The sequence below is a fragment of the Amblyomma mixtum genome, chromosome 10 (assembly GCF_055824585.1).
Source record: "Amblyomma mixtum isolate Tamu chromosome 10, ASM5582458v1, whole genome shotgun sequence".
NCBI lineage: Eukaryota > Metazoa > Arthropoda > Arachnida > Ixodida > Ixodidae > Amblyomma > Amblyomma mixtum.
This window is the reverse complement of record NC_143021.1, coordinates 177,801,704-177,936,414: the sequence shown is the minus strand read 5'-3', so window position 1 is coordinate 177,936,414 and position 134,711 is coordinate 177,801,704. Positions and strand designations below refer to the sequence as shown.

Here is a 134,711-nt window from a genome sequence, read left to right as displayed (position 1 = left end):
GGGCTTCAGATTAGTTTGGACAAACTTTGGTTATGCATGTCGTCTATGTGCAACGCCGCAGTGGAGGGCTCCAGGTTGGTTTAAACCATCTGCGGTTGTTTAACGTCCACAAGGACTTGCAAAGCACACGATTGTTTTTATATTTCACCTCCATCAAAATGGGGCTTCACATGCCAGGATTTGATCTCTCGACCTGCTGTCCAGTTGCCAAAAGCACTCGGCTGCTGCAGGAGGTAAATGGGGAACGGGCCAGAGTTAAAGCAGCATTTTCCTCCGCGAAACGGCCTGCTAGCATACGCATGGCTAGTGAGTGTTAAATACCAAGATAAAGACTTCTGGTAAGTAACAGCACTGTTGATTTGTTACACGTCCTGAAAGAGCTCTCGTGTAATTCCTTTCATCTGTGGCTTGGTGCATTTGGGCAAACTAACAGGTGTTTATTACAAACTAAAAAGAGCACTTGAGCCACGTCCTTCACATGCAGGCCTTCATTCAGCGATTATATTGCGAACGAATTAGCCATTATATTGCATATTGCAGTTTTTTCACGCCTCACATAACTTAACGCCACCTTTTACCTTCACAACCATCATTCGGTAGATGAAAATGAAAGAGCATGAGATAATAAATTGAATTATTAATTATTCAGCAACCATAACAAAAATTGGCTGAGGCTTAGCTTGGTTAAACCCGGTAATTGCGAAAGCAATTTCACCCTGGCTGCGCCTAGGTTGGCTGGTGGTGTGTCTTGGTGCTGCTCTTAGTAAGGGTTATGTTATCAAAGTTAGTTAATGACGCTTAACTACGCCCGCCGCTGCGGTCTTCAATGTTCCCCTCAAAAATCGGAATTTGTGCACCTCCGCCCCTTACAGAAGTGCACAACTAAAATCTCTCTTTCTCTTGAGAGTGGTCCTATACGCGAAAGTGACAAGATACGGGTACTAGGACTCTACATCCACAAACACAGACGGCCAGACACTACATTGGCCAAACTCCGTAAGGTGGGGGACCAGGTGGGCCACATGGTCCGCCGGGTTTCCAACAAACGCGGAGGGTTACGAAGTAAGGATGCCTTGCGGCTGGCAAACGCCTTTGTAACCAGTCGAATTCTCTATTCGACTCCTTATCTCCACCTACGGGAACAAGAGGAGGATGCGCTTGAGGTCATCCTTCGCAAAATTATTAAGTGTGCCCTTGACCTCCCCATCACAACTTCAAACAGCCGGCTTATAGCTCTTGGTGTGGTGAATACTTTCCGGGAGCTCCGGGAGGCGCGCCTTACAAACCAGTACACGCGCTTGTCGCTAACGGAGTCGGGTCGCCGCCTTCTTGCTCGACTCCATATCCAACACACCCTTCCAATGGAAGACAGGCTTCGCATCTCAGAACTGTGGAGACGTGCCCTTCACGTGCGGCCTCTTCCAGCAAACATGTCACATGAAGACCATAATGGTCGGCGCCTGGCACGAGCGGAAGCGATAGCCCTACATTATGGCAACAAAACAGGTGTATACCACGTGGACGCCTCCGGTCCTCACCACGGGGGATGGTACACGGTCGCGGTGGTTCACAACAGCAACACAGTTAACGGCCTCACCTTCAGAGCCAGCAGTGCAACATGAGCAGAAGAGGTCGCGATTGCTCTCACGGCCTCACATTCCGATTCAAAATACATAATCACCGACTCGCGAGGGACCTGTCGGATCGTCGAACAAGGCTGCACTCCCTTCCAAGCCTATCGAGTCTACCAAAATTGCATACGGGATACGGACCCCGCACACCGTTACCTTATATGGACCCCTGTTCATCAAGGGTTGGCAGGAAACGAGGCAGCAGACGCAGCCGCCCGCGCGCTCTCTCACCGGGCTGTTTTCTCCTCCCCACCCGATCAAGAACCCCATTTGAATCCGGTGTATACATTCAAAGATATTACAACCTGCTATAAAAATAGTCATCGCCTTTACCCTAGCCCATGTAAAGGCCTGAAGAAGGCGGATGAGCGGCTCCTTCTCCGTCTTCTCACCAATACATTGCTGTGCCCGGCAGCACTAAAACATTTGGACCCCTCCTTTAGCGGCAGCTGCCCACACTGTAGTGCAGTGTCTTCTGACACCTATCACATGGTGTGGGCCTGCCCCTCCAACCCGGCTATTTCCCCCTTCCCCAACCCAACCCGGGAGGACTGGGAGGCGACCCTGCTCGGCTGCCACGACTTACAGGCCCAACAAGCCTTAGTCGGGCGAGCCCGGGCGGCGGCCACCGCCACTGGGGTCCCATACTAGGGACCTCCACCTAGTACTTGTAAGGATCAGTCCCTTACAGGCTGATTCAAACATCCCTCCTGTCCCTTCTTAAATGTTTCCACCACCACCACGAGCCGAGTTGGGGGGCCGCTTTTCCACAGCTGGCATGACGTCACGTACAGCGAGCGCCCCTCGCGGCAGCGCCGCGCAGCTGCGGCATGGAGGATTCGCTGGGACGATCGCGACGAGCCGAGTTGGGGCCCCGATTTTCCACAGCTGGCATGACGTCACGTACAGCGAGCGCCCCTCGCGGCAACGCCGCGCAGTTGTGGCATGGAGGATTCGCTGGGACGATCGTGACGAGCCGAGTTGGGGCCCCGCTTTTCCACAGCTGGTATGACGTCACACATAGGTCACGCTAAAGGTCAATGGTGGATTCTCCGGGACGACGGCCAGGAGCGGAAACCTCGAGCAGTACTGATTTCGCAATAAAAAGCACATGATGACCCATGTATTCTAACGTCTTATGCATCATTGAGCACAAAGAAACATGTGACTAAAATTAGGAGTCTATACTCCTTCGAATTCAGTCATTGTATGATAGTAGGGCATTAAGATTCCTGAAAACAGATATGATCTCTTTGATACCAGGGCCAGAAGAAAAGGGTCAGGTTCCAGCAATTTATGAACCCTGAGGCATGAAGCAGGACGCACGGCCTAGCCTCTCATTGACCTAGATAAGCAACATGTAAATGACTCCGCTATTGTGGCGGTCAGTGCCGTAATGAGACGGGTGCCTTGGTCACGGAAAAACTGACCACACTACTGAAAATAGAACCCCAGGTTTTAGTGGCAGCCGGGATCATGGTGCAGCACTGAAAATGAATGGCTTGCGGATTAGGGTAATAACACCACGTAAAGAAACTATTTTATAGTGATGAAGAATTTCAGCACTTCGGTTAAAAATTTAGACCTCGCTTCACTACCATATTGCAAGCACCTTATCTCGTGTGTTCAGCTGCTACTTTATGGGATTATATAAGCATTTGCTTTAGAAGACGAGGGCTAGAACACTTTGTTGAGGCCACAGATGCCCATGCGAGTAATCCAAAGTACTTGCGTGAGACAGCATAATGCTTACGCATGACAGGGATCTTGTACAAGCAACACTTGAGGTCACATTAACACTGGTCGCATTCCAAGCATCAGGAATACCTGAAAAGCACACTTCTACTGAAGATTATCATTAGACCAGACTCCCTATCAATGGATAATTCTGCATAGCTCACTTTTCTTGAAGACTGCCATCATTAGACCAGACTCCCTGCCTATGAATAATTCACAAAACAACGTAAATTGCAAGTGCAGCGCGAATAAATAGGCCGCCTAAACTTTAATACAATGTTCTAGATTGTTTTTTTTTGTTTTACAACTATACGGTGGCATGACAGAAGATGGCTACGCTTTTCCAACCTGATCGTAGAAAGTGACACGGACTGTTGCTGAGAGGCGTCGGGTGTTGCTGGCAGGTGTTCAAGTAATACTCTTGTTTGGGCGGGTTGGTTCATCTTTGAATGAGTACATACTTGCGCGAAGAAGACGGGACACACAAAGGAACCCACGCGACATGTACAGAGCGCAAATGGGTAGCTAACTTGTACTCTGCGAGACGACGAGTTTGTCTTGAAGGTTCAGTGCTCTCCGACGAATCCGACATGGGGACATGTGAAACGCATGTGCAAAATTCTGAAATCTGAATACTGGAATCAGGCTCGGCTACTGGAGGACTGCCTCGCAGAGCACAAGAAGTTAGCTGCCCAGTTGCGCTCTGTACATGTGCGTGTTCTTTTGTGTCCCGTCTTCTTCGCGCAAGTACGTACCCGTTCAAAGATGAACCAACTCGTCGAAACAAGAGCATTACTTGAACATATTTCTCCCATATTGAGCTCTGTTCTATCTGCATCGAAAATTCTTGACCAGGCATCCACGTGCGTCAATTTCGTCGCCAGCACCGTCTGCCAAGCTAGGTTTCTAAATTACTGCATTCAAAGGAAGCAAACACCGACGGAGGTACAACGGCTTTTTGGTTTGACGAATCCAACATGGGGACATGTGAAATGCATGTGCAAAATTCTGAAATCAAATACTGGAATCAGGCTCGGCTACTGAAGGACTTCCTCAAGGTAGGTATGCATCTTGCACTGTCGGATAGCACTTTAATGCTGAACACGCAAGCATTGGACGGTATACTGACCTTAAAGACTGCCCTTAGTCAAATGCAGTGGCAATAAAGAATCAGCAGCTTTCTGATTGCGATACCTAAACACGCCATAAAAAATGATTTATTTTTATCTATGCTTCATTTATACAACCAAATGAAAATGGCTTTGTGGGCAGCACTTGCATAGGCGTCCGTTTTTTTTACTACGGCTGTTGAGCGTATTCAAAAACCGCACTACATTCGTCCTCATATTTTTAACACACCATATCGCAAACAAAAGAAAAGGCAGGGGCAGCTGATAATTACATCAACACGTCGGCAATAACGTTTGTGAGGAACGATCTAAATAAGTTTTTTTTTCGTGGCAAATCTGCATGGTAACCTATAGGTAAGGAAACACTGATATATAAATAACAAACTCAAGTGGTCGAGACATACTTAACGGAGCCATGTAAATCGCATGTGTCTGAAGTAAGCAGGGGAATTTTTCCTTCTAAGCCCATGCCGCGTGCTGGGAATAAAAAAGGTAGCAGTTAACGAAGTACTCGAATGTGCAATAATGTGCACAGTACTAACGATTCCTGCATTAGACGGCGACCGTGAGCTGGCAGCTAATAATACCACAGCAAAGGCACAAGTCAGACACAAATGGTTTCCACGTGTTAATGACCTGTTATATATGGCGAGCAATCAACTCCTGCCGGTTTGGCGTTTCCTGAGACTGCAGGGTTTCCGTGAAACGCACTACAGAAAGCGCTAGTAAGGGAACTTTTTATAAACCTAGCAAGCACAAAGTTTCATTCCTATTTTGCTCTATGCAGAATACATAAAGCTTCAGTCAGCTAGATGGGGCATCCCGCTGGCGAATCGGGTTCAACGGCACATAAGCAGCGATATCAATCTGTATGCTTTAACCGATTCTGTGCGACTGCATCGCAAAAACGTTGTCTCAATTCAACCCTCACGAATTCAGAAAGTGAAGAAGTGCCGGCCACGTTTTGAATCACGGCGCAGTGAAACTTGCGCACAAAGGGCCATCCACGCGCAGACATGATGAGCCCAAAGTAGCGAGATCGAACCCCAGCAGAGGCGGAAGCATTGAAGAAATGCGCGATGCTAGTGCACGGCACACTAACTCTCAAAGCATGGCTCCAAAGCTGCTTGTACACATTGCCGCACAACCACAGAACGATAGCACAAAATGTTCAATGGCGCCTGCCTCTCCAATGTACACTCTTCCAATTTTTTAACGGTATCACGCGAGCATCGACCGCTCGCTTGATCAGCGCCCTATGACGGAAAGAATCGGCTAACTCGCCGAGAGTTGCCGCATGCGCACGAACACCAGGTCACAGTGGCCGTCGTCTGCCAGGCTGTTCCTGGAGCTGTGCGCTGCCCCCAACCTTTTCCTTCGCTTATCATTCGTCGGCCACAGCCATGTCAGCATACAAGTGCAAACAAAACAAGAGCAAACGAAAGATTGACGGCAAGGTTCGTTCGAGAAACGCTGAGTAAAGCTGTTTGCAGCGTATGCTATTACGATCGAAGGAAAGGGTCGGGGGCTGCGCGCATCTCCTGGAACAGCCTGGCAGACGACGCCCACCGTGAGCTGGTCTTCGTGCGCATGCTCCGACTCTCGGCGAGTTTGCTGATTCGTTCCGTCATAGGGCCCTGATCAAGCGAACGGTCGATGCTCGCGTGATACCGTTAAAAAATTGGAAGGGTGTACCTACGCACTAGGGAACAAATTTATGATTTTGTGCGCAACGCTGCAACGCCTAATGACACAGGAGCGGCCGACGCCGTCATTATAATCTACTCTGCGCCCAAACCGGTATCACCAGATACTGGCATGCCGGCGTCGCTGCTAAATCTGAGTACACGACCGCCTTAAAGAGGTGACATATAACATGTCACTGCTGCTCCCGTTCGAAAAGATATCGGGTAGCACGCCTTGATAAAGCAAGAGGCGCTCGGGCGCCAACGGGCGATGGTCCGTTGTTGCATCATACCGCCAAAACCGTTAAGAACAAAATATGTATCCCTAATCTATTTCGGAAGCTCATTTACCGCTCAGGCCCCAAAATGAAATTAATTTTCAGGTATAGACTCACCTTTTAGAACGTCACGCCGAATTCTCAAAAGAAAGCTGCACACGGGTGCAGAACTCGCGAAAGCAGGACATGTTGAAACGTGCGCGCTTCGTCGGCGAGAGGGCGCATGGTTGCCTTCGTGCATCCGAACTTGTGTCCTTGACAGGAAAGCAAAACTCTGGAATCGTTGCTTCCAGCCGAAAGAGCGTGATAATAACGCCTATTATCGCTCTCACAGAACACGACGCACTGACCCCCTGAGCATTGTGCCTTTTCGTGATTTTTCAGACTGTTTCAAGTTTTTTTTTTCCCATGTGAACTGAAATCTGGAACAACCTTGATGGTTCTTTGCGTAGTTTGCCTCCTGAAGAGTTTGCCAGTGCATTGCCTTTTCGTGTTATGACATAGTACCCTGTTCTTCTTTATTTCTTGTTACCACTCCTGCAATCTCGCCCACTAGAGACATCAGTATCTGTAAATAAATAAATAAATAAATAAATAAATAAATAAATAAATAAATAAATAAATAAATAAATAAATAAATAAATAAGTAACCGTTTTTTTAAACTGCTATACAGAACCATTAAAAGAACTTCAAGTATCGCCAGCCATCATGAATAAAACCAAGGCGCAGTTCATAGGTGCCGTGGTAAATGTAGCCCGGTGGTGCATGTAGGTTCCATGGTGCACATGGGGCAATCTGCATATGCCAAGCTTTTAGAACCAGAGCTCTGCTCCTCGGGTTAAAGTTCCGATTTCGATGTGGATGAGACAATGACCTTCAATGCTTCACAAGGTCAAACCGACCTTAACAAAGTGGTGGTATGGCCCAAGCTATGGTAGTGTGACCACGCGATCATATGACTACCACAGTTGGACAATTGGGTACTTTACTTTAACCTTTGACCTTGAACTTGGCATTTCATTTGAGGCAGTGGAGACCGTGCTTAACAGAGCTTTCGCTCATATAACTAGGTTCAAGCCACGTTGAACCACACGTTTTTAAACGACGGCTGGCTGTACTTCAGGGCTGAACGCTGGCCTGACCTTTGAGGCCAGCGTTGAGCCGAACAGCCTGAAATGTGCTCACGGCAGTATAAATTGCCGAGCTTGTTTTGCCTATCTAGTCGGCTGCTGACCAGGAGCCACAAAACAGCCAATGGTCGGCATTCAGCCGGCGCCTTTAGTGGAGATCCGCATAAAAGACAGTAGGAATATCTTCTATGTGAATGCGTCAAACCGCGCAACTTTAGACACCCTGAAGGCCGTGTGGAGTTTCGGCCGCATGCGGGTGCGCTAATTTTAAAGCGAAAGCTTTTCTACTCGCACTTTCAGCCTTTGCCGTGGCGCGGCGGTGCCACCATTGACCTTTAGTTGACCTCTGTGTGACGTCATGTGTGACATCACGCCGAAGAGAACGGCAACAGACTCGCGCCGTCGCAAGCCGCGGCGGTGCCACCACCGGCGTCTAACTCCTGCGCTCTCCGCTAGGAGCGCAACAGGTGCTTTGTGACGTCACGCCGAAGAGAAGGGCGACCGACTCGCGCCGTCGCAAGCCGCGGCGGTGCCACCACCGGCGCCTAAACCCCTTCGCTCTCCGCTTGGAGCGCGATTGTGGCGTTACGCTGAAGAGATTAGGCTCGACTCACGTCGCTAGAAAGCAGTAGCTGTGCCAACCACCAGCGGCTTAACATTGCTTCGCGATCTCGCGCCGTCCGTGTGCGACGGCGGTGCACATGAACGGCGGCCTGACTGGACTGGATTGTACTGGACTGGATTGGATTGGATTAGATTACATTAGATTACATTAGATTACATTAGATTATATTGGATTGGATTGGATTGTATAACAGATGCATCGCCACAAGTCTAACCACAAGCACCACCACCAGCTACACTACCAGCTGAACCATGGCGTAGGTACGGATATTGCTTTCGCAATTACCGGGCTTAACCAAGCTAAGCCACAGCGAATTTTTTCTGCTGACGGACAGGTGGTCGAAATTATTCCGGAGACCTCCACTACGCGTCACCTCATTCTTCCTTTCCTCTTTCATTCCTTCCTTTATCCCTTCCCTTAAGGCACTGAGCCATTAGCTTTCCGTAAAAAAAACAATTTGCCGCCGCGGTGGCTAAGTGGCTATGGTGCTCGGCTGCTGACCCAAAAGACGCGGGTTCGATCCCGGCCGCGGCGGCTAGAATTTCTTTGGAGGAGAAATTCTAGAGGCCCGTGTACTGTGCGATGTCAGTGCACGTTAAAGAACCCCAGGTGGTCGAAATTTCCGGAGCCCTTCACTACGGCGTCTCTCATAGCCTTAGTCGCTTTGGGACGTTAAACCCCACAAAACCAAACCAAAAAACAATTTTTCAAGTACAACGACACGTGTGATTTCCGACGTCTACGTGCTCCTGTTTTAAGGGGACAGTTAGCTACCGCTTGTGAAGATATAGTTTTTGAGGCACCCTTCCCCTCACGTATGCCACGGTTTTTGCAGCGCCACAAATATCAGTAGCTGGAACACGCCAGCCATGCGTGCGCAAGCAGGACGATGTCAAAGACAAAGGCCAGTAGAGATGGACGAGCTGGCTGGTTAATCTCGACTATAAAAGCAGGGAACCGCGCCAACAAAAGGGACAAGGCGTATTTCGACTCCTCTCTTGTTCCGTTTGTTGGCATTGTTCCCCGTCTTTATACTCAGGACAACATGCCTGCCCTGTGCCGGATACCACGATTGACTTACGTGCGCCGTCGAGACGCTTAAGTGCGCGAACTGTCATTAGACGACCTGTATGACATGCCTAAAGCTGCACTCTAAACAGAAAAGAGTAAAAAGGGAGTATTTTGTCCTCTAGCACACTCCATTTTGTGAGTGCGCTAGAGGACAGCTTACTCCATTTTTATTCCAGTATAGGCGTATTCTTGTTTAGAGTGTGGAGGCAAGAATGAAAATAATAAAGAAAATGTTGAGCGATTGCTCCACGCACTCAGGTGCCGAAGGAGGTTTATCGCCGCATAAGACACCTACGCAAGCTGCGCAGCAAGTCAACCGCTGCAGATGTACAGGCGCGGACAAAAGTAAACGAAGCACGCAACTGTCTTCGAATATTTTTCACGCGTCACCTAATTGAAATTTCCAGCAGTGATGCGCGCATGCTGGTAGCGGAGGTTGGTGGGCTTTCCTGTAGACAAACAACGCTTCTTCATTACCAGTGCAGAAAGTGTGATTCGAACGCAATAGCGTGCTCCGTTTACTTATGGCCGCGCCTGTACAAGCTACACGCGAGGAGCAACAAACTAATAATCTGCTGTGTTGAAGCCACCGGCCCTGCCACCTCTGAAACCGCCGTGGGGGAACACCCAGCTGGCTTCTGTGGCGTGGCGGCATAATAACTCCACCGCTGCAGATGCACCGTCCTTGCCATAAATGTAACCACGCAACGGTGTTTGCTTCTGAGCCGTATAGTAGCACTGCGGCACACCTAAAACCTTTACATGACGCTTGAAAGGTGAGGACAGGGTTTGTTTGTACTTTACACAGATACGGAGCTGAAGGGGTGCCGATAGTGATCCACTGAAGGGATATGAAACAAAAACCCCGTATCTCGGTGACAACCTGCGCGTACGTTGGAACGAACACTAAACTTTCGTGCGCATAAGCAGTTGGGTCTACAATCACTAGAGCGATTCTTGGCACGCACGAAGATAATCCTAGCGGCGTGGTCTCCTGTGCCGTTGCGTTCCACTAGTGATGGTCAGCATCTTTCGCCTTTGCGTCAGCCAGAGGAGTCAACAGTAGACGACCAAACCAAACGGAGCTCAAACTGATTTGGGCTGCGCCTGGGTGTTGCCTTAGTACATAAACTAGTTGCTGAGGAAGCTGTGCCGCTGCTGCCACCGAGATTGTCTGCACCACTACAACTCACTGTATCACCTCTCATTTTCACTTTTTCCATACTGCTGTCTTTTCCCCTTCCCCTTGCCCCTGTGTGCATGCAGTGAAATAGGCCAGATTCTATTACTGTGGCTGAACACTCCGCCCTTCCGAATGTGAAAAATTCGTCTGCCTCTTGAACGCTACAGACGTTACTTCCTCCACGGATGTGAACAGTTTCGATGGAAGGCTTGGGAGGACAGTGTGACAGTTATCCTCGTAATATGGCAATGGATGGTCCTGCTGACGCTTCTTCTCTGTAGAGAGAAAGACAGAGATATTTTATTACAACTCTTGCTCGAGTCGCGTTTATCTGAGGTACACCCAATACAGCCCGCAGAGTGCATTGAGCAAAGAAGTACATTTGAGCTACAGTCTGAAGCCAGAGTACTGAGGCTGCACCTTCTCGCGTCTCTTTGCTTCTGGGCCGGAGTAATTCTACAAGGAGCCTTTGAGACGTCTGTAGCCTTAACGGGAGGTAACGGGTTGGTTATTCGGTCGCGAGTCGATTATATTGACTCACTGAGATTATAAGGGCTTTTATGGGAGCTCTCGCAAGGACGGAGGAAAGACGCTGTAATCTCTCGCCAGTGGCAAGAACAACTAGCGAGAATACATTTCCCAGCAGTTGGAGCGAACGTATTTCGGGTGTATCCTCAACTTCTTCTACTTGAGCATTTGCACCAGTTAGTTTCCAAGCCGTGTGTGTCGACGCGAAAATGCCTTCGTGGCTCCAAGCAAGTTAACACAGCGGCCTCTCGATCGTGAGCCACCGCAACTGCTGTGCGCTCTGTTCAGCGAGCCGTTTCCCACAGTCGACGTGGCCCCCAAACACTGGCGTAATGGAGAGGCCAAGCTAGAAACGACGAGGTGGCGGCGCCTAGTTTTGGCCGGTCCAGGGCGAAAGGGGCGGAGGGCGATGAATGATTACCGGCGCGGCAATACGCGCAACTAACAAAGCAAACAACCGCGACAGCATCCGCAAAAGCCCGCGCAGTTCCAGGAACTGCCGGCGCCGCTTTTCGTTGGAGTTGTAGCGCCCTCTGGCTTTCACGTTAGCAACCATGATTTGCCTGCCTCGTCCTCCGAGCGTTCATGTCTAAGCGTCTCGGAGGCCACGCTGTGCCAAGCCATGATCCTTTCGGTGAATAAGGCTTCAATATGCGACGATATACATATGCGTCCTCGGTAGAGTTCAGAAGATGGACACGGGATGTCGCGGCAGTGTTTTGGCACGTTTCTGAATGATCTACTTTTTGGGTTTTGTAGTTGCGACTTGCTCGAAGTAGATGCTGTGAATTTATTGATGGTTTCCGGGAATGGTCGACCCTCTTCTGCGAAACTGAGGGATTTCGAGGCATCTGTCATTATTAAACGGCGCGCAGTGTCAGTACGCATTTTTCGAGGTTAACAGGAGCCGAAACTCCTTTGTTGGAACACCGCGCGCTAATCTTTTTGTCGCAGTGTTGTAGGTAGCTTCAATAAAAGAAGGGGAAAGGAACTGTGCCATTGGAAAAATGGGGAAAAAAAAACTAAAGCTAATAATAACGGTTAGTCAATCTCTGTTCCTTTTCTAATGCAAGGGAAACCCAGACGAAAAGCAGCAAAGCAGCAAATATATGGGACTGTTACATTGAAACAACAAGCTTTTCGGGCACGCTGCATACAAGGGCGGATTTCAAGAGAGGGCGAGAAGTTTTCAAAAGCGAGAAATTTTCACACTGAATACTATTTTTTTTTTCAACAAAAGGAGTAAAAAAGATATATGGTTCAAACAAACCTCCCTATCATCCGCCCGCTTGAAAAGTGACTCGTAAACCTGCTTCACAGATACAGCCATGGATAGGATACCAGACACAATTTCATCACCTTAACCGCAGATAGTGAGACTCCAGTGGAGCTATCAATCGTGAGGCTATGCGCACTATTACATATATCTCCTCCGCCTTACACGCATACCCTTGCTTCACGAGTACGCTGAACTTATTATACTGAGTGTACTCATCGATCAGCAAGAGCCAAACGGAGCTCGCAAACTTTCTCTTCAACTTCATCGTTTGAAGATTATTCCTTCGTGGTCGTACTGTCAGCTAACTTACAATCGTTCCACAGTTATCCCCGCCGGCAGCAGCCGAGCGTATACCTCAACGGTGCACAATACCGCTGTGTCATACTTCCGACGGGTTACCGCTGTCGGCAGTCTCTGTCATTCTGACGTGCATCCGACTGGCATGCGGGAGGTCCTGGGTTCAATTCTCAGTGCCGCCGGGTACCCACCGGTTTATTAATGAGTATAAGCATCCCTCCGTCCTGGTGCTCGGCCTTAGTGGAGGGAAATGCTTCAACGATTTATAGTGGCATTACTTCACTACCGCTCGTTCCCACATTCAGCATGTATAATTCACCTGATCTTTACCTCGCCGCGCTTAAACAGCTTAGGGCTGTTTGTCGGCCATTACAAATCACATAATCCATTCTTCACCTCTGCACAAAGTTCCCTTGATATATGCGCAAACACAGAATTCTCGCTCATGCTCACGATCGTCATAATATTCAACTAGATACTATGACACACCTCAGATGAGACGCCACATTTTCCTTCTGAACCGTCCCTGTCCTACGTATCCGAATCAAAAGTCCTGCGCCAGCGAACTGTAAGGATTTCTCGCAGCGAATTCAGGTCAGATAGGCGTAATATAGGAGGTCAGGTGAGAATTTGCGTAATTTTGCAAAAGCCTCGTTCTCGTTAAACGCAGGTGACCAAGCAGACAGATCATTATAACACCGCCAGACAGCGCGTATTTTTTATTGTTGTGAGGGTGTACTGAATGGAAGAATTGCTACGAATGTTTGATTTCAGACAAGTTTATTATTACAAACGCTATATAAAATATGTAATGAAACTCCGTAACTTTGCGTAACTCCGTACTGCTTGCAGGTGAGAAATGCCCTTACACAGTGTCGTGCATTTATTCTAGCTTGAGCTGCACCACAATTCTGAGCACCCTCCTATGTTCAGAGAGTGTAGTTCAAGATAGCGAAATGAATCCAAGCGTAATCCACATATCCACGGTATTTAATCTCCCTTTCTGCATCTTCGTGTCAGTACCTGAGGCCGAGTACAAAAATTGTGACAAGAACTTTTTGAAACAGGCAGCAAGGTTCATAATTCGTTTGAGTATTTTAAAGATGCCCGCCAGTTTTACATGCACCAGCCGTGCCCTGAAATGAGCCTGACCAGCTAATTTTGATAATATGCTTATCAATTGCTTTTACGTTTCCCAATAGGCTCCGGTGTCATGGGTGGTGTAAGAAGACTGAAAGCCGGGACAGACCCGACCTTAAAGGTACACTGAGGCCAAGTCTATGCTTTTATTGTCCTCATTAAAAAAAACTGAATCGTTGGCTCTTTCTTAGTATGTTGGCGTTTGTACGACCGAAGAAAAAAACGCTTTTATTGAGAAGAAATATGGATTTAAATATCTTCCCACCAGTGGATTCAAACTAATGGTGTCCGTACCAAAAAGGACTTTTTTGCTCTGTATTCGAGTGAATGACGGTTTTGCGTAGCCTCCGGGATCCGAGACAAAAACGGTCCCGACGCACGAATTTTACTTGCAATATCGGCCGTTGGTGGCGACACCTGTATTTAGTTTATCTTTTCTAGCTTATAAGACCTCCGTTTACGGAGGTCTTATAAGCTGGTTAGGGTGACCTTAAAACTGGTTAGGGTGACCTGTTTGTGAATCGAACGTGTTACCTCAACGATACAGGCCAACTTTAATTTGTCCGTACCCCTTTAAGTAAAAAATAAACACGAAGAAAAGATTGCCGGCTAAAATGAAAGGTAAAGTTGAAAGGTTGAAAGGAAAGGCTGAAATGCGACCCGCACATCGCAATGCACAATTCGGAACGTTGTGCTGTGAGTCTGGTTCGTGGATGACCAACTGTACATGCAGTGGACACTGACAAGTCAGCGTTAAAAGCTGATACAAGCTGATAGCTTTGTTTCCACTGCGTATATGTTTTGCGCGTCAGCCTGGGAGTTTCGCAGACGCTGCCTAGAGGTACGGTTTGAAGAACTTCACGAAGACACGCTCGACAGTGTCGGCGTCGTAGCCGCTGTCGACATAGACGGCCCCCGCGACGGACTGGACAAAGTTATGCAAGAAGCTGCTCTGTCTGGTGTCCGGCGAGCTGTGAAGAGGTGCCTGTAAAATAAGAAACAATCTGAGGAAATATCTTCGGCATCGCTACGTGTGATAAAAATAATGAGAGAGTTATCATCATCATCGTATTCGACAAGCATGTCCTCTGCAGGGCTGCTCAAGAAACTCGCTCCTTTCTCTCCAACAGGTTTGCAGCAGTCCACTTTTGATATCAACTCTAATCGAAGTGATGATTATCTACAGTTATGATAAATTAAACGAGGATGGTTCTCAAACATGCTTATGCATTCATATCGACGGGAGCGTTGCTTGATAGAAGTCTTATTAAACGTGTCGTTTCCTCCCAAATTAGCAGGCAGTTGTGCAAATCCTTGCAGTAGTGTGGGCTGCCCGCTGATGCACTCAGGCTTCCAAGCAGTTGAGCTCCTCATGACAGTCATGGTTAAATAACAGCTTTCCAACGACGAGCGATGAGGATTCAAATGGCCAGCTGATAGTTTGAGAGGTGAGAACGCAGAGGAACACGTCTATATTGAGGGCTATCAATGCTGCGATGCAATCGTGATAGCGAGGACGCTTAAGAAATAGATAAAAAAAATGATAGTTTGGAGGCGTGGGAAATATTAGAAATTTCAGAATAGTGAATCGAATATCCTCTTTTTCGATGCACTCACGCTTCGAAGCAGTTGAGCTCCTCATGACAATCATGGTTAAATGCAAGCTTTCCAACGACGCGCGATGAAGATTAAAATGACCACCTGATTGTTTGAGAGATGAGAACACAGGGAAACAAGTATATGTTGGCTCTATCAATGCTGCGTTGCAATCCTGATAGCGAGGACATTTAAGAAATAAAAAAAAAGATATTTTGGAGTATGTGGGAATGCTAGATGTTTCAGAATAGCGAATGTAATATCCTCTTCTTCGATTAGCTGAACGAATTAAGTATTGTAAGTTCAGAAATTATTAGAAACGAATCGAATATCATCTGAACTTCTCGAATAGTTCTCGAATAATTGCCACGAAATACGGGTAAGGCACGCCTTAGTGTTCTTGGACGACTCTTACAAAAAACATGATTAATTACGACGTCGCATGGCACACTGACGCGATCGGTCTGCACGGTATGGAAAGCTTAACTTCGCAACGCGGTCCATTCGTGCGACGGTGTCCAAATGCTTATACGTGTTAACCACGACTGGGTGACGCGACAACTCTTAAGCAGGCTTAGCAAACCGTGGTCACATCTCGGAGGCCATAGATGAAAAGTAACTCTCTCTCCTCTCATCTACTTAAATGGGGCGCTGGTTTATTCACTGTGATATTCAGTAGTAAAAGGTTACCTTCCTATACGTATGAAATGAGGAAAAAATGCTATAACAAGCATTAGTCATGTAAACCCTAATGGGGATCGGCGTTGTGCCTTCTGACAGCTGTTGACGTACCTCCATATGTTATAGCACTAGACCGTTGCGCCGCCGTTAGCACTTCTGAGTTTGGCACGATTCTTCGTTTTGCATGTTGTTGCTAGTGGCTATTTATTATCAACGGAAAGAAAAGATGTTGCTAGCCCGAGCGCTCACACACCGGGCTCCTCATCCTAGCTATCCTGGCTCAGAAGCTCATAAACCGCTTCTGCGGTTCCGCGAAATCCTAATTCATTATTGCGACAGCCACCGTCTCTACCCGGCACCTGCCAAGGGGCTGAGTAAGGCGGAGGAGCGAACTCTGCGGCGCCTGCAGACAGGAACCCTTCTCTGTCCTGTCATAGCAAAACACTTCGACCTGAACACAGATGGCCGCTGCCCGCACTGGGGAGAGATCTGCGATATATTTCACATGTTGTGGGCATGTACTCAGAATCCTCACCTTCCCCCTTCCCCCTTCCCCCACCCCCACCCGAGAGGCATGGGAGACTGCCCTCCTCAACTGCTCCACACTAGAGTCCCAAAGGGCTCTAGTAAAGCGGGCGCGAGACGGGGCTGCGTCGTGCGGTGTCCCGGACTAAGGATACCGACCATGTAGTGGGGTCTTCTGATCCCCAAACTCTCTCTGAGTATTAAAAATGTTTTTCACCACCACTACCGCGGCATCTGCCATTGAAACCTGAGATACCTGACACGAGGCTAGTGGGAATAAGAGTACAGATAGATAGAAAGAAAGGGGGAGCGATACAAGAAAGGATAGGGGTAGGGCCGCAATATACACTATGTAAAAACACAGGGTAGGGAAATAACGAATACTCGCGTTAGTAGCGAATATTCGCAAAAGATTGCATTCGTATTTGGTTCGATTTTTCGTTACATTATTCGTATTCGTTTGGATAACAAAACCTACACTATCCGTGTTCGATTCTGTTTTGAAAAAGTACTGTTGAGGGCCTTTATGATAGTTCTTCCGCGCACTCTAGTGCTGCCTTTCGGTGCTTTCAGTGCGGTCATACGTTCAGTGTATGCTCGCTTGCCCTGCTCGTCGTTTTGGCATATAGCTATTCTGTCCTACAGTATACTGTCTCACCTGGGACCTCGCTCGGTTGGCGTACTGCGTCATGGACAGCTTCTCTGGTCCGTCGTTGACGAAGACGTACTTGTCCAGGTCGTTCAGCGCTGCCACGTGGGACAGCGTCTCCTGGCGAAGGAGCCGAGTCTTGGCCTCGTGCATTTCCTTGTTGGTCTTCAGCGTGCCGTTCTTCACTATGTGCCTTCGAGGAGAGATAAGACCGTAAGAAGATTCCTTTGACTTCTCTAGGGAATCTTAGAAAGCAGAGTTGGGAAGCAACTGATTTAGTCTCAATCAATTTCGACATTTTATATCCGCATCACCTGAACTGAAAATGTTTGGTTTGGTTTGGTTTATGGGGTTTAACGTCCCGAAGCGATTCAGGATATGGGGAACGCCGCTGTGAAGGACCCCAGAAGTTTCGACCGCCTGGGGTTCTTTAACGAGCACTGACATCGCACAGTACACGGGCCTCTAGAATTTCGCCTCCATCGAAAATCATGCAACGACTTTTATTTATTTATTTATGTTTGTAATGACTGACTGACTGACTGACTGAACGAATGAATGAATGAATGAATGAATGAATGAATGAATGAATGAATGAATGAATAAAACTTTACTGAACAGGGTTATTAAGGATGCGGTTGAAATCTCTAGTCCAGGACTCCACTGGACACTGCTGCTGTCCTGGACCTGTCCCCCAGCTGTTGCTGGCGGTTTGGGTCCGAATGTCTAAAGCTTGCAGGTAAAGAATTGCTAGTCTTTTTTTTTTGGCCTCACATTTGAAACTGTGACATATTGGCCGATTAAAACCGTGACGGCGTTCAAGCCTCTCCGGGCAGCACAGGACCGGCTTTACGGTTTCACACGCGAAGCGCTTGCAGGAGCGTTTGAAAGAAGATAGCAAACTTCATCCAATGTATTGTGCCTTCACTAAGTTTTTTGACGTCATTCGGTGGTGCACGGCAGGACATGGGCAGAAGCAGCGAAATACTGAATAAGGTAGGCACAGCCTACATGGAGCACTATATACACATGATTGGGCGCGCAGACAACCGACGATGTGGCATGACAATGAGGAAGAGGTTGTAACTCTTCTGTTATTGGAGTGCCCAGAGCATTGGAGTTTTAGGACTCGACTAAAGAGGTGACCTGACCACCCTCGATGAAATGACTTTCAGTCTCCAAAAGATACTATGTCCATACCCGACGCGTGCGCTGCAAAAATGGGCAATCAGGGCGCTGAAATCTTTTCCAGAGGACAGCGGCATCCTCGGGAGGTTTTAGATATGTCGCTTGAGCAGATTCTGTGCTCTTTTGTTTTGTATCGTGCTCTCCAGTGTTTGCTCGCATGTTACGTGACCATGGGTGCCCTGAAAATCAAGTTCGATCATTACTATCATCTGTCGGTACATTATGTCCGTACCGAAGCTACACATGTAGTTGGCCCAATATTGCAAACGGATGGTTTCACTGTGGTCCTTTGTAGCAGCGGCCATTGCCAACACGTTTCCAATATCGGGCCAGTTACCAGTGCTGCTGTCGTAGTTTTATTGTTGTTGCTTATGGTTTGTATTTCATTTATTATACCTTTGGAATCTATGTCGTTTACTGTTATTAGGACATATTATAGCGGGGAATATATATTATACCGGGTGTTTAAGCGAGCACTTTCAAAAATTTTCAAACATCGGGTTTTTTCGGTAAAAATATGGCTTTTGCGGCATAGTGTTACCAGTGTTGGCTGACACCAGAAAACCGGTGAATCGTCTTAAGTAGTCAGGTGGTTAACTAATTTTTAATTATTGACTCTTTAACAAGTAGTGCTAGGCGCATAGCTCCATTAGTGATTTGTAGGCGGTCATTAGTAATAGCTGTATCAGTTTTTAGAATTTTCTAAAACGCGAATATCCTCGCCGCTCTGGGTCGACAAAATCTGGCTGCATCGTGCGAAAATACACGCGTTTTCGAAAGCATGCAGGCAAAGCAACCCCTCCAGTGCACATAAGTCGAAAAAGCCAAATTTTGTCGAGCCATAGCGCCAAGGATGACCGCGTTTTCGAAATTATAAAAACTGGTATGTCTGTTACTAACGACCGGCTACAAGTCTCTAATTCCAACTAGGCGCCTAACACTACTAGTTGAAAAGTCAATTATTCAAAATTAGTTAACCAGCATACTACTTAAGACGATTCACCTGTTTTCAGGTGTCCGCCAACACTGGTAATACTATGGCACAAAAGGCGTATTTCTACCCCAAAAGGTCTGCTTTTTAAAATTTCTGAAAATGTTCGCAGAAAAACCCGGTATGTTACGCTAGCATTGCTGGCGTATAAATTGTATTATCTTTACCGTGAAGATTTTGTATTAATGCTGTGTTTTGTGGAGCTTTCGGTCGCCAATTAGTTTTAGTGTGGTTTTCATCTCATGTGAAAAGGAGTAGGCGGCGCCGCTATCGGGTGCTGCATCTTCTTTTGTGTCCTTGTCAATATACGTCATCAGCATGGCGGACAAGAAAGGCGTGTGTGGAAACTGCTCCGCTCGTTTTCGAGGTAAACAGCTGTTTAATAATGCGAAAGTATTAAAAAACTTGTCGGCAAATTTTATCCGCACGATTACCTCGTTCTCTGAAGATAAATGTGCGAAAGTGTGATTGTGATAGACAGTGTGTAATAAAGTGGTGCCGTGGGAAAAATTTGGTTGATGAGGTGCAATTAGCTAATTAATTAAACGCGGAAAAACGCGAAAAAAATACACTTAGACGTTAAATTAGCCATGGACGTTGATATAGTACACGGACGTCAGAACAGGCACGGATGTCGATATAGTACATGGGCGTTTTGCTTCCGCATTGCTGCAATGCGGGTCGCCGCAGTGGTCTCAAATTTGTGGAGTATACAAGCGGCTGCACGAGGTGTTTTTTTATTAATGCCGAAGAATACGAACTGCTTATGGTCAACGGAAAAAGCACTACGTACTACAAGCGCCATTCCCGTACTCGTCGAAAAGACAGCGAAGGCAGGCCTATCACCCTAAGGTGAGCAACGTTAGACCAAGACAACCCATGCAGCTCGACGGCTAGTGAAAACGATGCTGTGCATTTAGTCCGCCAACCAATGCTCAAGACTGAGGCTCTGACTGCCATGGTTGAATCACAAGGCATTGCTATCAACGTGTTGCAAGCCGATAAGAGAAAACCGTGACTTAGTTGGACAGAACGCCGGCACTTCAACTTGCATCGACGCTTCGACTTATTCCGTGGCCCAAGCTCGCAGGCCTCACACCTTCCATCCGGGAATAATCAGCTTCGCAACGGTGCTTGAACAATCCAGTCTTTCTGCGGGGGCACAAAAATCTATCCTTGAAGCTGCTAACCACCAACCGTTGGAAGTGCGGCCACCTGTGAAAAACGTGACATCACGGAATAACATCGACGATGACGCGTTTCAGGAGGTTCGTCGCAATCGCCCTGCAGCTAGGTTCGGCGCCAGGAAGCCGTCGGCCATCGCAACTATGCCGCCACCAAGAAAGACACTGTTGCTTTCAAGACTTCAGCCAGAAACTACGACAGACACAGTAAGTGAATTACTGCAAACTGTGCTCGATACGAGCGCGTTTTGTTGCTCAGAACTGAAGAGAAAAGTTGCTAGTTACGCACCTATTTGTGCTCAAGTGGATGCTGATAGGTATGCAGAAATCAGCAGCCCCGAGGTATGGCCTGAAGGATGTTTCTACCGCCGCTTTTTTGGTTCTTTGCGAGATAGTGTGAGGTTTGCAGGACCGAATGGAAGCAAATATGGGGAAAATGAATGAATGTGACAATGCATTAACCCTCTACTACCGAAACGTCCATGGTTTAAGGGGCAAAGAAACAGTTTTGTTGTAAAATGACAAGGCTTGAGATTGCGACTGAGACGTGGCTGAAGGCTGACATCCAAAGCGAGGAATATTTTATGTCCGACTATCATGTTCATCGGGCGGTGTTCTAGGACCGTTCATAGATCAATTAGATCGGTCAGGGGGACGGACCTCGAATGTCGAGTGGAGTGTGTCGAGGTATTTTTATTTATTTGTTTTAGTTTCAACAGCAGACAATATATACAGCCTGATGCAGGGACAGAGGCTGAAGGTTGTTGAAGTCTGACGAGACCTCGGACCTTACGCAGTTAGCAGCAGTATTGTTGCGAAAATATATCACAACATATACAAAACGAAACACCTTTTGCTTCCTGGAATTATACACGACACAAAGACGCGACATTTGACGCTAGACTAGAGTCATATGAACTTAATACACTACAGCAAACACAGCCGCAGTTTATACATTGCATGGCGCTCTGCTAAAATAAATGCATGCACATATCACGAGATAAAATTGTACCACACCACACAAATCAAAGATACTTAGTGCTGATCAAAACAAGGTGTTTGAACACAATAACATAGGCGAAAAATTCTAAAGACATAGAGTGTTCATTTGCAAGAGTACTTCAATCCAGAGGACAGCAATGTTTCCCTAACATGGAGTTTGAATGTTTTTGATGTGCATTCAAAATTTAGCTTCCCTTCAAGTTTGTTTAGGGTGGCAGGTCAAATACCACGTACTTATTGTTGGTGATTTTAATTTACCGGTACTCGACTGGCCTTCTGGTCAGTTTTTCCCTAGCGTTGTAGAAGTGCGATAAAAGACAAAGTTTGCTCGAATTTGTCAGCTTCGCACAGTTGGAGCAAAAGAATTCTTCAATCAATCAACTTTATTCAGCATTTTTGTCCTGAACAACAGAAAAGAAATGCTAGGGTAGGAGCAAAAAGCCACAAACTCAGTAGCTTGACGAGGCTCCCACCCCTAACTGACAAGGCCAACAGACTGTCACGTTATTACATATATATATACACACACACATACACACACACACACACACACACACACACACATATATATATATATATATATATATATATATATTCATGTAGGACTTACAACCTACATGTACGTACTGAATCCAAAGGGGTAACCTCCTAGATCTAGCCTTGACCAACGTTTGCGGGTGCGTTATTTCTGAGCCAAGGCTACGGCATGTGGGCGTTAACACCTGGCATCGTCCCTTTAAGGCAGAGTTGTCTGCCTCTGTTGCTTTGAAGAAAAAAAAAAGGGCCAGCTATCGCACGCTACGGTTACAGTAAAGGCGACTACTTAGGTCTTTATCGGTATCTCGAAGGCGTCGACTAGACGAGCCCACTTTTGTCAGATACTTGCGCCAACAAGGCGGCACAAACCCTCACAAACACTATCAAAACTGGAATAAAAAAATCCGTGCCGAAAAGGGTTCTCAAAACGACTACCTATCCGGATCGGTTCTCGAACGAACTTGCAGAAGCACTGCGTCAGAAACTGCGCTATCAAATACGATCTCGTAGAATGCAACTCGCCTCTTGGCACAAAAAATACGCTATTGTAAGAAGGAAATTAAAAGCTTTTACTGCCGTCTGGGACCACATTGCTTACATACACTCTGTAGAAGAAAAGATTCTGTGCTCTAATAATTCAGTTTGATGGTTTTCACCACTTGGACATCAGAAGATGAAAGAGATAGTTTTACCAATCTTCGATCTTCGAACCCCAGGCAGCATGCCATACGTTCGCCAAGCACTTCGCCTCAGCATGTCCAAGCGTTCCATCCACTGCCACTCCCTATAAAAACACTTGTCGCTCGTATGATCCTATTCTGAACGAGCCAGCCATTGAAGCTTCCGAGGTAGCAGCAGCTATTCGTGCACTACCGCCCCAAAAGAGCTGCGGTGCTGAAGAAATTCCAATGTTCGTAATCAAGGGTTCTGTTAATTTACTGACGCCTGTTATTGGCACACGTTTTAACTTGTCTTTACGCATGAAAACGTTTCCATCGTGCTGGAAACTATCCCTGATATCACCAGTACGCAAAAAACGTAAGAACTGACGTCAGCAACTATAGACCTGTCTCGCTCTCTCTAACGAAATTTTTCGAGCGTGTATTGCCCATCAGTGTTCTGTTTCACCTAAAAGAGGAAACTAATGCTGAACAACATGGCTTTTTTCCTTGGCGTTGTGTCGAGACAAACGTTGTTAGCTTTTCGAACTCTGTTGCAAGACGCCAGGTGGACGCAATATATTTGGCTTAACCAAAAGCTTTTGACCTTGTTAGCCATGATCTGCTGTTGCGCAAACGCGACAATATGGATTCTCACCATCCCTGCGCGAATGGTTTTCGGGTTACTATTGAGACAGTGTAGATATTGTTATCTATGGTGGATACCTCTCATCTGCATATGCTGCTAAAACTGGTGTGCCGCAGGGGTTTAATTTATCGCTTTTACTTTTCAATCTGTTTATTAATGATTTGCGGACTGCGCAAAATACACTGAGATACTTTTTCTGATGACCTGAAGATTTCTCGCTCTGGGTATTCTATAACAGACTGCAACAAATGACAGAAAGATGTGAATCCCGCATTCGAATGGGGCGCGCGAGACGGTCTAATGCTTGATGTTAACATAACGGTAGCTATTTCCTTCACTAAAAGGCAGCAACCAACACTGTATAACTAGAGTGTAGATGGTAATAATGTACGCCGTGTTGATGTTGTCAGCGACTTGGGTGTACACTTAGATTCCCGGCTGGCATTTAGCGTTCAGGTTCACAACGTCACAAGATCGAGTTTCCACGCTTTAGGCATCAAAACATGTCCTACATGGAATTTCAGGTCGAAAGACTGTTTTTTGCCATCCCTAAAGCTTGTCTCACTATCTACACGACGCGAGTTGCGTGACGCTGTTTTCTTGCTGGAATGTTTGCATGGTGTATTTGATTGTCCCACGCTGACAGCAGCGCTTTATTTGAATGTGCCTAGACCAAACGCTCAAAGCTGTCGGCCGTTCTACATAGCCGCTGCAAAGTGATTATACCCAATGATGTGCATCAAGCACATGTTGAACAAGTCTGCCTCAATTGATTGAACGAACTGCTGGTGACATTTTTGGGAAAAAAAGTTTTACGCTAAGCAATCATGCGCATCTCTTGTCTCAGCTTCTTTTACCACATCTTTTTTTCTCTTCCTTAGACGGCGACACCATCTCACCTGCGCATGTTCCAGTGTACATGCATTTTATTTTGACGTGTTTCAGCGCCAATCAAAAGCTGACTTACACTTGATTAATGAATGTTTTATGCATCTGTGCTGTGCTGTGCGGAGCAACTTCAATGTCATCGGGGCTTTAGCCCTTTCAGGCCCCGTGATTCCAATTGGAATCACCAAATTCAGGGGCCACCAGTGTTGAATTGAGCGGGAAAGTCCTGCTTAAAGTCCCCTGGCAACGCTTAGCGTCGGTACCTTATCCAGTGAAGCTAGGCTGGCAGTGCTGCTCTAGAAACAGACAGGCGTTAAATGAAATGTCGTAGCGCTTAGTAAGGTTAGGAGGATGGATGAGGCGTACACAGTGCTAACTGGCGGGTACGTATGGTATCGCGGTTTAGCGGACAGAGAGCTAGGAACGGGATTCGGAATCAATAAGGATATAGCTGGCAACATGGAGGAACTCTACAGCAATAACTAGAGGGTGGCAATTATTGTAAGCACGCTTAATAACAGGCAAAAATTGAAGGTTGTGACGACTAGATGGCCTGCAAACTTATATGAAGACGAGGAATCGGACCACAGTATAATGTGCTGTGTTTTACTTTGCTCACGATTGCTTGTCTTCATAGATGAGTGCTTCAATGTCAAGGCTGACAAGGAACAGACAGGAGACGAAGTAGTGGATGACTATTGAAGGGGGAATTGCAGGGAGAGTTATTAGTAGAGTTCGCAAAACGAAACAGTTCACGGATCAGTACTTTATACCGGAAACGGGAAAAGCGAAACTAGATATGGAAGAGCTCCAATGGTGAGACTAAAAATGAAACGGACTTCGTAATGTGGGCACATACTGATACCGTGCAGAATGTGGAGGCGGTCGGCAAAAAGAGATGTAGTGACCATAGGATGGTAAGGCCTCGAATTATACCTAGACTTGACAACGGAGGAAATTAGCAAGGAAGAAGTCCACCAACGAGTTAACGGTAAGAGGGAAAGTGAGAGGAATTTGTGGATCTCTCTGCGGAACAGATATTCGGCTCTAACTGGGGACGACCTTAGTGTTCAAGCAATAAGCGATAGTCTCACAGATGTTATTACGCGGTGCCCGATAGAAGTACGGGTGAAGGTAAATTGACAGGATAGCGGTAAGCTCTCTCAGGGGTCGAAAGATCTAATAAACAAACACTAAAGCATGAAAACTTCTTATCCCATACATAGAATAGAATTGGCAGAGCTCTCACAGTTCATCAGTAAGCATGAGGTAATTGACAGAGGGAATTATAACATGCAGACGACCGAGCACATCTTAAAGAATGAAGGCAGCTTAAAAGCTCTCAGAAGGAAAACAGGCATAGACAGAAATCAGATGCATGGGCTTTAGACAAGGCGGGAAATGACAGTACGAATATGGCTAAGATAAGGTAGCCAAGGAGTTCTAGGTCTATGCAGTAGCCGAAATTTTCAGGCCGATAATGGCGGATGCAGCGGTACTGAATATTTCTAGAACCCGCCAGCTACATATAAAGAAGTAAAGAAAGTCTTGCAAGCAATGCAAACGAGGTAAGCAGCTGGTGAGGATCAAGAAACTGCAGATCTGTTGAAGGACGATGGGGAGATTGTGCAAAAAAAAAAATGGCGGCTAGGTATATGAAATGCCTCACAATCTCGAGCGTGCCGTAATCTTGGATGAACACCAACATTATCTTAAACCTTAAGGAAGGGGACATCAAGGGCGTGAAAATTTACAGACTAATCAGCTTACTGTCCGTTGCCTACAAGGCATTTACTAAACAATCACGAATAAAATCACAGCGACTTTAAATTTTAATTAATGAAATGACCAAGTCGGTTTTCATAAAGGCTATTGACGATAAATTATATGCATACAATCGCACCAACGTTCAGAAGGTAGAGAAACGCGCAGGACATAATCAGCCCCTATACCACGTGTTTCAGGAAAGGTAGTCATTATTTAAAAAAAAAAACAAGTTTTTCTGGTAAACAGAAGCTTTAATACCAGCTTTCACTGTAATACCAGTGTCGGCGGACGTCAGAACACAGGCGAATCATGTTAGCTTGGAAAGTGATCAACTAAATTTTGTTCGCTAACCTTTTAACTATTGCTTATAGGCACGTCATTGCGATTTGAATATGTAGCCGGCAATTAGTAAAAGCCATCAATTTTAAAAATTCTGAAAACACGACTAGTCTAGCCGGTGGGGCTCAACAAATTTGGGTAATTTCTTGCGGCATTCGAAAACCGCCCGTCCGCAGAGAGCGCATAGCGACGTCCATGAAACCCAAGGACTCAATGAAATCCATGAAATTGCGTCGCTCTGTGGCGCACATGCCACGTGACAATCTCTGCACCGACCGCGCTGCGCTGTTCTTCGCTCCTCGCCACTTCACTGCCCCAGAGATATTGTACGCTTCACTGCCCCAGAGATATTGTTCAACACGGTATGGTGTTGAAAGCTGGTACGGTGTGGTATGGCATATAGGCCAGGTATTTTGTGGTATTACATGGATTCGACATGGTATGACATGGGATTCGATCCGACGACTTTGGACTCGTGCAGGTTAACAACTCTCCCTCGGTGGAAGAACCGGAATAAATCTTTTCCCGTGAAATGTACCATTTCCTTACCGCAAGAGGACGAACTCGAGTGCGAATTGTCCCACGTAGTCCAGAGGGCGATATGAGACGGTCGAGTTGATTTGACGCGCCTTGGACGGATGCAGCAGGGCACGCAAGAGCAAGTCTCGGTTACGGAACGAGTAGCCCGACAACTTTTCGTCCACGAAGCGCTGTGGGAACCGCAAGGTCCTGGCAGCCGCGTCCAGACCTGCGAGGTCGCAAGACAGAGGGTTTCCGGGCAAGGATGCCGAGTCATGTCAGCCGGTAGGCCTGTAGCTCATGGACAAGACCCCAGGATCAGACGCGGGGACAATACACCGTGAGAAGGAACGGAGATTGAAGACGGAACTTTCCGGCCAAGAGAAACGACTTGCTAGTATCAGAGTATCTCAGTGTGGGCAACAGAACGCATTACGGACCACTAACTATAGAAAAGCAAACACAGTGGCGTCAACCAATATGTTCATAATCCTTCATGCACTGCCGAATGAACTGTCTAAGGGGAGAATTGTAACCTTGACAAAGCTTTTTAGAGCGTAAGCTCTACTACTCGAGGTACAACTCACAGCTTCGCCTGGCTTTGCGCGTTTAACCTTGAAGCCCGACCAAGGTCAAACTAAGCAAACACCCTCAAGACTAACGATGTATGACTATGTGTCTTGCTACGCATAGCCATGATATGCCTGTATGGTATGGTCATAGCTAATCACCAGCGACCACGTGACCGATGACCAGTGGTCACTTGACCTTTGACCTTGATCTTTAGATCTGAGGTTCGCATTGCCTGATGTGACGTCACGCGATGACGTAACAATGATCTCACACTATTATTCACTATAAATACCACCGGCTTTGCTTTCTCCTCGTCTACTAGGTCTAGCTGGGTTGAACCTCAGCCAATTTTTTGTTTTACGGAGGGCATTGTTGCGAATCACAATACATGTTGTGAATAATGTATTGTAGATAATAGGCTATGAGTGAAGGAACGACATAGGGTATTTCTCTCACTCCGAGTGGACACTTGAACCGTGCTGTGAGGAAAGGTTTGGTTTGGTTTGGTTTAAGGGGTTTTACGTTCCAAAGCGATAAGGCTATGAGAGACGCCGTAGTGGAGGGCTCCGGAAATTTCGACCATCTGGGGTTGTTTAACGTGCACTGAGGTGAAGCAGGTGGTCAAAGTGTCGTAGCATACCAAAGGGTTGCTCAGCATGCACTGGAATCATGCTGCATATTAGTGAAGTTTTGCATTTTGCCTACATCTCAATGCACGCGCTACGGCCTCGCGACATTGTATTCAGCAGCAGAAAGCCATCAGCACTGAGCCATCACGCTGGGTGTGCTGAGAACAAAAAAAAAAAGTTACATTTGCGCCACACTGCAGATTAGGGCCAGTAATTAGGCTACAAAACATATCCTGCAGTCTCAGAGGCTGTTTTGACCATGAGCAGTGAGTCCGCGTTTCGCTTTGGTTAGACTGACGTCTAGTTCATCGATGAGGTACTGAACTTATGTTTCCATTTGTACCCCTGTATTCTCTTTGAAAATTATAAGCCCTCATAGCTGGAAGGAGCTGTCGACTAATGCCGCTAATGTTTCCAATCTCTTTGATGTGCCTTTTTTATTATTCTTCAACATTGCTACCCCTCAGTCTAAACCTATGACTAGTGGCGCAATCTTTGGTTAAAAAATAGTGACAATAAATGGAAGCGTGTCAAAGTAGAGCTCGAGGTTTAAAGTTGCAACGGAGCTGATCACGTAAGTTTTGTCTCAGGCCTTTGTTCACAGATTACTATTACTCTGCGGTACCTGCCTTTGTCTTCTTGATTGAATTTACTTGCAGGGGTTAATGTGTCTTAAAGGCTCGTGGTATTGTGGGGCCTACTTGACCAAACATTGGAAGCAACGTACTGTCGCGATCACAATATTGAGGGACGTGGGAAAGCGTGGCAAAACTGCATTCTGCGCCACCTAACGGCGCACTCCCGCTCGTCCTTTCTTCGAAGGCATCTCTGTACCCTCACTCCTATGTTTAGCACGGCGAACGTAGATCGGAACCGGCGCAAGGTGCCGCTTCGATATCTGGCTAGTGTCTGCCGCAGCCGCTGAGAAGCGAAAAACAGATTGTTGCCGCCTTTCGCAAAGCAGGGATTTCGAGTAAAGGGGAGGGGCCCACAGTGACATGTTCTTTGTTTTACTGCGTTGGCAGTATCAGCGACACTTCCCGAAAAAGGCGACTTGTAAAGCCTCAATGACATCCGCAGATCAACTACAACCAGTAAGCACACTCGACGCCAAGTTCACCCGGCATTAGCTTCGCACAGTGCTGAACACGCGGAACAGACCTGAGGGAACTGTTATCGAGCATCGTTATACTTTTACTTTTTCTGTTTCGCGTAACCGCATTTTCGCGCAGGGCTTGGTATACTAACCCTCCTCGCGACTTTCAGCAGGTGATCATCCCGGCATTCGGAGCCTAGTGGCCCATTCGTTCGGCGCTTGCGCATTGAAAATTGACGGTAATGCCTGCGAGGTACCCGAGAATAAACAGAAAACATAATGGCACGCTTCCTCTCCTTCAAAAAGAGTCGTTGTGCCGGAAAAGGCTAATTGCGATCCGTTTCACCCATTAGCGTATCAGGCAGATGCTTGCCAGACATTGATGCGGCACCTGGCGCTAGTTTTGAGCTACGTACGGCGCGCGTAAGGTAGGAGTGACGGTACAGAGATGGCTGCAAGGGCGAGAGAGCGAGAGTGTGCCGTTAGGTGGCGCATAACGCAGTTTTGCCACGCTTTCCCACGTCCCGAAATATTTTGATCGCGACAGTACACGAACATAACCTTCATGGGAATATGTCTAGGCTTCATCTTTGGCATAGAATGGTATAGAATGCTCGGATTTTTCTCGTTATCAACACAGGTGGCACTCTCGCCTGTGAAGACTCGAAGCCAGTCACAGAAGGTGGCCAGTTATTCAAGCTCAGTTCTGGAACTGGCATGTTAAAATAATATAGGTCTTAAGTAATGGTGGTAGGGTTGCATGGAAGTGATACGAACCTAGTGACTCGTCCACTCCAGGAGACGGCGGTGGCTCTTGCTGCGAAAGAGAGGGAGATGAATGCAAAAAATTTAGTTACTCGGGAACAAATTTATCGGAACGCTGCCTTGCTACCAATTCCCCTGGTATTGATAGCAGCAGGTGGAGCATTCGCGCCCCCTCATAAACGCAGGCTTTTTAAGCTGTATACTTGCGTGTCTTCGCCAAAATAACGCTTTTGCTGCTTACTCGTGTTCCGTAAAGTTTCACTACCGACTGCACGTCTAAAAAAGGAGCTAAGGATAAACGACGCATTAGCACTGTTATGTTAGGACATATACTAAAATTGGAACATTGAAAAATAGCATGACACCCCCCCCCCCCTCCCCCCTTCCATATGGACGCAGTGTGAAAATGGGCTACTGTACCTTACTCCTGGCAGAACCAGTAAGTTCTTTGCTCTTTGCCCTTACATTTGTAAGTAATATCCTTTCAGTGCAACGCAGGGTGAATGAGCTTTCTTGCGTATGCGCATATCAGCGACAGCTGCTATGTCTACCGCCAATGTATAAACACTGTTGCATAGGTTACGCCAGGAAGCTGCGCTTAGTTTCGCATAGTCACTTGAGACGAGTGGTGACGGCGAACACAATCCGGACTAAATTTAGAGGTCCCTACCCGTTCTTCGTTTCATTCTTTCCCACAAGCTGTGGAACTGTGGCCTGAAGCGTATTCACGCGAAGTAATAGCTTAATCAAGGTACCCTTTGTGTTCGTTGCGGCATTGTCCAACCAGGTCTCTTGAAGCCAACGACCTTCAGTGCGCTCCTAGTTAGAGATGTCGCGGATGATCTGTACACGAACCAAATAAATAAATAAATAAATAAATAAATAAATAAATAAATAAATAAATAAATAAATAAATAAATAAATAAATAAATAAATAAATCGATGTACGAATAAATATATCGATCAATCAATAAATCAATCATTGAATAAATAATGAAGTAATAAATAAATAAAAATAAATGAAAATAACTAGATAAATAAATAATAAATAGATAAATAAATAAATAAATAACCAATCAATCAATCAATAAGGAAACCAATAAATCAATAAATACATCAATAAATACATCAATAAATCAATCAATCAATATGCCAATCAATAAGTAAATCACTGTATCGAAACAGCCCCGGTACAGTAAAGCATGTCGGTACCGAAAGCTACACAGTTCATGCCACGGCCCGAAGTTTGGACACTGAATCCGCCTTTTAGGAGGGAGTAGCTGCAATGTATATGTAATTCGCTACTCAGTGAGTGAGCTAGCGTGCAGAGGAGGTAGGAAACAATTATGAAGCGATCCCATAGTCTGCATGACATTGCGAGTGCAATGATCACCTTGATGGCTCGTACACCGCTGATAAATACTGTGGGCCGCCAAAAGGAGCGTGCAGGCATGACCACATCAACCCCGTTTTCTGCGTTCGTCGTTATTGAGAAACATGTCCAGCCAATAGAAAAACACAGAATGAAACTTTCGGCCCCAACAGATATCCTTGTGGTATTTCAGGACTTCTCGCAACTTCTCTCAACAGCAGACTGTCGGAACAGCAGTGGCTTCTGTAAGTCACCGCCGACAGCAGGCGCGCACTGCTACAGAACATTCTGTCGCTACGAAAGGACAACAGGAAATTTAAGTCGTAGTTTGAAGCCAACTCTGTCGTCACTTTGGACAGGACAGCGTGGCGGAGAATCCGCTTTCAAGGTTGCGCTTCTAGTAGTGAGCGAATGCTGCCAACGCACCCGACCACGTCAGCTTCCAGAGGCGCTCCGGAAAAGAGGTCCGAGGCGTTGTCGGCCACGATCAGGCTCAGGTCGCTAAGCGCGAGAGAGTGGCTCTGCAGGGCTCGTGCCAGGGCTGCGCTGGTGGTGAGCGTAGCGCCCCTGGCGGCCAGAGTCCGGCTGTTCAATGAATCCAGAGTTTGGACCACAGGCAGTGTCTGGTAGGCACGCCGGAAGTAGTCTTCGTATTGCTGGGCCGTGGATGCTGGGCATCGACAGTGATACAAATAAGGGCGTGCTTTTTTAATGCGAAATCATTATATGGCTCTGTCGCGTCAGCCAAAAGTGTCCGCAAATTTGTCCGCACGATTACGTCGTTCACTGAAGATAAATGTGTGAAAGTGTGATTGCGAACGATAGTGCGCAGCAGGGGGCGGCAGAAAGTTAGGCGGGCGGATGAGATTAAGAAGTTTTCGGGAATACGGTGACCGCAACTGGCAAAGGACAGGATTAATTGGAGAGACATGGGAGAGGCCTTTGCCCTGCAGCGAGCGTAGTCAGGCTGATGATGATGTGTGTGATAAAATGTTACCATAGGAAAAATTAGGTTGATGAGGTGTAATTAGTTATTTAAACACGAAAAAACACACTTGGACATCAAAATAGCCATGAACGTAGATGTAGTACATGGGCGTCAGAACAGACGCGGACCTCGATATAGTGTGTGGACGTTTTGCTTTCGCATTGCTCCAGTGGGGGTCGCTGCAGTGATCTGAAAGTTTTTAAAAAGGCCTGGGCTATCGAGCATGTGCTGAGTTCTTCCTGCGATGCTTTGCTTAACTACAAATAAGCACTTACTGGCAGCCAGGTAATGAATGCTACTTATGCACACTCCCGGGAATGCACAGCTGCATACTTCGCGCCCTTCACCGATGCACCGCATACAGGGCTTGAAAGCAAGATTAGATAATAGATGTGTTAGAAAACATTTGAAACTATTTAGCATGCGTAGGCCAAATCAGAATTAGGCGTGCTAGCACTTCGGTTCTCACTTCAGTTTAGGTTAGAGGCCTAGTTATCAAGGCTATGCAGGCTTAAAACACAGTGGGCAGGTGGACCGTGAGTGGTGGACCACCTGCCAGAGTCAAGCAGGCTTCAGACAAAAATCACCGAAGTCGGTGAGCCTTAGTGCTGGCGCAGTAAAACTTTATGGCGTTGCGTGATGGTTTTTCGACCCAATCTGACCACGAGACGCACTCCTTACTTGGGTTCATAGTTGCAAGTTTGTTAAAGGGGCACTGGGGACACCTGCAGAAAACTTATGACTGAGAAAATTGAATTTAAGAATTTTCCCGCCACTCAGTTCGAACTCGTGTCGTCTACACTCAGGAGAGGCTGCCGCCGTTTTAAAGTGAATAGCGGTGTAGCATAGCCTCTGCGATCCGCCCACGACAATCGGTGTCGACGCATGCAGTTTACTCGCGAAATTGGCCCGTGATGGCGACACCTGTATTTCTTTTTTTTTTTAGTTTTCTGGGCTACAAAAGCTCTGTTTTTGATAACAGGGATCTCTTTGCCGTTAGAGCGTCATAGTCAATCGGTGTAGGTCGATATCAATCAGTCTTGTGTCCCTTTAAGCTTATTGACCAACATCTGCGCGGTTGCTACACCCTAAAAACGAATACGCCTTTATGGCAGTGAACAGGGGATAAGCTGTCGTCTAGAGAAAGAGAGTGCGCTAGAGTACTCCTTTTTACTCCTTCCTGTTCAGAGTATAGTTGCAACAAAATAAGCTACTTCGAGGTCAGTTACTTCGTCCTAGTGACCCATTTCCTAAGTACTAAGGTTGTCTATGCATACTAAACGACAGATGCGGGAACAAAAATGCATATTTCAGAGGAAGGCATATTGGTTAGGAAGTGGAATTTGTTGACAAGCAAGTAATGCAGCTTAGTTATAACGTGTTAGTAAAGCCGTTATGTCGTGAGAAAGCACCATTTCTATTTTTGCAAAATGAAGCGCTACAACGTGTTGCGCTAACATTGTGAACGCTAAGAGCGCAAAAAAGATGCTGAGAATAGAAATATGAGCGTAGCGCTGTTCTGCGGCTGCGTTTATTTTCTCCAATTTCCCCGCCTATTCATCCCTGTTATTATCCGAACAAGAGTCGTCCCTTACAGGTACTCCATTTTACAATAGGTAGTGTTCTAGAGGACTGTCCACTCCTTTTTTACTATGATATAGGTACATTCGTGTTTACAGTGGAGTCTTCTGAGTTTTCGCATAAATTACGCCGCCGCGGTGGCTCAGTGGCTATGGTGCTCGGCTGCTGGCCCGAAAGACGCGGGTTCGATCCCGGCCGCGGCGGCTGAATTTCTTTGGAGGAGAAATTCGAGACCCGTGTACTGTGCGATGTCAGTGCACGTTAAAGAACCCCAGGTGGTCGAAACTTCCGGAGCCCTCCACTACGGCGTCTCTCATAGCCTTAGTCGCTTTGGGACGTTAAACCCCATAAACCAAACCAAACCTTTTCGCATAAATTCGAAAAGCCCCTGATACGGGGGCAATCGCGTCAAGGCCTGCTAGCTTACTGATTGCATTACGTCGCAAGCACATCAGTGCCTGACATCATGAGACAACAGGCACGACAATGAAAAGAACAGGGATAAAATTCATCATCATGAATTGATGAAAATTATGGCTGAGGTTCTTCTTCCCCAAGAGAGCCAGACATATTTATGTGTAGGTCAGTGATGAGCAGTTAATGTGCTGGGGAGGGCTTCCCCTTCCAGGAGCCCTACAGCGATTTCAACCGCTGTCACCCTGTCGTTCAGACGAAGCTAGACGGCCGACTTGGAGGTGGCCAACGCCACCTTCCGCCGCTCCAGGGAAGGCTAGGGATTTAGGCTGCTACGATATTGTGCGGTTATTCGAGTACTCCACCTAGGCTAAAGGTCGGTCACGTCTAGGCCTAATGATTGCTGCCTGTCAGCCACGCAGTCCCACAGCTTATCTTGTAGGTTTAACCCATTAGTGCACCTCTCTCCAGCAGCAGTCTGCGTATGCGCAGGATTTAAATGTCGGGAAGTGAGAAAGGATCGTGCGCGAGGCATTTCAATAGACGCCTTTCATCGGTAACACCATGTCCTAACTATACTGTTGGTCGTACTGTAGAACAGCATATTCCAAGCAGTCTTCAGTCAGCGGAAACCAGAACATAAAAGGTTGAATCGCCAAGTGAATTCGAGGCTTATGAACCATTGTTTGCTCTCTTGGTGCATGAAAACGAAGGTTTTGTCTGTCTTGCGTTATAATTTTTGCAAAATACCAAGCCCTACGATGTGAGGTAAGCGGACCAATACGGGCATACGTACACCCACGGCACGTATGCCCAGCAGTGGCACGCATGCCCGTATGGACGGCAATTTTCGCGAAGAAATCAAATCCATTAGCAGCCTGAGATTCAGTGGTTCGTTGTGTCATTCGAATTGTTAAAATCAAGTTGCATTCCAGGCCGCGCGCAATGACAGTGCTAAAATAAAGCTTTTCCTCGCTACTTTTTCCATTATATAAAGTTTTCACTACCTGCGTACTTGTTGAGCCCGTTTTTCAGCGTGGCTCATTCAACCTATAGATACCCAGTGCGACTGTGAGAATGCGTTCTCGATGCTCCGTGCCTTAAACGGAAAGTATTGAGCTGAAGTTCTCAACACAAAGGAAACTACGAGGAAAATATTTCAACAAGTTGTAAACTTGTTGAAATAACAAGTTGTACACTTGTTGTCGTAAAGCCGCCGCGGTGGCTCAGTGGCTATGGTGCTCGGCTGCTGACCCAAAAGATGCGGGTTCGATCCCGGCCGCGGCGGCTAGAATTTCTTTGGAGGAGAAATTCTAGAGGCCCGTGTGCTGTGCGATGTCAGTGCACGTTAAAGAACCCCAGGTGGTCGAAATTGCCGGAGCCCTTCACTACGGCGTCTCTCATAGCCTTAGTCGCTTTGGGACGTTAAACCCCACAAAACCAAACCAAACTTGTTGTCGTAAACTTGCGTTCCATCAATGCTAGGATCCTGTAACCATCTCTTTAAAGAAGAAAAGCAGAAAGGTGATACTATATCAGATCTAATTGTTTTATTTTTATTCTGGTTTGTTTACTGTTCTCAGAGTATTAATTGATGTGCAAGTAATTTTTACGCTTTGAGCTCGCTATATGCCATCTATAAGGGGGCTCGGGTGCTATTCAAGCGAAAAGAGTTCGCTTTTTGCCTGAGCCTGCCCACATCTTTATGGTGTAAATAAAGATAAAATGAAAAAATCAGACTGCTCAAAGAAGCTTGGAATGAAGTAAATAACGCAAAAGAAACTCCCACTCTTCTTCACCCGAAAAGAAAACTCCGATATATCAAAATTTTGCCAAAAAACAAAAACTTCGACAACGTTACCCTAGACCAACGTTCCTGTTAATCTGTGCCACACCGCACTATGTTCTTTTTTGAGATATTCAGTAATCTGGCCAATTTTCTACGTGTTCCGTGGTTTGGTCGAAGCAAGGTATATTTTAGCAACCAGGATTGGCTACTAGGCAATATTAAGGATTAGCGCAAATGTCCTAATTCATAGACGCGCAGGCTTTTATAGAAAAACAAACTTCATATTCAACTGCTTCTGCTTACAATTTTTGTCTAGTTATTAACGGTTCGAAATTTCGGGCGAAGCTCTGTCTGCACTTCAAAGCGAGCATGCACTGAAATCAAGGACAGTGTCCGGGATGCCAGTCTATATAGACTGGAGGAAAGGAATTGAGGATTTAAAGACAGTCGCGGTTTATGATTCCAAGGCGGCAAATAAGGAAATGCGTGCTACAATGCTACGATATTATTAAGCAGTCCCGCAAGCAAAAGCCCTCAGGAACCGGAACAGTGCTCAGCAAGCCTTTAGGGTAGAAGACTAATCTGGCCACCGTCTGAATGTTTTGTTCTCCATCAACAGGCGAAGAAAGAGATGGTCTAGTGCACGGCACAGCGTTTGTCCTTCAGTTCTGAACACAGGACCTTCACAAAGCAGATGTTCTACCGATATCCTAGTAAACGTAGCTACTGATTTCGCGAAACAGCTGCAATAAAGAGTACAAAGCGAGGCGCAGCTGTAATTTTTTTAGCGTTTGTAACTTGGCAACTGTTTCTATCATTCAAGTATATACATATCGCTTAGTGTGTAAGCATGCCAGTTTATTATATGCGTTTGTCTTTTACCTCAGCAGCAGTTTTCATTTTATTGGCCTAGACTGTTACATTACAGTGGGAGCTCATCTAGCACATCATTCATTCTACAGCCAAAAAACAATTACATAGTACGACCGGAGAAAAGCATGCAGGCGCCCGATAACTTTTAATGGAGTCTGCGCAGCTTTGCGGAATCGCGCGCACCAGCTGGTGCCCATTGAGCTCACAAAGTTCGCACCTCGCCCACGAGAGGGCGGCAAGTACAATATGGCTTAGTTAGATCTCCGCCGCAGTGCCTGGTCCCCTTACTTGGCCCATTGTTATGTTCTGGCTGCTCGTAAAAACGAACGTAGCGACACCTGCCGCTCAGGAGTTCAGACTAGTTCGTTGTTTCGTAACACTCCAGTCAAGCAGTAGCATGGCTAAGAGGCGCTACGGTTGCGTAAGAAACGCCCGACCTGTGCGACCGAGTGCAGAGGGAGTCGTCTTTTGTAACGACGTCCCGGCAGTGAGGAGTTGTGCCGCTGGAAATATCGGCGAGAATCGAGGAGAGTGCCGTCCAGAAAAGACTTTGGCAGGACCTTCTACGTACGTGTCTCACTTTAGCCCTTTCATTCCGCTGCGCCTTTCGCGCGCCTTCTCTGATTTGGGCAATTTCGTTCGGTGACGAGGCAACAGCGCCGACTTGTTTCTTCTTGTCGTGAAGGCCAGGGCAGACGCCGAGAGCTTAGTGATAGCCGCTGTCGCAATGGCTCTGTCGCAAGCCGCAGTCGTAAGAGGCACATAATGTCATTTCCTTGCTGACAAGAGCGATGACGCTTCGATGGCGTGTTATTTTACACCTATAGCTTACAAGCTATAGGCGACCTTAGTTATTGGCACTTGTGAATGCACGATAGATATCTAACTTGCGGCCGGCCTGCCTCAGCGCAATGTAAAAATTTGGTGTAAATGTGCGCACCTTTCGACAGGCATGCAGTAACAGCGTATGTGTGGGCGTATCTGTTACAATACCTTTAATCTGTCAGCTTACTGGCTATGCCTCTTAAAACAGATATTCGCGTCAGCGCAGTCATGTTTCTGGAATTCGTCTCGTGGTTTACCTCAGCGCCGCCGCGGTGGCTCAGTGGTTACGGTGCTCGGCTGCTGACCCAAAAGAGGCGGGTTCGATCCCGGCCGCGGCGGCTAGAATTTCTTTGGAGGAGAAATTCTAGAGGCCCGTGTACTGTGCGATGTCAGTGCACGTTAAAGAACCCCAGGTGGTCGAAATTTCCGGAGCCTTTAACTACGGCGTCTCTCATAGCCTGAGTCGCTATGGCACGTTAAACCCCATAAACCAAACCAAACCAAACCAAACCAAACCTCAGCATGAGCGTCTTGGCAGCTCTTACTGGAAGCAGTATTTGAAAGGGCGCCTGTCACGATGAAAAGCAGCGGTCGGCTTATGCTAAACGCGACCGGAGACTGTGGTGTAATCCGAGCTTATTATTCTGTTTGGGAGTTTCCTTCCTGCAATGTGTCCGAGAAAGGAGGGAAACATTGCGCGTCAACGTAGACGGGACGTAGACAACGTCCCGTCTACGTCTACGTCTACGTCAACGGGACGTAGACGTAGAGGAAAATCCTGTCTACATCCCGTCTATGTCCCGCATACGTCCCGTTTTTGTTGGCTGTGTTGAAGCACAACCAATATCTACCAGCTCGCCCAAATTTCAGCTTTAATGAAGGAGGGAAAAAAGGAGGTAGAGCACATCTTCTGATAGTTCACAAAATGCCCCAGAATTTTAACCGCCTCTTCTGTCAGCTACACTCTGGTAATAGAAGTGGCATGCAAGTTTAAGTTCACTAACATGCCGTTAAATCTGTGCAGCTCCCGCAAGAAGGTCTTGCCAAGCTATTTCAACCAGCTCCCTCCTGAAAAACAGCATCGCAAGGAACCAGTAGCAGGAAAGGCACCCAGAGTATGTTAGACCTCGCACCGCATCAATATACGCCGCGACCAGAGTCGATTCTCGGGGCATACAAGAAAAAAAAAAGTATGAATAGCCCCTTACGGTGTCTCGTGAGTTCTGCTGCCGGGTCCGGTATCTTTTGACAATTTTCACCGATACTACAGCGGTCACTGACGCTGCTCATCGAACGGCACGTGACAGAAGGCAGGAAAAGAGAGGAGTTCGGCAATATAGCACAGGGAGAGAGAGATAGAGAACCCTTCCATTTTTTCCAATTAGCGCTCCTCACTCTGTAATGAGGAAAACGTCGCGAGCTCGAGGCCTGACAGCCGACGGGTCAAAACAGCAATCACTAACGCCTGGTATAGCTCGGCCAGAGACGCACTGCTCTCGCCGGCGGAAGTGAAAGGTTGAACGCGGGCGAAAAAAAAAAAGTAGCCAGAAAGAGTGAAATAACAAAGGAAGTAATAAAAGGGAAAGCTGGAAGAAAAAAAAAAACACCTCCTCGCCGGCTTCAATTATGCAAGCCGCAAAGCGCGTCGTCCGGTCTTGCGCCAATAGATCAGCATCACAAGCCACACCGCTCACTCCTTCGGGTCCAAACAAGGAGGCGCACACAATCACACATTCAGCGCATGCACGCACCGACAGAAGAAGTCAGGGCGCGAGTGATGCAAGATTGAAAGGACGTTGGCTCCCGGTAGCGTTGCGTTGAAGTGCTAGAAGTGTTGCGGGGAAGGGGAGAGGGAAGAAAGGAGGTGGGGCACAAACACACTCACTGTCGGCGACGAGCACCAGGATGCCCCTGGGAGCCGGCGTCCGCTGTTGCAGCGTCTGGCGAATCAGCGTCGCCGTACGCAGCATCCTCTGCTCGCTCTCAGGCACCTCCAGGATGTCTATGCCGGAGCCCTCTTCCGATCGGCCTGCCGCCGCCTGCTCCAGACATGCGAAGAGGGAGAGAGATTAGCCGTGGACGGCGTCTGAAACACGTGTTTAGCCCACGATGACCGCGGCTCTTGTGCCACAGCACTGAATACACTGTAAACAGAAAGGAGTAAAAAAGGAAATACATTGTCCTCTAGCACACCCCCATTTATAAAAGGGGGTGCACTAGAGGACACCTCAATCCCGTTTTTTACTCTCGCATAGGTTTATAGACGGAGCGTGCTACAAGACAGCTTACTCCCCTTTTTACTCCCATCTCAATGGGCGCTGAAACTCCCTTAGACATCCTGTGGATGTCCAGGCCGTCCCTTCGGTTAACCTCTCTGCCTTTCCTCTTCTATATCCTCCTCCTCCTCCAGGCCGTCCCTGGGACATCCAAGGGAGTTTCAGTGTCCATTAGGATATAAGCGTATATTGAGTTTTCCATTTTATACGCCTGTATGTGAGTCGTCATCATCATCAACATGGTCATCAGCCTGGCTACGCCCACTGCAGGGCAGAGGCCTCTTCCATGTCTCTCCAATTATACCTGTCAAGCGCAGGCGCTGTTTGTTCCCTGCGTAAGCGGATCCTGGTAGCTGAACGCAGATAGCTCTATACAAAACCTTGGTTGTATCGAAGTCTTCCAGTGTGCGGAGACTAAAGCGTCGTCAAGTGGAAGTATTTTCTGCACACATACACAACAGAGGAACCTTCCAAGTGCTTCACGTTTCCAAAGAAAGGCGCACGCCGGTGCGTTCCCCCATATTTTTTTTGTTAATGCGAACGCATTACTTGGCTATGTCGACGATTTCGTGTCCGCAAAACGTGTCGGCAGTGATTTCTCCGTTCGAGTGAGAGTTAAGCGAAAAAGGAATGATTTTTATGAGGAGGATGATGTGAGGATGATGCATGTCAAAATTCGGCCGATGTGGAGTAATTAGTTAATTAATTAGAGCCAAAAATGTCACCTAGACGTCAAAATAGTATCGGACGTCGATATAGTGCGAGGACATGAAAACAGTACTAGACATCAAAATCGTGGAGAAAAAAAAACGCAACCACGTGACAGAGGATGATAAAATGTCGTTTATACGCCAATATGACTGATCTAGAGTAACTAATTAATTAGAGGCCAAAAGTTCATTCAGAGGTCAAAATAGCTGTGGACGTGCATATAGTGCGAAGACATGAAAATAGCGGTAGGCGTCAAAATTGGAAGTAGCAAAAATAGAGGCGAACAGTCAAAAGAGCGGAAAAGAGGCAAAAAGAGAGGCAAACAGTCTAAAGTGAAGCAAAGAGCTTCGACGATTCTGAAGGAGGCATCAATGCTTTTACATACTCCCAACGCGGTTCGCCGCAGTAATCTCCGACGCTTTTCCATATTCATGTAGACCAGCGCCCTATTTACTTCACGCTTGGCTGCTATGCTCGATTAGCAGGATCCTTCAAAACTCACAAACTATCGAAGATGACGAAGCAAGTAGTAATCCTAACAATGCGCAGTGCCTATCAGATACGTATGCCGCAGCTATCAAGAGTTCATTACGCAAAAAGAAACGAGTTCTTACTGAAAGCCGAATGCCGTCCGCCGTTGAAAGAAGCAGGAAGTGAATAATAAGCCAGCAAGGCGCACGCACGACTAAACGAAGCCATCAAAGGAAAGAATACAGGGCCCCTAATGCCGTCGTCGAACTTCCATTACTGCTGTTCGGAAGGATATCCTCCGCCATATCCGTACACGTGTCCCATGCACCGGCGCTGAAGACGTCGTACACCTTTTATTTTTCTCTTTCTCGTCGGGGACGTACAGTCTCCTTCTGCCAAGACAGGAGAATACGTCGGCATCGATCCGTGATGGCAGCAGCCACCGGGAAGTGTGCCACCAACGCAGAGCAGCGCGATTTCTCTTCATATCCGCCGCCGGTACCACCACTACTGGATTTAGGTGATGTTAGCAGCTAATAGTCCACGGTTCTTTGCTCCTGCTCAGCCCTCGTTCTTAATAGAATTCTGAGCAATTCATTCTCCTCCGAGGAAGTGGCGTCATAAGTGCTCGCTGAGGAAGGTACAAAATGGAGAGCACTGGTCCCATCTTGTCGCCCGGTAAAATGAGGCCGACCTAATCAACGTCACTCTCATTTTTATACCTCTTTCTATTTTTCACGGGCTTCTCGATATTCATTTTCCGGCCCGATGCCTGCAGGGGATGGCAAAATGGTAAATCAAGCGGACCTGCACAAGCTCGTGGACGAGAGAAAATCTTAGCCATTTCGACAAGGAAATTCAAAACGCCAACGGCGTGCGATATTTGCCCAACATTGTCGGGTAATTTCGTTCATCGCTAGGTCGCTCACGCATTAATGATGCACAGAGGCACAAACGTTAGAACCTTGAGATATCTACTCCTATATTTGTAAGCCACAATCAATCAATCAATCAATCAATCAATCAATCAATCAATCAATCAATCAATCAATCAATCAATCAATCAATCAATCAATCAATCAATCAATCAATCAATCAATCAATCGGTTGGTTGGTTTATGGGGTTTAACGTCCCAAAGCGACTAAGGCTATGAGAGACGCCGTAGTGGAGGGCTCCGGAAATTTCGACCACCTGGGGTTCTTTAACACGGGCCCCTAGAATTTCTCCTCCAAAGAAATTCGACTGCTGCGGCCGGGATCGAACCCGCGTCTTTCGGGTCAGCAGCCGAAAGCAACAATCAATCAATCGATTTTGTTTATTTATTCACTGTGACTGATTTATTTGATTGATCGATTGATCCAATCAATCAATCGATCGATTGATTAATTGGATCGATCAATCAAATAAATCAGTCACAGTGAATAAATAAATAATATCGAATAAATAAATAAATAAATAAATAAATAAATAAAATGAAATAAATCAATCATTCAACAAATGAATAAATAAAAATAAATCAATCAATAAATCAATTAGATGAGGACAATAGCAGTGCGAAACAAATTAATGCGCACAATACTGATTGATTAAGAGATAATGGGTGGCTGATTACGAACAATAAAAGCTTCAGAAAGCGCGCATGTAGCCCGCATTTTGTTTTCTCTACCATAGCAGTGCTCTGTGAATTTCCTGTGACTGTTGTTCGTAATATGTAGACGCCTGTTATCTCAAAATAAACACACTAATGCGTGCGTGTGCGCATCACTGAATCGATATCGAACGCAGTCATCTGTCGTGTTCCTCTGGTGTGCGGCAGAGTCCAGGCAGGCATAACGGGTACCTTAAACGCAGCAACTCAAGATGCTTTACGTTTAACATTTTTCCTGTGCGAATGAGCAGGAAGGGCATTGCACTAGGCTGCTCCAAAGGAACACTGATGCGAAACCTTTCGCACCTCACTGAAACCACGTGTTGTCATCGGGCTTTGCCTCCTCTTCCAACTATTTTTGTGCAGTGACGTGATGGAGATTTTCTATTTGCTGTCTACAGCCCTTGTCCTATAGTGTGCGAAGAAGGAATGAGAATGTCCGTGCAGTCCATTTCGTCTAAGGAGCACAATTTGAACTCTTTACTGAGACTGAAGAGATATCACCGCAGCCATTCTTATTTTTCTCTCTTTATGATGCCGGTGCTCTCTAATGGTTAGAGTACGTGCCCTGTGATTGCTGCTGATGCCCCAAGAACCGAGCACGAAAAGCAATGGCGCTGCATCTAGGACACGTGACATTTTAGTCATTGGCGAAGCCTCTGGCTTGTGCCTTCATTCATGAGAAACTAACAGGTTCGTTATGAGCTAAACGTCACACACTCTCCCCAACCAGTCTCTAAAGTTACCCTTTCTTACTTGTGGAAGAGGGAAGTCTGTTCAAGGAAGACTGTTCAAGGTTCAAGAGTAAAGATAACAGCTGATTCTTGCCAACAAAAGCACAATCGCACACTTAAGCGCCGCATAGCACACCTCACGGAGCAAGCCCAAGAATACGCCTCCCAGCAGTGCACCCGGTTTTGTGATTCCCTCAAAGGTACACTAAGCACATCCAAAACCTGGACCATCCTCAGGGGCCTCCTCAACCCGGACACCACCAAAGCCGCCCCGATCGCATCCTGCAGACCATAGCTAACATCTATGAGGGTTCCGACCAAGCTATGTTCGACGAGCATCGCACACAATACTCTGGTACCTACCGCTCGTCCCCAGCCATTGCTTCATACACCGTCCTCCCCAACCCAGAATCGCATGCCCCCTATTACCTATGAGGAGGTCTATTCCGCTGTGCGTTCGGCCAACAGGTCTAGCACCTCGGGAGCGGACAAAATTACAAATGCCAACATACGTAACCTCTCCAGCGAAAATATTAAAACCCTCTCAGCATACCTAAATGAACAACTATGGATCCCTGGGAACTTCCCTCCTGAGTGGAATCCCGCAGAGGTCATCCTCATTCACAACTTAACAAACCTCAATCTATTAAGGCACTCCGCTCCATCTCCCTCACCTCTTGCCTCGGCAAAATCTATGAACGGGTCGTTCATACCCGGCTCGCTACAAAACTATATTGAGGTTAAGAACCTCTTTCCCTCATACATGCTCGTCTTCCGCCCCAGACTTTGCACCCAAGGCGCCTTTCTCCTGCTCCAAAACGATGTACTCACGGGTATCCCATCCGGAGGCGAGCACCTCCTCCTCACCCTGTACATCGAGGCGGCATTTGACAACATCGCCCAAACAGCCATCGTGGACGGCCTTAATCATACCGACTGCGGCACCCGCATCTATCAGTACATCACAACCTTCCTCTCCAACCGCACCGCCACAATTGGCATTAGCACCACGCGATACCAACCCTTCGACATTCCTGAAAAGGGCACCCCGCAAAAAACTATCCTCTCCCCCCTACTCTTCAATATCTCTGTGACACCCTTGGCCCACCAACTGCTGAAGAGGACATCGGCTACACCATGTATGCAGGCGACATTACCTTATGGACTACTGGGGGCTCGCTCGCGACCAAGAAAGAGCCTCTTGACAAAGCCATTCTAATCGTCGAGGATTTCGGCCGCCAGTTGCACGTAATTTGTCCCGAAAAAAAAAAAAAACTGAAGTCATTATAATAAGCGGACCCCACTACAATTCAAGTGGCCCTATGTGGCTCCGAATCCATGACCGTCTCATTGAGGAACGCCCGCTTATCCGAGTCCTCGACCTCTGGGTTCAGCACGACGGCAAACCCACCCACACCCTGCAGACCCTCCACAAGTTGGTTCTCAACATCAGATAAAAGGCATGTGCGAAGAGGATCAACCAATACAAGGCCGAAGTCCTAAAAAGCACACTTTTCAAAACCGCGCTCGGACTCTCGATGTGCACGTCAACATGCCGACTAGTGCCTGTGGGCCTCCAAAACACGTTCGATGAAATCCGAGATGCGGTCCTCACCTGCCAACGCACGCGCTTACTTACTACCTCCGCAGGATGGGCCGTCCTCTAAATACACCCTGGGTGCCCAAGCAACCCAAGCACTCGCCCTCACAGGAATACTACCCGCTACCATCCAACCCCACCTTTATTCAAGCTCTGTACCGAGACATATGCACCATGAGCACCAAAAGGGCAGGAGACAAGCCCAATCACGGCGTCTGCGAATACAGTACGGGCATGATTCCGCCGCTGTCTACGTTGACATTGTCTCCTATGCCCATCCACATACAGTCGCCTTTGTTAGCGTAGACAGCACCAACATTTGACTTCCATCAGCCCCTGTCTGAGCCCCAGACCCCTATGCCGCTGAATTCACCCGCTGCAACAACGCTCACATATTCACGAATTCTCAAGCCGCCCGTCACAAGCGGCCGTGTCTCATGACAGGCGCTACGAATATTGGGACACACTGTAAGTCAGGACCACGTCATCACCTGTGTCCCCAGACACCAGGTCCTTGGCGGCAACGTCAGGACGGACGCGTTAGCTCGAGAATATACTTACCGAGCGGGGCCATCCCTCCTGCCCTATATCCCTTATCCTCCCACTTCGCCACTCGGGTGAAAACCCAACGCCTTAATAGACGCCTCTACCCTCTCCCTGTCCTCTGAAGACTACTGCCTTCTACGACGTCTTGAAAGAAACACCTATCCGAACATACACTATTTACATCGCCTACACCCAACACTGAACGAAGACAAATGTCCATGGTGCGGCGACACCTCAACCCTAACACGTATCACATGGACAGGACCCCCAAAACCCCACAATCTAAAGCCGCGTAATGAGGTCCTGGAGATGTGGGAGGTGAAGGTCACAATGAGGTCGGCAGAAGGTCGGCAGAAGCCTCCGGAGCCCTGGACTGAGGCAAAGCCACCTAGACTACTCAAGGCCTCTCCGCTTGCTCCGTGACGTCACGCTAGTTGCCCGTCCGCCGCTCGCGGCTGCGGGGTTTCGCCGGCAGTTTTCAGCGCATTATTTTACTATCAGAGGTCCAATGGCTGTAGTAACGAGCCGATAAACATGAATTAGTGACTGAAAAACAGCTTTTTAACCGCGTGCTTAATTTCGCTCTATATCTTCAGTGTTAATTTATTATAATTTGTGCTTTCTTTCGTGACCCTCGCGGCACGCTTCGTGCTGCAGATCAGTGATTCGTTTTTATAGTTTCATGATAATACTTGTTATAAAGCATTGCATTGCTACAGTTCCTGCTCTTCAGTTCATCGCAAGTAGTTCATATTAAGACCAACATACTATTTCCTAGACAGCATAGCAGTAAAATGCAACAGAATGCATGAAATGCAGTATCTAGCCGCATCTCATGTAATGTACTGCTTTTTTAAAAAAACGTATGTTTTTTTTTTGCCATTTTCGAAAGCGGATGGCGTGCTGAACATTGGTATAAACAAAAAGAATGAAGTCATGGAAAACAGTAACATGAAGACTATGTGAAGATTTTATTGCTCTCAGTGCTTTGCATTAAAATATCTCAATTCTTCAATTTTTTTAGCTTCCTGGCAGCTACCTTCCGACTGCTGGCCTAAATGGCGTCATTCTTCAATTTAATGATCGTGCAGCCTCACCATGCCTATAGTCAAAGATATTGCCAGATCCGGAAGGACTGTGACAGCACGTTTCACATATGGAGACGGCTCAGCTTCTAAACTAAGAAACATGATGGACTTTCCTTCGCAGTGACTGTCCGAAACTTCGTGTCGAGAATGTTGGCTAGCTTGATTTGCAATACTGCAAATGAAGACACTAAATTTACGGGTTTTTCTTCCTCGCTTGCCTTGATAGAATTGTTGATGGCTTCCTGGAATGTTTTTGTTTAGTGTTGGGGTTTATAGAACATAAGATAAGCAATCAAAAGCGGTCAAATTCCAGTTACTTACATTGGAACGCATGGTTGGCGTAAAATCCTTGCGAGGAACTACGATCATCAAAGTTTTCTGCGAGCTTCATCCTTGGGAAAACCAAACATCCTAACTTTTTGACCACCGTCGCAATTTCCGTGGCGCCCATGTACTCAGCACCGGCCTATGCTGTTGCGGTTACAAAATGAGAGTGTTTTGCTTCAGCACCACATCATGGTTTCAACGCGCACAAGTAAAAAGAAAACAGTTTGACGATCTACAGCTCGAAAACGGAGAAGCCAGAAAAGAGAAATGTCAGTACGTTCACTGCCTAGCCTAACCAAAGTGGCACGATCCACCCGCGTCGCCTCCCAGGTGTCATGCTCCTTTGTTGCATCCGCCTGCGTTTCACAGAAGACTCACCATCGTTCGCGACAAAGCCTTTCGCGGTCGGGCAACTAGTGTGACGTAGGCCCCTGTGGAGAGGAGGAGTGAACAGGCCTTGTCTAGTCTAGGTGGCTTTGACTGAGGGCCCACCTACATGCGCTGCAGCCACCATCCTCTTCAATAAATGTTTACTTCTCCCTCTCTCACTTTGCGCCAGTAACGCTGTGAACACTTCAGCGCAAACAATCTATGCATACAAGTCATGACTCTCAGCTGAAACTGCGGTTGTAATAGCTTGTAGCTGTGTGAAGAAGGTAGAGCACTATGCACGTCTGTCGACTTGCTCCAACAGGATCACTACCATTACTGGATGTCGTCCGAAACAGCCCCGGGTCTACTGCCAGAAGCCCGTTGTTATAGGAGAAAAAATATCATAAAATAAATATAAAAATGAACATGTCTTCTACTGTTTGTTATGTGCGTTCCAGGATCGAAAGGTTACTAATACCACACACGACTTTAGGAAACAGACGGAAAAGAATCTGTCCTTAATAACGGATAATGTTGCGAGGCACCGTGCATACGGGCTAGAACGGATGAAATTAAACACACCGCGTGCACTTGTTTATCGCCCCATGCCTCACTTCGAAAAACGGCGCTTCATCCCGCATCACGTTTGAAGTCTTCGGTGCTCCGTCTATTGAGCATTCGCCAGCGGATTTTTCACGCGCACGGAGCCCCCGTAAATCTCGACCCTCGCCGTCGACTGCCGCGTTCGGCATGAATTCTCGAAGACCTATGAGAGTAAGAGCGGCGAGCGCGCTGTACGAATACGGCTCCCACGCCGGCCATGCATCGTCGTGCGCTCGCGGTTTGCTGAACGGCTCCTGGAGCCGCCTCCAGAAACACCGGGCACCAGTTAACGATAAGGAGGGGCTGTAGTGGCCACGGCTTGGCTCGGCTCGCCTTGGATCGACGCGGCCGCCATTGCTCGACTGGGGGGCTCGGAGAGGAATACGAAGAGGGAAATAGGGTGGGAAGGGTTAGAGAGGGGGAGGGGCTCTCACCCTGCAGCAGAACCAGTGAGGCGCATATTCTCCGGGGAGATTAGTAACGCCTGAGCAGGGCCCGGAGAAATACTCGATGAAAAGGGAAGCTGCGCCGGGGGAAAGAAGAGTTGTGTGCACTGCCGGATGAAGGTACGGAGTAGAAATGGGAAAGGTAAAGGCATGTTTTAGCGGCGACTCAACGCGGGGGCTTCGCGTTCTATCGACGTCGTTTAATCAATGCTTCCTTAATAAAAACGTGGCCGTATTTGCAGTTGCAGCCAACGGACAGCGAGGATACGTTTTGCAAAGCGCAGCACTTGATTCCGCGCCACAGGGGATACTAGGCCCTAGCAAAGCTATTCTTGGGGAGTGAAGCGAGGAACCTTATATTAAAATAAAATTCGTTCTGTATGTAACACAAAGAGACGAGCACCTGGAAGACTTTAAGCCACCATGGTTGTGCGATAAGTTCTTTTTTTCTAGCGAGCTTCAATTTAATTTGCGTCTGCTCGTAGAAAGCATGTTTTGATATTTTCATCTTCCTCTTTTAGGTTGCGCATGCGATGATACCTGTTATCTGTGTCATGCACGTATGACCTTGTTACTTGAGAACATCTCAAAAAACACTGTTGAGGAGAAAACTGTAGCACTATGTTGTTGCGAAGACGAAGCGAGACTATGCAAAAAAAGCGCCACGGAAGACATGAATGTCCGTGGAAATCATACGTTGTTAAGGAAAGAGATGTTTGGACTGCGGAATGAGCCTTCATTGCATCGACAAAAAAACAACAACAAAAAAACAAGGAATGCGTAGCAAAAAAAAAATAATAAAGAAAACGTTTCTCGAGCGTTGACCTCAGTCCGGAATATTGCAGTGTAGTTCTTAACTACTAACGTTCCCAGCGTTGTGGACACGCATGCGCAAGCTGCTTCCCTTTGTGTTCCCGACTGGTGCAGTCCTCTTCTTCTTTTCCATTTGCATTTAGGGCGCGTAGAAGCCCCATTCATAAAACTTTTCATGTTAAAAACTGTGTTCACGGCAGCATCAATTCATTCCTAGCAGTTTAAAATTCGACTACAACAGTGGTGTATATGATTGTGAACATTGTTCTACTCTTCCAGACATTATTCGTGCTTACATTACTTCATTAGCGCCTTTTACTGCTGCATGACATGCAGTATGCTGCATATGCATGCTGCATAGCGACTAAACCAGCACACCGATAATAGATGGCAGCACTTTGAGTGCTGCCGTCTAGCTGCACTTGTAGCTGCTTTGTCGAGGCACAGGTGACATCACCTACCACTCTGACATAGCGTTCCAGTGACTTTACTCAAACAGGAGAAGGCATCAACATCATAAATATCATTATGATCGTCGTCATCTTGTATGCCAGGTACGTTATTTTAAAATGCTGTATGCAAATTGGGATTGGTTTACGTCATTATCATCATTATCATAAACCTCGCCATTTACTTCCGGTACGCTCGTTTTGTTCGCAGCAGCACGACAAGTCGAGGGTTGGTAAGCGTCTTCCAGGCAAGGAACGCTACATTTGATTAACTATTGAGCAAAGAAACTACGAGGAACCCTCGGCCAACTTGCTAAGTAATCTACTGCGACAGCCGTCCTGGCGTGTACGCCAGCGCGTAATAAACGCAGACAAGCGCTTGTACGCGTTGCTCTTTCTGTCCTTCGTGTTCCTTCTTTGCAATTTTTTCATCAACGTACACCAACTCGCTCAACTTTCGGCACTACTTAATGTGTTTTGATATCGCGTTTACCAAAGTGAGCTGAACGCGTTTTTCCGTGTCGGATGTAACAGTGTTAGAGCTAATTTCGCGGAACTGATGTCACTGAATCTCCCCGGCCAGTTGAGTCCGTTACTAGTGTGGCAAGCCGTTCTTAATCTGCTTTCCTGATGCGGCACTGATACTTTTTAGTTTATCTTACGGTTAACGAACACGCTTCTCCCGAGCCATTCTGTTTACTGAGTTCCTGAACGCGAGAGGCAGGTTTAAGTTTAGTGGTGCGTTAGCATTAGAGCCCTAAATAAGAAAGTGTCCGTTGTAGGTGTTGTCTGAAGCCTCCAGCTCCCACCTGCCATGGTCGGTAGGTGGAGAAAAAAGGAAAGCGCAAAATCTCCCTCTCTGCATGTAAGGAAGAGGAAGGGCAGGACGGGGGGTGGCTGCCACAGTAAGAACCCAGGGATTGGCTACCATGGACGGAGGAGGTTCCGACGCGGGCGGAGGATTGCTCAACCTGAGGTTGGTTGCCATAGAAACAACCCGGCAGGTGGCTCCCTGGAAGGTGGAGAGTGAGGAAAAAAGCGAGTTGAGTGCAGCGGAGGCATCAGAACGGCGCGCCGGAAGCTATTTTTCCATTGAAGTGGTTGAATGCGAGCTTCCCTTGACATCTTAACGGCGCTGTGCGGTGCTTGCGGTTGGGTTTCAAGGAAGCGGGTCTTTCAAAGAGCCTCTTACAAAGCGTCCAAGACATCAGGCGAGCCCTGTAAGCCGAACAGAAGCGCCCTTGGAGAGGAGGAGGAGGAGGAGGAAAACTTTTATTTCTATTTACAGTGAGAGGTCGATGGGGCGAGCCGGAAGGGCCCGCCCCTTACAAACACTAGGAGGGATCCCTAGTCCGGGATCCCTGTAGCTTCCGCAGCGGCCCGGGCTCTAGCTACCAATGCCTGTTGGGCATGGAGTTCGGAGCAGCCGCGCAGGGCAGCTTCCCAGTCTTCTCGAGTGGGGTGGAGGTGGGGTGGGAGAGCGCGTCAGCGACAGACGGGAGATCTATTCTCGAGGGGGAAAATAGGTAGAAGCATTGAACTGCTAAGAAGTACAAAGAAGACTAAGTACGCTTTAAGGATGAATGTGAAAAAAAAAAATATGAGTCCTGTCATGGAAATAGCAATGAAAGTGTGTTTGATCGGCCCACCGATCGCGTGTCACTTTTATATCACCCTGAGGGACAGGAGGGCCACTCGTCCCTAATTGTGCCGGTTCACATCCTTACGAGGTTATTTGGCGTTATCGCTGTGATGCGCCGTCTTGTGCTCTATCGCAGTCTCGCGTACCGGCTTCGAACTTAGACATGAGTTGACTTTTCCAGTGAAGCCCCTATAATTGGTAGTCGCCAATACACAGAAACTTCTTGCAACACTGCCGGGGCCCCGTGATACGATATTCAGCTTAACCTGGTAAGATTTCCCGTGATATTTCGGCATGGGTTGCTTATGACGCCTCGACAACTCCTATCACTTTTCTGCTGCGGCTGAAGAAAAACTGTAGAGGAAAGTTCGCAGGCCTGTTGACTGGCTGCGACTAAGCCACAATTAATGGTATTTTGAGGAAAGGAAATAGCCCAGCACTGTCTCACTTCTTGGTGAACACCTCAAGAGCACCATGAAAGGTGGGGGGGGGGGGGGGGGGGGGGCAGGAAAGTTGGAGTGAAAGAAGCAAGTTAAAGAGCTGCCGTAGAAGGAGGCTCCGGAATAATTTAGACCACCTGAGGATCTCTAACATGCACTGACATCACACAGCCCATGGGCGCCTTTTGCTTTTCGTCTCCATTAACCGGGTTTGAACCCGGGTAGTGCCCTTGTAATAGCAAAGTGTTAGTGCACACTAATGATAACTACTTTGTTGGTTCAAGTCTCCTCCTGCTTTTTGTGATTTGCTGCATGCTTGCGGATGGTTCTTGTACTCGTCTTCTACCGCCCTAGTGAGTTGCTTGTTTGTGCCTTAAAATTCGTGTAATGCTCGTGTTAAATTTGTACTGTTCTCGCCCCTCGTTTGACCTGAACCGCGCTTAAGGGGAGGGATGAAGATGGGACAGTGGAGGGCTTGAAATATTTCGACCACCTGGGTTCAATACTCAGCACAGAGTACCACAATATATCGCGACACTTTTTTTCTTCCGACTCGTAAGCCGAATGCGTCGTCGTACTTTTCCCCGTTGTGCACGCAACTGTCTGAAGAAGAGATGCGTTGAGATCGAATGAAGGGCAAAATGAAGAAAGGAATTGTGCGGAGAGAAGGCTTCGCTGGCGCGGCCATTGACGGCGCGGCAAGGAGAGCATTATTAATTAAAGGCGTCTTAGATTAACAGCTTTCTCCTAACGACGTGCATTCAGCTTTCGGAAGGCATTTTTTGTTTCTCTACGTTTCGTTCTTGTCTCCTCTCTTTCTTTCTTTGCCCTTCCGGAAGCCTCTATCATGATCCATCCCCTACAAGTTTGAAAGTTATTGTTCGGAAGACTTGGGGCACTGAAGTCCTCCTTTTTTTTTCTCTCATTAAAGTTGGATACATAATGCAGACTCTCAATAATCCTCCCAGCGGTGGTGGCTCCTGCTGAGAGATAGTATCCCACATTTTTTTTTTATTTTCTCGCTTAACGCTACACAAGGCAATCGGCTTACGCGCTGCTGCCGTAATCCCACTGCACTTGGGAGCGGTGGTCACTTTATGGCGCAGTGCACTAATTGGCATTTTGTCCGGTTTCATTCGGGCATAAATTTGTTCCCGGCATCGAGCCTGTGTGAGGCCGCGCGTGGGTTGACCGGCCGAATGCTATTCTTACGTCCTCATTGAAAAGCGTGGAAGTGCCGACTCGAGCTAATGGAAAAAAGAGCAAAACGCTGAGGCACCGTATGAGTATCGAGCGTTATAGTAGGATACAAGTTAAAAAAAACAGCAGTTGCTAACACTGGGCCTTGGTCCGCGGCATCCTGTATTACTCCGCTGGCTGATCGCAACAGCAAACAAAGTCAGTTTTTTAATGTTTTACTTTATCAAACAATCCACGTATCAAAATTCTAGAGCTTTTCTAGAGTTTTCTAGAGTTTCTTCTACAGTTTTTCTAGAGTTTTTTCTTGTGATAAGCTTCTTGTTTAGGTAACAAGAAATGTTCAAGCAGCGGACTACTTTTTCGTCGTGGAGGAATTCTGTGCACGGTGGCTGAATGTGGGCGGAGCTTCACTGCAGACTTAAGTTGTATCTGACTATAGCAATATCGAACGAATACTGCGTCATTAGCCGTCTTCGCTATATCCTGTACAATTTTTTCGTTATATTCGAATATCTACTGTTTTGTAGCTAACACAAACGGCGCAAGAAGACATATCGTTTGACATCAATTCGAATGTCTACGTCAATTAGTTTGGCCGTAGTGGACGTTTGAAGTTTCAAGAAGTCACTGTTTGGGGAACCAAAGGTCGTCGGTGCCAATCCCCATGATGCGCCACGCTTTTATTCGGCTCAGTAATCTTATGCTCCGTAATGCGCTGAATCATTTGATACCACTCCGAAAATTCTATGCCAATCAGGTGCTCCACAATCTGTGTACCAATGAAACCACCTACTGGTCCCTCTTGAAAGATCTTGTGTTTCATATTAACGCGACCTTGAGTGATGCGAGCGCTAGAGCTAACGCTCTAAAAGCAAAGTGCGTAAAGGAGAGCAGTTTGGCTTCCCTTAGTTCATTGCGTGAACTGAACTGCAACAGATCGCATGCTGACGTTGTGATTCGTGTTTCTTGTTTGAGACATGCGATGTTTCGTTGTGCGCACATAGAGGCGATATTCTCTTTCCAAGCTGTGAAGTGCCGATTAGGTTGGCTGTTGGTCCAATGTTTTTTTGAGGACTTCAGCGAGGAATACACACTGTATCACATAACATGGGCATGTGAAAAAGTCGACGTCGTCTCAGTTATACTAAACCCAAGTGCGGAGCAATGGGAGGGTCTCCTCTCCAGCGATTGCCGCGATGACCAGATCGGTTTGATACGGCGAGCTCAGCTGACGGCAGTATCCAGCGGAGCCCTGGAATAGGGGCAACCGACCGTTGCGGATGGACTCATCTGACTGCATAAAAGCCCTTGTGCTAGAGCAAAATAAAGTTATCCTATCCTATCCCATCCCATCCCATCCCGTCCCATCCCATCCCATCCCATCCCATCCCGTCCCGTCCCGTCCCATCCCATCCCATCCCATCCCGTCCCATCCCGTCCCATCCCATCCCATCCTATCCTATCCTATCCTAAGCATCGGGATTTCCTGAGCATTGCTTGTTGTTAGTGGCTATTTATTAATAAAATAAAGTAACAATGGAAGAAAGCGATTTGCTATCCGCGGCATTTGACATCGAAACTGAAGCACCTGAGCTGCGGCTAGCGGGAATAAAAGGACAGGGAGAGGGAAAAGAAAGGGGGGAGCGGTAGTAAGAAAGGATGGCGGTAGGGTGGCAATATACAGTACGTGCAAATACGAGATATGGAAATACAAAACATTGCGTCCTTATTGGAATTCTACTCCGACGTTTCCTTACTCCAATGCTACTCCAGCTTGCGGGATTCCTCTAAATGTTGGACCATTACAGTTCCCACTTCGAGTTGGTCAACAATTCGCTTTTCTCTCTACCCCATGTTAGCCTTCCCGGTAAGCTCAACTGGTAGAGCGCCTACTCCGGTGAAGTGGTGGTCCTGAGTCCAAACCCTTGGACCACAATTAATTTTTCTTTTAACTACGAATTCTGTGAAAGCTGTGGCGGGTAGAACTGAGTAATTATTCCCTTGTTACGAAGAAGGAAACTAGGCATGCTGTGTGTTTGTGATTCAGATAGTGACCGATTTGTCCCGGCTATTCGGGCAAAGACGCAGTGAAATAGAACGTGTTCCTGATTGAGAGGCTGACGTAGTCTGCGGGCCTGCAAATATAAGAGGTTCATAGCATGTTGATGTTGTTTACCTGTTGTGGGCCGTCACTAACACTAATTATTTTTTTGTTATTGTGATAGATACAAGCTACGTTTGCACACATATCGCTGAGATAATTACAGCCACAATGTCGAACAAGAACAGAAACAACCCGAAACCAGAACTGTACTCGCATTTCTTTTTTTTTCGGAACTGGAACTGAATTGAACCAACCGAACCCGAACCGGAGCGATTCAGACGAACCGATCCTAACCGGTTTAAGACACGATTCCGCCTCATTTCTGAAGCACGAGACCATAATTATTGTTTCCCTTTTTTTTTTCAGACAGAACAAGAATTGTTGCTGCACAGGTTTAGCCAACGAGAGCTGCGCTACGCTCCAAACCCGAATACGCCTGTATAGGAGTAAACAATAAGTAAGCTGTACTCTAGTGCACAGCCCTAGAAGACAGCTTACTCCCTTTTTTGCTGATTTTTACTTACACAGCTTTCTCCTTTTTGCTCCTTTTTACTCTCTTACCTATTTTTTTACGACATAAAAGAATGGAAGAGAAAAGTGGCGTCTACGAAACAAACTACACGCTTCTGTAATGGACATTGGTTAATCCTAAATCATTCTAACGCAGCTCTTGAGTTTATTACGCTTCCTGTTCTTCCTTTTGCTGCAAATTTTATTCGAATGTGTCCTTCTCTTGTACCCTCGTACCATGTACCACAACATGTGAAACATATGTGGAACAATCAAGCCTTATAGGGCAACGTTCCTTACACAACATTACTTAATCAAGCGTTATTGTGCAACATTATTACGCAACATCAAACAGTAGGTGCAAGGTAAAGGCTCTATAAATCGAGGAAGCTTTGTGCAGAACCCGGAGATTGATTGTTGCAAGCGACAGAAATAAGCACTGACGGCCGGGCTTGGGTCAATAGTATAGAGGTAGTAAGGCTGGCCACGTACAAAGATTGGGTTCTTCCAGCAAGCACACTAGAGCACGGCCGTCGTTTGATCTGGGCAAAGTTAGAGTAATATGTGGCGGAAGGCCCGAGCAGCAAGCTTTACTACATTCGGAGGCAACCCAATCAGCGTCCGCCTCGGCCGCCGTGTCGGTGTTGCTGCACGCCCCCACAGATAATTCGAGCAATGTGCTCATAAATGACTCTTAATAAAGGACGTGTTTAAATCCGTCAGCCTCTTCTCATAGTACTCGTCACTGCGTCTGCATAGTGGACGTGTTGCGGCTTTTAGTTTACCGTCCGACGCTTATAAAAATGGTCTATATAGACTGTTTGTAGACTTCTTATAGATTCCTTGCCTTCCTATAGATATTTGCTTTTGTCTAATCATAGCCTCTACACTGTCTATAGACAAAATTATACTAAAAGTATGTGGCCGTAAATCTATAGTTTTCTACAGAGTGTCTATAGGGTTTGTATTGCCTATAGACTAGTCCGTTGGATTTCTGTATACAATGTCTGTAGACTTTATAAACAAAAGTCTGTTGACAGTCTGTAGACTGTGTAAAGAAATTTTCATAAGGGGAGCGTTTAGCGGGCCAGCCCTTCTTTTAGCGCTCCTACGCTGAATTATTTGAAATCGCGTCGTTCATACCCAACGATTCTGGACAAAAACATTCTTGAACGGGAAAGCATTTATGAGGGCAATTTATTCATACATTGTAAAATTTCACTATAACAATCAATATATCAGAAGATCTTCCGTTGGCAGGCTTGATTATTTTTTTCTATTAACGTTTTTGCTATTTTCAAAAGCGTTCCCCATTGTTTTTTAACTTTTTACTTCTGCATACAGACGCCACACAGAAAAGAAAACAGCATCAACAGAGTTAACTGCAAAATTTATCCTCATTCATAAACGCTTTTGGTCCCTGATCCGCTTGAACCCATTTGACCCGTTCAAACCAATTAGAACCTGAAAGCAGTTCCGCTCTGGAGTTGAACCCGGAGCTGAACCCAAATCGTATGAACCCAAACACAAACCGAAGCCGAAAAAATTCCAGTTCAACACTCTGGTACAAAGATACGAAATTTACTGCTTTTGAGAGGACATAGTAGTAGCGCTAAAAAAACAAGGACGACAGGGTAGAGAAAGACAACACAGGCGCTAGTGTTCCAACTAGCGCCTGTGTTGTCTTTCTCTACCCTGTCGTCCTTGTTTCTTTAGCGCTACTACTATGTCGTCTCAATCCAAACACCAACTAGCCCAGCCTTCTGCCTTAAGAAATTTACTGCAATAGTCTGAAGATCTGAGAAATTAATCACATGCTTCTGCAGAACTACGGCGGTTCAAGCGAATCATTTTTTGCCGTATGCATTCTGCTATAGTAACGTACGAACAGCGCAAACAAGACAAGGACAAGGGAGGAATACGACGGCAGCGCTCGTGCCATCGTATTCGTTTTTCATTCTTGTCTTGTTTGCGCTGTTTGTTCATAATGGATTACCAACAAGCCCGTTAGTCCATCTTAGTAATACCAACGTCTTACTGCACTTCTTACCTGACCACGTCTTGCATACGTCGGCACCAATGTAGCCAGCAGTAGGCTAAACTGGAAAAAGGTCAGAAATATTAGTAGTAGTTGTTGCCACTTCATGGTATTAGCTACTATTAAAACTAGGAGCGATGGATAAAACTAATACTGCACAGTGTGCCCCAGAACAAACGCATACGAAACAGCTCTGCAAACGATGGCCTAGCTGTACTTCATTCTAGTTTTGTTGACTGTATGCCGAGATATCTTTAACATTTGAAGGGCGCTCATTGGGCGAAATACCTGTATCATAAGTCCTGCGCGGGAAATCTCGACAGTAAAGCAATTCGCGATGTTAAATGACGTCTTTAAGAGGATAAGCTTTGGTTAAAACGTCTGTCCTTCTCGACTACAGACAATCTGCAACATACCTCCTTCTGTCTTCTACCTATGAGCCGGGAGTCGTAGGTGAATATCTTCCTTTCAAGCGCGATTATCATTTCGATTCAAAACAAACATTTTTTTTTCTCTAAAAGAACACACCAATGGCTAACTATTCACAAGCTTGTACAAATTTCTTATACGTTGTGAAAATAGACGGAAACTGTAATCTCGAAATGCCAGGACTGTGAAATCACCACCTTTGGGATCATGGATTATCATTTTCTATTTCCAACAAACACATGACGCTAGAAATTGAGCGAAAAAACAGATATTACTGGTGTCAAAATCTGTCCGCAAGAAAATGGCAGAAGACGGGCTACGCACGTACTGTTGTCCGAAATATTGGCTGCGGCGTTCGCCAGTTTACGCGAAAAAAAACACCCTATTAGCCTTACGAAAGGCGCTAAATTCGCCTATAACAAAGAAACAAAAAACTTTTACGTCTGCAAAAAAAAAAGGAACTGTTAGTTCAATTAAAAAGTTCTCATTTCTGTAAGCACTGTCGAATATTTCGTATAACACCATCTGCTCACTGTCGATAAACTGTACAGAAAGAAACTAGCTGTTCTGATTCAGAGGCTTGCAGAGAAAAACAAACGCGAATTTAAGCGAACTTACCGGGCTGATACCGGTTAAAGTTTTAGGCATACGAGATATAACATTTCAAGAGCTCGAACTAGTTATGGATTTCATAATTTAACATACCTCATACCGCATCTGATGTGGCTTGCACGGTTATCGAAAATTTATTACAAGAAAATCTAGTTACAGAAAGATTTAAAAAGCGTGTCTAAGAAATTTTGCTTTGTGTATAACAAAAAGTGAAAGCCCTATTATGATGTTATTCCTTGTTTACAAACTACTGTTTCCTGTTGTTTCGTTGTTCACACATCAATGTGTTTGAAGTTTTTTTACTTTGGTTATTTGTTCTGAAACGTAAGATTACTTGCTGTATTGCAATCTCTAGTAGACTTGTTGTTCATGTATTGCTAGAATGACGATTTCCTGTTTTTACTTTCTTTCCTGTACTACTCACAATGTATTAATCCTAATGCATTCAATACAATGTTTTTGTGTTTTAATGTTTAAGTGTGTTGGATTGTTCAGGGAGAGCAGGCCATTTCCAGGTGGGAAACTAATTTTTCTTGCTTTTTCTTGATTTGCGAGATGTAAATCAGAAGTAATCAGGAGAAAAATGAATGCTAGGGACTGCACATTCCGAGAAAACGGCGCCAGTTCGGAATGCGCCCAATTGTGTACGAAGCACCTTAAAGGAATATGCTATAGGAGGTTATGCCTCCGGGATGACTGGTGGTCCGTCATTCCGTAGCTCTAACTGCAGCCGCAGCAGGCAGACATCAAGGCTGCGCGAACTGGCGCGGCTGCATCTTTAAAGGAGCTTTTCAGTGTAGACGAGGCCCATAAAATCACCCGAGTTGCGTGTCTTTCTAGCGGCTCGTATGTCCTGCGCGGTTTTTTAAAACTTGGTGTCTCAGTGTAACCGGGGACGCCCATTGCCCCCCCCCCCCCCCCCCCCCCCCCCCCCCCCCCCAAGCCAGGCTTCACCGTTGCACAGCACGAGTCAATACTGAAGGGTCCTTCAGTGACAGGCTGACGCTGTGATCCCTAGATTTGGACGGAGGCAATACGCAAAACACCCGTACTGTGAGGTGTCAGTGAACGTCGAATAACACCGGGCTCTCAAAATGAATCCGGAGCCTTTCACTACGGCGCCTCTTAATGCCAACGTGAAGCTTATGGATGTTAAACCCCCTGTACAGTTCGCATTGTTTAAATTGTCCGTAGGTTTTACCTCCAAATTTCGCTTTCTGTGCGGTAGCCTTTCTCGAGTGTACTAGGCCGTCATAAAAGCCCGAGGAGATTCCCACAGGTTACACACGCAGCTTAAAAGCCGGCCTTTGCAAAGATCTGGAAAGACAGAAAGCTATGTGGACGTCTTCATGAATTAAACCATTTTCATGACGCTGCTTTAAATCAAGTTTTCGGGTTAGCCGGGAAGATTTTCACCGTTAGGGCGCATTAGACGACGGCAAAATAGATTCGCCTGAGGTCTGTATGGTAACTGAATAATACGCATGAAACTGTGAGTACTCACCAGAAAAAAGCCACTGAGTGTCCGCTTTGTCATGACGCCGTTCTTCAGGCAGGACTTCGCCAACCTCGTTTGCAGCTCGCAAAGTTTCGAAATGGATCCAGTTTCACGCGCGCCGTATCGGGGCGCGCATGCGCGTCGGAACCGGGCCGCGGTCCAATACACGAGCCTGTCACGGAGCCGACGACGTCATCTGAATCTGGAGTCACGTGATCAGAATTGAAAAAAAAAAGAGAAATCAGTGACAGCCGGCGTCACACAGGCGACGCCTCAGATGGCAGGCGCTTTGGGTGTTGCCCTTCGACGAGGCACATCCCGCATAGCGTTTAGAATCTTGCGTGCAGTAGGCTAAACGCGGTTGCAAATTTGCTGCAGTGCGAGCGTGTGAAACGAGAGCCTTGCAACAGTTCGAGATTCGAGCACTAAAGTGCAGAATTGTGCCAACGTTTTGTGCTCGTCTGAGTGTGAGTGTGTGTGCGTGTTTTTGCATCCTGATGCTCTTTTACTTCCTTCTCGTTTTGACCAACCTTCATATCAAAATTGTGCTGCAATCGTTCGTCGTACAGTGTACCGGATGGTGTCATACGCAATAACCCTCTTTTCTTTGGGAACAGGAAAGCTTTCGGATTAATCTCGAAGGATGGGGGCGTGAGGTCTAAGAGGAGGGGGGAGCGCCCTTTTCGAGAACAAAAACCTCAATAAGAACTGAAAAGCACCAACACCACCCACTTAAGTCCCTCCCCCCTCCCCAAAGCGAACACATCACTTAAGAAAATTATGTCTGATAAAACTAAGTTAAGCAGCGTGCCTCAAAGTAACAGCTAGGCGCAAAAGAGAGCAGCTGTATTTACAGAACATTACTCATTCGCCCAAGACGATGTCAACAGGACCAGCTATAGCCTTCCAGCATGGTGTAGGCAGCAAGCCAAGTGCTCCATGCTCTAAACGATAAGAGTGCACAAAGCAGAACCACTAAGATTAGGGTCTAAAATTTGAAAGAAAGCAGAAGGAGACTGGAATAATACGAGGTGGGGAGCGCTTATTCGTTTTCGCGAGATACACGTGGAAAAGCCAGGCAGCCAAAGCTATAGACTCACCCAAGAAGCCGAAAACATGTCACGACGCGCCGATGGGGAAGGAGTCTCTTCTCTAGAAGCGTCCACGACGTAGAAGTGCTGCACCCAACAAGGAAGCAGAGACGGGGTGAGTCAGGCGGGGACAGCAATCTGTCGCGCCCTTAACTGTCTCTTTCGGGGCAACCCAAGAGATGCCGAGCGAGCCTTTTTCCTCTGTTCGTTCTCTCCAACGACGCCTCGCAATCGTCTTTGGGAGCGGGGAGACGAACCGCGCCGCTTGGTTATCTGAGACGGCGCGACAAGTCTCAGCCCCGCACGACAACGCGCGTTTCCTTTCTGTCTTCTTTTGTTTTGTTTTTTTTTCTTGTTTATTGCAGAGTGATTCCAGAAAGGAGAGAAAGCGAGGCGTCGAATTCCCTGAATGTGGAAGGGGGCGGAGGGGGAGGTGGAGTCAGCTGACAGTTCTAGGGAGGAACGAATATAGACGTCCAGCGCGTGGTAAAGGACACAACCCCCCATCTCATCCATATGTCTTTCTTACGGCCGTGAAACTGTTTATCTGCCGCTTTAGATGTTTAAGACCCTGTGCGTTCCTCTTGAAGTTTGCGACTCAACTTTGGAAATAACCACATGCGCTGCTTTCTTTCGAAAAACAGCTCGAGGACACCTCTTGAAAGATTTAATGAACTTACCTAATTTTTCGTGACTGCAGTAATTATATAAGTTCGTGTGCGAGCTTACTATAGTAGACAGTTTGCTTCGTATTCGCCTGACCGTTGATTATGCAACACTATTTTATTGCCTGCTTTCGTGCTGGGTCTTTTCTTCTTTGCGTGGTCTTTATTGATTATCAGTCTGGAATAATTTTTCATAAGAATAACCAATAAAACGCCACATTCGCGCCCAAGTACAACTTTTTCTTATCTGTTCCTCGGCCGCGATATAATAAGCTCTGAAATTGCAAGGATCGAACTTTGGTTACCCCGAGTACTGTTTTTTCGGAGCACGATAACTGTCTTTCACCTTTTGAGTCATTTGGCCGCGTGTATTGTATGTATCAAACCTGACCGGAGAGCATGCAAGACACAGCGCTCGTGTCTTGTCGCTTCTTCTCTGTGTCCTCGTCCTTTGTGCGCTGTTCAGTCCTGCCTTTCTCTTTCATTCGCTGGAAGGGGGGGGGGGGGGGGGGGGGGGGGGGTTCGTGCGCCGTCACCGACAGGGGCCGGTTTTCAGGTTTTTACCTGCATTGTACAGGCCGCAGAGGTAGCATTTCGATGAGGCAACATACTAGAGACCCGTGTACTGTGTGATGTCAGCGCACGTTAAAGAACCTCAGGTTGTCGAAATTATCTGGAGCCCTCCACTATGGCGTCCCTCACAGCCTGAGTCGCTTTGGGACAAGATCCCACCGAACAAACCAAACCAAACCAAACCAAACCATACCTCAATGTACAGAGTCGATCACACTTGTCTAGAGCGCTCTAGCGGTGCCGTCCGGTGGAAATAATGCGAAATTCTAAAGTAGGCATTGACCTTCACTGATAATACTTGCGCTGGGGAGAAGCCTAATAGACGTGTGCCCCACACAGGCAACAGCGCCTTACCCCCAGCACAGCAGCTGCGATAAGATTTAACTTCATTTGCTCCCCAGCACACCGCTCGAGCGCTGTAGACAAGTGTGATCGACTGTGTACATGCCTGCTTGCACATTTTACGCGATACTTTAACTATTTCCCGTTCATATTAGCAGCTGCGTGCGAACAGTGAACACCAGCCGTATAACAGTTCATCTTCTTAGCACCACGTTCACTCGTCTCTTCAGCTAACGATTCTACAAATTACACACTCACGGCCATCGTGGAATGCGAGGTACTGTTTGCGGGATTACACATCCTTATTTCGCATTAAAAGCACCTCTGGGAATTTTTTTTCCTCAGAGAGGGACGAACAGGTTATGGTGAAATGATCTCATCAGACCTACTTGCAGCCAGCAGATGTATCGCAGATATCGCAGAATATATCACAGATATCGCAGTTCTGGGCTAAACGACGCCTTTTCTTCAAAAAAATCCAGCTCAAGTTCGCAGGACGAAGACAAGACACAAGACAAGAGCGCTTGTTTCATCGTGTCGTCTCTTGGTCAAGCAGTGTTCAGTTTTCTTAGACACAGAAGCGGAAGTACGCCCAGTTTTGTAATATCTAGATTTGCAGCTAATGACGCAACCGCAAGTCAAGTTTCAGCCAAGATGACGGAGGAAAGAGGAGCTTGATGTCGTCCCGTAGCCGTCGCCTTCACATTGGGATGTTAACGCGATACGAACAACTCAATCAATGATTGTTCTTTCTAAAAATTTATTCGCTGGCTGTTTCTTGCTATGTTGGCTTTTGTCCCGCAGAAAAACACGCTTATACCGCCGAGAAAATTAGACTTAAATATCTTCCCGTCCGTGGATTCAAACTCGTTACGTACTTACTGAATAAGGCGGGTTGCCACCCTTTTCAATTGAATAGCGGCGCGGCGTAGCCTCTAAGATCTGTGTATTAATTGTTCATGCCAGCATTTGGCTTGCGAAATCGGCCGGTGATGGCGACACTTGTCTCTCGGTTACTGGCCTTTTATAGGTTATAAAAGCTCCATTTTCAATGAGAGTTGTCTTTTTGTGATTATAACGCGGAAACCTATATATACAGGTGAACTTTGGTCTGTCCTCAGCATCCCCTTAACTAATTGGCACCTACGAAAGTGGAGATTTCACTTTGATTTCATTTTATTTGCCCTCAGTATCATAGAAGCATTACAGGGAGTAGTGGTGGTAAAAAATACAAAACCATAAAAAGCATGAAGTCTGCTTAGCAGGCACTTTTAGAATGTGAGTCCAGGCGCGATGCCAACCCTCGATGCCCCGTAATGTGCGTTTGAGGGAATGGCGGAAGAGGTGTGAAAAGCTTTCGCTGTTTACTCGTAACCCCGGGAGGTGGTGGATATTCTGGCAGCTTTTGTTAGGACACGCAAAAAAAAAAAAGGCAGCTTAGCCCGTCAGCGCGTCTTCTTTTGCTGATGCTTGACCCTGCGGTATGATCTTTTCCTCGGTTTTCGTCGCGATAACTTCACTCTGGTAGTTAGATTGAACCACACTGCTCGACACATGATCTACAGGAGGACAATATAGCTGCTGGCATCGAAGGGCCATAGTTCAGTTCAGTTTAATTTTATTCCTTAAAGGTCCCCTTTTCAGAGGTGTTTTATAAGTGGTGGGAATACACTTGAAAATGTAAAAAAAAACAGCAATGATTATTTAACATTGAAGATGATCTGTTACACGCGCTTGAAAAACAGATGGCGAAGCGATGATGACGATGTCATAGGGAAGGCCGTTCCAGTCTGAAGCTGTTCGAGAAAAGAGCGAAGCAGAAAAAGCAGTAGTGTGCGATGGTGGGCGTGCAACTTGTAATGGGTGACTGGTGCGGTGAGATATGCGTGCTGCGGCTGTGATGTACGGTGCTGGATTCAGAGAAGAATAAAAAAACCTGTGAAAAAGAGTGAGGCCATAGTCCGCGGTATCCTGTGCTACTCCGAAGGCCAATCACAGCAGTAAAAAAATCACCTTCTCAATGTTTGCCAATATGAAACAAATCCGAAGCACCAAATTTCTTGAGTTTATAATTTCGTCTTCTGATTAGCTCCTTGTGCATTAACAGAGGACCACTTTTTTGTCTCGGCGGAGTTCTGTGTGGTGGTCTTGAAAAGGGCGGTGCTTCCCTTCAGACTTAAGTTGTATCCAACCACACGTGACCAAACGAAGTTCTCTTACAAACAAGCATGTTTCCGTGGGATACAATTTTGGGTGTTTTGAGACTTCCTGCATACCACCTCGATGGAAACCGTCGGAGGATCCCAGGCTTGCGTTAAGATTCCTGTTTAACCCTAAACTAAGAGTTTCGCTGCCAAGTTTTCTAAAACACGCCCTCTTTGGCTGCTTTACTCATCAACCCTTATTACCGTGTCCGCGACGTCCTTATCAAGTATCCTCAGTGTTTCCAGTATTGTATCCGTGGCATTAACTTAGAAGATAAGCGATGGGTCATCTGCTATCCGAATCATAAGTATAACACCTCGGCTTGCTCGTGTAGAAGTTCATGCCTTTTTGCTGATGTCCATGTTGAATTTGCAGAATTTTGCTATCATTTTGGTGTTCTCTAGCCCAATTACAAATCCCTCTCACAGTTTTTGAGGTCACTAAAGAAGCTAATTTGTGATATAACCATGTTACCACTACAGCAATGGAAGATATTCCAGAGTGATGTATTTGTGCACTTAATGCGTCCATTTGCATTCTTTGTAATGATAGTACCGCTGACGGTGTGGGTACTTACAGATACTTACGAAGCCTTCGTTCTTCTTACCAGGCCCATTCTTCAACGAAATGTTCGCATTATACCATTAAAAAAAATGCTCAAGCGGATTGCTGTAAAAAAAAAAAAAAGGTGATTGTCGCGTGTGTAGAATCAACCTGAAGCAGGCTGATGACGAGTGTATGCTAGCACTGTTCGCCTACATTTTGTCTCATTTACAACCCCGTGTAAGCCAGAACCGATGAAAAAAAAAATCAAGGGGCACTTTGGCTCTCTAAGTGATGCAAGGCACTTAGAGCCTTTCCTGGCGCACTGTTTGGCAAGGACTGCGAGACTGTTTGTGCTGTACTAGTACTTTATTTGACTACACACTTTGACTACACATTACAACTACACACTGACTGCCGACTTTGACTGCTTCTTTAGCACGACTCTCTCTCTGCTTCGATGAGTTCGGTTGTATCCATCGCTCTGTACGCAGTAATGAGGTATGTAATGTGTTCACCCACGGATGCCTTACGCTCCATGTCGGAGCGGACGACAACGATTTTACTAGTTGTCGTCTGCTCCAAAAGGGGGCGTCAGGCAATAGTGGGTGACCTCATTACTTCGAATCCGCGCACTCTGACGTCATAACCATTTCGACCAACCGAAAAGAGTGACACCCCTACTGGCAACCTTCAGTCGACAACGATGAGGCACTAAGGGCTTTCGCCTTAATAAAGAAATTAAACATCTGCTGTGTGGTCCATGTCATTCAAACGGGACGTATTTTTCCTGAATGCGGTGCTAACTTTTGCTCGTTGTCCGTGCGTTCGACCTCGCACGCTGTAACCTTCCTTCCTAACAAAATCACGGTGGCGGCCCTGCAGGTATACTTGTTCTTAAAACCAGAAACATGAAACATTTGCTTCCTAGTCAGAACACTGTCCGTTCTTGTAACGACTCACGCGATCGCCGTTCTTGGAAATGCTGAGCAAATTGGGGGGTTGCAAATCTCGAAACTATTATAAGCTATGAGATCGCCGTATTGGAGGAATTTAAATTTATTTTTGATTGCCTGGCGCTCCGAAAAGAATACTGAGGGCAACACTGTTTAATCTTTGTTCCGAGTAAAAATAAACTCTTTAGATTTGTCTCTGAAAAATTTCGATTTAAAAATAGAACAATTTTCTTTCCCCTGCCTTTCGGCTCAAACTCTGGACACCAATTCTGAAAAGAACTCAGTGACCACCATTGGGGATTAAATGGCGGTATAGGCAGGCTTCAGAGATCTGCATAAGGAAATATATTGACATAATTGCCATTCTTCTTTGAAAGAATTCTGTTGCGGCGAAACATGTATCCCCCCCCCTTCCCCCCCCCGCATTCTTTTTTATCAAAGACGACTTCATGTGAAAAAGCAGCAGTATAAAATAAAGAAGCATCCTCGCCACCTTTCGGCCGCAGCAGGCTATGTTTAGCAGTATAACTAGCAAGCAGCAATCAAAATCTAATAAAATTATTTCATTCAACCATCTGTACTAGAGATTTGTAAAGCAATAGCCGCCCGAAACTTCGGTCTAGCGTAATTTCACTGCAGCAGCCTGACATGTTCCGTCATCCTAACGCTGTTGCTGAAAAAAGAAGAGTTAGGTGTTCACACAGACAAAACAACAATTTATTGTTAAACTGTAAGTTCGCCTTCATCAGGCGCCCACCCACTCGACATAACTTATTGACTTTCGTGGAGAAAACAGAACCACAGCCATAAACAAAATTCAGGATCACTTTATTTCACGGAGTATCATCGGCAGGTTACACATCGCGTAGCGAAAGAGGAGGAGAGGGTTTGGAGGAACACCGTTAAGGTCGAGACGCCAGCAGCTCGACGGCGTGTTCCTCAAACAGAACCACGCAGCGACTTCCGCACACGGAGGCGATGGTATGACCGATGTTTGGTGAGAATGGAAGATCGGTGGAAAAGGGTTTGTTTCGACTGGGCTGCGACACAAATTCAAGGCGCCTGTTTACTCAAGAATGCACTCTTAAGTACGCTTCTGTCGAAAGCCGTCCCACTGCTACATGTGAAAATGTGAGTAGTATTGAGTGCCGTGACGCAGCCCAACTTTTCACCCCGTGATCTGATAACAAAGGCGAGGGCATACTTTCTGTTCATTTGATAATGAGGCGACCAAGTGCCAACAGACTCTAATAAGACAACTCATGGCACGCGTTTTGATGACAATTGTCGACTAAAGATCGTTCGCGTACTTCTGATAACCTGCTACTCACTGTAGGAGTTCGCTGTGTCGGCTCTGTATTTAATCTGAGACTTGGTATGAGTGATGATTTAAGCATCACAGCTTTGGGAAGATCAGCCTCGATTGAGTCTTCCTTGAAGATATCTAAATGGGGGTTAACGGGTTGTTAGTGAAAGCTTTTGAGCCCTGATACAATTTACTATCATGAAAATGTAGCCGCCGTTTCTCGTATTCCAATCACAAATCTTCGTTCGAATGTTTTAGTCAATTTTTATGTACACCCATAAAAAAGGATTTCAAATGACATAATACCCCAGGTGATCGAAATTTCCGGAGTCCTTCACTACGGCGTCCCTCACAGCCTGAGCCGTTTTGGGACGTTAAACCTCCATGAACCAAACCTCAAATGGCATGAGTCAAAGAAGTTGCAGTGCGGTTGTTCTGTGTATATTCACTAAACACGGCGTCGTTACCACCCCTGTTGAAGTGATGGTCAAAACACAAAGAATGTAATGGGCAATGTTACGCGAGCCCATAATATTTTAACCAACACATGTCTATGAGGAACGCCTTAGCGAATGGCTCTGGATTGATTTTTGCCATCTGTAATTTAACTTTAAAGTACATCGGAATCTTGGTATACTGCCGTTTAAGCATTTAGCTCTCATCGCGATTCGGCTGCTGTGTCCTGGATTCATCCCAAGAGGTCGTGCTCAACACCTGAAGGCCATAGATGTTAAACCCCGCGGCAAACATAGGATCCTCAGTAGAATTTTGGTACTAATCATACACTACGCAGGAGTATTATTGTTGTTTTTAAGTGTTCGAGCTGTTCGTTCAGCTCATATTTATCAGTGTCTTAAAAACCAGGCTGTTTTTCATCCTGCTCTCCTTTGCCAGTGACGCATTCTTTGGGCATGAGCATCCGAGCGCACGAGTGTAGTGAAAAGCTTTCTAAGGCCTATCGGTTAATTCTCATTTCTTTTCGTGAATTCATAAAAGCACAAAAGACTCGGGTCTGCAAAAAGTCTTTTCGCATCCATAACTGGCAGAGCAAACAAAACTGATATAGAGTTCTAGCCCCTTTTGCAGAACTTCGCTCATATTTCGAGCCCCACAGATTTAAAATAAAAGTACATTGTGAGAGAACAATATGTTGCACTTGAATGTATGACATGAAGAATGTTTTTGAATGTAAATAGGAGCGTCCGAGCTTCACAGAGCACGTTGTCTCTCGCGCGGATCGTGCAACTACAGGAGTAGGTCCAGATCGCGCTTGATCATCTTGAGGAGGATCGGTTCGACCACCTCGGAGCTGTAGCCGCTGTCTACGAAGATGGCGCCCATGACGGACTTGAAGAACTTATAGACGAAGCTGCGCTTCTTCTTTGCGTACTTCAGATCTCCTAGAGCCTGTGGATAGTGATAAGGAAGGCGAAAGACAAGGAATGAGGGCACTGAAAGAGCAACATGGTCGAAACGAACCACGGATCAGCACTGGAACTTATCAGGGAGTATTCTGCGGATATCAGCATCATAACAAAGAGCGCTAATTGCCGAAATTAGTGCAACTGCCGAGAGAAGTAGCTGCTTTTCTCTAACAATGAAGAAACTATTCATGCTTGCAAGCAAGACGAACTTTGCTTAAATACTGCTAATTTCTTTAACAAGCCAACAGTTCTCCAAAAATCTGGGCTTATTGTGAAGTTTTCAGAAGTGTCTCAAACTTGAGAGCTACAAATGACTGTGTGTCATGCTTCATCATATTTATTTGTGGTTGGAAAACGGCAGCTTTGCCTGAAAAACTCTTGAACTCAGTTCTCATAGCTGTATATTATTTGCGCAAAACCAACAAAAATGTCATTTATTAGTTCTACATGCGTACTTTCTGGTTTCATTAGAAAAGCTGCATTGTGTTTGTAACGAAAGGAAGCGGCATTATAACAGCCTGCTTTTCACAAAAATGTTCAAGGATTCAAACAGAAGAACATTCTAATGAAAGGATTACTTTAGCAACAGCCTATGACACCTTTTCTTTGTCACCAGCTGTTTTTTGCATGCGTGATAGCGACCAGTAGGAATATCCCTTGATCAGTTTAAGCCCAGGAAGGTCTTATGAGATGCATGGAGAGATGTAGTGGTCTTCAGCCTCAAGGCTTCAGTTTGTCATACCCCAGCAAAATCAGCACGACCAAGGTGCCACAAAGCCAGCGTCGGCAGTGCCGCTATCAACACACCCTGGTAGCGAATGGTGTCAGCGCCTCGGGTATAAATTGGGCGTTCGGGCTTTTGCGTCTTTTTTAATGAATGTAAGTGGCTCTTCCGGCTTTTTCATTTGGACTTACTACAACTGTAGGCATTCGTGTAGGCAGATCATTAAAGCCATTGTCCTAACGTCGTAATGTTCGCTGCCTGCTGCTTTTTCTCTACAGCGAAAAATTCTAGCCAGCACTTTTTTAAATGTAAGTGGTTTGAAGACTTCGCATGGGGTGGATGTAATTTACAAAACGTCATGAGAGTGCACTAGAAAGCTAACTTGGCTGCAACCGCCGAATATATTGTTTTCTAGCCAGTAAAAAAGATCCAGCGTTTACATAAAGAAAAACAAATATTGTTAAAAAAACCTGAAAAGAAGACGTACAGTTCATGCTAAATCACCGTAGACAACCGAAGCACAAATTCGCCAGGATGGGTGATTCCTTTACAAAAATATAGTTAGGAACTAACGCCTACATTAATTTCCTTCGACTTCGCTGACTATACAATCAATGAGGACAAATACCCTAAACGAGAGACTGCATACGCTCGCTAACTCATGAAGGAAAGTTTGTCTTTTAATAAGCCTGAAATAGTCGAAGAGTATTTCTTTCTAGCAGCATTCCCAGAAAAAGCTTCATTTGATGTGGTCGTATTTCTACCTGACGTGTTCTTCCTATGCATACAGATTAATCAAGTTCTTTCTCGTAGTGGCGAGTTTGCTTCAAGTGTCGAAAGCATAGTAGCAATAAACCCTCTTCTCAATAAAGCCAAACTGCTTTCCCAATTCTTAGGAACATTGTTTCAACAGCAGAGCTAAATTAAAGCTTATTCTGTGCACGGCGCGTTGTGTTATACTGAGGCCTTCCGTCGTCACTGTACCTGGACGTTGCGGAGTCCCTCGGCGAATTCTCTGAGCGAGGCCTTCTCGACGGGCCTGTCGACGAAGACGTACTTGTGGAAGTTGTTCTTGACGGCGAAGTAGGCGAGCGAGTCCTGCCGGAGGACCGACGCCTTCGCCTCCGCCATGTGGTGCTGGGACTTGTTCCGAGCGTTCATCAGCACGTACCTGCGTGAAGAGGACGTGCTTAAAAGCATCCACATCGAATTAGCGCCGCCGCGGTGGCCCTGTGGCTATGGTGCTCGGCTGCTGACCCGAAAGACGTGGGTTCGATCACGGCCGTGGCGGTTGAATTTCTTTGGAGGAGAAATTCGAGGCCCGTGTACTGTGCGATGTCAGTGCACGTTAAAGAACCCCAGGTGGTCGAAATTTCCGGAGCCCTCCACTACGGAGTCTCTCATAGCCTTAGTCGCTTTGGGACGTTAAACCCCATAAACCAAACCAAACCACATTGAATTACGCGGTATTCGCTGCTGGCGACCGGTAGATGGCGCTTGTTGATGTCCAACAAAGTTGTACCGCTTGGAACGTCGACGTTTCCCGCCCCTGTACAAGGGTCTCAGCAAAACAGAAGAAGGAAGTCCAATTCGCCTCTTCACTAACACCTAGCTGAATCTTGCAATCCTAAAATTTTTTGACCCTAACATAGATGGTACCTGCCTGCTCTACGAAGCAGAACAGGCTGACACCTATCACATGGTATGGGCCTGTCCCTCCATCCCCAACATTACCCCTCCCCCTTACATCACAAGAGAGGCGTGGGAAGCTGCCCTGCTCAACTGCGCCGACCTCACGGCCCAACTTGGCCTAGTCAGCCAAGCTCAAGCCGCAGCCACAGCTAGTGGTATGCTGAACTAGGCGACCACCTACGCCTCCTATCAATCTACTTCTGTTTTCTTGTAATGAAGTTTTTCTGACTAACTGACTGACTGTGTATGCAGTGCGTCTGCTTGGACCGTCCTCGTGAAGTACTATAACTTCCGGTTCGAAGCAAGGTAAAAGAAAGCACCTTGTAAACATGCAGACAGTCGCTACTTCTCAGGAATGTGTGAGACGCATATTTTCTGATATTTCTTTTAAAACAGTCTTCATCGAGAAATCCCTTTACTGCATTTTGCAGACGCAGAAACAGACAGTCCCACCTGGCATGCTCGGCTAAATTCTGGCGCGGTGAATAACCAACGGGCCTTGGCAGAGCGAGCTGTCTTTTTAAAGGGGCCCTAGCTTTGGCCTCAAAGTTTTCCTCCTCCTCCTCCACCTTACTCTCTCTCTCTCTTTGCGCAAGTTTCTGATACCTCTCTAAAGATGTGCGCGCAGACAGGCAATTAAGAAAGGCTTACAACTCGCTAATACAACTCCGCACGATGTGCTGACCTGGACACAATGTAATCCATGACGAACGAGCCGACGTAGTCGAGAGGCTCGAAGGAGTCGTGGCGGTCCTTGCGGTCACGTGTCTTGTAGGTCGGGTGCAGGAGGGCCTTGAGGAAGATGTTGGGGTTCTGGAAGCGGTAGTCTCCCAGGTGTTCGCGCAGGAATTCTTGCGGGACGCGCAGCGATAGGGCCTGCTTCAGGTCAGGCGCCACCTGAAAATGCTCCTGGCCCGAACCACCGCCGCCCGACGAACCCTGCGGTGCTGAATTGATGCTTCCTGCGAGATGCAAGACCGAGCGAGGATCCTGTGACAGGTTGACCGATTGCTTCGATACTTTTTGACCGCTTGAATGGGTCTGCTCACCTGCGCTAGAACATCGGTAGGCTAAGGGCGCTAGAGTCATGCTGTAGTATCAGCGGACAATGATCATGACTATGATCAATTTTATTGGCACAAGGGCAGCTCCAACCAAGAAGCACATTGGCTAATGCTATTTAGTTGGAGGTTGGACAACAGACTCGTTTTCTCAAGCATTTCACCCCAGAGAGGCCAAGCAACAGGCCAGGGGATGTTCAGTCACCAGGCGGATGTTCAGTCACCAGGTCATTGCTGCACTCCGGTGCCCAATCATGGCATAAAGTAATTCGGGATACTAGAGTTGAGATATGGGCTTAGGAGAAAGGTGCAGTAAATAGGATTAAGAAGCAAAGCTAAGCCTAAAGTATTTTGTTTAAAACACCGAGGATGAAAAAAAATTGATACTGTAGCGAAGAGCTGTGGTTTTAGCATTCGCCTCGTATGCAGGAGACGCGGGGCTGGATCGCCAGTGTCACCGGATATGGGGAAATGGGTCCTGGACCCCATTCACTTCTGACCAAATAAACATTAGCCACGACACCCTGGTACCATTAAAGTAATGTCATTATTCTAGCAAATTATGCAGAGTATGCACCTATGAAGTGCAGAATGGTACCAGCGGTGGTGTCAGTTGCGCAATAAACAGCTCAGCGCTGATTATGGAAGACAAATTCTCTGCTCAGCTTTACTCGTTTCAGCGGTGAAGAATCTAATATAGCGGACCGTGGAACTAACGTCCAAACGTTAACGCTAGCCTCAATTTACTCATCGTGAAGTTGGCTTCAGCGACACCACAGTTCCAAGTGACAGTGGAAATCATTTTCACCCATCGCGTTCAATATTCGCCTGTGTGGACAACAGACTGCACGTAATGCCAGTCGAGTGGCCTCGCTGGCATTTTCGTGGACGACAAGAGAGATTATCATGAATTACGATCTAATGCCGCTAAAACGTCCATAATTAAAAGAAAATCATAAGGCATGAGCAGCGACCTCTTGCTGCAACGGCAAATAAAACATTTTATGCCTCCTTAAATTTCCAAGGTGTGATGGAAAGGCACATACCCAGTGTTTCAAACTATTGGATGGAAATTTTTGTTTTAAAAGCCGTTGAGCATACACCGGTGCAGTTTATGCAAGCGAATTTTACAGCAAAGGCAGACATTACTTAAGTAACAGAGTGCAAATACAAGGCGGCCGATTAACTAAAATAACTAATCCACTTTTTATGATCGGTTTAAGGGCAAACGCATAAGTTGCGAAACTGAAAGCGATAAACATTGAAACTGACCGCACTTTTTTAAATTGCGTAATTGGTAACTAGGTTCGTATTCGAACGCTCCTTAGGTTGGCTCTCCCACGTTGCACATTCAATAAATGGAGTTAGTGAACGTGGTGTCGTCACGGAGACAAAGCAACATCTTCCCGTCATCAAACACATGAACTGAATAAGTATTTTGGTCATTAGATATTCAAGTGACGCCATTTGATCGATGAACAACACGGGAAAGCCAATATAAGGAGCATCTAACGACTTTTTAAAAGCATATTTTCACGTTCGGTTATCATGAACCTGAGTGCAGATTTCTAAATTTTAAAAATTGAGATCTCCTTTGGTTCTGGCGTCCTTCAATTCTTGCGCCTTTCAACCTTGCGCCCGAAAACCAAATATTTTGAACATGATTTACTTTAGTGAAACAATTTTCTTTTAACCATAATGTTACGTAAATAACGTTATTGTTGCCGCGCAGTTCAGCTGCACAGACGGTACCAAGCGTCTTTCACTGCTTTTAAAGGAAAAATCTGTGTCGAATAATCTGACACATACGCTATTGCACGGTGATTAGTTCAACAACATTCTAGTCTTACGTCCTTGATATGCAAGGAGAGAAAGGACCTGTAAACCAGAAAGTGGTTGTTATATATTCTAAAACATTAAGTCGGGCATTATCACGCTTGGACAGCTCTGACGTGATTAAACACATCTGTCCGCTATGTACGAACAAGCGAGACAAGTGTACTCACTCCTCATTAACAGTGACAGCGTTTCAAACAATTATGAACATGGAAAAGTTCTCCTGAAATCATTTATCTTCCAAGAGAATGCGCACATTTTGATTTGAAAACAGAGATCCAGCAACATCTTGACATCTTGAGCAGACTTATAAAAAAAAAAGTTGCCTCACTGATTTCAGAATGCGTGTAGTACATAACGTTTACTGGTGTGAAATTTATTGAAAAAGGAAGAACGAGACATATAGAAGAATTTGCTGCATACAGTATGGGGCATAGCTTCTGATTTTTCTATGAAATTAAGATGAAAAAGCCTGCTCGAATATTTTGAAGACTGGGATTGTGGACATATTATTTCGCGTTTCAGTTAAAATTATTTGATATATTCATATAAAAACCTGAATCGCGGTCGGCCTATGTTTTGGAGCCTCATAATCTACGTGACACTAGTCAAGCCAATACCCAGTTTGCAGTGCCCTTATTTCCATTCTGGATGTAGCGCTCTTTAACGAATTCCCATAGACAGTGATGCACCTTTTTTCTTCGGGTAAATACAGGAAACTGCTATGCTTTTAAGCTTCCGCTGTACGGAGTAATTTCAAATGGTGGACCGTTTCTAGTTCTTTTTAGTTATGCTCCACTGCATTAAAATAAAACACTACAGATGACTAGATGACTCACCGCCGACTGAGAACGGTGCAGCTGCATTCCGCTGACCCTGAAAAAAAAAATTATAAACAATAAAAACTCAGGCAGCCACGAATAAAAAGAACGCCCCTTGACATTCACTTCCACTCAAATAGCCGCCGCGGTGGCTCAGCGGTTATGGTGCTCGGCTGCTGACCCGAAAGACGCGGGTTCGATCCCGGCCGCGGCGGCTGGAATTTCTTTGGAGGAGAAATTCTAGAGGCCCGTGTACTGTGCGATGTCAGTGCACGCTAAAGAACCCCAGGTGGTCGAAATTTCCGGAGCCCTCCACTACGGCGTCTCTCATAGCCTTAGTCGCTTTGGGACGTTAAACCCCATAAACCAAACCAAACCAAACTTCCACTCAAACGAAGAGGGGCTAAGTGACTGCACTGAGTATCAAAGAAGCTCACCTGCTGTCCCATAGCAAACCCGCATGATGTGACGAAGAGCACCTGCGAGTACAAAGACCAGTTAGATTCCTAGTGGACGTGAACACTTGAATCCCTCCACAAATCAATATTTCAACGCCTCCCTGAAAACACTTTTTGCTATCACTTCGCACGAAATAAAGTTTTGCATGTACAGGTTCATGCTTCCGCGATGCTGAGACAAGCTCTCTCAAAAGTTTAAAACAAAGCTTGAAAACAAAGAACGCTGAAATGAAAACAATGCTTTTTTTCTAGGTGACGAATAAAAGTTTTTACTATTTGTTGTTAAAGTTTGCGGGAGTGAAGGCGGTGTGCAGTGCACTCACCACAGGCACTAGGATCCTGGGGGACGCCATGACGTAGGCGCTTGTGGGCTCACTCTGCCGAGCCCTAATCCTTTTTGGAGCACCTCAAAAGGCCACGGAATGGCAAACCTGCGATGCAGAACGCAGAAACAAAGCGGTACCCGTGAGACCCCAAAGACGACTGCGGCGCGGGCGCCGAAGAAAGCCGCCGGACAACTCAACGCAGTTGCAACACCCAGCGCCACCAAGTTGCGAAGGCCGCGAAAGGGTGGAGGGGAGGGAGTTATCACGTGCCGCGACACCCCCCTCTCCCCACCTCCTACTTCTGAGATGCCCTCGCCTCTTGTCGTTGCCCTCTCGCCAATGCGTCGCACTCGTTGAGAGCGAAATACTCTCCTTCCTGCCCCAAACACATCTCGCCTCTCTATTCGTCTTTTTGCTTTTCCTGAAGAGCTCCAAGCATATGAGGCGTTGTTTTCGTTCTTCCTTCTCTCTGGGTTCCGCGATTCCGAAACTATGGGGTGCAGGCCTGTGGTTGGTTGACGCCTGCGAACGTCACTCACTGGCGACGCAGGGCTGCCCTCTAGATTGGAGATGGTGAGCAGAGGTGGCCCATTGAGGAAGTGTGGGGAGCGGCGTGAATCATGTTTTTAAGCTCGATTAATGAACTTTATGACGTGAACTGGGAAACGATGGGCAGAGTTTGCCAGGTTTGGTTGCTTTGCGCAAAACTGGATACTTTTGGGACCCCTCGGCTGTAAAAATTTCGACCTTGGCTGCTTGGATACTTTTCGGCTACTTTTGAAATCTAAGCCAGCACCGAATAACGAAATAATTCCTGTTTTAGCCAGTGGTTAGAGTTCACTGTATACTCCAAAACAGTATATATATATATATATATATATATATATATATATATATATATATATATATATATATATATATATATATATAGTAGTTGCAGGAGGTCTTGTCGTTCAATGGGCCAGGAAGACTTGTAGAAGAAGGGGTCACAACCTTGCAATTATCTTAATTTAATACCGACAGTTTCGGACGGAGGACCGTCCTTCCTCAGGGTATACACAGGGTATACAGCTGTGTATACCCTGAGGAAGGACGGTCCTCCGTCCGAAACTGTCGGTATTAAATTAAGATAATTGCAAGGTTGTGACCCCTTCTTCTATATATATATATATATATATATATATATATATATATATATATATATATATATATATATATATATAGCGACACAGTTCGGCTGCTGTTTTCTCCTGTGGCTAGAGTTTATTGAGTACTCCAGAACATTATATATATATATATATATATATATATATATATATATATATATATATATATATATATATATATATATATATATATATATATATAAGAAGCGGGTGAAGACCGGATGGATCCGGTAGAACATAAACGTAATTCGGTTGACACACGGTAGAAAAACAACTTTATTCTAACGTTTCGACCAGGGTCTGGCCTTCGTCAGAGTGATGGGGTACAGGCAAAAGACACAGTTTATAAGGGAATGTACGCGGGGAGGGAACATTCTGATTGGCGCATCGCAGCGGCAAACACCTCAGTATGAATCGCCACTGGCGATTGCCGCTGCGATGCGCCAATCAGAATGTTCCCTCCCCGCATACATTCCCTTATAAACTGTGTCTTTTGCCTGTACCCCGTCACTCTGACGAAGGCCAGACCCTGGTCGAAACGTTAGAATAAAGTTGTTTTTCTACCGTGTGTCAACCGAATTACGTTTATGTTCTACCGGATCCATCCGATCTTCACCCCTTCTTATATATATATTTATATATAAATGAGTGGTGAAGGAACACTGTACTTGACGTTTCGGCAGGGGCCGGGCCTTCGTCTAAAGAGACTGAGCTGCGGGCAGACTCTCAGATTTATATGATATTGTTATTACTATCTGCACCAATGACGATTAATATAAAATATCTAATATCGGGCGAAATCACACAATCGCAGAAGCGCTAAAATTATGCATCGGGAGTCATCTAAAATACCAAGAAAACATAGACACGTGTCGAACTTACAAGGTGCAGAATAATGCGGAGCGCACACGTACGAAAAGGGTGTGGTGCAAAAAAAGAAGAAAAGGGGGACACGATGCGAAGCTGCATTGTGGATGGTATGCGTCGCCTCCGATATGTACACATTCAATAAAATGAATAAAACCACATGAAAGATGAATGATTCAGAGCAGGATCCAATCAAAATACATCTTGCAATCAAAATACAGGTAGGTACATTGTCTAGTCACGTACAACGCGTTTTATAAACGGAATAAAAATACCAGTCCCGTCCCCGCTGTTCTGAAGAAGGTGTTCAGAGAAATGGGGCGATTAAGACAGGCAAGTTAGCTGGCTTACATTTTGGTTTATATCGGACGAGACGGCTTTAAACTTGCGAATTAAGAATGATTCTCCGACTTTTCAGTCGTCGTGCGATCGAAACCCAGACTCAAATATGTTGGCTTTTAATTTATCAAATGAGTGACTTGAAACATTTACATGCTTAGATATGGGCAGGTTGGGCAGACTTGCACTGTGAGCCTTAAGGGCAACTGAAGTAGTGTGAGAATGTGATGAGTCTAAAAGGGACGAATGTCTAAAGCATGCAGGTAAAGCCTGCGAAATCGTTCTGAACTACCATTTGAAATTGTGGTGTAATCGTCGAATAAAGTGGCGTCAGTGTTGAGGCTTCTCTGCAGTTCACTGCGACGGGCAGAGGCCCTGATATAATGATGTCACATGTAAGTAAAATATCGCTAGACACGGGGCAAAGGAAGAACAACGCACCACAATGATGTCACGTATGACGATGTTGCGTTTCCAGCGAAGAAACAGTTGTTTCGTGGAAGAAAACCAATTCCATCGAAGGTAGAGCTCACGAAGCATTGTTTCGCGGCATCTGGCGACGTAGAGCAGCATGCAGGCGATGGCAGCGGACATCTGAAATCTCGGCAATAATGACGTCACTACGAGTTTTCTCGTAGTCTCCAAGGCAGTGAGAAGAAGCCTGAACATCATCGCGATTTTAATCTACGATTTTCTAAACATTTTGAATGTTAGAGCAAAACACTTTGCATGCTTTACCTAGAAGCTTCATAGATAGGAATTGTTGAATAACCTCGAATTCTAAAAAAAAAAAAAGAAATCAGCTTCCCTCTATGGATGTTCAAGCGCAATATGAAAGATGTTTCAGTTTGACCTATATATTGCTGCTGACAGATGAAACATTGTAGTGGATAAATTACATTTTCACCGTTGCGGTTGAAGTTACCTTTAATTGTTACGCTGCTGCTTGAAGCGGTGCTAAATGTTATCTGTGACGTCTTCTTCTGTAGGCAAATTTTACAACGATTTTTGTTGCATAGCGCACAGCTGTGCACCATGCAACAAATCTCGCTGTAAAATAAACGTTTGCTCGGGCTGAGTGGAGCGAACTCTGGCGCGCACAAAGTTCTGCGTCGCAAACGCGTGACGCAACGAACGCCATCGGTGCATTCCTCCACGGCCGGTGTGGGAGTTGTGGATGCCACTCGGAAAACTCGCGCGAAAATAGGGCTGCTAAAATACTAAAGCGTTGTACAGGCACGAGCGGCTGGCGCGGCGCAATGGCTTGCGAACAAGCCTAACACGCAGTGCCGAGTGTTACCATCGGCCGCTCCGGTGGTACGTCCCTTGTGGTAATCGTTTAATGCGAAAGCATTATTTGGCTATGTCGACGATTTCGTGTCCGCAAAACGTGTCGGCAGTGATTTCTACAGTTCGTGTGAGAGTTAAGTGGAAAAGAATCTGTGCGGCAGAGAGTAATGTGAGGATGATGCACATCAAAATTTGGTCGATGTGGAGTAATTAATTAGGGCAGAAAAAGTCAGACGTCAAAATAGTATCAGACGTCGATATAGTGCGAGGGCGTGAAAACAGTGCTAGACGTCGAAATTGCGGGAAAAAAAGGCAGCAACGTGACAGAGGATGATAAAATGTCGTTGTACGCCAAATTTGATGGATCTGAAGTAGTTAACTACTGACCAAAAGGTCATTTCGACGTCAAAATAGCCCCTAACGCACATATAGTGCGAGGACGGTAAAATAGCGGTAGACTTCAAAATTGGTAGCAGTAGAAAGAGAGGGAAACAGTCAAATGAGGGAAAAAGAGAGGCAAATAGTCTAAAGTGAAACAAACAGAGCGGACGAGTGCGAAGGAGGCGTCAGTGCTTTCGCATTCTCCCAATTCGGGCCGCCGCAGTGATCTGTAACTTTTTTTTTTTGCGCACGGCTGTATACGCCCGAAGCATCCCGTTATAGCGTTCCGCACAAGGACGATCATCGGGACGATCTCTTTCTCATCGATTTCTTTTTTTCTGCCTCGCCACGTGTCTTCACTGCGCGCTATTAATCCGATCATTTCGTTCTGATCGATTTTGTTCTCCACCTCGACACGTGTCTTCAATGTGCACTATTAATCGACTCGCAGCCTCCTCTTGTGGCACCTGTTCACGTAGTCGACCGGCTGCGGACAATGGAGACACAACACCCACCCCTCTAATGAATCCCGATCGTAGCGCGAAAGACGAGGACGAAAGAATTCCTGTCTACTTCGCGTCTCTCGTCAGCCTTGTTGCCACTTTCTGCTCATTTTGTTTTTGCGTCGTGCTCCCCCGCAGTGCTGCTAAATGCGACACTAAGCGCGAGGACACGCAAACCCGCACGTGTAGAGAGCATGTTATATAAAGCTGGACAGCGTTCTTGGATGAGCAAGGCCCGAAAACGCCGATGGAAGAGTCCTCTCTCCTCAGTCAGCAGGGTTCTAGGTTGGGAGACACGGGCGCTTCACGTGGGAAGAGACAGGCGGCCCTTCTGTCAGACCCACGCATGCCACTCGCCGCCGCAGTATCCTGTTCGGCATTGGAGAGCCTCCTGCGATGCTTTCAGCAACCCACTCGCCAGACTATGTATTTATATATACAAATGTAGCCTTGATATGCACGGTGTTTCCTTTTTTTCTGTTCTATGCTGTTGTTTTATGCAAATGTGATAAAACTAGAGAGGACCGCTTTTGAGGCTGAGTTGTCTGGTCGCGCGGGTGCCTCATTCGGGGATGTTTGTAAATTGTTACCTGGATATATGCCTTCAATACTCCAAATGTTATCCCATCAAGCATACCGAGCCGCCGCGGTGGCTCAGTGGTTATGGTGCTCGGCTACTGACCCGAAAGACGCGGGTTCGATCCCGGCTGCGGCGGTTGAATTTCTTTGGAGGAGAAATTCTAGAGGCCCGTGTGCTGTGCCATGTCAGTGCACGTTAAGGAACCCCAGGTGGTCGAAATTTCCGGAGCCCTTCACTACGGCGTCTCTCATAGCCTGAGTCGCTTTGGGACGTTAAACCCCATAAACCAAACCAAACCAGACCTATCAAGCATACCTTGATTTCATTTGTATTAAGGAAATGGAACACCCTGTGTATCGCTGTTGTAGGCTCCGGTGCAAAACTTCAGCAATTTATTTGTATAGTCACACGCCTTGTTATCGCGCGCAGCGTACCGTTGTGCTTAGTGACTGAAAATAATAAAGTAACGAACCTGAAACTCCCGCTGTAGTAATTGCCGAAAGTTGCACGGCTGCATATGTTTTGTGTAGCCATAAGGAGAGAATGTAATTAGAAGGATAAAAAGCGATATTTCGCGTTGCAGTTGCAGCATGCGGAAACTTTTAACACACTGCTCACACTTACTTGCTAAAGCGAGTAAATTCCGCAGCCACCGTAACTTCTGCAACACAGATTTATCTGCCCGTGGATGGCCCTTGTGTGTTTTCTATGACTCATAAAGCGGATATTCTTCGCGTGCAATGGTGTCCTATATTGCGACTGACCATGATTTGACACATGTCAGCAAGGAGGCCCACCGTCGGTCTTCGCAGTTCCTTATGCTGCGTAGGCACAGACGTCCCATCGTCACTTTCCGCTTTACTTCATTGATTGATTCATTTTTTTCTTTTGTCCCATTATGTACTGTCTTTGTCAAAAGCTTAGAGCCCAGGGGGTTCGCTTCTAAGCCTCGCAGTGGGACTCCTGTAACATTCGTGGTAGTCCTACGCATTGGAGGAGGCAGGACCAGAAATCTTCTTACCTTCAGCAAATTTGGAGCTCTGGTGATGCATTACGAACCGGACAGTGTGCTTCAGAAGCAAACCTCCTGAGCCCCAACCTTTTGACAAAGGCTGTACTTGTAAGCCGTCAACGTATACCCAACACACTGCAAAGGCGGCACCAAGCAACTGCAGTGAAGATGGCATTTTACTGGCAGGCCTGTCAGCAGCCCGCTGCGACAACCATTAACTTTCCTAATGCATCGTGCGTTAATTTAGCATGTACTAAGCAGCATTTTGAAGAAACGCACTGAATAAGCAGGCTTTTGCAAGCTCGGGCTGTACTTGGAGAAAGCTGCGATCGGAACAGGAAGTAGAAGTGATAACGTTGACGTTAGTAGCAAATTTCGTTAATTGCCGCGCTGAAGTGGAGGGTTTCAAACAAAACAAATTGTTCTTTTCCTTTCAAAATGGCAGAGTTAATGTTGTGTTAGCCTGCTTCTCTCTGTGACGTAATCTCAAAAGCGAACTTTAGAGCTAGCCTCTGATAGATTCGATTTTATTCGCTGAAAGCTTAAATGCAAACCGCAGTGATTCTTGGAGCTGGCACCAAAGATACAAAAGAGTAATTTTTGTGACAGCTTTAATCTCTGAATAGGATATGTACTGAACGCTTGCCGACGACAATAGTCATTGTTTATCTATACAAGTCGGTCATGAGCTGAGGGTTTTGATACCATCTCCATTATATAAGAACCTCATTCTCGATCATTCCTTAGTTATCACTCAGTATGCCGACACTTAGATATGTTAAATGTGAAGCTATCTTAGGCGGTTGTAGCCGCCGCTGTGGCTCAGTGGTTATGGCACTCGGCTGCTGACCCGAAATACGCGGGTTAGATTCCGGCGATGGAGGCAAAATTCTAGAGGCCCGTGTACTATGCGATGTCAGGGTACGTTAAAGAACCCCAGGTGGTCGAAATTTCCGGAGCCCCTAACTACGGCGTCCCTCATAGCCTGAGCCGCTTTTGGACGTTGAACCCCTACAAACCAAACAAACCTTAAGCGGTTGTATTAATTCTGCAGAGACACAACATAAAAATACTGAAGCTGATATTAATACCGAAAAGAGCACGATTATTTGCTTGCTTCGAAATTCCCACTAGAGTTCGAAGCGCTACAACGCTCTCGAATACTTTGCCGATCATATGTGTTTTCTTGGCGCGAAGCACTGTTTCAAGCTGCACCACTAACAGAAATCTGAAATAATGAGCATGCATGTCACTTCACAGCAGCGATTACTTTGGCTTTTGATTCCATATCTGGATAAGTGACTTCCCACGATGCCAACAAAGATAAAGGCTGTAAATCACTGACCAGGACGACGAAGCATGTCAAAAGCGATACTGCCAAGTTTTCATATGCGAGGTGAAGCTACTTAGCACAGCTTACAACTAGCCTCGAATCCCTAAGCGACTGAGTTTTTACATGGCTCGTGCGAGTTTGGTTACGATGCGTTGCTTATCGCTTGGCGAACGATTCCTCTCTTCGGGCGGTGCCCAAAAAGGTTTGGCAACTATACTCTAGCACTCTAGCACCCTTGGCTGCTCTGGCAAGACTTAAACTGCCCAAAGGCTTGAACAGTGACTGTGAGAAGGGGGCCCAAGGGTTTTTCCTTGTGTTGAAGAACGTTCTTCGCGCTTCCTTCCTTCCTTTTATTTAAGACCACGTGGCGTCATCTAACCCTTCATCTATAAATGTTTCCGCCATGCTGCCCTATTATTGTTGAGCGGTTTGAAATTGTTAAGATTATTGTCTCTATTTTTTTTTTGCCCTCTAGCGGTGTAGACAGCATGAACTACGAATTTCGGAAGTGTAGTCGAATGTACAGCCGGCTAAATCATTAACTGGCGTGTGTGACGGCAGCTTTTTCTGTGCTCCTGCGCTTTGGGATGAAGCAAACTTGCGGAAAGCTCAATATTAACAGAGTGGTTTGTTGGGCGAGTTGGTTTGCCATATTGAAATATACCTGCGCTTAAAAGACACGGACTGAAAGATAGAGACACACACACATAGCGCTGGACTTACAACTGAATCTTTATTCGGGAAACACTGCTCTTTATGCACACCAGCAGCTGATAAAAATGGAAGATGGTAACACCCGGATGATAAAAAATCGACAAACTGTCTCGTCACATGTCCAGTCCTACCTTCCCTTTTGCAAAAATGCCCTTTCCTTTGATAGTAGTGAAAGGGACGTGCTACTCACGCATGCATCCCCACTGTCCGCTATGCTCATGGCTTCAATTATTTCACGCGCCGTTTGGTCACGGTTCCTGCTTACTATCTTCGTCTCGTTATAGGAAGGTACACATTTACACTCTTGACAATGAACCACCAAATTCCCATCGCTTTTCCGTTCCATGTTCTTCCGATGTTCCCGGAGCCGCTCATTCAAACATCGCCCCGTTTGGCCTACATATGCTTTGCCACATGTAAGCGGCAACCTGTATACCACTCCTTCTGCGCATGCGACCATGGGGACTTGGTGTTTCTTTTTACACCCCTTAGTTTTTCTTTCTGGGTACGTTACTATATTGCATAAGTTTTCCAATTTGTCCGGGGCTGAAAAAACGACCCTAGTTTTTACCTTCGAACCAATTCTTTTAAGATTATGGGACACCCCATGAATGTACGGAATCACCACCGTTTTCTCCTTTTGTTTTTCTCCCTCCTTGCTAGGCACCGTACCCTTTTTGCCAAATTTCTTGAGCATGCTTTTTGCCACCGACACTAAAACCTGATCCGGATAGCCTGCTTCCCTTAGCCTCACCACCTGCTGCTCAAAACTTTCTTTGACTAATTCCGGGCAAGATTTCTTCAACGCATTTTGAAAACATAACCTCACGATTGCCCTCTTCACTAATTTTGAATGTGCAGAGCTGAACGGAAGCAAACCTTTGTTACCTCTAGGCTGGTACATCCAAAATGTCCCATCAGACGCCAGTGATAGCTTGATATCGAGGAAGCGTATCGTGCCTTCGTTCATTTCTTCATATGTGATTATTAGTGGGTTAAGGGTTTTACTAAAAACAGCAAGTAGCTCTTGCACAGCAGAGTCATAAATACCGTCAAGGTGATTAAAGACCACTAAAAAGTCATCCACAAACCGGAACACTTTAACGCCAACAACTTTGTTTTGATCTCGCAACAGGATAGCCAACTTTCTGTCACACTGGGCAAGGAAAATGTTACTTAGAACTGGCGCGATACACGACCCGATGCAAACACCTTTCTTCTGCCGATAAACCGCATCATTCCAAGTGACGCACGTGGCAGCCAAATAGAAGGACAACATTTCCAGAAAATTGCTCACGCACATTCCCGTTTCATTTTGGAATGCTACACTTCCAAACTGATCAATGCAATCAGCCACGCATTGAAGCAACTCCTGATGTGGCAAGGAATAATATAGATCCTTTATATCAAACGAGCACGCCATGAACCGACGGTCTTTGTGATTGTCCAGAAAAGTTATAATCTGTTGGGAATCCTTCACCAAAAACGGATCATCGATACTCAGTAGGTTGAGCTTGCCTTTAAGAAATTCAGCAATTGACTTTTGCCATGTTCCCGACTCAGATACGATAACCCTTAGGGGACAACCAGGCTTGTGGGTCTTAGCCGTAAACATAAATTTCAGACTATTGCATTCACTCTTGTCTATACTTGAAACGAGTCTAGTTAATTCCAATTTTTCACATAGTTTCTTCCCCTTTGCTTTCAAGCTGCGTAAGGAATTACGGGGAAGTTTCTCAAAAACTGAATTCACAGCCTCCAAAGCTTTTTTACCAAACATCTCTTTCGTTAAAACAACGAAACCACCGTCCTTGTCCGCAGTAAGTAAACATAAAGAGTCATCCCGCAGCACTGAAATAACCCGCCCTATTGGAAGACTGGTTTTCGCAGGCTTACATCTTGAAAGAACGTCCACTCCCTCCGATATGCATCGTTCACTCTCGGACGTTGGAGCGAACCTTGCAACTTGGCGCACGAGGGACAGCAGCTCAGGCGCGGTCTTCCGTGGTTCCACGGCGAACTTGGGGCCAAGTGAGAGCACCCGCTGCACATCCTGAGGCAGGCGAACGTCGTCTAGGGTGTGAACTGCTTTCACTTCCGTCACTGATTTTGCAGGAACGCAGGCACGAAGATGAGGCAGAACTTGTTGCCACAAAAATTCTGCCGTGCAGTCAGCGGTACGTTGATAGTCCCGAAGAACTCTGAAGGCCCGAGGAGCACCTGTTGAGCCAAGTACCTGCACCCGCAGGAGATCCCTGAATGTACGGACTTGACACCTCCACTCCGATCGCAAAATCCTGCACATCCGCATGCCATGCCCCATAGAGGGCTCGAAACCACCGAAGAGAGCCCTGACTGCTTGCGGTAGCACACGCTTCCGGATGCAGAAGGAAAGAGATCTTGCATGGCAGCACGCCGTTGCTAGGAGAGGTATGACGGAACATGGTTGCAAAGAAGAACACGAAAAAGAGCCCGATGTATAAGAAATGAAGTTTAGCAGAGTGGTTTGTTGGGCGAATTGGTTTGCCATATTGCATTGATCAGTTTGGAAGTGTAGCATTCCAAAATGAAACGGGAATGTGCGTGAGCAATTTTCTGGAAATGTTGTCCTTCTATTTGGCTGCCACGTGCGTCACTTGGAATGATGCGGTTTATCGGCAGAAGAAAGGTGTTTGCATCGGGTCGTGTATCGCGCCAGTTCTAAGTAACATTTTCCTTGCCCAGTGTGACAGAAAGTTGGCTATCCTGTTGCGAGATCAAAACAAAGTTGTTGGCGTTAAAGTGTTCCGGTTTGTGGATGACTTTTTAGTGGTCTTTAATCACCTTGACGGTATTTATGACTCTGCTGTGCAAGAGCTACTTGCTGTTTTTAGTAAAACCCTTAACCCACTAATAATCACATATGAAGAAATGAACGAAGGCACGATACGCTTCCTCGATATCAAGCTGTCACTGGCGTCTGATGGGACATTTTGGATGTACCAGCCTAGAGGTAACAAAGGTTTGCTTCCGTTCAGCTCTGCACATTCAAAATTAGTGAAGAGGGCAATCGTGAGGTTATGTTTTCAAAATGCGTTGAAGAAATCTTGCCCGGAATTAGTCAAAGAAAGTTTTGAGCAGCAGGTGGTGAGGCTAAGGGAAGCAGGCTATCCGGATCAGGTTTTAGTGTCGGTGGCAAAAAGCATGCTCAAGAAATTTGGCAAAAAGGGTACGGTGCCTAGCAAGGAGGGAGAAAAACAAAAGGAGAAAACGGTGGTGATTCCGTACATTCATGGGGTGTCCCATAATCTTAAAAGAATTGGTTCGAAGGTAAAAACTAGGGTCGTTTTTTCAGCCCCGGACAAATTGGAAAACTTATGCAATATAGTAACGTACCCAGAAAGAAAAACTAAGGGGTGTAAAAAGAAACACCAAGTCCCCATGGTCGCATGCGCAGAAGGAGTGGTATACAGGTTGCCGCTTACATGTGGCAAAGCATATGTAGGCCAAACGGGGCGATGTTTGAATGAGCGGCTCCGGGAACATCGGAAGAACATGGAACGGAAAAGCGATGGGAATTTGGTGGTTCATTGTCAAGAGTGTAAATGTGTACCTTCCTATAACGAGACGAAGATAGTAAGCAGGAACCGTGACCAAACGGCGCGTGAAATAATTGAAGCCATGAGCATAGCGGACAGTGGGGATGCATGCGTGAGTAGCACGTCCCTTTCACTACTATCAAAGGAAAGGGCATTTTTGCAAAAGGGAAGGTAGGACTGGACATGTGACGAGACAGTTTGTCGATTTTTTATCATCCGGGTGTTACCATCTTCCATTTTTATCAGCTGCTGGTGTGCATAAAGAGCAGTGTTTCCCGAATAAAGATTCAGTTGTAAGTCCAGCGCTATGTGTGTGTGTCTCTATCTTTCAGTCCGTGTCTTTTAAGCGCAGGTATATTTCAATATGGCAAACCAACTCGCCCAACAAACCACTCTGCTAAACTTCATTTCTTATACATCGGGCTCTTTTTCGTGTTCTTCTTTGCAACCATGTTCCGTCATACCTCTCCTAGCAACGGCGTGCTGCCATGCAAGATCTCTTTCCTTCTGCATCCGGAAGCGTGTGCTACCGCAAGCAGTCAGGGCTCTCTTCGGTGGTTTCGAGCCCTCTATGGGGCATGGCATGCGGATGTGCAGGATTTTGCGATCGGAGTGGAGGTGTCAAGTCCGTACATTCAGGGATCTCCTGCGGGTGCAGGTACTTGGCTCAACAGGTGCTCCTCGGGCCTTCAGAGTTCTTCGGGACTATCAACGTACCGCTGACTGCACGGCAGAATTTTTGTGGCAACAAGTTCTGCCTCATCTTCGTGCCTGCGTTCCTGCAAAATCAGTGACGGAAGTGAAAGCAGTTCACACCCTAGACGACGTTCGCCTGCCTCAGGATGTGCAGCGGGTGCTCTCACTTGGCCCCAAGTTCGCCGTGGAACCACGGAAGACCGCGCCTGAGCTGCTGTCCCTCGTGCGCCAAGTTGCAAGGTTCGCTCCAACGTCCGAGAGTGAACGATGCATATCGGAGGGAGTGGACGTTCTTTCAAGATGTAAGCCTTTGAAAACCAGTCTTCCAATAGGGCGGGTTATTTCAGTGCTGCGGGATGACTCTTTATGTTTACTTACTGCGGACAAGGACGGTGGTTTCGTTGTTTTAACGAAAGAGATGTTTGGTAAAAAAGCTTTGGAGGCTGTGAATTCAGTTTTTGAGAAACTTCCCCGTAATTCCTTACGCAGCTTGAAAGCAAAGGGGAAGAAACTATGTGAAAAATTGGAATTAACTAGACTCGTTTCAAGTATAGACAAGAGTGAATGCAATAGTCTGAAATTTATGTTTACGGCTAAGACCCACAAGCCTGGTTGTCCCCTAAGGGTTATCGTATCTGAGTCGGGAACATGGCAAAAGTCAATTGCTGAATTTCTTAAAGGCAAGCTCAACCTACTGAGTATCGATGATCCGTTTTTGGTGAAGGATTCCCAACAGATTATAACTTTTCTGGACAATCACAAAGACCGTCGGTTCATGGCGTGCTCGTTTGATATAAAGGATCTATATTATTCCTTGCCACATCAGGAGTTGCTTCAATGCGTGGCTGATTGCATTGATCAGTTTGGAAGTGTAGCATTCCAAAATGAAACGGGAATGTGCGTGAGCAATTTTCTGGAAATGTTGTCCTTCTATTTGGCTGCCACGTGCGTCACTTGGAATGATGCGGTTTATCGGCAGAAGAAAGGTGTTTGCATCGGGTCGTGTATCGCGCCAGTTCTAAGTAACATTTTCCTTGCCCAGTGTGACAGAAAGTTGGCTATCCTGTTGCGAGATCAAAACAAAGTTGTTGGCGTTAAAGTGTTCCGGTTTGTGGATGACTTTTTAGTGGTCTTTAATCACCTTGACGGTATTTATGACTCTGCTGTGCAAGAGCTACTTGCTGTTTTTAGTAAAACCCTTAACCCACTAATAATCACATATGAAGAAATGAACGAAGGCACGATACGCTTCCTCGATATCAAGCTGTCACTGGCGTCTGATGGGACATTTTGGATGTACCAGCCTAGAGGTAACAAAGGTTTGCTTCCGTTCAGCTCTGCACATTCAAAATTAGTGAAGAGGGCAATCGTGAGGTTATGTTTTCAAAATGCGTTGAAGAAATCTTGCCCGGAATTAGTCAAAGAAAGTTTTGAGCAGCAGGTGGTGAGGCTAAGGGAAGCAGGCTATCCGGATCAGGTTTTAGTGTCGGTGGCAAAAAGCATGCTCAAGAAATTTGGCAAAAAGGGTACGGTGCCTAGCAAGGAGGGAGAAAAACAAAAGGAGAAAACGGTGGTGATTCCGTACATTCATGGGGTGTCCCATAATCTTAAAAGAATTGGTTCGAAGGTAAAAACTAGGGTCGTTTTTTCAGCCCCGGACAAATTGGAAAACTTATGCAATATAGTAACGTACCCAGAAAGAAAAACTAAGGGGTGTAAAAAGAAACACCAAGTCCCCATGGTCGCATGCGCAGAAGGAGTGGTATACAGGTTGCCGCTTACATGTGGCAAAGCATATGTAGGCCAAACGGGGCGATGTTTGAATGAGCGGCTCCGGGAACATCGGAAGAACATGGAACGGAAAAGCGATGGGAATTTGGTGGTTCATTGTCAAGAGTGTAAATGTGTACCTTCCTATAACGAGACGAAGATAGTAAGCAGGAACCGTGACCAAACGGCGCGTGAAATAATTGAAGCCATGAGCATAGCGGACAGTGGGGATGCATGCGTGAGTAGCACGTCCCTTTCACTACTATCAAAGGAAAGGGCATTTTTGCAAAAGGGAAGGTAGGACTGGACATGTGACGAGACAGTTTGTCGATTTTTTATCATCCGGGTGTTACCATCTTCCATTTTTATCAGCTGCTGGTGTGCATAAAGAGCAGTGTTTCCCGAATAAAGATTCAGTTGTAAGTCCAGCGCTATGTGTGTGTGTCTCTATCTTTCAGTCCGTGTCTTTTAAGCGCAGGTATATCTCAATATTAAGCATGGGCTTAGTGAGCCTGAGCTTAAATTTCATATTTTCGCAAGTTTTCTCCGTCGTAAGCTTCAGGAGCACAGAAAACGCGGCCTTCAAGCACGCCAGCTAAAGATTTGGCCGGCTGTACTTGGCCATCACCTTGGGTCAGATTTTTGAGCAGACGATTTGAAAATAGCGGGGTTGATATCATAAAGAAATCCAGTGATCGACAGACCCAACTTCGAAATATTGTTCTTTTCCTTCAAGAAGGCTTCCTCGTAAAATTTTAGAAAGTTCAACGTCTTCTCAACCGCGTGCCGCACACCTTGATTCATAGTCACCTTTTCAAATCTCTCGACAGGGCTCAGGAAGAATTATTCTCGTGAAACTCAAGGAGTTTCACCTATATTCTCCGCAGACTATAAATCGAGGTGCCATGACCTTGTGTGTGCTCATGAATATTTCCAAAGACTTCGACAAGACGTTGCGTTATCTACAGCTTCCTAAACAAAACACGCTTAAATTGGATCCCAACCCATTATGATGGTTGCACAATCTCCTCGCTAACCGGTCGAATTTTGTTCAAGAACAATGAGCACTCCTCATTCCGTATTACTCAAGCGTTTCGAACGCTCTGTGCTCTGAGAATCATTACTCCCGTTTAAATTAACTGCCTCTTCGCGTGCCGTAGATTAAACTTTTTTCGTTCCATGAAATGTAACTTACCGGGAAATACCGAGTACTGACGATATTTGTCCACTTCAGCCTAATCATGACTCAGTATCGGCGCAGTGCGAGAATTGATTGATAAGCTTTCATACATACAAACTAATGCCTGACTCATTAAGTAATGTCTTCCAATTACATACGCACTGGATGCCAACCGCTCAGTACTGTTAACGCGCACACATGACGGCACGGTGGAGAAATCACCTGGCATCATGAGGAGGACGAATTAAAGCAATCTCCGTCACTTATAAACGAAATTTCCCTAACGTGTTCGTACCCCTCTAATGGTAGCTATGCGAATCACTAATGTCACCTGAAGAGGACGGCAAAGCCTCTGCATGGAACCTTTTCCTCGAATACTTCACATAAAACTGTACTGTATGCAGAATCACTGTCCTGGCTTTAATATTTTATTTATTTATTTGTTTGTTTACAAATACTGCAGGCCCTTCTCGGGCTCATGCAGGAGCGGATACAAAGGAGACAATAAAGGGAAACAAGTTAGGTACATATATTATACAAGATAAGAATTCATCATCATAGCGGCATCGTGGTGGTAATGATGACATTTCAGGCAAACGAAAATAGCGGGTTCAGTACGGATACAAATACAGTTACTAAAAATACAAAATGAAAGTCAGCATCATAGTTTTATCACGATGGAATTACAGATGAATCAATGCTATTGCCATGCTCTATGAATGATTCAACTGAGTTGCAGTTTACAGCAGCCGAGGGTAGTTTGTTTCAGCTAGATATTGCCGATGGAAACAAAGAATATTTATGAGCATTAATATGGCTTGTGCGTTGGTGAAGTGCTTTCTCATGGTTAGTTCTCGAAGAGTGACGAAATGGTTCCTGGCACAATCATAGCACCGAAAATGTGACGGTCAAGAAATCGGATTTGGTCGTTGGCGAATTATCAATATGGCAAAAAGTGAGACGGCATGACCTGCATAACCATCTCTGGTTTAGGGCCAGATTTTCTTTTGATAACGTTATTTATTACCTCAGGGCATGAAGGGAGTTGGGAAGGTAGGAAGAAAAAAAAGTGGATGTTAAATGAAGGAGAAAAGGTGCGCCGATCTAACGAAGGCGAGGAGAGAGCGTGATGTAGTGCCAGAATTCTTCTCTGATCATCGTAAAAAAAAAAAAAATTGAATCCTTTGAACAGAAGACAGAAAATTTCAAAACTTCGGTTGGACACAGTTTGTGATTGCAACTACTTTTTGTACATAGGTTCTTTTGTGTTTTGTTTAAGTAATTTGCTATTGCTTTATTTTCTCTAACTATACAAACTACCTTATTTACCGACTATAGTCCGCACCCGGTGCATAGTTCGCGAGGATGAATTTTGGCTTAAAATAGGTTTTTTACATTGCCCGCTTATCTTTCAGACAAGCAACCCAGATTTTTCTCCAGGTATTTCAGGGCTGCAGCCCACACCCTTGCACTTTTTTCATCGACGTCAAATCACTCGGTTCGACTTTACTGCTTGAGCACACTCCTTCACACTGAGCTCCAATGCTGCCGGAATGGCTCTACATCCTTTGTAGCTGTCACAACCGTTCTTCGGCTTTTCGCATGTGCTGACTAATCCAAGCATTGGAAAACAGCCGCTCTAAGAACCGCCCGCCGCATTTTTTGGCATATCGAAGCGGATTGCATGCCCAACAATTTTGGACAAAAGCATTTTTCAACTGGAAAGAGTGAGGTGTGAACGCAATTTCTTCATATATTGCAATAATTCACTATAACAATCGATATATCCGCATATCTCTCCTAAGCAGGCTTGCAACTTTTTTCTATTAACTTTTTTGCTATCCTCAAAAACGTTTCTCGAAGGTTTTCTAGGCAGCCAACTACTTGATGCGAGCGAGGAAAGAGTTTAAAAGATCTTGCAACGCATAGGAAGAATGGAGCGTTACCTTCCATATTTCCATAACAATACTTTACAATATTCCAATATTAAAATTTTTGGTCCAAGAAAGTTGGACACGCATATCGGAGCTGTTTGCGCTATGTAATTTAGCAAGGAAAAATATCACAGCCACAGACGGGTTCCGTTTTTCTATACTTCGAAAGCCACGCTAGCCTTCTTCGGACAGAATAAACTCTTAAGGAATTATATCATGTACAGTGCGCATCCATAGAGTCATAAACATGTATAGTCGACGGACTATAGTCGAGAAAATGCCGGTGTAGCATGACTATCTACATTCTATAATATCCTTTCAGGGCCTTTTAAATAAGTAAACAAGAAAACAAACCGATACACTATGCTGAAGTTTACAGAAAAATAACGGGTAGTGGTATTGCCGTTAATTCCTCGAATAAGTGATTTAATGCAGAAAGTCGAAAAGCTGCAGTTTGTTCTCTCGATTGGAGAACGCCTACAGTGTCGTCACGTGACTCAGCGGTCTTTAGAGACACTGAGGAGAACTGTACTGGGACTGCCATTGTACCGGGACTGAGGGCCTTTCAAGCTGCTTATGCAGCTTTTGCCTCACTCAGTTTCCATCATTTTCTTTAAATGGGAAACAAATCAGATTAAATAAACGGCGTCCGTTTATCGTTCTCGCTAAAAGTTGATTCCTTCGCTCTTTCCGCTGTGTTCACGTTCGTCTGGCAGCGAAAGAAGCGTTTATCGCCGAGAAAATTTGATTTAAAAATCCGACTGACGGTTGAATTAAACTCGTGACGTCTTTACCGAAAAAGGCGGGTTGCAACCGTTTCGAAGTGAATGGTGGTGTAGCGTAGACTCCGGGATCCGCGCCCAGAAACTTGTGTCGACGCACGAAATTTACTCGCGAAATCAGTCGGCGATGGCTACACGCGTATTTAGTTTTTGGTTTTTGCTAGCTTTCAAAAAATGTTTTCACTGAGACTGGACCCTTCAGGTCCGATCTGGTCTCTAGTGTGGTATTTGGTATGCTCTCTGGTCTGGTCTAGTCTTTAGTGTTGTCTTCGGTCTGCTCTCTGGTCTGATCTGGTTTCTAGAGTGGTCTTCGGTCTGCTCTCTGGTCTTATCTGGTCTCTAGTATGATCTTCGGTCTGCTCTCTGGTCTGGTCTCTAGAGTGGTCTTTGGTCTGCTCCTGGTCTGATCTGGTCTCTAGTATGATCTTCGGTCTGCTCTCTGGTCTGGCCTGGTCTCTAGAGTGGTATTTGGTCTGCTCTCTGGTCTGATCTGGTCTCTAGTATGATCTTCGGTCTGCTCTCTGGTCTGGTCTGGTCTCTAGAGTGGTCTTTGGTCTGCTCCTGGTCTGATCTGGTCTCTAGTATGATCTTCGGTCTGCTCTCTGGTCTGGCCTGGTCTCTAGAGTGGTCTTTGGTCTGCTCCTGGTCTGATCTGGATCTGGTCTCTAGTATGATCTTCGGTCTGCTCTCTTGTCTGGCCTGGTCTCTAGAGTGGTATTTGGTCTGCTCTCTGGTCTGATCTGGTCTCTAGTCTGATCTTCGGTCTGCTCTCTGGTCTGATTTGGTCTCTAGTCTGGTCTCTGGTCTGTTCTCTGGTCTGATCTGGTCTCTAGCCTGGTCTTCGATCTGCTCTCTGGTCTGGTCTCTAGTCTGGTCTCTGGTCTGCTCTTTAGTCTGGTCTCTGCGTTGACCTCTGTGCTGGACTGTGTGCTGACCTCTGTTCTGATCCTTGTTTGGTCTCTGTTGTGGTCTCCGTTCAGGCTCCTGGTCTGGTCTCTGGTGACTGAAATGTGGCACCCTATCGATTCAGACCAACTCCTATTTGTGGTCATTGTTATACCGCTGAGCGTGGACGAGCAGTCTTTGGCGCGATCTACTTGCGCGAGTCACGTGACGGTCGGTTCGCTGAAGAAGAAAGCTACTCGGTGTGTGTTGCGCGCCGACTTCGATAATACACAACGGACGGCAAGGCGGAATCATCCACAGTGGAGGTTCTCGCCACGCCATTTGGACTCTGTTGAAGCGTGCGTTTACGACCGTCTCAAAGGTTACGACATGGGGGGCAACGAATGATGACAACAGGACACTGTATTAATGTTTAAAACACTGCTTTGGGATCATGTCTTAATAAACTGGCTGGTAGTTTTTGTCATATTAATATTCCTCTCTTTCAAGTTGCCCTCGGATATAAACAAATACAATCGTGACGTCAATATTCAGCTTAAGGAATAAAAGAACATTTAGGGCAATTTAGTTAAGAAATCTTGAAGAAATCTTGAAGCAAGTGAATGAAAAGACCACTTTCTCTACATCTATGTCGCTATGATAATACAGGAACTCAAAACGTTAATTACTACGCAAAAAAGCATGCAATCAGTGCGATGCGATCTCGTTTCATCAACCGCATTACAGCCACGTCTGAACGCTGTCAAATAAGGTAGCCTGTCGCGATGGGGGGGAGTCTTCTATATCCCCGCACTCTCTAAAGAGATATTTAAATCATCCTCTTAAAGTTTCAAGCGTCCGTGTTTTCCCCCACTCAGTCAGTTGCAACTGTGCGTGACCGTGTGCACCTTCTCTTGGGCGGCAAACAACCTTGAAAGTACAGGCGAAAGAACTGCCTTGTTTATATGTAGTGCCTTCGGGTGCGTGCACCGCATCACAACGGAGGTTTGAGAATGAGTTGTGTCGCGTTTTTGGGATTGTTTACGCGTTGTGACTTTGCCGCGTGCGAATGACAACTCAGTCTAATTTTCACTACGTAACGAGCATAGACGCACCCAGCATATTGTGGTGAGGGCGGTATAACTCGTATTCCTAACGCAGCATCCCTGTGCCCGGATGTCTAAGCTATAATCGCGTAGTCTTTAGCAGTCGTAGTCGCGTAGAGAACAACACAGCGGCTGGCAAAGAATGTTGCAGTGGACCGTTTTGTATTAGGTGTACACACGCTGAAAGTGTGCGAACTAAACCAGATTCACCTTGCTCAGGCTGTTGTCTCTTTGGAGCATACGAGGAACGTTTTGTAAAAGGGTTGAGAATTGGGCGAGTTGGCTCGAATTCATACTGCTGTGGCACCACGAGGACAGGGACGGAGACGGAGTGACGACAACACAAGTGCTCAGTAACAACTGAAAAAAAATTTACTAGAAGCACAGAATATAAAGAAAAAACCAACGGTTACATGCGCAGTCCAAAACAAGGTTACATTTAATTGCCTGGCGCTTTTGTAACCTTGTTTTGGACTGCGCATGTAGCCGTTGGATTTTTCTATATATTCTGTGCTTTTAATAAATTTTTGTCAGTTGTTAGTGAGCACTGGTTGGTTGGTTGGTTGGTTGGTTTATGGGGTTTAACGTCCCAAAGCGACTAAGGCTATGAGAGACGCCGCAGTGGAGGGCTCCGGAAATTTCGACCACCTGGGGTTCTTTAACGTGCACTGACATCGCACAGTACACGGGCCTCTAGAATTTCTCCTCCAAAGAAATTCAACCGCCGCGGCCGGGATCGAACCCGCGTCTTTCGGGTCAGCAGCCGAGCACCATAACCACTGAGCCACCGCGGCGGCAGTGAACACTTGTGTTGTCGTCACTCCGTCTCCGTCCCTGTCCTTGTGGTGTCACAGCAGTATGAAAGAGTTGCGCCTGTTATGTGTGACGTTATCTTTTTACACAGAATGTCCGCCAGCAGCGCTGTGTATCAGCCACTGGCCTTTGATACACACCGGAAACAGCATGTCAACGTCCAAGGCTTGTTCGACTCCATTCCGCTGGCTTAAGAAGGCGACACGTTGTGAGGCTGTGATCGAACTACAGTTATATGAGAAACATTTAAATGCCTCTTGAGACATTCGAGCAATATATAACACGCGAAAGTCGGAACCAGCACTGGCTGAGCAATGCCCAATGGCCAATACAAATACCGACATTCTTTGGTGAACAAGTTATGACAATCGAAACTGCAGTGAAGAACTAGAGGTTAACGCGGTAGGCAGTATTTTACGAAGCTAACTGGCGCCTATTGCTGTTGGACTGCCGATTCACCCGTCGTTGTAGCGCAGTCATCGCAGTGTATACGTGAGAGTTCCAGTGACACCTAAGTGACGCTGAACGCCTTGGGTAATTTTATCTGCAAGACAGGTCATATGCTCAGGAGTGAAGACTGTTGTAAGGTTCCTATAATGAATTAATTATAGCTCAAGCAGCACAAGTAATCGGCCCAGTATTGGAAATAAAGGTTTCACTGTGGTCCTTTACAGGACCAGCCTTTTGCCATGTTGCGTTGGAAGAAACTGCTGGCCTGTGGGCCCGCGAGCTCCGGAAACTTTGTGCCGCGAGCGTTCCTACCTTTACTCGGCGTCGCAGGGTGCCAGCCTCGTCGCGGACGCGCGGCTCATGTTCGGCGTTCGAAAACGCGAACGTAATGCCCAAGGACGCTGCCTTCCGAGAACGCGCGGCTTGGTCGCGTGGACACGGCGTTCAAAAACGCGACCGTCAGCGCCCAGGGACGCTTCCTCTCGAAAACGCGCAGCTTGGTCACGCGGGCACGGCGTTCGAGGGAGCGGCACTGAACGCACGGGAGTCTTTCTCCAGCAGCGGAAGTGAGCAGCTGCTCGGGGAGCCAGTCTGTACTTTCCAAAGGCCTGGTGCCGTCTCTTATTTTGGGTCAAATTCTCTTAATAAAGGCCCATTTCCTAACCTTCACCGAGTCCACAGCCCGTACCTCGCAACAGCCAGTACATTTACAATATTGGGCTTGTGAATTAATTCTGTGCAAATTGAATGACTCTGTTTGCATGTCCACAAGGTGCCTGTTACTTCGGTTTTGGTGAAGCACCATTCATAATCGAGTCTCTTCGTTATGGGCCTTCTGTGGTTTGCCAAACAGCACGGGTAATCGGCCCAGTATTGAAAATGAATGGTTTAGCTGTGCTTCTTTGCAGGCCAATACATTTCCAATATTGGGCCGATTACCCGTGCTGTTTGGCAAACCACAGAAGGCCCATAACGAAGAGACTCGATTTGGAATGGTGCTTCACCAAAACCTAGGTTGGAGGCACCATGCGGACGTGCAAACAGAGTCATTCAATTTGTACAGAATATATTCACGCCACCACGGTGGCTCAGTGGTTATGGTGCTCGGCTGCTGACCCGAAAGACGCGGGTTTGATTCCAGCCGCGGCGGTCGAATATCGATGGAGGCGAAATTCTAGAGGCCCGTTTACTGTGCGATGTCAGTGCACGTTAAAGAACCCCAGGTGGTTGAAATTTCCGGAGCCCTCCACTACGGCATCCCTCATAGCCTTAGTCGTTTTGGACGTTAAACCCCATAAACCAAAGTAAACCAGAATACATTCACAAGGAAAGAAAGAAGTAGGGGTTAAGCAATTTAGGCGCTGTCCTGGGCACGCATCGCGTGCCGCAGTAGGAGGGGGGGGGGGGGGGGGGGGGGGTGATAAGCTGACCGTGAAACCGCGAAAGAAGCGGCCGCGAGGCGCAAATAACGGCAACGAAGAACGCACAGAAAGGGGGCCGGGCCAACCTTGTTCCCCAGAAGTGGGACGCATGGAGGCTGCGACCGTTCTCAAGCAGAAAAGAAAAAAGCGAACGAGTAAAGAAACACGAAGAACACGCGGGTTATAGAAGCAGACACATCGCACGCCGCAACGGCAACGCTTACCGGGGGTGATGCGTTCGCAGAGGTCTCCACCGGCGTGTTCTCGAGAGCACCACCGACCGGCTCGCAGGCCGACCAGAGACTGATGTAGCAGCAGCGGCGGCGACGGTGGCTCGTCCGGCCCCCACGCCGCCTGCCCTCCGCGCTCTTTCTCTCTACAGCGCGGTGCAGGGATAAGATTAAGTGGTCAAAAAGTTGGCGTGCGAAGAGAGCGGATCCCTCGCTCACTCGGGCTGCTGCGGATGGCCAGGTCAGTACGGCTGCGACGATGACGGCACGCCTCTCCGGTTGTGGGCGCTGCAGTCGGCAGAGTCTCCTTTCCAAGAGCAACAAGTCCCGGCGCCGCCACTGAAGAGAGAGAAAGGGTGTAAACTAGCGCCTGGCTCGTCGATGCACAGCATGTCATCCGCCTGCACGAAGTCTGTCTCACGGCGTTTCTTACATCAGCTGTGCACACTCGCCGAGTCATGCTGGTGTGACAAGCTTCAATGTCGTTGTTCTTGTGCATCGCGATGCTGTCTGTTCGGGACATGGACAAGCGTTAGCTTTCGTTTCTTAACTTTATATGCACTAGAATGCGCACCTTCCACTTAACATCCTGGAATATGTCTCTCTTATGCTTATGTCTTTCTTATCTCGTAGAACGATGGAGGCCGCGCTGACCAGCTCAACCCTACAGGGCCAACGACAGCTGGTAGAAAACAGAAGGCCAAAAACAGGTAAGGTCGTAGTAGCCTCAGACTAAGGGCCCCTCCCGGATGGTGAAGGGGTGGGGAGGGGAGGGCAAAAGCTGTTAATTTAATAAAATGTTTTTATTTTTTGCTAGCATCATCGAAGAACAACTGCCCTTATTTGTCTCACACACAAATTGTTTTACAGCATTCATCCTTTCACCATGCTTAATGGCCAACCGAGATACACATCACACAACTTGCCCAGTCACCTCGTTTTAAGATGGTTTTAAGGCGAAAGCCTTTAATGCCTCATCGTTGTCGACAGAAGGTTGTCAGCAGAGGTGTCACGCCGCCGCGGTGGCTCAGTGGCTATGGTGCTCGGCTGCTGGCCCGAAATACGCGGGTTCGATCCCGGCCGCGGCGGCTGAATTTCTTTGGAGGAGAAATTCGAGGCCCGTGTACTGTGCGATGTCAGTGCACGTTAAAGAACCCCAGGTGGTCGAAATTTCCGGAGCCCTCCACTACGGCGTCTCTCATAGCCTTAGTCGCTTTGGGACGTTAAACCCCCATAAACCAAACCAAACCTTTTCCTAGTCAGACCAGAAAAAAATGTTTGTGCACGATGGGATTCGAACCACAATCCTTCCGTTCCGCAGCCGAGCGTGCTAATGGCTACGCTACTTCCTGCTTTTTTTTCTTCAACATGATATTTATTACAGTGATGTAATGTTCTATGTACATGAACTATATACAAGCCATTATGAAAACAGTGTTAAACAATACATATAGAAAAGATCATGCACTAGAAAAGGGGCAATGCAGAGCACATCACTAATAGTGAGTGCCACTCCGGTTCGTACTCAGTCTGGGCATACATGTCTCTTAGGAGAACAACCATTCGACTGAAGTGATCCTTTGTAGACACAACAGGTTCACAGTGTCTGTCCATCATGCGGGTTTTCCAGACGCTGTGCAGTCAAATCAGAAAGAACATGTCCAGGGGTTCATCAACAAATGGCAGCGCAGTGAGATAGCGAACAGAATGTGGAGTCAGATGAATTCTTTTTTTAAATGTGCGTTGCAGGATATCCCAGAAGAGTACTGCATCTTTGCAACTGATGAAACAATGCTCAATTGTTTCTGGTTCATCACAAAGGCGGCAATTAACGGTAGGCACAAAAATGCCCTTTTTCTCTAACCATGTTCTAACGGGCAACGTACCGGTGTGTAACTTAAAGAAAAAGGCCTTTGTACACAGCGATACTGGCTTCTTTCGTACTCATTTGAGTACGTCATGCCCAGGTAAACCAAAATAGAAAGAGCGGTACATGGGCGGAGGGAAGAGCATACTAATCAAATCCTTATACAACTTTTTCCTCGACACTAAAAAAAGGAACTCAGGAGAAAAACGAACAAGCAGGAAACGGACAGCCAAATACACCTTTTGCATTATGCCCCACAAACACGGAGGGTCACAAACATTGGAAGACACAGTGAGGTTGGTTAAAACATGAACTAAATTTGTTTGCAGGAATGAACGTACTATTGGGTGTGTAGTGTCACGGAAAAACATGAAACGTGACACTATCTGTCGGACATACAGGTGAACTAGACCAAGGCCACCAGCGCTTACAGGCCGAAAAAGGTTATCACGCCTCATGGATTCAAAAGACGAACCCCACACAAAAGTAGCGAAAACCCTGTGAAAACGCTGGATAGGAAGTCTTGCGCAATGAATAATTTGCAGTACATAATATATTTTAGTTGCGAGAAACAGATTACAGGCGGTCGCCCTGCCAAAAATTGAGAGGCCATGGGGGACAAACGTTTGAGCATAGCGCTGAAGAGTTGACACGCGGTCTTTTCAATAATGTGCGCTATGCTTATAGGCGCTCAAAGGGACGCCAAAGTACTTTGGTGGCCTGCATGTCCATGTTATACCAGCATATTCAGCAGGTGTCGTACCCCAGCTACCAAACCAAAGACCGCAACTCTTAGAGCGATTAATCCGACTTCCTGACACCGAACCAAAGTCCTCCGTTAAACGAATAACCTCATCGATGCTTGGCTTATCAGTATAAAAAAACGCAAGGCCATCTGCATAAGCCAATACCTTCAGTTCGTGGCCCACTATTCGGAAACCATTGACAGCTCTACTGTTTATAACACTTATGCAAAGTGGCTCCAAGTATAATGCGAACAGGAGCGGAGACAGTGGGCACCCTTGTTTCACCGAAGACTGAATTGGGACTGGTTGCGAGAGACAGCCATTAACAATCAAGCGCGTGGTACAGGATTTGTAACAAAGGCATATGCCAGTAGAAAGTATTGAACCGAGATTGACGTGATTTAAAAGTGCAAAAAGAAATGAATGGCACACTCGATCAAATACCTTTGCCAGGTCAATTTGCAGCATTGCTAAATGTTTTTGAGCGTCACTGCAATACTGCAACACCGTACGCGCTACATGTAGGTTAGATTGTATTGATCGTCCCCGCAAGCCACATGTTTGATGAGGCCCAATCAAAGTAGACATTGCAAGCTGCAGCCGATTTGACAGTACTTTAGCAAAAATCTTATAATCTACATTAGAAAGCGTGATTGGTCTGTAGCCATTGGAAGTAGCTACGCTACTTCCTGCCAGCGCATATGTAGTTCTCCTTGTCTAGGACGCTAGAGAGGGTTTGCAGATAGGCGTCGAATCAGACGGATGCCTCCCACATGCACTCCAGTTTCTCCAGCATTTAAGATTCACAAACAATTGTGTACTTAATTAACATTGTAACCACACATCAGTGACACAAGCAGCAACACTGCGCTAAAGGCTTTCGCCTCACCACACTTTAGGTCAACAAAGTACCCCCCTGATTTTTTTCCGAAAGGATCATCGGTTTCAACTCATCAGCCTGTCGCGTGTGATCATTTGGAAATTCTAAGGCCTGTGTACTGTGCGATGCCAGTGCACGATAAAGAACCCCAGGTGGTCGAAATTTCCGGAGCCCTTCACTACGGCGTCCTTCACAGCCTGAGTCGCTTTGGGACGTTAAACAACCATAAACCAAACCAAACCATTTATTGGAATGGTCTGCTGACAACAGCCCTAACATCCGAGAGCCTCTCATCTTCAAAGGAAAAATGTGCATAGTTTTGTCGCGAAATTTATTTTTTATTCGCTCTTCTTTCTCGCTGTTTGAGTATTGTGTGCCAGTGCTACCTGGTTCAGTTCCTTCACAAATTCCTTTCTAATGTTTGTCATATCACGGACCTCAGCTAGATCCTGGGAGGTATCTCAATAACAAAACAAAAAACATCTCTCCAGAAAAGATGAAGTGCCGTCGTTGTTGGCCCAAGGTTAATGCCTGCGTCGCAATAAAAATCATTAAGTTGCTAAAGAAAGTTAAGTAAAACCCGTTAAGCTGCTCAGCGAACCCGGGAAGGAAAGTGGCCTGTTTCGAATATACGCCATTTTTTCCCATTATTCGTCAAAACGCTGAGAAGTGCTCAATGTAGACCAAACAGCAATAGAATTGAATACGTATTCACTGATTTTGGCTCACGTGCAAAAATGACGCGACGGACATTTCTGTCACAATGGGACCAGGCAGCTGAAGTGGGATTGCGCGGCTGATATCCAGCCGCTCCATTAGTGGCCAGTGCCATCAAGCACTTATACGAAACAGCTTTGCACTCTATACACCGGCTTTCATTCGTAGAAATTTAAACGTATGACACTATGAAAACTCTGACGTGCGGCCAAAAAGAAAACCTATCTTTAGAAAACAAAAAAACTGCACTCTTAGTAATTTCTTTGCACTTACGAATTCTTTCGACGGCTATCTGATAGCTGAAAATTGTTTATAAATCAAGGCGATCTCCTCCAACTACTTGACCTTCGTATGACAGCAACAGAAACTCTGCTTCTATGCTGATGCTCCCACACAAACACGGCAAATCTACGTTAAAAGAACAGAAAACACCCTAGTTCGTTGCCCGGAATTTCACATTTTAACCGTTGTTTTTTCGTTATAGCCACAATATGCTCGCTACCATCTACAGGTGCCCGTGTTTGTTGATCTTCTTTCAACATTTAACTTCCTTTTTTATTCTGCGATGAGTGTTTATGCTTAACTTGTACAGCGATGACTGGACTCGCGTAATTATAATTCCCAGCTAATCCACCTGCGACGCTTGTGCATTTTACAGAGCCGCGTACACCCGAGCACGTGCGACAGCGGATGCGCTATCGTTCCCAAGCACTTAAAGGGCTACTGAAGCGGTTTTAGAATTCGATGAGTTTAAGGTTGCCGAATGTGCAAAACGGGCACGTAAAGCCTGCGAAATTGTTTTGCTCTAGCATTTAAAATGGTGGCGTAATCGCCGAATAAAGTCGTCGTCGGCGTCCAGGCTTCTCTGAAGTGCACAGCCACGGGCAGAGGCCCCGATAATGACGTCACGTATGACGGCCCTACGTTTCCAGCGAAGAAACGGTTATTCCATGGAAGAAAACCGACGCCAACGAAGGTGAAGATTATGATACATTGTTTGGCGCCATCTGACGACACACAGCAGCTGCAGGCGTAAGCAACGGACATCTGAAATTTCGGTAACAATGACGTCACTGCCGAGTTTCCCCGCACTCCTCCAACGCAGTGAGAAGAAGCCTAAACATCGTCGTGGTTTTAATAGATGATTATGACATCATTTTATATGCTAGTGCAAAAATACCTTTCATGCTTTATCCAGAAGCTTGATAGATTCGAATTCTTGAATAACCTTGAATTCTCAAAAAACCGTTTCAGCTTCCCTTTAATCCCTATAACGCCGGTTGCATGCAGAATGCGGGGTAAACATGTGGTATCGCGCCCGCAACGCTTGTCTCACCCACTGGGCATGCGCAGTACACAGCCCTCTCTCGAAAGGGTTACCTGGTTCCATGTGGGAAAGGTCGAGCGGTGATTAGAGCTTTCATTTTTTTTATTTTTGTTTCTTTTTCCGAAGCATATGCGTGCTCAGAAGCAAGGGATGCCCGCGTATAGTGTGGCTTGTTTTGGGTCTGAGCGGCGCAAGTAATGGCCGCCGCTGCTCGAATAATTGCCAGGCTCTGCTGTTGCTGCTATGTCAGGCGACCAGGACTTGATTGCGGTAACAAGCGCCCCGCCAGCGTGCGAGCGAAACAAACATTACGACCCAAAATGACGATGGGCGAAACAAAACATCTCCTCCGGGACCGTGAGACGGGAGCAGATATTTTTCTGCCTTGGGCACTTGCATCTACCTGAGTTTTTTTTTGCTAAATTTATGGCCCTTTTCTCTCTCCTTTTTTATTTTTATGAACTTTTTCTTTCTTCTGGCTACCGCAACAGTGGCTGGTTTTGCTCTGCCTGTTGCTTCTGCTGCTGCACTGATTGCAATTTTACCTGAATCGTCACCCAGTACAGCTCGTGCGCGAGTCCGGCATTCAGTGAGGCTTGTTCAGTTGCGCGTGAGATGTTGATATGCGGTGCTAACGTTGAAAAGATTATTTCGTGTGTGTGCAGCGCGAGGAGCTTGTGTATGCGTGCGTGCGTGCGTGCGTGCTGTGCGTGAGTAGAGTTCCTGTATATGCTACCAGAGGTAGCAGAGTTGCGCGTCTGTTTTCCCTCGCCGCTCCGAACGCCATTCGCCGAGAGGCGGTCACATGATTTTCGTGACGTCGTGTGTTCTACCCTCCGCGGAGAAGCTGACTTCACAGGTGCAGCGCCGAGCGAGCTGTCAGCTCGACGCCTCATGTGTGCCCGCGCCGTCGGCATTCATTTGTTTTCCGTGCACACCTGTGGCGTCAGGTTTGGTGTTCTGAAGTGGCAGTGACGGATGCACTCGTCAGCTATGACTGGGTGCAGTGCGCCAAACTGCAGCAATCGCACAGGGAAACGGCAAAGCGTTTTACGCAGTGCCATGTGGAAGGTCGGCGGCCGAAGTGCGTCGGCGCCTCAAGCGGCTCTTGAGAATGAACCTCTTCTGTTTGCGGCTTTGAAAGGCTTACAGTACTGATGAATAAATAAAAATTTCTAACATGTTTCACGATCTACCAGTGCCATCACAACCAACATTTGCCTGTTTCGACAGCGAGGTCAGAATTGTATTGGTAAAAACATTTTTCATCTGTCGACATTTGTTTACCTTGAACAAATCACTAGTTTTTTTTCTAACTTACAGACATTATCAAATAAGGAACAGGCAACGAAAATCTTGTTTGTCTATATCTTTCACTTAGTGTCCTTTTATGGATACTAGTTTGAGCCTATACCTGTCCCTCGAAGCAGTATTTGTAGCATATCACTGCATTAAAATTGTGTAGAATTTACAGTCTGCATCTGCAACTCTTTGGCCCTTCACTAGGGCAGGCTCTGCTTACTCTACTGCTGCTTCGAACCTTCTGTAGTGATGGTTCGAGGTGAAATATAAGGGACAATGAAAGTTCAAGAAGCAAATTCCATGCAAAGTTTTGCTACATTTCGATGCCAGAGATCTCACCTGCATAAACATTTAATTTGCCTATGCAGCCGCTGCGGTGGCTTAGTGGTTATAGCTCTCGGCTGCTGACCCGAATGACGCGGGTTCGATCCCGGCCGCGGCTGTCGAATTTCGATGGAGCCGAAATTCTAGAGGCCATGTACTGTTCCCTGTCATAGCCTGAGTCGCTTTGGGCAGTTAAACCCCCCTAAACCATTTGTCTGCCTACGCTATAAAGTATTGGTCTTAAAATGCCCTTAAAAACCATCTAAAAAAGGATTAAGTGAGAGATGTGACGATAGGATAGGAAAAAATGGCGTGTAAACAAGTGTCGCAAATCTTGATACCGCGAATAATTTCAGCTAGAAGACAGCAAATCAGCCTATAACCCTGGCTTTAAAAAAATCCAGGAGTCGCGAAATGTTTTGATACTGCGAACTAAGCCGAATCTACGAAGGAGTACAAAAATGCAAAGCGGAACATTAAATTAGTTTTTCCGAGCAATAAGGATGAAGCAGGCACGAAAACCTACCACAGTAATCAACAACTATTGTAATTTAATAACTAAGGTGAAACGATAGTGCTTTTCGATAAAAAATGAGGAAAGTTAAATAAGATCTACGTGTAAGGGTACTTTCAAGGTCCTTTAAAGATCCGAACTATATCACTGCATTTAGCAACGGGGTACATTTTGTGAAATGTGTTGGGCAAGCAATTGAGTGTTAATTTTTTCGTTATGTCAGACTCGCCTCGTTCAATGCATTCCTATTGATTTAGTCTGCTTGCCTACAACAAGTTGCACAATTATTTTAATGTGGTTCTAGAGAGATGCGTTTTCGTATTTTCCGCGCATAACTCGTACAGAACACACGGCTGTGCTAGTTGTGAAAAAAAGTAATTCATCGCTATACTCTTTTTGTTCTTAAGACGTGCACGCAGGAAGACAGGATGGGACAGACGCTGTCTCATCTGGAACGGAACTGCTTGTTCTTCTGAAATTACTAGTTCCAGAAAGAAAAAAAAAACTCGCAGGCCGTTTCCAGTCTTTTTTCGTCAGTTTGTCATGATTACGATTTGCTGTTAACCTTTGGCGATTTTTTTTTCGTGCTGTATGCACACCCTGGGCAAATCACAGATTAGTTTTCAGCGTTACGTTTAGAAACTTGCCATCAAGTCAATCTATTTAAAGGAGAAAAAAAAAAAGCCCAAGCGCCCTACACAGCGAGCTACGCAGCCCCTGTACGTACGAGAAGTGGCTTTCCCGCATAGCTTAGAACATGATGGCGGACCTTCGCGCAACTCTGCTCCCTGCGGGAGCATATACAGGAACTCTATGCGTGAGCACCCGCGCGCAGAGTTGCTCCGTGTGGGTTTTTTTAAGCGCGCGCGAGGCAATGTGTCTGTGCCGACGTGCGGAGCATCATGTGTGTCGCGCCCGCCTGCTCGTTGTCAGTGTCAGGCTGATGACGATGATGATAGTGTGCACAGTGTTACACTTACCTCTGTCCTTTGTTTCGGTCGCTCCCCTCTGCCTTTCTCTATGTTTGGATAGCAGATGCCACGGCTAGCAAAATCTTTTCCTTCCGTTTCTATACCTGTTTTAGGGAACCACTACTACCGCTAATACTGCTACTAATGATAATAATAAAATAATAAGAAGGACAAAAAGGATGGTAATAATATTAATAATAATAACAAATTTGATGTGATTCGCGGGAGTCTCAAAGGTACGCGTGGACTCTGGTGCAGCCTTCCTTCAGAAGTCACAGGCATCCACACGTCACGTGTCATCCAAAGAAATTCCGTGCGCTGCACGCAGCGAGGCTGGTGGTGGAGTCTAAGCATCTGTCCGTGAATTTGGCCGTGTGAGGGGCGCTCTTTTGAGCAAGCATGATAGGTATGAGTTTTTTTTTTTAAATGAACCATATGAACCGAAGCAGGGACTGACAAAAAGGCGAAAGTTTCTTATCAGCATTAACCGTGCCTCTATCCAAGGCCTTGCATTTTATGCTTTACAAGTAACTTAAAGCAGCTGTACACTGCCATGCATTAAAAAGAAAAAATAGGGAAATAATTTGGCCAGTATAAGCATGTAAACATTGTATTCGGCTCTTTTCGACGTGAAACTGTAGATTTTATCCAGTTTTATTCGAAAAACTTATTTGTAAAGTAACAATTCAAGCTCTCTTGATAAAAATAAGGGTTAAATATGGTTACGGTGTGAATTAAAAACAATTAGAGACTTCACTGTGTGCAGTCAGGGGCAGTGCAGTGCTTCACCAACACAAGCAAGTAAATGTGAAAAGCAGGATTCTGTCACAAGCGGTGACGTGAAAGCCTTCTTATCGTATGTTCCCACTTTTGCAGCGAAAAGCAAACTAGTCAGAATGTGTCGCATCGAGAATTTATTTTAAATTACTACAGCGCCCGAAGTTCACGATTACTAGCGAAATCGAAGACGGAGACAGGACAAAAACCGCAGGACAACCGTTAGGCCAGTCATTTCCTGTGCGCCTCTCCCACAGTAATACTCTATTTAGGAAGGTATTATCATATAACTCGATTGAAAACTTTATAAAGTTTAATGTAGTGGTGCGCGTCTTTGCTTCCTCGGTGACGGGGCTAGTGATTCTTTCGTTACCGTCGTCGTATTGGTACATACCTTCCTACGATCTCTCCACATCCTACGCATTCGATCATGAATCCGCGCCAGAGAAGGATTAAACGAACCCGCGCTCAAAACAATCCTTGTTATCAGGCTCAAGCTCACAAACAAGGCTTCACGAGTGGATATGACTGATTTTTGATCCGTGCATGAGATCTGTCTGGCTCTATTCTGATTTGGAATTGGATTTGCGTGCACGTTCTCTAAGCGTTATCATGCCCCTTTCGTCATCACAGTCTTTCAAAAATAAAAACGTTTGGATTTCAGTTTATAAATTGACTTAGTTTCGGTTTCTGGATTTGGCTCATTTCGAAAAAAAAAGACGCCTCATATATAATAGAAACGTTCACGGGAAGACAGTATCGCAGCGTTTGACTCATCAAAACTTACCAAAACACCGCAATTTCATTTCACTTTTTTTTATTCAGATGTGGATTGCCTTGTATGCCTGTGATGAAACAACAAGCGTAGATAACGCTCTTTTCAGGGTGTTGGTAAGGAACACGAAAAATGACACCCGTCCACATACACTACATATATATCTATACAGTGTATAGAGTTTTCAGCATATATTCCGTGCTGTTGTATATACGCCTGCGATGCAAGCGTGACAGGGCTGCCTTTAACAGCGACGGCTGACAGTGAGTTGCGAGCCCTAGTCGTATGGCTGCGCTTAGGTGCGTGTCAACGAGTAATTACTCCCTTATTACGAATCTACTCCATCTTGGGGAATTCGCCTAAACATTTGACCGAAGCTGTTCTCACTTCGAGTATTGATCAATTCGCTCTCACCCTACCATACGCTTGCCGTCCCGGTTAGCTCAATTGGTAGAACGACTGCTCCGGTGAAGCGGTGGTCCCGGGTTCGAACCCCGGAGCAGGACGAATTTTTCTTTCACTGCGAAGTTTCTGAGAAAGCTGTATAGCTTTCCTTTGTAGCCGTATGGCTGCGCTTGGGTGGATGTCAATGAGTAATTACTCCCTTATTACAAATCTACTCCACCTTGGGGGTTTCCCATAAACATTTGACCATTTGACGTCCTTAGTCGTCCTCCATCTTTTATTGCGCTATTACCTGCCGTGCATATCAACCAAACTCGCCCAACTTTCTGCTCTAATGAGAAGTAGGCCTTCTCAGGCTGGCAGGTAGTGGCAAATTAAGTTGCGACTTCAGCTTTCACTGTTTGCATTGTCTACATCATATATTCGCCGCAGCGAATACGAAGCTTCCTGTACCGCATCCTTTACGAGAAATGAAAGAAGCGAAAATGAAGAAAGCGGAAACGAAGGAGAAAATCAAACCAACTTAAAAAAAACAACACTCGCCGCGAGACATCTCCGTCGCTAGCCGCTCTCGAGTGTAAAACGATTTCCTCCACGCAGCGAAAATTGTCGCGGGGAAGAAAGCCTTTATGCGCCGAATTGAAAGCTCGCGCTTTTCCGTTGTGCGCGCGGCGCTAAAGTTCCTGGGGCTCGAAAAGCGCTGCGTTGCCTTCGTCTCAGCCGCCAGCGCAAGTCTCTATACGTTTCCGCATTTCCGGTATTGCCGCACGGCTCGCGTCGCAAGCGCCCGCGTAGCAATCAACTGCGACTGCCGCCAAGGAACGAAGGAAAAAGAAAGAGCTTAGTTACGTGAAACAAAAAAAAAAAAAAGAAAAGCGACCAATAAAAATAGGGGACGACAACAAACAGCGAGAGATAAATCGAAGAACAGAAAGCATAGAAGGACAGGATGGAGGGGATTGCGCGCATAACGACTGCGCGTTGCTCCGTTCGGCGGGAGGGCGGGCAGGACTCGGAGGTGTTTGCCTAAGCCGCTTGCGAGCCGGCACCGCGGGCGTTGGGTACTGCCCCCCCCCCCCCCTCTTTTCCATTGTTCGCGGCTCCGAGCGATTCCGTTTAAGCGGCTCCCCAGCCGTCGACCGACGACGACTGGGAACGACAATAGACGGTCGTCAGCGCACGTCACACGAGAAGCGGCGACGGGCCCAACTCTTGAAGCTAGGTAAGAAAGAGGGGAGTGGAGGAAAGGGCCACGAGAAACCAGCCTAAACGCTTCGCAAGCCCCATTGTTTCGACCTCTCCCCCATCCCGCCTCCTTCTCGGCCATAGCAGAGGGGGATCTAATACTACTGAACGGCGGGAACATTGTCAACCGGCTCTCGCCGATGGCTCGTCCGGGCGCGCACCTTATGGGAATTTATGGAATCTGGCGCGCGGATGCTAGGTAGGAAAGGAAGTCCGTTATGTGGGCGCTGATTCGAGTGCATAAACTCGTGGGTTCATTTTAGAGCTGCTATCCCAGCGAAACGAGGCATACTCGAGGTTCCCCGGTGGCACAGAAACTTTAAAGGACATTCAGCGACTTCGGCTGTATCTAGTTACAGCGACCCTGCAGAATCTCCTTGTGCTGGGCAAACGGCAAACCTTCGCGAAGTGACCCTAGGGAGGTACTACGGCGAAAAAGAAATGGTGGGACATTAAGTCGGTTCGTAGGCAGTGAGAAAGAGGGAGAGACAGGAAAAAAGTGAGAGAGAAAAAAAACTACCCTACATGCAAGCCAGAGGTGAGGTAACAGGTGATACAGTTCATCTTCAGTGAATTTCTTCTCAAGTGGTTGTGCAAGATAAAACTTTGAGATAACTGCGGCGACCCGCACTGAAGCAATGCGGGAGCAAAACGTCCACATGCTATATCGGCGTCCGTGGCTGTTTTTGACGTCCATGTACTATATCGACGTTCATGGCTATTTTGGCGTCTAAGTGAATTTTTTCGTGTTTAATTAATTAACTATTTACACGCCATTAACTAGATTTTTCGCATGGCAACATTTTTTTCACACACTGTCTATCACAATTCCGCTCTCACACATTTATCTTCGGAGAACGACGCAATCGTGTGGACAAAATTTGCGGACACGTTTTTCGGGCACTTTTTGCTAACGCGATGCAGTTATATAATGCTTTCGCATTAATAAACATGCCGACATGTTCGCGACGAACCTCAGACCAGCATTGTCACCTGAAAGTCCTCATAATCTCTAAGCTGGCGTTGTATTACACCGTTATCGAATGAGGAGCATCACCCATGAGGGCTGACACTAAACCTTGAACGGAACGTGCTGCCAACTAATCCGCTTTTGCTTTTCTACTCTGCTCGCTCTATGAAGGCGCACTGAAAAAAAAAAAAACGCACTCCTCATCAGGAACAGGAACATTACTCGACAACCGCCTACAATATGTACGCACCAATTAAACCCAAGCCATAAGCCCCCAGCGGCTGCGAAGCAACTGCCCAAGGCGGAAGTCAGACCTGTGACGCAGTAGAGGATGCTAAGAATCTCTGGCTCCAGGCCGTCAGTGGAAACTGACCCTGCGAACATTTAATGCTATAACGTTATGTAGTGAGGGTGGCCTAACAGTGTTAATTGCTCAAAGAAGTAGCAGCAGAAACAAGAGGAATCGTCCCTATATACTAGCTGTGATGGGTTTACCATTAGTATTGGTAGGGAGTTGTTAATAAGCGCTGATTCTCGGGAAGAATTTTAGTGCCAGTGACTTTAAGTTGTACACGACCGCGTTTATAGGAGATCCTCAAGAGATCAACTTTGTCTTCACGTTCTTCGTAACTGCTGCCGTTTTATTTTGCTATAACAGCTTTTTTATTTACATGAACAAGAAACGTGAGGTTGATTGCGCATAGTGGCTCCGGCTACTCATTTTCACCAATTCATCGAAACCTGTTCGTCTGGCGATGTACAGTTCAACTTAACATAACACAAACGCAAACAGTACACAACACATAAAACAAAGTACAATCGTCAGGAGAAGCAATAGTAATGAGCGAACATAAACGCTGAAAACTGTTAACATATGCAATATACATGACATGTGAATAAACAAATACAGAAAAACAAAAAATAAGCTTATTTACAGCATACACAGCAAAGTAAATAACAATGCAAATGAAGCACTCACCCACAAAAAAAATAATCTTGTTTCGAACGAACACAGCAAACGAAAATAACAAATGCATTGAAGCACTCAGTCACAGAGAGGTAACAGCTCTAACACTGACTAATTCAATTCTACTAAACTATTATTTCCCAAGGATGCCGCGGTCTTCAAGGATTGATATCAACGCCACAAGTGCTGCACACGTCGGTCCGTAGCCCGTGGCTATAACAGTTTTGTTTTAACTGCAGTATTGTCGCAAGGGAAACAACGAAGAATGCCGAGATGCTTTTTTCTCAGTGTGCGAGTTTCTCCAACGGTTGATTAGGTTATTTAGGCCAGTACACGCGTGTTTCGCTGTTCGTAGGGTGAATATGATGCAGCCTAAATACTTTCTACAACTGTCTACCTGCTATTTCTCTATGTATGCAGCATCTGCAGTCTATATCGTGGTATCTCATGCAACAAGAACAATTTCCGTACGTTGAGGCATTTTCCTGCAATATTACAAAACATGTGTCATTAGTTTCACATATGAATCTTCGGAACGAAATGTAGTCTCACCTAATGTGGTATCGTCGGAGTGAAACACTATATAACTGAGACCAAATGAGAAGAATGAAGGTGTTTTCAATGGGGAACTTAAGCCTATTCTTTTTTAGTACTGATCTGCTCGCTTAATATAAGAAATATAGCATCTATTAAATCACATAATTGATTCATTGATTGAGTGAAGAGGTATAGTTAAAAAATCATGTTATTTGAAGTGAGTGCACGCCCAATTCAGTTCTTCAGGTGGATGTTTCAGGTAGATTTCTGCTTGTCTGGAGTGCTTTTTGTTTCCCACTTGCACTAACAATTCATTGCGAAACAGTGTTTCATAAAAATTGCAGAAAGTTTTACTCACACTATAAATCAACTTTTTATTGAGCGCTGAATAAAAAAAATTAACCCGTAGAGAAGTTGTCGGAGAACGGAACTGGGATTAAATGGAAGTGCAGGCAGTTGGCTTCTTGCTGACCCACACTCAATTGAGACTTAGTTCACCTGTCAGCAATTGATTTTGTGTTGACCCATATCGGTAGAGAACGTTTCGGCATCATAACGTACTTGCTCAAAAAAGTTTGAGTTTTTAATGAAATGATGTAGACTCAATCGATACTCTGTCAATTAAAACTCAACGTGCATTTTTGTGAGGGCGGATCTGGAAGAGTCCGAATGGTGAGACAAACAATGAAATAGACTTATTACTTTGCTCCCATGTGGCAATCTTGCAGGATGTGGAAGTGCTAGGCATGGTGCGATGGAACGACCGTAGCGGGTGAGGTCACATTTGAATAATAAGAGGAGGAAATTATTGAAGAAGGACGCAAAGAAGTTAGCGGTAAGAAATAAAGCAGAGGTATACAGGATCTCGCTCGAGAACGTATATTCAGCTTGAACTGAGGACTACGACCTTAGTGTTCGAAGAGATGAACGTTAACCTTATGTAACATTGTGCTCAAAAGAAGCACAGTTGAAGACAGCGGGGCAGGATAATGCTCTACGGGGAGACGAAATACGTGGTTAGGAAATGCCAAGCGACAAAGCTTCGAACTGCATGGGTGGAATAGACTGGCAGAACCATCAAAACTAATTAATAGGCATAGATAAGCAACGTAAGGAAGTATAACAATGAGATGATCGAGAAGGATCTAAATAATTACGGTAGTCTAAAAGTGGCGTAGTGAATAATGGGCATACGCAGCATATGTATGCAATACAAAACAAGGAATGCAATGCCATTATCAGTATAGATAAGGCAGTTGAAGTATCCGAGAAATTCTGCAAAGATTTGTGCGCACCTCGCAGTAATCAAGAGTGAGGCAGCGGTTTGAGGTGTTGAATATCCCGCCGGTAACGGAATAGGAAATATAGAAAGCCTTGTAAGCAATGGAAAGAACAGCGACACCTGAGGACCAAGTAATTGCAGATTTGTTGCTGGAAGGTGGGGATTTTACTAGAAAAACTTGCCACCCTGCTTACGCAATGCTTCACGACATCGAGCGCAGCGTAATCTTGTAAGAATGCTAGCATTGCCTTAATCCATAAGAAAGAGTACATGAAAGAGTTGAGAAACTGCAGACTGATCATCTTACTGTGCGTTACTACTGCTAAGATAATAGCAAATAATGTTAGAGCAGCCTTAAACTTCACTTACCCAAACTACCAGGATGGCTTTCGGAAAAAGTAATCGACAATAGACCACATTCGAACCATTTAAGTGATAGAGACATTCGCAGGATATAATCGACCCTTTTATATGTCTTTCATTGACTATGAGAGAGCATCTCATTCAGTTGAAGCATCCGCAGTCACGCAGGCATTGCGTAAGCACTGTGTTAAGAGGGACATGTAAACCACCCGGAAAATATCTTGGGGGGGGGGGGGGGGGGGGGGGGGGGGTCACAGCAAAGACAGCCCTCCAAAAGGAAAGTGATAAAATGCCAATAAGGACGGATGTTAGGCCGGGAAACCTAATATTTCCACTGCCGTTCACCATGGGTTTACAGAAAGTATTCAGACATTTGGATTCGGAAGAGTTTGGAATAAAAACATAATCTCCGATTTGCTCATGTGACTGCCCTGATAAGCAACACAGCGAATGAACTGCAGAACATGATTGAGGACCTAGAAAGGCAAAACATAATGGAGGGTTTCAATATTGACACGGATAATTCTAAATAATGTTCGACAGTCTTGGAAGGGATAAGAGTTAACGACAGGGTGCGAAACACTGGAACTGGCGAAGGAATATATTTACTGAGGGCACACAGTGACCGCAGATCCAGATCACGGGAGTGAAATAGTTAGAATGATAATAATGAGGTTCCAGCCGCCGCGGTGGCTCAGTGGCTATGGTGCTCGGTTGCTGACCCAAAAGACGCGGGTTCGATCCCGGCCGCGGCGGCTAGAATTTCTTTGGAGGAGAAATTCTAGAGGCCCGTGTGCTGTGCGATGTCAGTGCACGTTAAAGAACCCCAGGTGGTCGAAATTGCCGGAGCCCTTCACTACGGCGTCTCTCATAGCCTTAGTCGCTTTGGGACGTTAAACCCCACAAAACCAAACCAATAATGAGGTTCCTTGGATTTGGCAGGTTGTCTCAGATAATGGACAAAACTTACCACTATTCCTGAAGACGAAAGTATCAGAAACTAGGAGGCCAATGAAAATGCCTGAAATTAAATTGAGGACAGCCCAACTGGTTATGGAAACAATATATGATAGGTGCGTAGTTACGAGAAAGGAAGAGAGCATAGTGGGTGAAGGAACAAACGCGAGCTCATGATATCCCAGTGGGATAAAAAAAAAGAAACGGGCATAGGAAGAGCATGTAATTCGAAGGTAAGGTGACCGATGATCCCGCGGTCTAACGGAACAGATAGCAAAAGAAGAAAAATGTAATATGGGACTATATATAGCAGGAAGGGGGCGGATGAGATTAACAAGTTTGCATTGGAGAGGGTATGTTTGCATTGGAGAGTAGCTAGACTGATGCTCATCGTAAGGATGTCCGACATTCGCTGACAAAAAACTTGAATGTTAAAAAAATTGTAAGATACCGTCCATTCTTCTGATGGGTAAAAAAATCTTTCTTTTAAGGTGCTTCCATCGATCGCATTGAACAGTTAAGACTGCCATAGAAAAACAACGGTGAACGCTTTTGACTATAGCAAGAACGCTAATAGCAAAAAAAGTCAAGACTGTTGTCGGGTGGTCGGCGGATATATGGATTGTCACACTGAAATCTTACATTATATGGAAAATTGCGTTCGTAAACTGTTTTCGGCTGAAAAATGCTTTGTGCAGAATGGTTGGGTATGTCCCATCTTGAATTAAGGAGCTGGTATAAAGGATTCATGTTGAATTTTCCCGATGGTTGCGCCATCTGTTACCGTATTTTTCCATTGTATTCAAACATCCAGGGGTTCGAAGGTGTCCAAGTTTCACTCAACTGCTTGAAGCGAAGCACGAAAGGCTGGTTGAATAGGGGATATTCAAAATTCCGCAAGTGCGCTTTCCCGCATAACAATGTTGCCCCTAACAAGATGGCCGACTTCGCTATAAAGGAACTACATGGGCTTCAGGACAGGCGCTAAAGGTGTGGATAGAATGTAAGAAACGTATTTTGGAAGAATCAAACAAAAAACCAGTCTTTCTTGCTTTGTTTCAGCTGGAAACGCATGGTCCGCCATCTTGTTGGGGGCAACATTGTTATGCGGGAAAGCGCACTTGCGGAATTTTGAATATCCCGAGCGAGGGCGCCCCTTGCCCTTTGAAAATACGCGTTGTGTTTCAGCGTCGGCTTTGCTGCACCGCACGTCTGACGTGCAGCGAAACTAATGAATAAACATACCCGGAAATACCGTCCGTCAACACTGTGACTTGCCTTTTGCTTCCCATCTCGGAATATGCCGACAAGTAGTCCCCGAATAAAACCAGCTGTGGTCGAATTCTAACCTCGAAAGTAGACAGTCCACTTTTACTCCTAAACAGACAGTCAAGTCACGGGGCCCGAATGGCCGGGCAAGTATTCGACCAGTCCGTCACCATAAATTCGAGACATCTGTCTAGTTAACTTGTTTTGCCCCCACGGGGCACGCCAAAAGAAATAGCGTTGGCTAACAATGGCGGAGAAGAACTAGGAAACTAACCAGTATAGAATACCGGACACGAGGACGGAGAAAGAAACAACAGTAAAGGGAAGCTGGAGCGGTTTTTTGAGAATTCGAGGTTATTCAAGAATTCGAATCTATCAAGCTTCTAGATGAAGCATGCAAAGTATTTTTGCACTAGCATTTAAAATGGCGGTATAATCGTCGATTAAGACCGCGATTATGTTTAGGCTTCGCCTCGCTACATTAGAGGAGAGCGAGGAAACTCGGCGGCGACGTCATTGTTGCCGAAATTTCAGATGTCCGCTGCTTACTCCTGCATGCTGCTGTGCGTCGTCAGATGGCGCCAAACAAAGCATCGTTAGCTTCAGCTTCGATGGCACCGGTTTTCTTCCATGGAATAACCGTTTCTTCGCTGGAAACGTAGTGCCGCCATACGTGACGTCACTATCGGGGCCTCTGCCCGTCGCTGTGCACTTGAGAGAAGCCTGGACGCCGACGACGACTTTATTCAGCGATTACGCCACCATTTCAAATGCTAGAGCAAAACCATTTCGCAGGCTTTACCTGCACATTTTGCACATTCGGCAAGCTTAAACTCATCGAATTCTAAAACCGCTTCAGTTGCCCTTTAAACGACAGGCTAAAAACGCGGAAGTTAAAAATGGGATTAATTCAATGGAAAAGAAGCTTAGTGTAGAAATATATCGATACTGGAAAAGGGAGATCAGGAAAGAATTTTTCTATGACAACTCAAGAGGCAGTGTCGTACTGTTTTAAGCTAGGTCAGGGTGTACGCGCAGCTACAAAAAAAAAAAAAATTCAACGAAAATGACACATGTGCTGTGTGTGGTAGATCTGTGGAAACAATTGAGCACCTCATAATCAAATGTGATGGTATCCATCCGGATGTCGATTCAGGCACAGCCACTCTTCCTGAGGCCCTAGGGTTTAAAGATAACAATGGTCATATAAATAAGTCTGCAGTGGATGTTAGCAAAAAGCGATTGGAGGATTGGTGGCTGAAAAGCAGAGAGGTGACATAAGATTAGAAATATAGGAAACCGTAGTGAAAGAAAATAGCGCATTGTAAAAATAATTTACAGCACAATTAAACAAAATAAATTAAAAAAAGCCGAGCATGGTGGTAACTGCCACCACCCCATTTCAGAGGGGACGCTCCTATCTTCCATTCGTCCATCCATTGTGTCAAGTATTCCTAAATGCACAACTACAGAGGCAGACGAAATTTCAATCCAGCTCATTGATGAATTTGTTCCAAGCTGGAAGGAAACGTTTTTAAAAGCATTGAAAAAGTCATAACAAATAAGCGAATTCCGGACACCTGGCGAAGGAGTAGAATAAATTTGTTTTATGAAGAAAAAGAAGGTAGGATGAACATAAAATCCTTCAGACCGATTGCGGTAACGTATGTTATATACAGGTTGGCAAAGCGGGTAGTGAAATCAAAAATGCAGACATAAATGGGAAGTAATAAGGTACGCGGAGAAATTCGAAACCGTTTCGTAAGCGGTAGGTACTCAGGCTCAAATAAAAGCCTGTTCGTTCTTACCCAATGCACAGAAATAGTCAAGACGGAAAACAGACCTCTATATTTAGCCTTCCTGGACATAAGCGGTGCGCGCGACAACGTGATTAGAGAACTCCTGCGGAAGATACTGAAAAATGAAGGCATTGATCATAAGATAATTGATTTTCTAAAGGAAATATACCGAGATAACGAATTTGAAATTACATAGGAAGGAATAAAAAGTACGGAAACTGCCGAGGTAAGCAATGGATTAAGGCACGGTTGTATCCACCATCTTTGTAGTTTATGATTTATACGATAAATATGGAAAGGAGGCTACACGAAAGTAATCTAGCTTACAAGCTGTCGTACAGATTAGATGGAATGGTCGCAAAGCAGCCACTCCCCGGTTTAATATGTACGGACGATATTGTACTGCTAGCTGATAGCCAGGCATATTTTCGGATTCTCGTTAATTGTTGTGGAGACGAAGGCGACGCTCTAGAGCGCAGTTAAATCATGTTTTATGATTCTGAACGATTCCACTGGTTAAGTATCTACAATACAAGGCCATGAAGTACACAGACTGGCAGAATACAAATATCTCGGGGCATGGGTAAACGAAGTACAGAGATACGAGGAAAAGCACGGACAGGCTGTTGGGGCGAAAGGGTGAAGAAATGCCGCGATGATGAAACGAAGCGCATAGGCTCCCAAAGCATCGCCGGGTGGCGCTGCTGCGCCTGATGTGCAGCGCCATCTATGGGAGAAAAGTAAAAACTGGGGCGCTGCTCGCGCTGCTTTCACCACGCTTCTTTGCACGCGCGCTTCCTTGCACGTGCGCGCGACCGCGCTGTCGCGATGTGTCGCCTGCATGAGCCACAATAAGATCGTTCAGACTGACGCGCAGTACTGCAATGCAAACTTAATTAAAGGGGGGAAACTGATTAGTCGCGTCTACTGTGTGGAGCAGACGGTCGACGATGAGGAGGCCCATTTGACTGTAAAATGCGTTTCTCGAGTGAGTATTAACGTCGTACTGTATGACATGGAACTAGAGGTAAGTCCACGGTATAATTATATGCTCGAAATATGCGAAGTACTATCAGCTGTGAGAAATAAAGCGAGACACTTGTTGATCGTAGTTGTCAGTTGTTGCATGCGACGCGCAGGGCGATCCACTTACGTGCGAGTCGAAAGGACATGCGACCAGGCAACAGTTCGTCAACATTCTACTCCACCTTGGGGGAACCCCCTAAACATTTGACCACCATTGTTCACACTTGCAAGTGCGACCTGCGGGTCGCCTTCTTGCTTGAAACGAAAACTCTCCGGAATAACATTGCTTGCGCGCTTTCGAGAATTTCGTCTGCTTTGACCGCGTCTCCTGCACTCGCGCTCGGTGCGATTCTCAATGCACCAGGAGGATGTCGTGACGGTATTGATGTGCACCGCAGTCGTATAAGCGTCATGATGACAGCGACAGCGGCGCGCTTTTTAGGGCCGGCCTGCCGACCTGTTTGCCTGCCGCCGCCGTCAGAAAAATACGCTAATATTGTTTGTTCGCGTTCATACCAAACCCTGGAGTAGAGCAACGTCAAAAATGAATCACTTTTGAGGATCGTTGGCCAATACCGAGCTGCTGGTAGAAGCGATAACTGCGATACAAGCATATTTCTTTTCCAAAGCCGCTTTGCTGATGCCCAGTGCTGCTCGCCTGTTGTCACCTGGCTCCGCAGTTAAAGGCATCACGGAAAACGGTCACGTCTTTGTTTTATTATGTGACGGCGAACATAGTAAAACGGTGACGCGAGTAGCACCTTTATTACAGCGCTGGCCAGTTCCGAAGTGCCCTCAGCTACAGCATCGGTGCGAAATGATTAGGCTTAGCGACGACTACGGCAGCGAGGGAGCAGCGCAGCTGGTCGCCCGGCGTGGCCGCGGGCGACGTCGTTGCCGAAAGCTCTACTGTCCGCGGACGGCGTCATTGCCAAAAGCTCCACTGTCTCGCCGATTAGTTCAGCGGCTTGCCACTCCCAGTCGCAAGGCTGGAAAATCGAGCAGCGAGCGACTTGCCTGCGCGTCGTCTGTCACTTTTTTCGTGCATGGTAGGGACAGACTCACTGGCTCTCCGAAGAGCGCGGCCGCATACTCGCGTGTTCGCGGTAAGAGTGGATCACCGTGTACATACGCTTTGGTTTTTACATTCCGGCCTTCGTACTACCTCCTTTTTGCTTCGCCGAGACCGCGTCTGTCAGCGCGAAGATTGCGCCTCGCGCGACTCTCCCGTCGCACGTGCACACAAAGCAAGCAGGGCGTCTGCTACGGCGCCGCCCCGAGTTTCCGCTGCTCGCCGCTGCGGCGCTGGCGTCGCGCTCCCAAACTTGAGCTTGGGTTCCCTATTATGGAGTTACAACAGGCATCAAGTACTAAGCGGTATTTGGAAGTGAATACCGGTGCTAAGGCTTACTTTTGGGAATGCGATTTTGGGCCTAATGCCTGTTTCACATGCAACCGAAAACGCTAATCCTGCTAAGCTAATCCTGCCGCCGCGGCGCAAAAACCTGTTTTTAGTCGTCGCGGCGGTGAGCGGCGAGGTTCCAGCAAGTTCGAAATTTTCTCTGCGACACGTCGCTCAATTGCTCAGTCGCTTGCATGGGAACCAGCCTTAAGGGCAGAAGTTCAGTCGGCACAAAAACGAAGTCGGAGAGCTTTGGAAGATTAGGAATAGGTGCTCATTGCAAAACCACGAACGAGGCAGTACAGGAAGATATAGGCTGGGCATCGTACGAAGCACGGGAAGCTCCGAGTAAAACATTATAATTGGACGATAACAGGTGGGCAGCTAAGGTGCTTAAATAGTTAAGCAGCAAGAGCGTTCACTGACAGTGGCGGGAAATGACTAAGAAAATAAACTAGTCCGTAAGCACGAGCCAGGAATGGAGAAATAAAGATCTTTAAGCGACAGGTAAAAAAACGCAGACGACAAAAACTGGATTAATACAATGGAAAATAAGCAGCCTACAGAACTATATAGAAACTGGAAAAGGCAGGTCAAGAAGGAATAGCTCTTTGATAAGTCAAGAGGCAGTGCCATGCTCTTTGACGCAAGATCAGGGTGTCTTAGAACGCGAAGCTACAAAACGAAAAAAAAAAAGATAACTCATGTGTAGAGGCCGGATTTTTAGGCACTGAAAAGCGCGTTTTAGGCGCCATAAATAGGCGGCTAAATTTGCATTTTAGGCACCTAACGGAGAAAAATAGGCACTATAAACTTTATCAAAAGTGCACACAGGTCCGAACTTCAGCGCGTAAAATCTGCCGTAAAATAAAACGAAACCACAGCACGAATGATTTGGAACCTTAAGCAAGGTGCGAACATTAGAAGCCGTTTTTTTTAAGGCTGTCGCGCAACTTTTCGTGCAATACACATGCTTCAGCAGAGCAAAACGGACGGTTACCAACCCTTTTAAAACACTTTGGTATACCTCACTTGTCGTGTACAAAAGTAGAAACAATGAAAACCTTAACAAGAGGCCATGTATTTAGAAATTGATAGAAACATTGTCAGTTCAAAGCATCTGACAAATGAGTTCAATCTTCGCTCACACAGGAGTGGAACTTATTTATTGCAGGCATAGACGATGCTTCAACATTAATAAATATGTTGTGATTTCTGTACACAGTGTTTTATAGTTTGTGGCTTCACGTGTCTGGAGCCACGCGACTATCAAATGGTGCTTGCCATTAGAAGGGTCTGGAAGCCATAAATACGAGATGCTAGAAAATGTTACACACAGTGCTGCTTGATGCGGAATATGCCGAAAAGATTAATAGTTCTGCACGGGCCTACGTACATCCACAAGGGTCCATGGTAAAATAAACATCATCCATCTAGAAATCACTGCTAAAGCTATGCAAGCAGTAGACAAGCAGCATCTGGGGCACAAGGAACGAAAATAAGGCCGGTTACCCAGGTGGAAATTTTAATCGGTTAAACTGTTTCCAGCAGGTTTATGGAACATTTTACACTTAGTTTCAATTGGAACCAACTGAAATATTTTGGACGAACCTATAACTTACTCCGTACACTTTCCGAATGTGGTGTAATCTGGTCAACTACCACTTTAACAGCCAAAGTCATCAACAAGCTGCCAGAATAAAATGGCAGAAAATAGGAAAAAGGTTGCTTCGATATTTTGGGCTGACGTGGTTGGTATTGTGTACACAGCCGGCGTAGGTGCAGTGTTCACCACAGCCAACTGACGAGGTCATCTAATGTTGCCACGTGTGTGTTCTACTCAAAACCGAAATGGATTCGAAAGCAAAGAGAATCAGAAAGAAAATCCACAGCGTATTTCAGGCCTCTTTTCTGTAAAACAGGGCATTTTTAGGCACCGACGTCGGAAATAGGCATTTATAGGCACTGACACCCAAAATAGGCATTTATAGGCACTATAAAAAGAGTATTAAACATATTGTCAACACCTAATTCGTGCTCATATGTAAAAATGGTGTGCCTACGAAGCGTTGAAAAAAAAAGGCATTTGCCTAAAATCCGGTCTCTACTCATGTGCAATGCGTGGTAAATCAGTAGGTGCAGGCACAGTCATTCTCGCTGAGACCCTAGGGTTTAGAAATAACAATGGTCATGTGATTGAACCTGCGGTAGAAGTTAGCAAAAAGTGATTGGAAGATTGATGGCTCAAAAGCAGGGAGGTGACGGAAGCTTACAAGTTTCAGGATTAAAAATTGCATTCAAAGGAAATGACGAATTTATAGACCAGTTTATACCACCGATAACACTGTGAAAGAAATATAAATAAAAAAAAATCTAGCACGTGGCAACCACCCCAACCATGTTTTAAAGGGGACGTTCGAACCTATCTTCCATCCGTCCATCCATCCACAATTGTGTATTTTTGTCTGTAAAATTAAGTACAATAACGGCAGCTTTGTTTCCGGTCTGCAAACTTTTCATCTGTGTTGCCTAGCGTCAGACCATTCTGCTACGGCGCGACACAAATATGCCTGCGGACGCATTCATTTTTAGCTCTACAGTGGGAGATAGGGTAACCATGTTATAAAAATGTCTTTTGTGGACAATATTTCTTTTTTTTTTCACTAACACGGCACTCAATAATAGAAATCCCAGTACCTGTTCTATCTGAAGCCACTGGAAAGCAGCGATTGGAGCTGTAGATTCTTCAGAAAGCATGTCATTTTTACCCAAAAACGGCTCCAAATTTTCGTCATTTCCGTGAACGCCAATTGTTTAAAGTTTGAATGATTTGGAACAAACGTTAGGCTATGCATTGAGACCACGCTGCCTTGGACGCGTGCACGAGATTACCTAGAACATACTTCCTGTGGAAAAATCCAGTCCGTTCAGTTATACCAAAAAACACGACTTCTTCTAAAGTGGCGTAGGGCACAATGCTTAGCGGGCTAGCTAGCAGCTGTCCCAACTGCTCGATAACATTAACTTTGAAGTAACACCACACAGGCAGGAAAAAAAGTACTGTACTTATTTAGGGCACAAGGACTTTAATGAACAAAACATGAAAATTATAAACGCTACTGTTGCTTTCAAACTATGGAATACGGCTCTTATAAATTTCCTGCCCGAATTGTAGCTTCCTATAAAAGGTGACTATCAACGTATTTTAAATGGCGACGTCGAAAACTTTTCAGGGGCCTTGTAGGATGTTTGCGGGCTGTTACCGGTTTTTTATGATAAAAATAGTGTCTTCGGTGCAGTAGTTCCAAACAGAAGTGATTCTGGGGCCGTTTTAAGAAGATCACTTCACATCAAAGCTATGATAGTATGCACAGTGTCGTCACGATCAATTCCGTTTTTTAGTTTTGTCGGCAGAAGCAGAAACTGAGTGAATAACGAGATGGCTGCGGCGCGCATCGAAATTTAGCTTATCAGGGAGAATAAAATTCACAGAGACACCTAAGTGCATTGTTGGGAATGCGACCGCATTAGGAGCTGTTGATGCCTTTTCCGGATGTGACGTCACATATGATCTGGTGACATCACTTCCCTTCAGCGAATGAGCGAATTTTGTAATTGACAATGCATTTTTTTTTACGATGACGATACTAATTCTATCGGGCTAAAAACTATATCCCCTGTCCTTCATCCATGTTTTCCAATTCTGCTTAGAAGCCGATGCTGTGCGACCACTCCGATCATTCGTATTAATGGGATCCGAAAGTTCGCAGATATCATGCGGCTATTACAAGGAGTGAAAATAGCTTGCCATCAGTATTCCCTGAATCCATGAGCATGCGTGAGCTGCACTGGTCGAATCAGGCAAGAAATAAGTTATTAGAGGTCTCAAGGAAATAACTTTGTCCTGCAAAGAACTACACGCGGATAAGGGTGTACCGTCTTTGTCCTTACAAAAATGACTTTTGAGCTTCAGTTGACGCCTTGTTGAGCTCCTGTTGAATCAACGGGAAACCAACATGAACTCAATGTATGTTGAGCCTGCTCAACACCTGCTACACGGAATTTTTGTTGAGCGTAGTCAAGAAATTTACTGTTGAGCAATTTCTGTTGAATTTAAGTTGAATCATCTCAAGGCAGCCGTTTCTAAGCCTAACTAAATGAAATCATTTCGACATGCATCGTGTAAACAGAACCTGATCACATTACACATATTAAGAACGCATGCAGCATCCGTTAAAACTCGCATAAACCACTCAAAGTAATTTTCTTGCATAGAAAAAAGTGCAATATGCTCATTCAGGCATACCTACTTTGGAGGATTCGTATGTGCTCTCATAAAAAACTTAATGCTTAATGCTTACTTAATGCTTTACTTAAGTTGTTTATGAATCAATCAAGGTCGTCAAATAATAGACCGTTGCATATGAACTTGATTACTCCTACTACACATAAAATAAATTAATATTGATAGTAATAACTGACATAACTTTGCTGATCGGCAGGCCACAACCTGCGCAGGTCCGGACACCCCTGAGTAGGACTATATAAGGGCGAAGCCGAGGTTCCACTTAAGATCGTAAGATGAGCTCTCAGTCAGTTCTTTCTATAGCCTCGTGTGCAGTACTGTCCCATGCTCTTTATCTGATGGACATGTAGGGCTAGGGTGTATGTATGTATATATATTTATACACATACGTGTTTGTGCATATGTGTGGAGCACTACGTCACAGGGGATGTTAACGAGAAATTGCAGCAATAAATATGAATATACCGCCGAAAATTGCACTGGCGCTGGCGCAATACGAATGTATTCCCAGGATTTTTTTGCTTTTTTTACCCCATCGAAGATTCAGAATGGCGTATTGATCCACACCCGTAATTCCAACATGAATTCAACATGAACGCAATACAGAAATTTCATTGAGCATGCTCAACTCTAGCACAGTGGCCACTTTTCCAATGAGTTTCAACTCGGCCTCAATAATTCACCAACACTAGCCCATCCTGGGCACAACAAAAATTCAACATGGCGTGTTTAGTCTGCTCATGAGAACTTCAACACTGACTCAAGAAGCATTTTTGTAAGGGATGGTTTGCTTCTAGCTTGCACAGTGGAGCCCTTACAGCTTCCCTGAAGCTCAAATGGTCGTTAAAAGGAAGGATTGGGGGGTCTTCTTACCTTCCAACACCTTTTAATCGTTAGGAAACCACAAGGGCTCTACTGTTGAAGCTAGAAGCAAACCATGCAGCCTGGTTACCTTTGACAAAGACGGTACTTTCACCGATGATGGTAATGAATAATCAATTTATAGAAACGCATAAACTATGAAAAGCAGAGAGCACTATCTGACAGTAGTTCCTTGGTTTGAGAGGCGATGCTTCCTCTAAAGCCAAGCTAAACGAGCAAGATACCCACACAAACTCGATCGCTGTACGGAGACAGGAAGCTTTGCTTCCTGAGACAAAACCGAGGGTTCTAAAGCGCGGCTACATCTAGCTAAACTTTTCATGTGCGCGCTGTAATACAGTTTGAAATACGCACTGTTGAGCAGACAGGCTGCATCACGGCCGGACTGGAGCACTCGAGTCCACCCATGGTTGTACTCATACAGTTTCTCAATATTGCCTCGAGGAAGTAGTGGCGCCACTGTCTACGCCAGTTCCTTAAAGAGCACTTCACACATTGCGTCAACGCTAGGAAGTTGAGGATTTGTATTTGTCTAGGCGAGTGTCGAGCTGAAAAAAAAAAAAAAAAACGTGGATTCTACGTCAGAATTGGTAGCGGCACTGCGATGTTCATTTTTGTGCGCAGATGAAATAATTTCAGTACTGCGTTTTTGACTTCTTCGACAAAATTAACGCAAAAGAGAGTTAGGTGTTATGCGGATATGGAAGTTTTTAGAGAATTTTTACGAGGCTTCCCCCGAGAAGAGTCTTTTTGCCCCGGCTGAATCCATGTTTTACGCCCAAAAATAGCGAAGCCAAATACGAAACCTCATCTCCCGGCATTCCCTCGTCTATCCATGGTGTATGAGCCTTCGCAGCGCTACTTTTGTCTCTCGGTAACAGTAAGAAACTCTACGGTTGCACTCAGCCCTTTCCTCTTCACTATTGTAATGGACGTCCTCGTAGAGCAGGTTAAATAAGAAGTACACTCATGATATCGCAATTTGTTCAAAGACCAACGAGGGTGTAGAAGCAAAGCCTTCATGAAAACCATATTTAAGAGGACAACGCATTTGAAGTGCCTTGGCTGTACACATGATGGAGATAGAGACACGGAAAAGGAAATAACCCCTAGAATATAAGAAGGATGGAAACATTAGAAGGCTGTTTCAGGTGTCTTTTGTGTCAAGAAAATTCCTGCTGAGCTAATGCCCAAGTCTACAGGGCAGTGGTGAGGTCAGCGATTCTGTACGGAACCTAAGCGATACGACTAGAGAAGGTCAGCGGGCAAACGATGAAATTTGCAGAAATAAGGATGCTAACATGGATGCGTGGAAGAAAAAAAAAAGGACAGAGTCAAGAAAGACCATACACAAGGCGAGGCCGAAGTAGGAGATTCTGAACGAAAAATCGGTGATGTAATGGTTTGGTGATACCACGAGGAAAGCTGACGAAAACTCTGGAATGGTTAGGAAACCTTAAGTTTTGTGGAAAAGGCCCAGAGGTCAACCCAGGAAGAGGCGAAGAGACTATTTTGTTATTATTTTTGCATAATAAACGAATGTCAAAATATCACTGATATAGCAGAGTCTATGAACTATACAGCAGTGATATCTCTTTACTATAGTCAACCGTCGCTACCTCATCAGGACGCTTTCTGTTATCACTCCCCATTCTTACCGTTTTTCTATTGACATTCATTGAAAGAAACACTAAAGTCGGCAGTAAGTAAGGGAGATTTAAGAGCAGAAGCAAAGAGCACTTACCTGATAAGGCAAATCTGCGGTTTCTAGGTGTTTTTCTCTGATTACGTTGATTCTTACTCCTTGGATGAACTGAATTCAAATGGTGCTAGAGCATAGCAAGCACATCTACCCACCAAACGAACTCAGTGGCCCAAGGATGGGTTTTGGAGGCACTCATTTTTATCGTGATGTCGTCGCGCAGGCATGGACATGCCTTGGCTCTCAAGATCCACTTCAATGCAGCCTGAAGAGAAAAAGAGAACATAGAGAAGAAAAATTGCTCGGTGATAGCAAACAACAGTATGGTAAACTGAGTGTTGCAATATGCCGCCGCGGTGGCTCAGTGGCTATGGTGCTCGGCTGCTGGCCCGAAAGACGCGGGTTCGATCCCGGCCGCGGCGGCTGAATTTCTTTGGAGGAGAAATTAGAGGCCCGTGTACTGTGCGATGTCAGTGTACGTTAAAGAACCCCAGGTGGTCGAAATTTCCGGAGCCCTCCACTACGGCGTCTCTCATAGCCTTAGTCGCTTTGGGACGTTAAACCCCATAAACCAAACCAAACCAAACCAAACCAAACCAAACCAAACCAAACCAGTGTTGCAATACAAAAGGAATTCATTTACTGATAATGGTCGTAAAGAAATGGGACTCTATGAAACAGGTTGCAGCAGTTGCAACTGGTTGCAACTAGGGGAAAGGGATGAGAGGCTATAAAAGAGAGGTAGAGAAGGAAGAGATGTAGGAAGAGATGTAGGTGCATCATGATACACATAGGCATAAAGCAGTCGGATTACACTTCATATTTGTATTTGTTCATCTGCAAGCAAATGGCCATGTTTGCCCATGCAAGCCAATATACATCACGTGTCAAAGTCTAGAGGGAAGTGATGTAGTGCGACACCGACGGCAGAGTCCATGCTGTCGCAGTTTAGCCATGGAACATCGCTTTTTTACGTACCACGAGCTCACCGATTTATTCATCCAGTCATCCTCATCATCATCACCAGCCTGACTACACCCACTTCAGGGCAAAGGCCTCTCCCATGTCTCTCGAATTAACCTGCCCTTTGCCAGCTGCGGCCCCCGTATCCCCGCAAACTTCTTAATCTCATCTGCCCACCTAACTTTCTGTCGCCCCCTTCTATTCTTGCCTTCTCTTAGAACTCACTCCGTTACCCTTAAGGACCAGCGGTTATCTTGCCTTCGCATTACATGCCCGGCCCAAGCCCATTTCTTCCTCTTGATTTTAACTAGGATGACATTAACCCACGTTTTTTCCCACATCCACACTGCCCGCTTCAAATGGAAAACGAGAAGCATGCTACAATGGCGTGCTACAATCTACATTGCGACGACGAAAATAGACTTCGCACTGGCCGCGAGCATAACACTATTACGACGGACCAAGAGGACTCGAAATCAGCGGGGTATTAATCCTACCAAACGGCAATAGCAGAGGAGATATCTACCCTGGAGCAACCAGAGTGCTAGAGGAAAATTTCGCAACAGGCACATTTTGAGATCGGTGCGCTAAGTTTATCGGGCGCGCCAGTGCAGATAGCGGGACGGCAGCGATAAGAAACTGCTTCGTAATTTGCTTTGTAAGCTCCCGTCACTGCGACCGGAATCCGCAACAAGGCCTGCAAAGTCGCGCAAATGGAGAGCTTTCTGCATCGCCTGAGATGTGTCCCAGAATTGCGAAGAAAAAGAAAGGAAAACAAAATATCAAGTCATTAACAGGGGGCGCAATATATTTATATATTTATATTTGGTCATACTGTTAACCCTCAAAAGAGGGTCGTTACAGGGAGGGAACAAAAACAAATACACTTCATAAGCACTTCAATGAACAATCATGAGTCAGAGTTCAATATTTGTGCACCATTTCTGAAAAAAATATCAACACCTAGCTCAAATTGTTGCACGTTAGCACTCTCCACAACATCACTTGGCAATTTGTTCCACATTTCAATTACATCAGGGAAGAAGGAATACCGGTACACATCCGTACGTGTGTTAATAGGCTGTAGTACCCTGCTGTGGTTTTTTCGGGAACCACGTTTTAGAGGCGCTTTCAAATAATGTTCTTTATTTATTTTTAATGCCCCTTGCATTATCTGGAAAAAAAGTTGGAGTCGATGTTTTATTCTTCTAGTTTCCAGCGTTTCCAATTCACACTGCTGCATCATCTTTGTAACCGAGTCAGTACGGCGATACTTGGAACATATAAAACGTGCTGAAATCCGCTGTATTCTTTCTACCTTCTTTTTGAAGCATTTTTGGTGGGGGCTCCACACAGCATTCGCATATTCCAGAACTGGTCGTATAAACGTTTTGTAGGCGACTAACTTAATTTCTCTAGTCGCGTTTGGAAGTTTTCTCCTAAGAAAGCAAAGCTTCTGATATGCTTTTGAATAGATATTCTCAATGTGAATACGCCAGTCTAAATTATGAGTCACTGTCACCCCCAAGTATCGGAAACTCTGTACCTCGACCAAGGTATTTTCTCCAATATTATATTCAAATCTCATCACGTTCTGCTTTTTAGTTACGTGAGTGTATTTAGATTTTTTGTAGTTAATGACCATGCCCCATCTTTGGCACCACGAGTTTAATGATTGCAGGCATTTATTTAGTTTAATCTGATCTTCCGCGCAGGCTACACCACGCGTGTAAATTAGACAATCATCGGCGAATAGTTTAATTTTTACAGGCGGGTTAATATTAGAAGGAATATCATTAACATACAATAAAAACAATAGTGGGCCTAAAACAGACCCCTGCGGCACTCCAGACACAACTTCACACTTCCCCGATTCACTTTTCCCGATTCGTACCCTTTGATAACGGTTTTTTAAATATGCCTGAATCCACAATACTACAGTTTCACTAATTCCTAGGCTTCTCAATTTGGAAAGTAGTTTATGATGCGCAACTTTATCAAATGCCTTCGCAAAGTCTATACATACAACATCTATCTGTTGGCATTCATCTGTAGCTGTACAAAGGTCATGTACAGTTTCGATTAACTGTGTCACCGTCGAAAGGCCAGATCGGAAACCGTGCTGAACTAGGCATAATAAATTATTTTTTTCTAAAAAATCCAGAATATGTTTTGCTATTGCATGCTCTACGACTTTACAGCACACAGAAGTGAGCGAGACCGGTCTATAGTTGTTTACACATAGCCTATTGCCACTTTTAAATATCGGAACAACGGTGGCATCGCGCCAGTCCTGAGGTACTGAATGATCCCGCAAAGATTTTTCGAATAAAAGCTGCAAATAATACGACATCCATTCAGCGTACCGTTGAAGAAATACCGTCGGTATTTCATCTGGGCCACACGATTTTTTTGCATCCAACCTAAGCAAATGCTGGAACACGCCCTCCCTTGTAATGCGTAGGTCTTCCATTGGGTATTGTATTGCGCAGACTAAAGTATCACCGTCACTGTCACATCTATCCTTCGTGAAAACTGATTGGAAAAAATGATTAAATACGTTTGCAATATATTTCTTTTCTGTCACGACTACGTCGCCATCCACTATCTGTTCTATTTCGTTCTTTCTATCTGCGAAATATCGCCAAAACTTTTGTGGCGAGCTTTTAAGGTGGTGGTGGTGAAAAACTTTAATCAAAGAGAGCTTGAGGATAAAAAAAACAAACAAACCCTGCTGCATGGTCGGTATCCTTAGTCCGGGACACCGCATGACGAGGCCCCGTCTCGCGCCCGCTTGACCAGAGCCCTTTGGGACTCCAGTGTGGAGCAGTTGAGGAGGGCAGTCTCCCATGCCTCTCGGGTGGGGGTGGGGGAGGGGGGAAGGTGAGGATTCTGAGTACATGCCCACACCATGTGAAAGATATCGCAGATCTCTCCACAGTGCGGGCAGCGCCCATCTGTGTTCGGATCGAAGTGTTTTGCTATTGCAGGACAGAGAAGGGTTCCTGTCTGCAGGCGCCTCAGAGTTCGCTCCTCCGCCTTACTCAGCCCCTTGGCAGGTGCCGGGTAGAGACGGTGGCTGTCGCAATAATAAATTAGGATTTCGCGGAACCGCAGAAGCGGTTTATGAGCTTCTGAGCCATGAGAGCTAGGATGAGGAGCCCGGTATGTGAGCGCTCGGGCGGCCGCATCAGCGGCCTCATTGCCTCGTAGACCCTGGTGGCCAGGAGCCCAGGTCACTTTTGTGCGAGTTGGATCGGCGAGAGCGCGTCTTAGAATTTGCGAGGCAAGAGGTGATATTTCGCCTGCAAGATAATGTTCACAGGCCCGGCGAGAGTCTGTGATTACCGTTTTCGATTTTGGATCGGCGGCAGCGAGAGCTATTGCGACTTCCTCCGCTCGTGTTGAATTTGGGGCCCGAAAAGATAGCCCATCGACATTCATTCCCTGGTGGACTACGGCAGCCGTGAAGAATCCCGCGGGCGACGGCCCTGTGATGTCCACGTAATGGACGCCCTCTTTATAACCATATTGCCTCTCAAGCGTGCGAACCCGCGCTTGTCGTCTGCCTTCATGTGAAGCCATGTCCATGTTACGCGGGAGCGGAGCGACCAAGAGCATGTGGCGCCACAGCACCGGGATGTTCTCCGTCCCCTCTGGTATGCATGTGTGTTGGATGTGTAAGCGGTTTAGCAGGCGGCGCCCAGGCACCGTCTGCGATAGCCGCGTATATTGGTTCACGAGGTGGGCCTCCCGCAACTCCTGATAGGAGTTTACCACTCCCAACGCCTTCAGTTTGGCGTTGGAGGTAGCCACCGGGAGGTCCAGTGCTCGCTTTGTTGCCTTCCTGATGATGGCGTCAATGCGCTCGTCTTGTTGCTTTTAAGGAAGTTTGTAAGCGTTTTATTGAAGAACGTTTTCTTCGACTCCACCAATGCAGATTTTAGCATTTGTTTGGTTATTGAAAGTTCTGTTGCCCTGCTTTTTTTCTTCCTTAACCTTTTTATCTTACGCTTAAGGTGTATGATGCTCCTAGTCATCCATGGATTTTTTGCTGTGATTTCCTTATACGTGTGGGGACAAAATGATCTATGCAATATTTGATTATGCCTTTAAGTCGGTCCCATAGTTCTTCTACACTTTCGCGGTTGGATGCTATTTCAAATTCATTAAAGCTTTCTTCCAAAACGTCTAGGATGGACGTGTCATTCGCACGGCCATAATCCTTAACATGCATCACGACATATGGTTTCTTACAGATTCTTGTGTGCAGCGTCACTAAAATGCATGCGTCATGCGTCATAAGCATGCGTCACTAAAATTACAAAAATTAGCATGTTATTTTTAATGAAATACTCTGTCTGACTTATAAAACAACGTATTTTAATCTCTGTTGGCGCACAACATTCGAATTAGTAGTTTGGCGATTTCATTGCAGCAGCACATACGAGTGTCTGGCACCACCCACCCATTCGCCATGCTGGAGTCGCTCTTGACCGCATTTGGATCCCGCCTTCGCCACCATTTTAAACTCGCCTTCATGCTCTTTTTGTTCGCCCTTCATTGGTTGATATTAATTGAAGGGAGCTGTTATTTATGGAGGGACTATGAAACTCCTACCGTCTTCAAAAAATTGAGTAGAGACAACACTTAACAGATGTTGTGAGCGAGAGAACACTCAGAGCATGTATGCATAACACTGCATCTTCCGAGTTAACTGTCCGCAGAAGAAGTGTCAGTAAAAGCAGCCAAGTAGAGGATGAAGCATAGTATGCAAGGAGAAAAAACTGAGTGCAAACGCATACAGCTTAGTGGCGTGAGGGAAAGAAATAGACTACTTCGCTAAAGGATGCGACGGCAAAGAGTAATAGCTCGGATGAGCGCAATATCGCCCAATAAACAAAACCGAAAAAAAACCGAACTCGCTAAACTGTTAAAAGAATGGGGCTAGAAGAAGAAAACAACAGAAAGAAAAAGACCGAGACAGCAGTTGCGCCAGTGGAGAAAAGACGAACAACGCCACCGCCGACG

At 46.0% G+C, this 134,711-nt stretch overlaps 2 protein-coding genes across 4 annotated transcripts; both read right to left on the bottom strand.

The window, feature by feature from the left end:
• Positions 1-13,377: 13,377 nt before the first annotated feature.
• LOC149327853 (uncharacterized) lies at positions 13,378-61,700 on the bottom strand. 2 transcript variants are annotated; one of them, XM_089563898.1, is made up of 10 exons: positions 61,453-61,699; positions 60,359-60,554; positions 57,826-57,876; positions 39,680-39,833; positions 31,751-31,994; positions 30,708-30,795; positions 29,965-30,004; positions 26,920-27,118; positions 17,176-17,359; positions 13,379-14,700 (listed from the first exon to the last, which is right to left on the bottom strand). In XM_089563898.1, the coding sequence occupies exons 2-10, from the start codon at positions 60,389-60,391 to the stop codon at positions 14,551-14,553; spliced, it is 1,143 nt and encodes a 380-aa protein (XP_089420024.1). In that variant the 5' UTR covers positions 60,392-60,554; positions 61,453-61,699; the 3' UTR covers positions 13,379-14,550. The 2 variants fall into 2 exon arrangements, with proteins under 2 accessions (XP_089420025.1, XP_089420024.1); XM_089563899.1 differs by lacking the exon at positions 60,359-60,554 and having other exon boundaries at positions 13,378-14,700; positions 61,453-61,700.
• Positions 61,701-67,538: 5,838 nt separating this feature from the next.
• LOC149327852 (uncharacterized) lies at positions 67,539-99,549 on the bottom strand. Of its 2 annotated transcripts, XM_089563603.1 has the most exons (7): positions 99,400-99,549; positions 76,373-76,480; positions 76,029-76,070; positions 75,610-75,646; positions 72,559-72,835; positions 71,166-71,352; positions 67,539-69,440 (listed from the first exon to the last, which is right to left on the bottom strand). In XM_089563603.1, exons 2-7 carry the CDS (start codon positions 76,400-76,402, stop codon positions 69,279-69,281), a joined length of 735 nt encoding a protein of 244 aa, XP_089419729.1. In that variant the 5' UTR covers positions 76,403-76,480; positions 99,400-99,549; the 3' UTR covers positions 67,539-69,278. The 2 variants fall into 2 exon arrangements, with proteins under 2 accessions (XP_089419729.1, XP_089419730.1); XM_089563604.1 differs by lacking the exon at positions 99,400-99,549 and having other exon boundaries at positions 76,373-76,536.
• Positions 99,550-134,711: the final 35,162 nt, after the last annotated feature.

What these genes read in the sequence shown, in the direction of transcription:
- LOC149327852 (XM_089563603.1), bottom strand. Translation starts at nt 76,402, where the DNA reads ATGGCGTCCCCCAGGATCCTAGTGCCTGTG. An exon ending in GGTTTGCTATGGGACAGCAG is followed by an intron (nt 75,647 to 76,028) that starts GTGAGCTTCTTT and finishes TTTTTTTTTCAG; the next exon opens with GGTCAGCGGAATGCAGCTGC. An exon ending in ATGGATTACATTGTGTCCAG is followed by an intron (nt 71,353 to 72,558) that starts GTCAGCACATCG and finishes CTCTTCACGCAG; the next exon opens with GTACGTGCTGATGAACGCTC.
- LOC149327853 (XM_089563898.1), bottom strand. Translation starts at nt 60,391, where the DNA reads ATGACAAAGCGGACACTCAGTGGCTTTTTTCTG. An exon ending in CCTGGTGCTCGTCGCCGACA is followed by an intron (nt 31,995 to 39,679) that starts GTGAGTGTGTTT and finishes GTCGATGCCCAG; the next exon opens with CATCCACGGCCCAGCAATAC. An exon ending in CTGGAAGCTGACGTGGTCGG is followed by an intron (nt 30,796 to 31,750) that starts GTGCGTTGGCAG and finishes GTTCGTGTACAG; the next exon opens with ATCATCCGCGACATCTCTAA.